This window comes from Nerophis lumbriciformis, linkage group LG23, assembly GCF_033978685.3.
Source record: "Nerophis lumbriciformis linkage group LG23, RoL_Nlum_v2.1, whole genome shotgun sequence".
Lineage (NCBI taxonomy): Eukaryota > Metazoa > Chordata > Actinopteri > Syngnathiformes > Syngnathidae > Nerophis > Nerophis lumbriciformis.
This window is the reverse complement of record NC_084570.2, coordinates 236,751-375,000: the sequence shown is the minus strand read 5'-3', so window position 1 is coordinate 375,000 and position 138,250 is coordinate 236,751. Positions and strand designations below refer to the sequence as shown.

The following is a 138,250-nucleotide window of genomic DNA, read 5'->3' as shown; positions in this document are numbered from 1 at the left end:
TATATATATATGTGTGTGTGTGTGGAGGGAGAGTGTGACCAGCGCGCCTGCAGGAGCAAAGGTCACCGCCTATGTCCATGGTGCTGAAGACAGAGCACCATCAGACGGGGGCATGGCAGTGCTGACGGCGAGACACAGCTGGCTCTTGTGCCGTGTCCTCAGTGGAACTGCTAGGAAGCGACTTCCACAATATATATATATATATATATATATATATATATATATATATATATATGTATGTATGTATGTATGTATGTATGTATGTATGTATGTATGTATATATATATATATATATATATATATGTATGTATGTATGTATGTATGTATGTGTGTATATATATATATATATATATATATATATATATACTGTATGTATGTATGTAAGCTGTGAAAATCTGCTGTACAGTATGTGTGCTTGGGTCCTATTTTTAGAAACACTAATACAAAAACTCACAATAATGTCTGATTGAATGCTAAAAACGTTATGACAAACCGCCTTAAAAAATGGAATGGAATTTTAAATTTTTTTTACTGAATGAGACACCCAGAATGACCCCTTTACATTTACAAACATATTTTAATGTTCCATGACTTCAAATGCATTTGGTGCATGTTTGAATTTCACTGTAACTCTGTGTTGGCTGACAGCAATCGCGTCCAAAGTCTGCACGGAAACGGGCGAGTGGGGCCGCCATCCGGAGAGCAACCGGACATGGACAAACTTTACCAACTGTAAAGCCAACACAACACACCACGGCACGGTGAGAGCAAATCAAGCACACATGGAACACATGGAATATTTTCTGCAAAATTGACAAACTTAGTTTTTTCCTTGAAGGCGGCGATGACTCACTTCTACCTGGTCATGATTGGCCACGGACTTTCACTGGTCTCATTGACAATATCACTGGCGATATTCTTCCATTTTAAGTAAGTGCATCAGTGTTTCCCCCATCTATATTTGTGTATGTGTGTGTGTGTGTGTGTGTGTGTGTGTGTGTGTGTGTGTGTGTGTGTGTGTGTGTGTGTGTGTGTGTGTGTGTGTGTTCTTGTATTTCTACCCTTCTTGAGACACCCAACAAGGAAAAGTACCGTCCATATGAGGAGGTGTGAACTAGTGATGACATAAATCATGGTCCTAATACAGAAAACCATTGCATCTAATAGAGAATGTCTCATTTGCACCCCTGCTGGTGACATCCATCAAAATTAGGGTGGTCCCAAAAAGGAAGTATTTTTCAAATTGACTGTGTCGGTTTCAAAAGTGCTTCCCCTCTGGTCAACATATGAAATAACAAGTGTGTTTAAAAATTTGAAGTCCTCCCCCTCTGGCCAACATATGGAATAACAAGTGTGTGAAATAAATTGAAATGCGCCCCCTTTGGCCAAAATGTATAAAATAAATATGTATGTAGAGACATACTGTAATAATTTGAAGTAAATAATGAAGATTAAAAACCAATTACAAATACAAAAAATTCAAAAAAATAATACATTCACTAAAAGCAGTCTTTTTCTCACAATGTGTCGTTTTTTTTCTTATAAAATTGGGAACAAATGCTCATATTATTTCTGTTTCTGTAATATTGCACTATTTTCTCTTCAAATTATTACTTTTTAATGCAAAATGGTGACATTTGTCTTATAGAATTTGGACTTTTATCACAATATTGCCAATTTTTTTGTTGTTCTTGTAAAACAGTGATATTTTTGGAGTAAAACGATGACTTTTGTCATAATTTTGCCAAGTGAATTTCCGATTGTTATTATAATATTGCCAACATTTTACGGTTTTCTTATAAAATTGTGACTTTTGTCGAGTAAAAGTACGACTCTTTTCATCAAATTGCCAAAATGTTAAGCTTTTCTTGTAACATTTCGACTGTTATTGAGTATAATTCCAACTTTTATCATAATATTGCACAAATGTTCAGTTTTTCTTGGAACATTTTGACTTGCGTTGAGGAAAATTACAACTTTTATTATAATACTGCCAAAATTCTAAGTTTTTCTGGTGAAATTGTGACCTTTTTCTTGTGGAATTCCAACTCATTTTTCACAACAAGCTTTTTTATATTTGCATAGTATGTATATATTATTAATGTTGTAAATACACATCTTTATATGTCTAGAAAGGGTGGTCCTAAAGAGGTAGGCATTTATCGGAGGTCTCAAGAAGGTAACAAATACAAGAGTTTGTGTGTCTGTGTGCGTGTGTGTGTGTGTGTTTGTGTGTGTGTGTGTGTGTGTGTGTGTGTTCTTGTATTTCTACCCTTCTTGAGACACCCAACAAGGAAGAGTACCTTCCATATGAGGAGGTGTGAACTAGTGATGACATAAATCATGGTCCTAATACAGAAAACCATTGCATCTAATAGAAAATGTCTCATTTGCACCCCTGGTGGTGACATCCATCAAAATTAGGGTGGTCCCAAAAAGGAAGTATTTTTCAAATTGACTGTGTCGGTTTCAAAAGTGCTTCCCCTCTGGTCAACATATGAAATAACAAGTGTGTTTAAAAATGTTGAAGTCCTCCCCCTCTGGCCAACATATGGAATAACAAGTGTGTGAAAGAAATTGAAATGCGCCCCCTTTGGCCAAAATGTATAAAATAAATATGTATGTAGAGACATACTGTAATAATTTGAAGTAAATAATGAAGATTAAAAACCAATTACAAATACAAAAAAAAAAAATAATAATAATAAATTCACTAAAAGCAGTCTTTTTCTCATAATGCGTCGACTTTTTTCTTATAAAATTGGGAACAAATGCTCATATTATTTCTGTTTCTGTAATATTGCACTATTTTCTCTTCAAATTATTACTTTTTAATGCAAAACGGTGACATTTGTCATATAAAATTCGGACTTTTATCACAAAATTGCCATTTTTTTGTTCTTGTAAAACAGTGATATTTTTGGAGTAAAACGATTACTTTTGTCATAATTTTGCCAAGTGAATTTCCGATTGTTATTATAATATTGCCAACATTTTACGGTTTTCTTATAAAATTGTGACTTTTGTCGAGTAAAAGTACGACTCTTTCCATCAAATTGCCAAAATGTTAAGCTTTTCTTGTAAAATTTCGACTGTTATTGAGTATAATTCCAACTTTTATCATAATATTGCACAAATGTTCAGTTTTTCTTGGAACATTTTGACTTGCGTTGAGTAAAATTACAACTTTTATTACAGTACTGCCAAAATTAAAATTTTTTCTGGTGAAATTGTGACCTTTTTCTTGTGAAATTCCAACTCATTTTTCACAACAAGCTTTTTTATATTTGCATAGTTTGTATATATTATTAATGTTGTAAATACACATATTTATATATCTAGAAAGGCTGGTCCTAAAGAGGTAGGCATTTTTCTCAGGTCTCAAGAAGGTAACAAATACAAGAGTTTGTGTGTCTATGTGCGTGTGTGTGTGTGTGTGTGTGTGTGTGTGTGTGTGTGTGTGTGTGTGTGTGTGTGTGTGTGTGTGTGTGTGTGTGTGTGTGTTAAGGGCGCCATTGTCTAATTTGCATAATTGACAATGACACATTTACATGTAACGGATGCTGTAAGAGAGGGTAATAACATTAAGGGAGACAAAAAGGTAAAAAAAAACAAATATGAAAAGCACAAGGAATATGTTTAGAATGAACTTTAAAACCATTTTTGTCAACTCTTTTTTTCACTTTTTTGTGAGTGCTTTTAAAAGAACAAAGCTCATCGTGCTTTCACCTCAGATTCTTTGTTAGAATGCCAACGCTGTCACATCCTAATAAATACACCAAATAGAAGACAATCTTCCGTGTTCTTACATTTGAACACACACACACACACACATCTATTTAAAACTTTGCCATTTTAAACCAATTAAATCTCAAGAGACATCTCACCCTTTTTGATGGCCTCTAAGCAGAGGTGGGTAGTAACGCGCTACATTTACTCCGTTACATCTACTTGAGTAACTTTTGGGATAAATTGTACTTCTAAGAGTAGTTTTAATGCAACTTACTTTTACTTTTACTTGAGTATATTTATAGAGAAGAAATGCTACTTTTACTCCGCTACTTTTATCTACATTCAGCTCGCTACTAATTTTTATCGATCTGTTAATGCACGCTTTGTTTGTTTTGGTCTGTCAGACAGACCTTCAAAGTGCCTGCCTTACTGGTGACGTTTCACTCCGTTCCACCAATAAAATGCAGTCACTGGTGACGTTTGACTCCGTTCCACCAATCAGATGCAGTCACTGGTGACGTTGGACCAATCAAACAGAGCCAGGCGGTCACATGACCTGACTTAAACAAGTTGAAAAACTTATTGGGGTGTTACCATTTAGTGGTCAATTGTACGGAATATGTACTGTACTGTGCAATCTACTAATAAAAGTTTCAATCAATCAATCAAAAGTGTGAAGGAAAAAAGACACTTTTTTATTTCAACCGTACATCCCGTCAAAAGCCTAAAGACTGACTGCACAGTTCCTGTCTTCACAATAAAAGTGCCGCTCCATCGCGCCTGCGCTTTCAAAATAAGAGTCTCCGAAAGCCAGCGCAAACAAGCTAGCAAGCTACGGAATTTGCCGCCAATGTATTTCTTGTAAAGTGTGTGAAAACGAATATGGAAGCTGGACAAATAAGATACCAAAAACCAACCACTTTCATGTGGTATTAGACAGAAAGGAGGAACTTTTTTTCTCCTGCATTTGAAAACGTGGACGCTATCATCACTACTGTCTGATTACAATCAATGCAAGTCATCAGAATCAGGTAATACACCAACTTATATTCTTGTCTTCATGAAAGAAAGGAATCTATATGTGTTAAACATGCATGTATATTCATTAAAACACCTTTAACATGTAAACAAAAACGGCAAAATAAATAAATATAAATGATATACTGTATATATCAATGTATGTGTATATATATATATATATATATATATATATATATATATATATATATATATATATATATATATATGATATGTGTGTGTATGTTACTCATCAGTTACTCAGTACTTGAGTAGTTTTTTCACAACATACTTTTTACTTTTACTCAAGTAAATATTTGGGTGACTACTCCTTACTTTTACTTGAGTAATAAATCTCTAAAGTAACAGTACTCTTACTTGAGTACAATTTCTGGCTACTCTACCCACCTCTGCCTCTAAGTTTCACAACATCACGGTGGCCTGGGAGTGCAAAACACTTTCATTGCATGAAACAAACTACAATCTCAGAAAATACAAACAGAAAAGAGCAAACAACTTACAATTTCAGAAAACAAATTAACAAAAGATGAAACACTTTACAATTTCAGAAACTGGAAAGGGACAGTGCCAAAATTCCAGATTGACAGCTCAGTCAATCATTTTGTTCATGTCTGCAAAGCCCATACTTGCCAACCTTGAGACCTCCGATTTCGGGAGGTGGGGGTTGGGGGCGTGGTCGGGGGTGGGGCGGGGCGTGGTTGGGGGCGTGGTTAAGAGGGGAGGAGTATATTGACAGCGAGAATTCACCAAGTCAAGTATTTCATATATATATATATATATATATATATATATATATATATGTCTTAATAAGGTTATCCAAAAAATAGTGCTCGATACCGTAGTAGAGCGCAATATATGTATGTGTGGGAAAAAAATCACAAGACTATTTCATCTCTACAGGCCTGTTTCATGAGGGGGGGTACCCTCAATCGTCAGGAGATTCTCCTGACGATTGAGGGTACCCCCCCTCATGAAACAGCCTGTAGAGATGAAATAGTCTTGTGATTTTTTTTCCCACACATACATATATATATATATATATATATATATATATATAGATAGATATCTACATTCTGAAAATATGCAAACAAAACTGTCTTTAGATAATTGATACTTCAAACTTGCATAAATAAATATTAAGGAATATAACATAACTTGGCTTCTGAGAGCTTCAAAATGTAATGAATAAAATGCTAAAGTTGTTGATAAACAAGCAATTATTTTAATAATGAAATATGGTCATTTTAAATGAATTATTATGATAATTTAAAATCAATTATTTCAAATATGTTTATTTTAATGTATAATTCTATGGCTGGATGTAATAAGGAGTCACGAAAAAATACAAATAAAAATACAATTAATTTTGATATTTTGAGCAAAATATAGTAAAAATGTATTTAGTTTTTTTTTTTTTTTAATAAATAAATATATTTATTTTTAGGTAAGATAAACATAATAATACAATTTATCTCTAGTCTGGATGATTTAGTTCTTGTCACCCTGTTGTCCTCCCGTCATGAAAAAAAGCTGTCCTCACTCAGGTCCGCATGGAGCTGGAGGGGGCGTGGCTTCCAGCTCCTGCTGAAAATCGGGAGATTTTCGGGAGAAAATTTGTCCCGGGAGGTTTTCGGGAGAGGCGCTGAATTTCGGGAGTCTCCCGGAAAATTCGGGAGGGTTGGCAAGTATGGCAAAGCCGAAATGAGGAAGTAAAGACTCAGCGGAAGTGGACAAAATGATTGGTTGACTTAGCTGTCAATTTCTGAGTTAGGACAGGCCTGGGCAATTATTTTGACTCGGGGGGGACAAATATAGAGAAAAAAATGTGTCTGGAGGCCGATATATTTATTTTTAGGAACACTAATACAAAACCTCACAATAATGTCTGATTTAATTCTAAAAACGTTATGACAGACCGCCTTAAAAAACGGAATAGAATGTTTTTTTTCTTTCTATGAACGATAAAACACTGAATATTGACCACATATGAACGTCACACCCCCTCTCCATTGACATATTTTACAATCAAGCGAAACGCAACAAAAATGCGAAAAACACAGCGAAATATGAACGCGAAGGGTAAAAAAAAAAACACACCTACAATCTGATATATCTGATACATCACTAACAGTGTTTCCCACAGGACAGGCATCTATTTGTGAGAAGAACGCGGAGTTGGAATATAATTACAACACTTTATGTACATATTTATATACAGGTTTGAACAATTAGTTATTCACTGAAATATATTTATTAATTGTGGTTCTTACAAAAAATATATCTTATAAAATATAAAAGCTAAAATGTCTCTTAAAGCTCTGCCCCTTTAATTAGTGCATACATCATCTGTGTGAAGGAGTGAACATCCAACATTAGAATTTATTACTAACGAGGAGAACCGCTTTATGTACAGTGCAGTGACATGCGGTGAGGTTGATGGCTGGTGAGGCACTGACTTCATCACAGTCACATTTACAAACATATGAACCCTAAAGAGTATCTTATTCACCATTTGATTGGCAGCAGTTAACGGGTTATGTTTAAAAGCTCATACCAGCATTCTTCCCTGCTTGGCACTCAGCATCAAGGCTTGGAATTGGGGGTTAAATCACCAAAAATGATTCCCGAGCGCGGCGCCGCTGCTGCCCACTGCTCCCCTCACCTCCCAGGGGGTGATCAAGGGGATGGGTCAAATGCAGAGAACAAATTTCATTACACCTAGTGTGTGTGTGACAATCATTGGTACTTTAAGTTAACTTTAACAACAAAGACAAAGACAACATATTTGATGTTCAAACTGATAAAAAAAATTTTTTTTTGCAAATAATCATTAACTTTAGAATTTGATGCCAGCAACACGTGACAAAGAAGTTGTGAAAGGTGGCAATAAATACTGATAAAGTTGAGGAATGCTCATCAAACACTTATTTGGAACATCCCACAGGTGTGCAGGCTAATTGGGAACAGGTGGGTGCCATGATTGGGTATAAAAGTAGATTCCATGAAATGCTCAGTCATTCACAAACAAGGATGGGGCGAGGGTCACCACTTTGTCAACAAATGCCTGAGCAAATTGTTGAACAGTTTAAGAAAAACCTTTCTCAACCAGCTATTGCAAGGAATTTAGGGATTTCACCATCTACGGTCCGTAATATCATCAAAGGGTTCAGAGAATGTGGAGAAATCACTGCACGTAAGCAGCTAAGCCCGTGACCTTTGATCCCTCAGGCTGTACTGCATCAACAAGCGACATCAGTGTGTAAAGGATATCACCACATGGGCTCAGGAACACTTCAGAAACCCACTGTCAGTAACTACAGTTGGTCGCTACATCTGTAAGTGCAAGTTAAAACTCTCCTATGCAAGGCGAAAACTGTTTATCAACAACACCCAGAAACGCCGTCGGCTTCGCTGGGCCTGAGCTCATCTAAGATGGACTGATACAAAGTGGAAAAGTGTTCTGTGGTCTGACGAGTCCACATTTCAAATTGTTTTTGGAAACTGTGGACGTCGTGTCCTCCGGACCAAAGAGGAAAAGAACCATCCGGATTGTTATAGGCGCAAAGTGTAAAAGGCAGCATGTGTGATGGTATGGGGGTGTATTAGTGCCCAAGACATGGGTAACTTACACATCTGTGAAGGCGCCATTAATGCTGAAAGGTACATACAGGTTTTGGAGCAACATATGTTGCCATCCAAGCAACGTTACCATGGACGCCCCTGCTTATTTCAGCAAGACAATGCCAAGCCACATGTTACATCAACGTGGCTTCATAGTAAAAGAGCGCGGGTACTAGACTGGCCTGCCTGTAGTCCAGACCTGTCTCCCATTGAAAATGTGAAGCCTAAAATAGCAGAAGGGAGACCCCCGGACTGTTGAACAACTTAAGCTGTACATCAAGCAAGAATGGGAAAGAATTCCACCTGAGAAGCTTCAAAAATGTGTCTCCTCAGTTCCCAAACGTTTACTGAGTGTTGTTAAAAGGAAAGGCCATGTAACACAGTGGTGAACATGCCCCTTGCAGCCATGAAATTCTAAGTTAATTATTATTTGCAAAAAAAAAATAAAGTTTATGAGTTTGAACATCAAATATGTTGTCTTTGTAGCATATTCAACTGAATATGGGTTGAAAAGGATTTGCAAATCATTGTATTCCGTTTATATTTACATCTAACACAATTTCCCAACTCATATGGAAACGGGGTTTGTAATCACACCATATTTAAACTTTTTGAATCAACCTGGACTATACTCAAGCAGAACCTCTCTTTAGGAGTCTGAGCTGCCAGAGGATCACCTTGCACAAGAACCTCTTCGTCTCATTTGTCCTGAACTCCACGATCACCGTCGTGTGGCTGACAACTGTGGTCAAGAAACAAGGACACACGCATAACGACTCGGTGAGGCCCCCCCCCCCCAATGGTTGTTTCCTTCCCAGAGATGGTCATGTGGTCATTTTGTCGTTGCCGCGCTCGCAGGCCAGCTGCAAGCTGCTCATGTTCGTCCACCTCTACCTGCTGAGCTGCAACTACTTCTGGATGCTGTGCGAGGGCATCTACCTGCACACGCTGATTGTGGTGGCCGTGTTCGCGGAGAAGCAGCACCTGATGTGGTATTATCTGCTGGGCTGGGGTGAGCACGGATCTGTGGGAAAAAAAACCCATTGAGCTTCCTCGGACAAGTCAAGCATGCGATCTGGTCTTTGCGCAGGTTTCCCGCTGGTGCCAGCGGTGTTGCATTCAATAGGACGCCACTGCTACTACAATGACAAGTGAGACTAGTCAAAGAACGTAGATGTGAATCAGTTGTTTTCATGTGTTATAATGATGTTTTGTTTGGACAGATGCTGGGTCAGCTCGGATACTTCCCTACTATACATCATCCACGGGCCGATCTGCGCCGCGTTGGTGGTAAGTGTCAAACCCCCGCTTACTCAGGGAAAAGCCTGCTCAGGTGGCACGCTGCAAAAAGTCAGTGTTCAAAAACAAGAACAATTAAAGCTGCAAGCAGCGATGGACGGGACCGACTTTGACGGCACATAAAATCCAAACCGGAGCAGTAATTAAAACTCTTTGGTCAACTTTTAATCAGAAGGGTTCAATCTCTCTCCTGTGCTAGTTTGAAGCTGACACGACAAACGCGCTCAGAGGAGATCATGTTTGAAAAAAGGTGACCGGTTTTTAGAAAACTTTTGTTTTGAAGGGGGAATTGCAAACTTCCTGTTGATTTTTGCTGGGGGTTGTCAATATAAGAAATGTAGGTCTAAGTGAGACCTACATAGAGGTTTTTGTTCCTACTGGAAGTTAAAGGCAGTTTTGTCTGAGTTTTCTTCCTAGGAGCAGTTGTGTCTGTGTTTTCTTCCTAGAGGGCGCTAGAGCGCAATTTTGAGTTTTGGGGTTGGGTTTTTTTTTTTATTGAATCGCAATTTTTGCCAGTCCTGATGTGTGTCCATGTTTTGAAGCATGTTAAGGGGGTCAAATTACAGCTCAAAGAGGCAAAAGTGACTGTTTTTAGTAAACTTTTGTTTTGAAGGGGGAATTGCCAACTTCCTGTTGATTTTTGCTGGGGGTTGTAAATATAAGAAATGTAGGTCTAAGTGAAACCTACATAGAGGTTTTTGTTTCATGTCTCTAAGACATTCCTACTGGAAGTTACAAGCAGTTTTGTCTGAGTTTTCTTCCTAGGAGCAGTTGTGTCTGTGTTTTCTTCCTAGGGGGCGCTAGAGCGCAATTTTGAGTTTTGGGGTTGGTTTTTTTTATTAAATCGCAATTTTTGCCAGTCCTGATGTGTGTGTCCATGTTTTGAAGCATGTTAAGGGGGCCAAATTACAGCTCAAAGAGGCAAAAGTGACTGTTTTTAGTAAACTTTTGTTTTGAAGGGGGAATTGCCAACTTCTTGTTGATTTTTGCTGTAGGATGTCAATGTATGAAATCTAGGTCTAAGTCAGACCTACATAGAGGTTTTTGTTTCATGTCTCTACGGCATTTCTATCGGAAGTTACAAGCAGTTTTGTCTGTGTTTCTTCCTAGGGGGCGCGAGAGCGCAATTTTGAGTTTTGGGTTTGTTTGTTTTTTATTAGATGGCAATTTTCGCCAGTCCTGATGTGTGTGTCAAATATGGTGAGTTTTGAAGCCTGTTAAGGTGGTCAAATTACAGCTCAAAGAGTTGGCGGAATAATAATAATAATAAAACGCACGAAATACAATAGGGTCCTCTTGTTACGATCCGCTGCACGGATCATAGTTTGTTTATGTTTCTCGTCACATATGTTTTCAGCACATTTGATTTTGTTTGTGTTCAGTTGCCATGTCAGCTGATTACTTTCACCTGCCTCTGGTTAGTGTTCGGGACGCGCACCTGTTGCCCGGGCACTAATCAGAGGGCTATTTAGTCTTTGCTCTGGCCTCACTCTGGCTGGCTTCGTAGTTTGTTCCCATACAACTGTTAACGACAACTTAGATTCCCGCTAGCTTTTCACGCTATGCTATTTTTTCCTGCTAGCTCCCACGCTAGTCCTTTTGTTTTGCCTTTTGTGCTACATGCATGTTTTTTGTTTATCCATCATATGATTTATATTTAAAATAAATCATTTTCCTACCTGCAAGCTGTGTCCGAAGCCGTCTGCATCCTTGGGAGAACCACACCCGCATCACTATGCGACCCAGTCGTTTCACCTCTGTCCCAAAGGGACATTTTGGTCCCTAAAAATTACAAAAATGAGGGGTATTTTATTTGAACTAAGCAAAATTATCTGCCAATAGAACAAGAAAATTTGGCTTGTCAAGACTTTCCAAAACAAGTCAAATTAGCTAACTTCAATGAACCACAAAATACCTTAAAATAAGTATATTCTCACTAATAACAAGGGCACTTTTCTTGGTAGGAATTTTTTTTTGACCTTTTTGCTCAATATGTTGAAAAATATTCTTAAATGAAGTAAATGCTAGTGCCATTATCTCATACTTGCCAACCCTCCCGAATTTTCCGGGAGACTCCCGAAATTCAGCGCCTCTCCCGAAAACCTCCCGGGACAAATATTCTCCCGAAAATCTCCCGATTTTCAGCCGGAGCTGGAGGCCACGCCCCCTCCAGCTCCATGCGGACCTGAGTGAGGACAGCCTTTTTTCATGACGGGAGGACAACAGGGTGACAAGAACTAAATCATCCAGACTAGAGATAAATTGTATTATTATGTTTATCTTACCTAAAAATACATATATTTATTAATTTAAAAAAAAAAAAAAGATTTTCATTTTTACTATATTTTGCTAAAAACATCAAAATTAATTGTATTTTTCTTTGTATTTTTTCCTGACTCCTTATTACATCCAGCCATAGAATTATACATTAAAATAAAAATATTTGAAATAATTGATTTTAAATTATCATAATAATTCATTTAAAATGACCATATTTAATTATTAAAATAATTGCTTGTTTATCAACAACTTTAGCATTTTATTCATTACATTTTGAAACTCTCAGAAGCCAAGTTATGTTATATTCCTTGAGATTTATTTATGCAAGTTTGAAGTATCAATTATCCAAACACAGTTTTGTTTGCATATTTTCAGGATGTATATATATATATATATATATATATATATATATATATATATACGTATGAGATACTTGACTTGGTGAATTCTAGCTGTCAATATACTCCTCCCCTCTTAACCACGCCCCCAACCACGCCCCGCCCCATCTCCGACCACGCCCCCACCCCCACCTCCCTCCCGAAATCGGAGGTCTCAAGGTTGGCAAGTATGCATTATCTTGACATAATGATATGCGCTCGGCATTACATTTCTTGAAACCAGCAAACTTATACTAAAAACTAATTTATTGTTCTTAATGGAAAGGCAACAAGGCAAGCGCTTGTTACTCTCGGGGTCTCCTAGCCGCTCAGGCAAATCATATTGTCTAAAAATGCATTTTTTCATCGATAACATGACATCATCGCGCCAAGTGCGTGCTCTTTTTAATTGTAATTTTGAAGAATTCATCTGAATGTGCATGAACTATTTCTGTTCAAAATTATTAGAAATGTCACATGTTAAATGTAAATGTTTACTGTACTGTGCCAACTGTACTACTATATGAGTACGTATTGTCTATTGTTTAATTGAAAATAAAACAGCAAAGTCCTCTGTTTTAATTATGATACACAATTGTGTCGAAGTCATGATTTTTTTTTTCATGCTTGAAATAAGAAATTATTACCGTATTTTTCGGACTATAAGTCGCAGTTTTTTTCATAGTTTGGCCGGAGGTGCGACTTATACTCAGGAGCGACTTATGTGTGAAAGTATTAACACATTAGCGTAAAACATCAAATAATATTATTCATCTCATTCACGTAAGAGACTAGACGTATAAGATTTCATGGGATTTAGCGATTAGGAGTGACAGATTGTATAGCATGTTCTATATGTTATAGTTATTTGAATGACTCTTACCATAATATGTTACGTTAACATACCAGTTGGTTATTTATGCCTCATATAACGTACACTTATTCAGCCTGTTGTTCACTATTCTTTATTTATTTTAAATTGCCTTTCAAATGTCTATTCTAGTTGTTGGCTTTTATCAAATAAATTTCCCCCAAAAATGCGACTTATACTCCAGTGCGACTTATATATGTTTTTTTTCCTTCTTTATTATGCATTTTCGGCAGGTGCGACTTATACTCCGGTGCGACTTATACTCCGAAAGATACGGGTACTTTAAAAAGGTAGTTTTATACTTGTGAGTGTTGATGACACAGCTTTGCAACAGTTGATATTCTAGTTTCAAGCATGTTTTACTCAATATAGGTCATCAAATCTCAGCAACAAGCTGTAATATCTTACTGAGATCATTTAGGACCAAACCCCTTAAAATAAGTAAAACACTCTATTAGGGCTACAATAACTAATCGATTAAATTGATTAAAATCGATTATAAAAATAGTTGGCGATTAATTTAGTCATCGATTCGATGGATCTATGCTATGCGCATGCGCAGAGGCTACTTTTTTTAAATTATTTTAATTTTTAATTTTTTTTTTATTATTATTTTTTATAAACCTTTATTTATAAACTGCAACATTTACAAACAGCTGAGAAACAATAATAAAAATAAGTATGGTGCCAGTATGCTGTTTTTTTCCAATAAAATACTGGAAAGGATAGAAATATTGTTTGTCTCTTTTATTAATCGATTAATCGAAGTAATAATCGACAGATTAATCGATTCTGTCTTATCAGACAGAAAATAAGCAAATATCACCCTTATTTCAGATATTTAATCTTACTTAGAGTTCAGTTTTTGCAGTGCAGCTGACTCGCCTCTCTGCGTCAAGGTGAACCTCTTTTTCTTGCTGAACATCGTGCGGGTTCTCATCACGAAGCTGAGAGTGACCCACCAGGCCGAGTCCAGCCTGTACATGAGGGCGGTGAGGGCCACGCTCATCCTCATCCCGCTGCTCGGCATTCAGTTTGTGCTGCTGCCCTACAAGCCTCAGGAGCACTGGGTCTCGGAGATCTATCTCTACATCATGGAGATCCTAATGCATTACCAGGTCGGTACTGAGTCAGCACCTACGCACCAAGAACATTTTCTTCTCAGCTGGTAAAGGGTTTGAGGCATTTTCATGATCCATTAAAAAAAAAAAAATCTCTTTTGCAGGGTCTGCTTGTGTCCACCATTTTCTGCTTCTTTAACGGGGAGGTAAGCAACACTTGATGTTTGCACATACGTCTGCAATACATTCACAGCGAAAAAGAGCTGACGAAAAGTAAGATTCAATCAAAGCTGCAAGCAGCGATGGACGGGACCGACTTTGAGGGCTCATAAAATCCAAACCGGAGCAGTAATTAAAAATCTCTCATCAACTTTTAATCAGAAGGGTTCAATCTCTCTTCTGTGCTAATTTGAAGCCGACACGACAAACGCGCTCAGAGGAGATAATGTTTGAAAAAAGGTGACTGTTTTTACACAACTTTTGTTTTGAAGGGGGAATTGCAAACTTCCTGTTGATTTTTGCTGGGACTTGTCAGTGTATGAAATATAGGTCTAAGTAAGACCTACATAGAGGTTTTTGTTTCATGTCTCTACGACATTCCTACTGGGAGTTACAGGGAGTTTTGTCTGTGATTTCTTCCTAGGGGGCGCTGGAGCGCAATTTTGAGTTTTAGGGTTTGGTTCTTTGATTAGATCGCAATTTTCGCCAGTCCTGATGTGTTTGTCCAATTTGGTGAGTTTTGAAGCATGTTAAGGGGGTCAAATTACAGCTCAAAGAGGCGGCGGTATAATAATAAAACGCTAGAAATACAATAGGGTCCTCTGTCCCAAAGGGACTTGGTCCCTAAAAAGACTAGATTTTAGAAATAGAATACTAAAAACTAGTGAAATCATCTGTCCATGCCGCTAGTTAATTTTACTTCATGAGACCACAAATTAAGATGTGTACATCTAGACATTGCCAAGACTTTTAAGCACTATTCAACTTGCAATTCTGAAATTATGCATCCTCTGGTGGTTGCAGAATCTTGAAACAAGACTTTCCATGTGGGGAAAACCAAAATATCTTATTTTTTATTTTCTCAACGTTAACATTTTTAAACTACAATAGATAAAAGTGATTGTCAGGTTCAAACACTGATGACATCTATTAAACAAGACAAGAGGCAAAGAATTAAACAGAGACAGAATTCAATTTGGACTCAATATTGAGGAGAGTCGTCTGTACACTGTACCCTTGAACAGTATCTCAGCACGCTCTGCCAAAAGATTGCACGCCTCCTTCTTTTATTTTGGACCCTCCCCGACCACATGGCCACCGCTGTTTCCAAAGGACAAAGGTCGCAAAAAGTTCACAGAAAAGGTCGGAAGCTATTCACAGAAAAGGTCAGTTCAAAAAGAGTTGGTAAAATAGTTCCAAAAGAGGTCCATAAAATAGTTCAAAAAGACGTTCGCAAACCAGTTCAAAAAGGAGTTTCAAAAAGAGGTCGTCTGGAAATTGGGCAGATCCTGTCTTCTCTCCGCTTTGAAGTCCTTGGGTTAGAACAATATCTTTCTGTTGATTACCATACATGAAAGAAAACAGAACACCTTCATTTTGCTGCCCCCTACATAGTGGAGTTTTAGGAGTCTTACTTTCAAAGACAGCTTTTATCTTCTCACCAGACCCTCGATGTAACACAAAGTTTTTGAGATAATTTAGAAACAAATATTCTAAAAATGGAAGTCCTGTGGGGAGTGCTCAGAGAGTATGGGGTATCGGACTGTCTGATTGTGGCGGTCCGCTCCCTGTATGATCAGTGTCAGCTTGGTCCGCATTGCCGGCAGTAAGTCGGACACGTTTCCAGTGAGGGTTGGACTCCGCCAAGGCTGCCCTTTGTCACCCATTCTGTTCATAACTTTTATGGACAGAATTTCTAGGCGCAGTCAAGGCGTTGAGGGGATCCGGTTTGGTGGCTGCAGGATTAGGTCTCTGCTTTTTGCAGATGATGTGGTCTGATGGCTTCATCTGGCCAGGATCTTCAGCTCTCACTGGATCGGTTCGCAGCCGAGTGTGAAGCGACTGGGATGAGAATCAGCACCTCCAAGTCCGAGTCCATGGTTCTCGCCCGGGAAAGGGTGGAGTGCCATCTCCGGGTTGGGGAGGGGATCTTGCCCCATGTGGAGGAGTTCACGTACCTCGGAGTTCACGAGTGAGGGAAGAGTGGATCGTGAGATCGACAGGCGGATCGGTGCGGCGTCTTCAGTAATGCGGACGCTGTATCGATCCGTTGTGGTGAAGAAGGAGCTGAGCCGGAAGGCAAAGCTCTCAATTTACCGGTCGATCTACGTTCCCATCCTCACCTATGGTCATGAGCTTTGGGTTATGACCGAAAGGACAAGATCACGGGTACAAGCGGCCGAAATGAGTTTCCTCCACCGGGTGGCGGGGCTCTCCCTTAGAGATAGGGTGAGAAGCTCTGCCATCCGGGGGGAGCTCAAAGTAAAGCCGCTGCTCCTCCACATGGAGAGGAGCCAGATGAGGTGGTTCGGGCATCTGGTCAGGATGTCACCCGTATGCCTCCCTAGGGAGGTGTTTAGGGCACGTCCGACCGGTAGGAGGCCACGGGGAAGACCCCGGACACGTTGGGAAGACTATGTCTCTCGGCTGGCCTGGGAACGCCTCGGGATCCCCCGGGAAGAGCTGGACGAAGTGGCTGGGGAGAGGGAAGTCTGGGCTTCCCTGCTTAGGCTGCTGCCCCCGCGACCCGACCTTGGATAAGTGGAAGAAGATGGATGGATGGATAGAGATGGATAGATATATCAGAATGATATTATGATGCAAATTCAATCACTAAAAATAAGTAAATATCTAAAAATCTCTAAAAAATAAAATTTTAAATCTTAGCAAGTCGCAAATAATTTGCAAAGGGGGCGGGGGGGGGGGGGGGGTGTTAAAAGACTTTTGTACCCCCCCACCACCAACCTCAAAAACCCTCCCCCACTTCAACCTCAGACCCATCTCGTTGTGTGTATTTGGATGTTTCTACTCGATGACGAGGGTGAGTCAATAATGCGCTGACATAAGCGCATTCCGTCCATTCAAATTAAGACGCAGCAACTCTATGCCACCTCTAACCTTCGACCCCACCTTGCCTTCAGGTCCAGACAGTCCTGCGGAGGCACTGGAATCAGCAGCAGATGCAGTTCGCCGGCACGTTCGCCAACGCCGACCTCTTCCGCTCGGCTTCCTACGCGGCGTCGTCGCTCACCGAGGTCCACCGCTGCTACAGCATCGAGAGCCACACCGAGCAGAACACTGTCAAAAGCTACTCCGACATATTCCGATCAGACAGCCCCTTTGTGTGACCGGGACTTTCCCCCACCACACCTATGTGTCCTTGAAGAGGAAATCTCCATCTTGAAGAAACTTTGATTTTCCAGCACATTCAAAGAAATGTCATTGTGACGTCTTTCCACTGGATTTACGAGACTCGGGGGAGTGGAATCTACAGCACACGTTGATGCCACGCAGTCAAACTCTTTTTGGCCGTCACGGATACGCCGCACCATACGACTGTCATCACATCAGTCCCAGGTTATCTTCTGATTTCTCCACACAACTCAAGGACGTGCAATGAAGAAAAAATAGATCCTCTTCATACTTGCCAACCCTCCCGATTTTTCCGGGAGACTCCCGAATTTCAGTGCCCCTCCCGAAAATTTCCCGGGACAACGATTCTCCCGAATTCCTCCCGATTTTCACCCGGACAACAATATTGAGGGCGTGTCGTGATGGCACTGCCTTTAGCGTCCTCTACAACTTGTCGTCGCGTCCGCTTTTTCAGCATACATACAGCGTGCCGGCCCAGTCACATGTTGTATGCGGCTTCTACAGACACACGTATGTGACTGGAAGACATACTTGATCAACAGCCATACAGGTCACACTGAGGGTGGCTGTATAAACAACTTTAACACTGTTACAAATATGCGCCACACTGTGAACCCACACCAAACAAGAATGACAAACACATTTCGGGAGAACATCCACACCGTAACACAACATAAACATAACAGAACAAATACCCAGAATCTCTTGTAGCCCTAACTCTTCCGGGCTACAATATACACCCCCGTTACCACCAAACCCCCCCCAAGCTCGCCCACCTCAACCCCCCCCACACCTCAATTCGGAGGTCTCAAGGTTGGCAAGTATGATTCTCTTGTACATTCTTTGTTATTTTCCGTGTTTCCTTTTTCTTTTCTTATTTATATTTCTGTCACGCAAGCTCCAACAATACTGAGGTTCAGATATTTGATCATTCCTACATGCTGGAGGGGAGTTTGAAAGATGACGACTGTTATATTGTACATAAATGACACGTATATATCTTGATGTAACATTCAAATAACTTGATGGAAAGAAGTTATTATGGTCTATATGGGAAATACACTATATTGCCAAAAGTATTTGGCCGCCTGCCTTTTACTCACCTATGAACTTAAAGTGCCATCCCATGGAATTGTCCAAAATGTTTTGGTATCCTGGAGCAGTCAAAGTTCCTTTCATGGCCTCACAGACAGTCAAGAAATGTTGAACTCTTTTTTAATTTTTAATTTTTATTTTTTTAATTAATCAATCCAACAAAACAATACACAGGGCAGCACGGTGGGAGAGGGGTTAGTGCATGTGCCGCACAATACGAAGGTCCCGAGTAGTCCTGAGTTCAATCCCGGGCTCTGGATCTTTCTGTGTGGAGTTTGCATGTTCTCCCCCGTGACTGCGTTGGTAGAGTGGCTGTGCCAGCAACTTGAGGGTTCCAGGTTCGATCCCAGCTTCTGCCATCCTAGTCACTGCCGTTGTGTCCTTGGGCAAGACACTTTACCCACCTGCTCCCAGTGCCACCCACACTGCTTTAAATGTAACTTAGATATTGGGTTTCACTATGTAAAGCGCTTTGAGTCACTGGAGAAAAAGCGCTATATAAATATAATTCACTTCACACTTCACCCGGGGATAGGTTGATTGGCAACACTAAATTGGCCCTAGTGTGTGAATGTCTATCTGTGTTGGCCCTGCGATAAGGTGGCGACTTGTCCAGGGTGTACACCGCCTTCCGCCCGAATGCAGCTGAGATAGGCTCCAGCACCCCCCGCGACCCCAAAAGGGACAAGCGGTAGAAAATGGATGGATGGAAAACAATACACAACAATACCATAATAATGCAATTCCTATTCCAAAACCAAACCCGACCCAGCAACATTCAGAATAGCAATAAACAGCAATTGAGAGGACGCACAAACGTGACACAAAACAATCTAAAAGTAGTGAAACAAAAATGAATATTATCAACAACAGTATCAACATTAGTAACAATTTCAACATAGCAGTGATTAAAATTCCCTCATTGACATTATCATTACAGTGTCAGGTTCAAACACCAAACTATTAAACTAGACAAGAAGCAAGGAATCAAGCAGAGACAGAGTTAAATTTGGCTCATGAGGAGAGACGTATTGGGCTGTACACTCAGTTACAGCTTCACCCTACGCTCTAAGGTACAGTCCCACGTGCTCCTCTATTTATTTGGGAGTTCCCTAGTTAACATCACTGACGCTGCTTCTAAAGGGAGGGGTAATGCAAGCAGCCCCAGTAAACATAATACATGATTATTCAGAATGGATATGTGCTGGCACCCGTGATTTCGCCCTGTCTCTGTTTTGTCTGCGTTGAGGTACTCGATGTCCGTCCTCGGCTGTCAGCAGGCAGGGTCTGTAAACAAACTGCTGATATGAGACAACTCGCAATTACAAGTTGTGCCTTTGCACGGACAGAAAAGTACAACTTCAGCACAATTGATAATAACTATAGCATAAGAGTTGTGTGATAACTTATACATAATTATTCTAACATTGCCCTCCTGTTTATCACATAACTTCCCAAGAGGACACACAAACATCCCACAAAACAATCTAAAAGCAGTCAAACAAAAATAAGTATCAACAACAGTAACAATTTCAACATAGCAGTGATTTAAAATCCCTTATTGACATTTTCATTACAGACATTTATAAAAAAAAATAAAAATAAAAAAAGATAAAATAAGTAATATTTTTGGTTCATTTAATAGTTAAAACAAATATAAATAATGCATCCTATACGTTGAACTCTTCAAATAGACACAAAGTCGCCAACCCAAGGGACAGCGTGGCGCGGTTGAAAGAGTGGCTATGTCAGCAACATGAGGGTTCCTGGTTCGATCCCCAGCTTCTACCAACTTAGTCACGTCCGTCGTGTCCTTGAACAAGACTCTTCACCCTTGCTCCTGATGGGTGGTGGTTAGGGCCATCAGTGTGTGAATGGGTGGATGTGGAAATAGTGTCAAGGCGCTTTTGAGTACCTTGAAGGTTAGAAAAAGTGCTATATAAGTATAACCCATTTACCATTTAACCCCTGATCTAGACTAAATATGGTTGCACATCCGCCTGCAATACATTGACAGCAAAAAAGAGCTGACGAAAAAATGTAATTAAAAAGACTAGATTTTAGAGGGGAAAAATAGTGAACTCATCTGTCCATGCTGCTAGTTAATTTTACTTAATGAGACTACAAATTAAGAATGGTATATCTAGAAATTGCCAAGACTTTTAAGATATAAATAAATATTTTTATTCTGAAAAGAAGCATTACTCGACTTACAATTCTTAATTTATGCATCCTCTGGTGGTTGCAGAACCTTGAAACAAGACTTTCCATGTGGGGAAAACCAAATTATCTTATTTGTTAACATTTTTAAACTACAATACATAAAATATGAATATTCATAAAAAATAATATGATGTAAGGTCAATCACTGAAAAAAATTAAATATCTCAAAATCTCTATAAAAAAATATATTCTTTTATAGGGATTTGAGGGTTGAGATAGTTTTGCACCCCCCACCACCATCCTCAACAACCCTCCCACACTTCACCTCATTGTGTGTAGTTTGTCGTTTCTACTCTATGACGAGGGTGAGTCAATAATGCGCTAAATGGCTGATTGAATGATGTGTTTGATTTAATGCGAACAATTTCATTAGTCCACCGTGACCCGTTGGGGTATTTCATCGGTCTTATGTGACGAGGCTACCTTTACTGGCGTAGTGTGAAGCCTGTGAACTCAGAAAAATATATACATTAGCCGCAACGTTGTATAAAGCACAGACGGGGTTCAAAACGTGGTTAAAAAAAAAGTAGCGGCTTATAGTCCGAAAATTACGATAACAATGTTGATATTTGTGTTTATCCACTTGCATTTGGAAGAGAAAAGCCTTTTTGGTGATTTATGTACTGTAACATAGTTTTGCAATATGTGTTTGTGCAGAAAAAAATGCAGAATGTAAGGGAAAAAAATCAAAATGTTGATAATAATAATACTCTATTTTCACCTAATTATTTTTTTCAGTGGAAAAAGTCAGGACACCTCAATGGTATAGACCAGGGGTCGGCAACCCGCGGCTCCGGAGCCGCATGCGGCTCTTTGATCACTCTGATGCGGCTCAGCTGCATACTTGCCGACCCCCCCGATTTTCCCGGGAGACTTACGGATTTCAGTGCCTCTCGCAGAAAACTCCCGGGATCAGTATTCTCCGATTTTCACCCTTACAATAAGAATAAGTGCATGCCATGATGGTACAGCATTTTGCGCCCTCTACAATCTGTTTTAACAGCGTGCCAGCCCAGCCTCTCGTTATATGCATCTTCTGCTTGCACACGTAAGTGACAGCAAGGCATACTTGGTCAACAGCCACACAGGTTACACTGACGGTGACCATATAAAACAACTTTAACACTCTTACTAATAAAGCGCCACACTTTGAACCAAAACCAAACAAGAATGACAAACACATTTCGGGAGAACATCTGCACCTTAACACAACATAAACACAACAGAACAAATACCCAGAATCCCATACAGCCCTGACTCTTCCGGGCTACATTATACACCCCCGCTACCACCAAACCCCGCCCCCACCCCAACCCTGCTCCCTCACACCGCCTGTGCGTCGGTTGAGGTGGGCGGGGTTTGGTAGCGGGGGTGTATAATGTAGCCCGGAAGAGTTCATATAAAACCTGCGGGCCGCACTAACATTCAATTTTCATATTAAGGTGTTGACCGCGTGTCTGAGACCCTTGGTTTATACATAGCACAAAGCAAGAAAAAAAACTTTGTATGCAGTGTTATTTCATTTTAAATTTCAAAAGATATTTGTGGCTCCCATTGTTATCTTTAATTTGTGAAACTGGTCAAAATGGCTCTTTGACTGGTAAAGGTTGCCGACCCCTGGTATAGACAAAGATCCTAAAAACGCTGTAAATAAAGATGGCTTTTTTTAAACATCCACTGCTGGTAGCGTTTGATGACTTTGAAAGGCAGAGAATATTTTTTTGTTTTCTGGCACGTTTAAAGAAAAGGGTGGGATTTCCTCGTCTGACCCGAGCGCTTGACTGCAACTTCCAGACAAAGTGACGGCATGTTGCTCTTTGCTCTTCCTCCTGCATGTGAACAGAGAGTCAAGTCCCAGGGGGGAAGACATGTTTGGCAGCCTGAGAACAGAGAAGCTGCAAAAGCCATTATTGAAACATAGAAGTTCACCCACAAAGTCGACACACCAAGCAGGATGTTTACTATTTGCCACCAACCACACCTCTCCCTAATTTACCTCCATCACTGGAGAATACTTTTGCACTCAACGCCTGCAAACACTTCCTCTTTCTCAGGACCAACGCTTGTTTACTGTCCTCGCGTACATTCATTTCATCGTTTGTAGCTATGGAACATGTTCTACTGAAGTGTATTTCTGGTCCTGTTACCCCCACCCGGACAGGAGGGCGTCACGGCAGTGCAACTGGATCAAAAGAGACGCTTTGCTGAACAAAAGGTTGCTTTATTTCAAGCGAGTGTCATTAAGCAGGTCTGCAGTACCAGGAGGAGCCTAGGTCAAAAAATGAAGGACTTATATAGTCTTATATCCCTTCTTCCTGCGTCTGGTTGTGTGTTAATTCAGAAGAACACATCAATAAAAGGAGATTTTCATGTGAAAGTGTCTTCAAAACAACTCATTTAAGTCAAAACTTAAATGTTGGCTTTGAGCTAGACAGGTAGCCTTATCCTTGAAAAAAGACTATCACTTTTGCATTCCGAAGTCCCAATTAGGGCCTCTTTTCCTACGAGAAGTGATCCAATCCACCTGCGAATGTCAAACTAACAGGCCTGAAATACTACTATTTAATTAAACTTGGTGGTTTGCTTTCTCCAAGGTGAATACAAACATTCACCATATGTAGAACATAAAATGTGTTAATTCCTTCACTTCACTACCAACACTGAAAAATCAAAGGATTTAACTTTATAAATGGGCTAAAACCAATCCAATGTGGATATGCTAAGACGGGTGTCCAATGTGCGTCCCGGGTGTCATTTGCGGCCTGCAGCTTGATTTCTATTGCCTCTGCTAGTGAATATTCTAGAACAGGGGTGTCAAACTCATTTTAGCTCAGGGGCCGCATGGAGGAAAATCTATTACCAAGTGGAATGGTAAAATCATGGCATGATAACTTAAAAATAAAGACAGCTCCAGGTTGTTTACTTTGTTTTACTTTGGCCAAAAATTGTCACGGCGTGGTCTCGAACCCTCAATTCTTCCTCTGCAAGATCCTCCAACACTCTGTCTGGCAGCATGCCAGGACACGCCCCCGCACGCGGCGAGCACCTCACGCCCATGTAACGCCGCAGCTGCAGACTATCGGCAGACCAGTCGGCCCTTGGAACCTGCGCCGGAACGTCGTTAACTCTTTGTAGTAAGCATTCACGTCTCTGGCTTCCCTCTTGTTGTCCTCGCACTCGTTCTCTTTGTCCTCCTTGCTCACTCGTCTCATGTCCTTTGTTTCTCCTGCAGTTCCCGTCTTGTCACGTGTGCTCGAGGTCTGTGTCTCGACCTCCCTCCGGACTTTGGACTGCCTCCCTCGATCCTCGACCCCCCGCTTGGACACGGACCTTGTCGCTTCTCTCCTGCCCTCGACCACATGCTTGTTTACGGACTCCCTTTGACGAAAGATTCATCCACCACACACTTACAACACCGCCTGGTAATATTCCCATGGTTAAGATCACACATAGTCCTGCAACATACACATAGAGTAGCATACACCTCCCACTCACTCATCAAAGGTTACAATAAACCTGGTAACCTAAGTTTCGTTGTGGTGTCGTCTCCTTCCACCCTTCTGGTACATAACAAAAATAGAACAAGCACATTATGAAAACGTACAAATCACAAATAATTCTCTGGACAAAACACTTCAAGTTTGTTGAAAATTCCGAGGAAATTGGTGCAGCTTCAAAAACACAATGAGCTTAGACTTGGTCTCAGTGTATCTACAAAGCCAGGATTAAACTTTAAATCACAGTCTTTCTGGGATTGAACAAAAAACACAATATGTAAACTCTGCTAGGTGTCAAATACCTCCTTTGTCATGTCCACCTATCAATCCGGAGCTAACTCAACAAACCGTAAGAAATGGAGGTCAAAACTAATCAAAAGGGTTGAGGTCACTTTTCTGGTCTTTGACAGAGACATTTTGGGGCAACAAGGATGCCAAATGACCATGTGTTTGAAGCAGAAGACATAAAACGTCAGGTTTTAAGTTTCATGTGGGTCGAGGAGGAGGAGCCACAGTCACCCTTTACTGTGTACCTCTTGCTTGGCCCCGGATAAACCCTTTGCTTGCCTAATGGAATTGCTATTGTGACATCCAGTGGACACATTTAGAACAGCAGTTTCTTTGGTAAAAACAAAAAGCAGCTTATTTTAATACTCGGCAAACTCATCACGCGGGCCGGATAAAACCTGTTCCCGTGGGCCGTAGGTTTGACACCCCTGTTCTAGAACATACACATGAAAAAGGTGTAGTCGGGCCACAAAATTGAACAAGATATCGAACTAACAATAATAATCTAATCCAATATAATATAATATATGAGTATATATCAGGGGTGGGCAATTAATTTTTACCGGGGGCCGCATGAGCAACACCGACAATATTTCAATTAATTTTTGCTCAAATTATTTTTGATATACCTTAAGATAAATAATAGTAATCATTTCATTTAACCTAACTTAACTTTATACAAAAGCAGATTGCTTTTGATTGTTTTATTTTTAACACTGTCTTACACAACACATCCTGATGTATAATACAATGCAAAAATGTCCATTTCTGTCACTTTATCCTGCATCCTCTTTAAAAGTCCAACATTTTTACCCGTCAGATTTGGACAACCATCTGTTGTCACACCTGCCAGCTTGTCCCATTTCAGTCCTAACATGTCCAAACACGCATTTACCTATGTGAACAAGTCATTACCTGTGTTTGTCTCTTTAATTGACTGCATGGCTGCCAGCTCTTCCGTGATTTGAAAGTCTGCAGTTATGCCGCGTTTGAGCAGCTGGGCGGTGTCACGTACATCACAGCTCTCATCCAAAGCCAGCGAAAAACAGTCAAAGTCGGCCGTTCTGTTCTTCAGCTGAAGCTCCAAGTTTCCAGCGATGGTCTCAACCCGCCTCGTTACAGTGCGTCGGGAGAGTGACACGTTCTCAAATGCGCCCCTCTTCTCCGGGCATATCAGCGCAACAGAGTCCGATAAGCACTCCTTAATAAACTCTCTGTCAGAAAACGCCTTACTTTTTCTGGCGATTTTGTGAGAAATGACTAAACTCGTCTTGACAGCTGCATCTCTGGGGGTGTGAAATTTGGCAAAAAGTCCTTTTTGGGTTTGGAGTTTTACCATCAATGCATCAGCCTCCCTTGCGCGCTCTTCATCAGACAGATTCCGGTATTTTTCCTCGTGCTTCGTCGTGTAGTGGCGATTCAAATTATATTATTTAAAGGGGAACATTATCACAATTTCAGAAGGGTTAAAACCATTAAAAATCAGTTCCCAGTGGCTTATTTTATTTTTCGAAGTTTCTTTTCAAAATTATACCCATCACGCAATATCCCTAAAAAAAGCTTCAAAGTGCCTGATTTTAACCATCGTTATATACACCCGTCCATTTTCCTGTGACGTCACATAGTGATGCCAACTCAAACAAACATGGCGGATAGAACAGCAAGCTATAGCGACATTAGCTCGGATTCAGACTCGGATTTCAGCGGCTTAAGCGATTCAACAGATTACGCATGTATTGAAACGGATGGTTGTGGTGTGGAGGCAGGTAGCGAAAACCAAATTGAAGAAGAAACTGAAGCTATTGAGCCATATCGGTTTGAACCGTATGCAAGCGAAACCCACGAAAACGACACGACAGCCAGCGACACGGGAGAAAGCGAGGACGAATTCGGCGATCGCCTTCTAACCAACGATTGGTATGTGTTTGTTTGGCATTAAAGGAAACTAACAACTATGAACTAGGTTTACAGCATATGAAATACATTTGGCAACAACATGCACTTTGAGAGTGCAGACAGCCCAATTTTCATCAATTAATATATTCTGTAGACATACCCTCATCCGCGCTCTTTTCCTGAAAGCTGATCTGTCCAGTTTTGGAGTTGATGTCACCAGGCCAGGGAAGCTAGGGTGGATATTCTTCTCTTGATCATCTTCGGTGGCATAAGGGACGGTGTGAGCTAAGACATCCAGGGGGTTTAGCTCGCTCGTCTGCGGGAACAAACTGCCGCCATTGCTTGCCGTGCTACCGAGGTCCTTTGTCCCTGAATTGCTCACACACTCCGGCAGATTCAATGGGGGTCTGGCGGCAGATTTCTTTGACTTTATGGTTGGAAATGCATCTGCTTTGAGTGTCGCAGGATATCCACACATTCTTGCCATCTCTGTCGTAGCATAGCTTTCGTGGGTAAAGTGTGCGGAACAAACGTCCAATTTCTTGCCACTTTGGCATCTTTGGGCCACTGGTGCAACTTGAATCCGTCCCTGTTGGTGTTGTTACACCCTCCGACAACACACCGACGAGGCATGATGTCTCCAAGGTACGGAAAACAGTCGAAAAAACGGAAAATAACAGAGCTGATTTGATTCGGTGTTTGAGAAAATGGCGGATTGCTTCCCGATGTGACGTCACGTTTAATTCGCCAAAATTCACCCATTTAGAGTTCGGAAATCGGTTAAAAAAAGATATGGTCTTTTTTCTGCAACATCAAGATATATATTGACGCTTACGTAGGTCTGGTGATAATGTTCCCCTTTAAACACAACAACCTGTCAGTGACGTGCAGGGCCTCACCTGCCATCTTGGAAAGAAAAAAAATGTAAACATTTTTTTTTTTTAATTAAATTGTTATATGTATCCAGTGATTATACTATAAAGTTATTTTCCATTTAACTTAACCCGTTTTAGATTATTTCTGTTTAAAATCGCTGAATTTTCACATTTGCCGTTCAAATACTGAGAAGAGACGGTGCGGTGAACAGCAGCCAGCCGAGGCACGTCACTCAGTGCCTCAACATGGACGGACTCGGCTAACTGCTGGCCTGCTGTGCAGTGAGACCGTATTGTTATATGAATTATATTATACATTTCCATAGTTTAGTTAGCTGAGGTATATAATGTACAGTGTATTTTGTCAACAACTGTATGTGTGTAACGTATTTCTTGTGCTGAGCGATCATAAAACGGCTGCAAAAGACGCACTGTGTGAGGCTTCAGTAGCCCCGCCTCCTGCACCCTCGCCGTAGAATGCACGGCAACCAATGACAGTGAGTGTTATATCAACTAAAGCCCACACTTAAACTTTCCACGTGCAAGATTGATTCTATTTAAAAAAGTTATTTCATAAGAAGCCAAAAAGTGCAAAAACAATAATGTTCGTGTTGGAGGAGTTGTGAATGACTGGGTCACAACATTAGGTACACCTGCAGACTGCAGGTGTATCTAATTCACAACTCCTCCAACACGAACATTATTGTTTTTGCACTTTTTGGCTTCTTATAAAATAACCTTTGTAACCTATTTTCATGGGCTTTCCTCTTTGTGATGTTAAGTTCCTGTTATGCGCTGTTATACAGTATATGCCTTGAGCTCTTATTTTGAAGGCACTAAGAGCAGAAGTGACGACACGTTGGAGTGGAGCGGAAGTTTTTGAAAGAAGGTAAATAAAGTGTTCCTCGTGTAAACTGGAGCCTCCGTGTTTGTTATTTTGTAGTTTCATACAGTATAGGCCACATTTATAAACCCTCGGTTACACTTTTTTAAATAGATTCAATCTTGCACGTGGAAAGTTGAAGTGAGGGCTTTAGTTGATATAACACTCTCGTTAGGGATTGCATTAATCCAGTACAATAGTGGCTCATGGATTTATTTTCTAAGTAAAGGTAAGACCATAATAACGTTTTTTTTATTAAATGTGCTTTTTTGTGTGCTACAGTTTGTATGTGTAAAGTTAAAGTTAAGTTAAAGTACCAATGATTGTCACACACACACTAGGTGTAATGAAATGTGTCCACTGCATTTGACCCATCCCCTTGATCACCCCCTGGGAGGTGAGGGGAGCAGTGGGCAGCAGCGGCGTCGCGCCTGGGAATCATTTTTGGTGATTTAACCCCCAATTCCAAGCCTTGATGCTGAGTGCCAAGCAGGGAAGAATGCTGGTATGAGCTTTTAAACATAACCCGTTAACTGCTGCCAATCAAATGGTGAATAAGATACTCTTTAGGGTTCATATGTTTGTAAATGTGACTGTGATGAAGTCAGTGCCTCACCAGCCATCAACCTCACCGCACGTCACTGCAACCCGTGTACCACAAATTAAGCACACGGCTCTTTTTAGCGTCTCGGGGGTAACCGGGCATCACTTGTCGCTGTGCACCTTCACTCACAAGTTACACACGGACATACGCCCATAAATAACACTTTTTCAAAATAAAAGCAGCATCGTTGTATTGCACATTCGACATAGATACTTTTTTAAATGTATTTTGTAATTTATGATCGGCCTCACGCAGGCCGGACAGGGACACACAAAGGGCCGGGATGTGTCCCGCGGGCCGTAGAATGCCCAGGTCTGGTATAGGAGACAGTGACGTGCGGTGAGGTTGATGGCTGGTGAGGCACTGACTTCATCACAGTCACATTTACAAACATATGAACCCTAAAGAGTATCTTATTCACCATTTGATTGGCAGCAGTTAACGGGTTATGTTTAAAAGCTCATACCAGCATTCTTCCCTGCTTGCCACTCAGCATCAAGGCTTGGAATTGGGGGTTAAATCACCAAAAATGATTCCCGGGCGCGGCGCCTCTGCTGCCCACTGCTCCCCTCACCTCCCAGGGGGTGATCAAGGGATGGGTCAAATGCAGAGGACAAATTTCACCACACCTAGTGTGTGTGTGACAATCATTGGTACTTTAACTTAACTTTAACTTTACACATACAAACTGTAGCACAAAAAAAAGCACATTTAATAAAAAAAACGTTATTATGGTCTTACCTTTACTTATAAATGAAGTCCATGTGCCGCTGTTGTGCTGGATTAATGAACCCCCTGACGGGAGTGTTATATCAACTAAAGCCCTCACTTCAACTTTCCACGTGCAAGATTGAATCTATTTAAAAAAGTGTAACCGAGGGTTTATAAATGTGGCCTATACTGTATGAAACTACAAAATAACAAACACGGAGGCTCCAGTTTACACGAGGACCACTTTATTTACATTCTTTCAAAAATCTCCGCTCCACTCCAACGTGTCATCACTTCCGCTCTTAGCGCCTTCAAAATAAGAGCTCAAGGTATATACTGTATAACAGCGCATAACAGGAACTTAACATCACAAAGAGGAAAGCCCATAAAAATAGGTTACAAAAGTTATTTAATAAGAAGCCAAAAAGTGCAAAAACAATAATGTTTGTGTTGGAGGAGTTGTGAATTAGGTACACCTGCAGTCTGCAGGTGTACCTAATGTTGTGGCCCTGCAGTCATTCACAACTCCTCCAACACGAACATTATTGTTTTTGCACTTTTTGGCTTCTTATGAAATAACTTTTTTAAATAGATTCAATCTTGCACGTGGAAAGTTTAAGTGTGGGCTTTAGTTGATATAACACTCCCGTCAGGGGGTGCATTCTACGGCGGGGTGCAGGAGGCGGGACTACTGCGAGCCTCAGCCAGTGCGTCTTTTGCAGCCGTTTTATGATCGCTCAGCACAAGAAATACGTTACACACATACAGTTGTTGACAAAATACACTGTACATTATATACCTCAGCTAACTAAACTATGGAAATGTATAATATAATTCATATAGCAATACGGTCTCACTGCACAGCAGGCCAGCAGTTAGCCGAGTCCGCAATCCATGGTGAGGCACTGAGTGACGTGCCTCAACTGGCTGCTGATCACCGCACCGTCTCTTCTCAGTATTTGAACGGCAAATGTGAAAATTCAGCAATTTTGAATAAAAATGATCTAAAACTGGTGAAGTTAAATGGAAAATAACTTTATAGTATAATCACTGGATACATTTAACAATTTAATAAAAAAAACAATTCTTTTTACATGTTTTTTCTTTCCATGATGGCAGGTGAGGCCCCACCTCACCTGCCTCTAGTGACTGCACGTCACTGATAGGAGATCTAGTATTGTGGGGGGAAAAAAACATTAAAAAAGGAATGTCCAAACTTCTTACACTTACAAAAAATTCAAAGTATGCACGGACCTTTTTGATTTGACATTTTTACCTACCAGGCTACAACCCGGTATGATAAGAAGTAATACATATATCTAAAGTGTATAGGTGACAAAGTGCATCATTATCAATATGTTGTTAGGATCATTTTTATCCCAGAGTTACTGAAGTGTATTTATCGTGGGCCGCACTTTTGATACACCCCGGCCTTAAAAAAAGACACAATATCGACTTGAAAACTGAAGAGAAAGTTGTGGAGCTTATTAGAAATGTTCCGAGACAAAACACCTCACAAATGTAGATGATGGTGGGATGTAGCCACTTGTGTGCGGGGACATCTGACTCTTGAGAACAATGGAATGAGTTCTTGGCCGCACTTAAGGGTGTGGGGGGGGGCGTGCAGCTCAAGGGTGAGCTATGCGGTGCGCCTCTGCAGATGTGACCTGGTCTGGGCGGGGACACAGGAAGTCCGCACGGCTCTCTTGGACCCACAGAGCTTGGATGCAGGGTCACGGCAGTGGGGGCTCTGGTCACACGATGATGTCATCGGCAACGCGGCTGCTTGGGATCCAAGGTGTGGATGAATGTTGACGTCATCCTGTCATCATCAGCGTTACGGACTTCATGAAGGTCAGGGTCCGGACTTTATCCATCTAGAATTTCAGCGACTGAAAAATGAAAATCTTGGTATATTTTCATTTTGTGAAAAAAATATGTTAATTTATATACATTAGTAATATAACTGACAACTGATTGGTTAAACAGTGCTAAGCCCCGCCTCCTTTTAATACCTCTCAATCCTTATTCTTAATAAGTTGCCTCAACAGCATTGACATTTCCACATATCTTTTTCTGATGACATTACGCGTTATGCTGTTTATTCTTTTTGCAGACTAATTGTATTTTAAAAATGAGCTATGGGCACCCCTGCTTACATGGCCATATACTTTTGTCTACATCTTCACACCGGTTCTTGTGCAGAACAGGTAATCATCTACAAACCCCATAACCAGTGAAGTTGGTACGTTGTGTAAATGGTAAATAAAAAGAGAATACAATGATTTGCAAATCCTTTTCAACTTATATTCAATTGAATAGACTGCAAAGACAAGATATTTAACATTTAAACCATTTTTTTTTGCAAATAATAATTATCATAGAATTTAATGGCAGCAACACATTGCAAAAAAGTTGTCACAGGGTCATTTTTACCACTGTGTTACATGGCCTTTCCTTTTAACAACACTCAGTAAACGTCTGGGAACTGAGGAGGCACATTTTTGAAGCTTCTCAGTTGGAATTCTTTTCCATTCTTGCTTGATGTACAGCTTAAATTGTTCAACAGTCCGGGGGTCTCCGTTGTGCTATTTAAGGCTTCATAATGCGCCACACATTTTCAATGGGAGACAGGTCTGGACTACAGGCAGGCCAGTCTAGTACCCGCACTCTTTTTGTTGTGTTTTGCAGGGGGAGTAGTGACGGCACAGTTCCACAAGGGGGCACTAAAGCTCTATGCTTTATTATATATATATATATATATATATATATATATATATATATATATATATATATATATATATATATATATATATATATACACAATATATATAATAATTAAACAATAATAATACAAACTAAGGAAATGGAGTGTGAACTAAAATCCAAGACTGACTGGTGCAGACTAGGTGTGGGAATTACTTGAGTGTTTTACCAAAGTGTTGAATCGAGAGGAGGGACAAGGCAGAGGAAGGTCCGTGAGACAAGCGGGAGGTCTGTGGGGCTGAGAGAGAGGCGTCAAGAGGTCCGTGTCCTAGCGGGAGGTCGATATCCAAGAGGCAGTCTGGGAAGCAGAGGGGGGAGAACGAGGAATGACGAGACACACAACAACGTCAACACGGGAACGGAGGTCTGCAGTAGGATCGACAAGGTGGACAAGAGACAATCAAAATGACGGGGGAAGAAAAACACACAGAGAGAGCAAGATTGCATAAAGCACGATGATTGCTTACGGTACTCCAACAGATGATTACGTTCCGGCACGGAACGCAGGGCTGCACCGGCTTAAGAAGCCCAGCAAGACTATCACTGACAGGTGCGCAGATTGCAGATTGAATCCAGCTGCCGGCAGCCGGCGGGGTGACGTGTGCAGGAGAGGAGCGGCTGTGGGCGTGTCCCGAGGTACGCTCGGCGGGGCTCATTAAAGACTGCGCAGCGTCATGAAGCCATGCTGTTGTAACCAAGGCTTGGCATTGTCTTGCTGCAATAAGCAGGGGCGTCCATGAAAAATATGTTGCTTGGATGGCAACATATGTTGCTCCAAAACCTGTATGTACCTTTCAGCATTAATGGCGCCTTCACAGATGTGTAAGTTACCCATGTCTTGGCCACTAATACACCCCCATACCATCACACATGCTGCCTTTTACACTTTGCGCCTAGAACAATTTGGGTGGTTCTTTTCCTCTTTAGTCCAAACAGCTCAATTTCTGTTTCATCTGACATCACATGGACAAAGATAAGACCTTCTGGAGGAAAGTTCTGTGGTCAGATGAAACAAAAATTGAGCTGTTTGGCCAAAATACAAAGCAAAACATATTTGGAGGAGAAAAGCAGATTTGGTCACATTTTCAGTAGAGCCATAATAAATTCATAAAAGAAGCAAACTTCATGAATGTTTTTTGTGACCAACAAGTATGTGCTCCAATCACTACATCACAAACAAATAAGAGTTGCAGAAATGATCTGAAACTCAAGACAGCCATGACATGATGTTCTCTACAAGTGTATGTCAACTTTTGACCACAGCTGTAAGTTGGCATTGTTACATAAATGCAACCTCGCACTTGGAAACACCTCCCACTGCGAGATCATCACAGCACTTTAAGAGAGTTCACGTCCTAAAGTCGTCCAGCGTGGTCTTGCCAACAGGAACGCCATCGCTCCTCTTTTAGTTTCCTGCCATTGTTCCGTGTGCTGCCAGCAGGCACAGGCTCCGCCCATCTGGGGAAAGGTGGGTATGTTTCCTTTTACAGTCCCGGATGTGTGAAATTGAACATGTGAGAGGATTAACCGTAGAAAGTGGATAGACTTTATTTATATAATTCACATGTGAATAATGCTGTATAACAGACTGTATTTATATTATTCACATGTGAATAATGCTGTATAATAGACTGTAATTATATTATTCACATGTGAATAATGCTGTATAATAGACTGTATTTATATTATTCACATGTGAATAATGCTGTATAATAGACTGTATTTATATTATTCACCTGTGAATAATGCTGTATAATAGACTGTATTTATATTATTCACATGTGAATAATGCTGTATAATAGACTGTATTTATAATATTCACATGTGAATAATTCTATATAATAGACTGTATTTATATTATTCACCTGTGAATAATGCTGTATAATAGACTGTATTTATATTATTCACATGAGAATAATGCTGTATAATAGACTGTATTTATATTATTCACATGTGAATAATGCTGTATTATAGACTGTATTTATATTATTCACATGTGAATAATGCTGTATAATAGACTGTATTTATATTATTCACATGTGAATAATGCTGCATAATATACTGTATTTATATTATTCACATGTAAATAATGCTGCATATTAGACTGTATTTATATTATTCACATGTGAATAATACTGTATAATAGACAGTATTATAGTATTCACATGTGAATAATGCTGTATAATAGACTGTATTTATATTTTTCCACATGTGAATAATGCTGTGTAATAGACTGTATTTATATTATTCACATGTGAATAGTGCTGTATAATAGATTGTATTTATATTATTCACGTGTGAATAATGCTGTATAATAGACTGTATTTATATTATTCACATGTGAATAATGCTGCATAATAGACTGTATTTATATTATTCACCTGTGAATAATGCTGTATAATAGACTGTATTTATATTATTCACATGTGAATAATGCTGTATAATAGACTGTATTTATATTATTCACATGTGGATTATGCTGTATAATAGACTGTATTTATATTATTCACATGAGAATAATGCTGTATAATAGACTGTATTTATATTATTCACATGTGAATAATGCTGTATAACAGACTGTATTTATATAATTCACATGTGAATAATGCTGTATAATAGACTGTATTTATATTATTCACATGTGAATAATGCTGCATAATAGACTGTATTTATATTATTCACATGTGAATAATGCTGTATAATAGACTGTAATTATATTATTCACATGTGAATAATGCTGTATAATAGACTGTATTTATAATATTCACATGTGAATAATGCTATATAATAGACTGTATTTATATTATTCACCTGTGAATAATGCTGTATAATAGACTGTATTTATATTATTCACATGTGAATAATGCTGTATAATAGACTGTATTTATAATATTCACATGTGAATAATGCTATATAATAGACTGTATTTATATTATTCACCTGTGAATAATGCTGTATAATAGACTGTATTTATATTATTCACATGAGAATAATGCTGTATAATAGACTGTATTTATATTATTCACATGTGAATAATGCTGTATTATAGACTGTATTTATATTATTCACATGTGAATAATGCTGCATAATATACTGTATTTATATTATTCACATGTAAATAATGCTGCATATTAGACTGTATTTATATTATTCACATGTGAATAATACTGTATAATAGACAGTATTATAGTATTCACATGTGAATAATGCTGTATAATAGACTGTATTTATATTTTTCCACATGTGAATAATGCTGTATAATAGACTGTATTTATATTATTCACATGTGAATAGTGCTGTATAATAGATTGTATTTATATTATTCACGTGTGAATAATGCTGTATAATAGACTGTATTTATATTATTCACATGTGAATAATGCTGCATAATAGACTGTATTTATATTATTCACCTGTGAATAATGCTGTATAATAGACTGTATTTATATTATTCACATGTGAATAATGCTGTATAATAGACTGTATTTATAATATTCACATGTGAATAATGCTATATAATAGACTGTATTTATATTATTCACCTGTGAATAATGCTGTATAATAGACTGTATTTATATTATTCACATGAGAATAATGCTGTATAATAGACTGTATTTATATTATTCACATGTGAATAATGCTGTATTATAGACTGTATTTATATTATTCACATGTGAATAATGCTGTATAATAGACTGTATTTATATTATTCACATGTGAATAATGCTGCATAATATACTGTATTTATATTATTCACATGTAAATAATGCTGCATATTAGACTGTATTTATATTATTCACATGTGAATAATACTGTATAATAGACAGTATTATAGTATTCACATGTGAATAATGCTGTATAATAGACTGTATTTATATTTTTCCACATGTGAATAATGCTGTGTAATAGACTGTATTTATATTATTCACATGTGAATAGTGCTGTATAATAGATTGTATTTATATTATTCACGTGTGAATAATGCTGTATAATAGACTGTATTTATATTATTCACATGTGAATAATGCTGCATAATAGACTGTATTTATATTATTCACCTGTGAATAATGCTGTATAATAGACTGTATTTATATTATTCACCTGTGAATAATGCTGTATAATAGACTGTATTTATATTATTCACATGTGAATAATGCTGTATAATAGACTGTATTTATATTATTCACATGTGGATTATGCTGTATAATAGACTGTATTTATATTATTCACATGAGAATAATGCTGTATAATAGACTGTATTTATATTATTCACATGTGAATAATGCTGTATAATAGACTGTAATTATATTATTCACATGTGAATAATGCTGTATAATAGACTGTATTTATGTTATTCACATGTGAATAATGCTGTATAATAGACTGTATTTATATTATCCACATGTGAATAATGCTGCATAATAGACTGTATTTATATTATTCACATGTAAATAATGCTGCATATTAGACTGAATTTATATTATTCACATGTGAATAATGCTGTATTATAGACTGTATTTATATTATTCACATATGAATAATGCTGTATAATAGACTGTAATTTATATTATTCACATGTGAATAATCCTGTATAACAGACTGTATTCATGTTATTCCCATGTGAATAATGCTGTATAATAGACTGTATTTATGTTATTCACATGTGAATAATGCCATATAACAGACTGTATTTCTATTATTCACATGTGAATAATCCTGTATAATAGACTGTATTTATGTTATTCACATGTGAATAATACTGTATAAAAGACTGTATTAATATCATTCACATGTGAATAATCCTGTATAACAGACTGTATTTATGTTATTCACATGTGAATAATGCTGTATAATAGACTGTATTTATGTTATTCACATGTGAATAATGCTGTATAATAGACTGTATTTATGTTATTCACATGTGAATAATGCCATATAACAGACTGTATTTCTATTATTCACATGTGAATAATCCTGTATAATAGACTGTATTTATGTTATTCACATGTGAATAATGCTGTATAAAAGACTGTATTTATATCATTCACATGTGAATAATCCTGTATAATAGACTGTATTTATATTATTCACATGTGAATAATGCTGTATAAAAGACTGTATTTATATCATTCACATGTGAATAATCCTGTATAATAGACTGTATTTATGTTATTCACATGTGAATAATCCTGTATAATAGACTGTATGTATGTTATTCACATGTAAATAATGCTGCATATTAGACTGTATTTATATTATTCACATGTGAATAATGCTGTATAATAGACTGTATTTATTTTATTCGCATGTAAAAAACACTTTTTTGTTTGTTTAATGTGTATTGTGAGCGAACTGTGGTGCTGAATTTTCCCCAGGGATCAATAAAGTACGTTCTATTCTATTCTATTCTATTCTATTCTATTCATAAATGAGGAATCCCTTCTTGAGAATTGCCAGTTTTTTCAATTTCTACCTGCATGGAAGAAAAAAAAAGTGGGTTTATCATTATTTAAAGGTGCAGAAATGCTTGGTAGAGTGGCCGTGCCAGCAACTTGAGGGTTCCAGGTTCGACCCCCGCTTCCGCCATCCTAGTCACTGCCGTTGTGTCCTTGGGCAAGACACTTTACCCACCTGCTCACTGCTTTAAATGGAACTTAGATATTGGGTTTCTCTATGTAAAAGCGCTTTGAGTCACTAGAGAAAAGCGCTATATAAATATAATTCACTTCACTTCACACTTAAGCAAAAATGAGGCCACGAATTGCCTCCTTGCTTGCGTTTTCTCATCATTCTGACTTAATTCTCAACTTAAACGCTAAACGTGGATTCCATTCTTCCTCATGATGTTCCTCAAGTGTTTTTGGTGCGGAAACGTTGACACGCAGGCTCGCATGGTGCACAGGAAGGAAAAGGAGTTGCTGGGAAATTTCACACAGAGGCTCTTGGGCGAGCAAGAGACGCCCCAGGTCGAGTGGGAGACGCCCGTGTGGGTAAAGGAGGCGCCAGCCAAGCCCACTTGACACATACTGTGTGTCAGTGCAAGCATGGGTGAGCCTTTATCAATATATTCCACTGACTGCTAAGATCACCAAAACATGCATTTTGTTCTAAGGCAGTGTTTTTTAACCAAAGACCTCACATAAAAATGATTTGGGTATTTTTCATTTTCTTTATCGCCGCCCTAGTGGCTCCCTGGAGCTTTTTCAAAAACTTATGAAAATGGAAAAAGATGAGGTAAAAATATATATATATATATATATATATATATATATATATATATTTTAATGTGGTTCCTATGGAGCCCCTAAAGGGACATGGGGGAAACTATCTCGTGTGCACGAGAAACTTTTTATAAAGTTATAAAAAAAAATAAAAACAATAATAAATGATTATAATTCTTTTGAAACTTTTTATAAAGTTCTAAAAAAAAAAAAATTTACATTATTATTATTTTATTTTATTAGACATGTATGTGCGCAGGAGAAACTATCTCGTGCGCACGAGAAACTTTTTATAAAGTTATAAAAAACAAATAATAATAATAAATTATTATAATTCTTTTGAAACTTTTTATAAAGTTCTAAAAAAAAAAAATAATTTTACATTATTATTATTTTATTTTTTTAGACATGTATCTCATGCGCACGAGATACACGTCTAAAAAAAAAATAATAATAAAAAGAAATTATTAAAAAAAAAAAAATGTCCCCCATGTCCGGGGCTCCGTAGGTTCCTGCAGGACAGGGGTGTCAAACTCATTTTTAGCTCAGGGGCAGCATGGAGGAAAATCTGTGCACACTATTAACATCATGGCATTAAAACTAAAAAAATAAAGACAATTTCAGATTGTTTTCTTTGTCTTACTTTGGCCAAAAATAGAACAAACGCATTCTGAAAATATTACCATAAAAATATAGAACAAAAATAAAGGTAAAGTTTAGATGCATGAAGGAAAGAAGAAAATGAATGAATACATTTACATATGCATAACAATTGTTTTCTTTTGTATTTTTTTTTTTTTTTAATGAACTAACGTTTATGACGACCTTTTTCCAAAACACAATATAGAATGTGAGATAATGCATACATTGATCATTTGTTTTCTTACAAAAAAAGTGGGACCCCAAAAATTCATTGTGGGACCCCATTTTTATGACTTGATGGGGGTCCCTGGGCCATAGATCATTCATTCGCGGGCCAAATCCAGCCTGCGGGCCTTGACTTTGACACCACTGCTGTAGGAGGACAAACATGACACAAATCATCGTAATCGTTCAAATTCCAACTGTTCATATTAAACATGCTTCACTGATGAGAGTATTTGGCGAGCGCCGTTTTGTCTTACTAATTCGGGCGGTACTTGAACTCACCGTAGTTTGTTTCCATGATTAACTTTCTACTACGCTGCCACAGAAAGACGTGTTTTTATCAGAATCAGAATACCTTTATTGTCATTGTATGGAAACAATGAAATTGGACAGCAATCCATCTCAGTGCTTTTAAAACAAACCTACATAAAATAGTCTTAAGACAACAACAATAATAAAACAATTTAAAATGTAAAAACATAATAAAATGTTAAAAAACATATTGCACAGCAGATCTTTATCAGAGGTAAGCAAGTAATAAAGCGGTGAGTGTTCAGATAATTGCAGAGTTTAGGGCAATAACAGCTCTAGGATAGAAACTGTTTTTCAGTCTATTTGTCCTTGCTTTGATGGTCTTATAGCGCCTCCCTGAGGGCAAGAGTTCAAGCCAGTGGTGACCTGGGTGGGATGAGTCCCTGAGGATGCTGTTTGCTCTCCTGTTGCAGTGTCTCTTATACAGGTCCTCTAGAGATGTAATTATTATGCCACTCCTTCTTTGTCTCATTTTGTCCACCAAACTTTTCATGCTGTGCATGAATGCACAAAGGTGAACGTTGTTGATGTTATTGACTTGTTGGATTGCTAATCAAGCATATTTGGTCATTGCATGACATGGTATTTAGGCTAGCTGTATGTATATATTGCATCATTATGCCTCGTTTGTAGGTATATTTGAGCTCATTTAATTTCCTTTACTTGTGTCCTCTGTAGGGTTGTATGGTATGCCGGTATTAGTATAGTACCGCGATACTAATGAATCATATTCGGTACTATACTGCCTCTAAAATATGTACCGATAGAACATGTTAATAGAAAGCAAAAACAGGAAAAATAGAGCAAAAATGCTCAGTGGATGTTTTTTTTTTGTTTTTTTTAAGTTTTATTGTCCAACTATAAATCCACTTTAAATAGAGGTGTCCAAAGTGCAGCCTGTGCATAATTGTTCTATTGACTATATTGAAGAATTACATATTTCTTAAAATTGAGCATGAATAGGAAAAATAGAGCAAAAATGCTCAGTGGATGTTTTTTTTGTGTTTTTTTTTAAGTTTTATTGTGTAACTATAAATCCACTTTAAATAGAGGTGTCCAAAGTGCAGCCTGTGCATAATTGTTCCATTGACTATATTGAAGAATTACATATTTCTTAAAATTGAGCATGAATAGGAAAAATTGAGCAAAAATGCTCAGTGTAAAAAGAAAAAGCTAAAAAGTTTTTTGTCAGAGACATAATGATAGTAATATTAATTATAATAATAATAATAGATTAATAATATTATTGTATGTTTACTCAAAAAGTTGACTTTACTTTAGATAATTCATGTCATATTTATTACAGAAGAGTATTATGATACTAATATATCAAGATTGAAGCTTTTTTAATTTTTAATTTTTGCTTTTTTTTAAATTTTATTTTAAGTTTTATTGTCCATCTATAAATACACTTTAAATAGAGGTGTCCAAAGTGCAGCCTGTTCATAATTGTTCTATATTGTAGCAACATATTTCTTAAAATAGAGCAAAAACAGGAAAAATAGAGCAACAATACTCAGTGTAAAAAGAAAAAGCTAAAAAGTTTTTTGTCAGAGACATAATGATAGTAATATTAATTATAATAATAATAATAGTATTAATAATATTATTGAATGTTTACTCTAAAAGTTGACTTTACTTTAGATAATTCATGTCAGCTTTATTACAGAATAGTATTATGATACTACTATATCAAGATTTAAGCTTTTTTTATTTTTCATTTTTGCTGTTGGTTTTTTTCTAAGTGTTATTGTCCAACTATAAATCCACTTTGAATAGAGGTGTCCAAAGTGCAGCCTGTGCATAATTGTTCTATTGGCTATATTGAATAATTACATATTTCTTCAATTAGAGCATAAATAGGAAAAATAGAGCAACAATGCTCAGTGTAAAAAGAAAAAGCTAAAACATTTTTTGTCAGAGACATGATGATAGTAATATTAATTATAATAAAAATAATAGATTGATAATATTATTGTATGTTTACTCAAAACATTTACTTTACATTAGATAATTCATGTCATCTTTATCACAGAATAGTATTATGATACTAATATATCAAGATTTAAGCTTTTTCTCTTTTTCATTTTTGCTGTTGTTATTTTTTTAAGTTTTATTGTCCAACTATAAATCCACTTTGAATAGAGGTGTCCAAAGTGCAGCCCGTGCATAATTGCTCTATTGGCTATATTGTAGCAATATATTTCTTAAAATAGAGCAAAAACAGGAAAAATACAGCAAAAATGTTCACTGTAAAAAGAAAAAGCTAAAAAAAAAATTGTCAGAGACATAATGACAGTAATATTAATAATAATACTAATATTAAAAGATTAATAATATTATTGTATGTTTACTCTAAAAGTTGACTTTAATTTAGATGCTTCATGTCATCTTTATTACAGGATAGTATTTTAATATTACTACATCAAATATTTAAGCTTTTTTTCTTTTAAATTTTTGCTGTTGTTATTTTTTTAAGTTTTATTGTCCAACTATAAATCCACTTTGAATAGAGGTGTCCAAAGTGCAGCCCATTCATAATTGCTCTATTGGCTATATTGTAGCAATATATTTCTTAAAATAGAGCAAAAACAGGAAAAATACAGCAAAAATGTTCACTGTAAAAAGAAAAAGCGAAACAAAATGTTGTCAGAGACATAATGACAGTAATATTAATAATAATACTAATAATACAAGATTAATAATATTATTGTATGTTTGACTTTAATTTAGATGCTTCATGTCATCTTTATTGCAGGATAGTATTTTAATATTACTACATCAAGAATTTAAGCTTTTTTTCTTTTGAATTTTTGCTGTTGTTGTTTTTTTAAGTTTTATTGTCCAACTATAAATCCACTTTGAATAGAGGTCAAATCAAATCAAATCAAATCAACTTTATTTATAGAGCACATTTAAAATTTACCACAGGGGTAGCCAAAGTGCTGTACAATGAGCAGGTTAAAAGATAAAACGAGTACTGAGCAAACACAACACAACACAAACAGAACACGATAAAAAATAAATAATTAAAATAGAATTAATAAAAACATAAAAACATAAAAACAGGATCACAGCAGGTGTATTATGGGGCGCCATTGCAGGATGGATATCACTCAGTGTTAAAAGCCATGGAATAAAAGTATGTTTTTAAGAGAGATTTAAAAACAGGAAGAGAGGAGGCTTGTCTAACACTCAGAGGTAGGTCGTTCCAGAGCTTGGGAGCAGCAACGGCGAAAGCTCTGTCACCTCTAAGCTTCAGCCTTGTGTCAGGGACCGTCAACAGCAGCTGATCGGCTGGTCTTAAGGATCGGGTGGGGCAGTAAGGCTGAAGGAGGTCGGAGAGATAGGTTGGCGCGAGGTTGTTTAGACATTTAAAAACAAATAAAAGGAGTTTAAAATGTATTCGGTAACGCACAGGGAGCCAGTGAAGGGACGCTAAAATAGGGGTGATGTGCTCACGTCTGCGGGTCTGTGTTAGCAGACGAGCAGCAGAGTTCTGCACGAGCTGCAGGCCTGGCTAATGCCTACATACAGGGCATTACAATAATCAAGACGAGTCGAGATAAAAGCGTGGATTAATTTCTCAAGATCATGTCTTGATAGAAGCGGTTTCACTTTCGCTATTTGGCGTAATTGATAAAAGCTTTTTTGAACGACGCTGCTGATTTGTTTTTCGAAATTTAAAATCTGAGTCAAACTTTACCCCCAGGTTTGTGACACAGTCGCTGAGATACGGGGTCAGAGTGCCGAGGTCAACGTTGGGGGAGGGAGAGCGACTTGGACCGAACAACATAACTTCTGTTTTGTCTTCATTTAGGCTCAGGAAGTTAGCTGAAAGCCAGACTTTGATGTCGTGCAGGCAGTCAATAAGACGTTGAACCGTGTTATTTTGTGCCATGGGAAAATAAATCTGAGGTGTCCAAAGTGCAGCCCGTGCATAATTGCTCTAATGGCTATATTGTAGCAATATATTTCTTAAAATAGAGCAAAAACAGGAAAAATACAGCAAAAATGTTCACTGTATACAGAAAAAGCGAAAAAAATTGTTGTCATAGACATAATGACAGTAATATTAATAATAATACTAATAATACAAGATTAATAATATTATTGTATGTTTGACTTTAATTTAGATGCTTCATGTCATCTTTATTGCAGGATAGTATTATAATATTACTACATCAAGAATTTAAGCTTTTTTTCTTTTAAATTTTTGCTGTTGTTGTTTTTTTTTAAGTTTTATTGTCCAACTATAAATCCACTTTGAATAGAGGTGTCCAAAGTGCAGCCCGTGCATAATTGCTCTATTGGCTATATTGTAGCAATATATTTCTTAAAATAGAGCAAAAACAGGAAAAATACAGCAAAAATGTTCACTGTAAAAAGAAAAAGCGGAAAAAAAAATAAATATTGATAATAATACTAATAATAAAAGATTAATAATAATATTGTATGTTTGACTTTAATTTAGATGCTTCATGTCATCTTTATTGCAGGATAGTATTTTAATATTACTATATCAAGAATTTAAGCTTTTTTTCTTTTGAATTTTTGCTGTTGTTGTTTTTTTTAAGTTTTATTGTCCAACTATAAATCCACTTTGAATAGAGGTGTCCAAAGTGCAGCCCGTGCATAATTGTTGTATGGGCTCGCGGCATATTGTAGAATTACATATTTCTTAAAATAGAGCAAAGATAGGAAAAATAGAGCAAAAATGCTCAATAGAAAAAGCTAAACAGTTTATAGCAATAACTAACTAATATATATATATATATATATATATATATATATATATATATATATATATATATATATATATATATATATATATATATATATATATATACATATATATATATATATATATATACATATATATATATATATATATATATATATATATATATATATATATATATATATATGACCCTGAGCACTGGTATTGAACCCAGGACCTTCTTATTGTGAGGCAATAGCACTAACCCCTGCTTTTGCCTTTTTATTAATTGTAAAAACATAAATATGAAAATTGGCTGATAAACGCTGCAAAAAGGAGCCACATTTAGCATTTAGGACAGCCATGTTTCATGGCCTATGGTCACAGTGTGAGCAACTGGTACGTGAGCGACGTGCCGCCTGAAAAAGGTATGAACACAGAATCACATCATATTCCTTAAGTTGACATTTTCCTCACAAAATGAAAATAGTCGCCCATCTAAAAGCGAAGCCCGGCGGCAGGAAGTGGCGAGAGTGGGGCGTCTCTCAGCCGCCAGGTCGACCCAGGAACATGTGCAGGATGAACTTTGGCTGGGATCCTTCCTGCAAGGGCGCCTTCCACCTCTTCAGCCCTTTGTGCTCAACACACACGCCCCACATTTACACACTTGGAGATTTTGGGGGGAAACGCCTGCCGCGTCAGCACGTTTGATGGAGATTAAAAAGAAATGGACTTTGCTTGAACTGTTTGATTTGATGTCAGCCACCCAGGGAGGAACTGCTTCTCCCTGGGGGGGGTGAATGGGTCGGATTAGTTAAAATTTGATGAAAATGAGCTGGCGACTTGTCCAGGATGTACTCTACCTTCTGCACGAATGCAGCTGGGATAGGCTCCAGGTCTCCTCCTACCCCTCCCAGAGAGAGACAAGTGTATAAATGGATGGATGGCTGGATGGATGAATGGACGGAGAGGTGCTATCGCCTCCTGGTGGACAACAGCTGCCACCAAACCAAGCAGATTTCTGTTGTTATATGAACATTCAGGACATTTATTAATTCCTCCTTTCTTGCTACACTATATTGCCAAAAGTATTTGGCCACCTGCCTTGACTCACATATGAACATCCATTCCTAACCCATAGGGCTTCACCCTTTGCAGCTATTACAGCTTCAACTCTCCTGGGAAGGCTGTCCACAAGGTTGCCGAGTGAGTTTATAGGAATTTTCCCACCGTTCTTCCAAAAAGCGCATTGGTGAAGTCACACACTGATGTCGGTGGAGAAGGCTCTCCGTTCTAATTCATCCCGAAGGTGTTCTATACGGGTTCAGGTCAGGACTCTGTGCAGGCCAGTCAAGTTCATCCACACCAGACTCTTGTGTTACGGTGCACGCGCAGTCTGCTTCTCCCTCCTCTGTGGGAGCACCTAGAGGCTCGGCTGACAGCGCGCTCGGACACGCCCCTGCTCGCGCTGAGAGCAGCACGCCCACGCAGCTACAAGCCTGCAGACGATCGACAATCTGCACACCTGGATCTGATGAGGGCGAGCTGCTTAAAGGACCAGTGGACCCAGGGATCCTTGCGGGAACTTAGTTTCTCTACAATGTACCCGTTTTCCTTCCGTTGCCTTGGTTTCGAGCTGTGCGTCTCGCTCCCTTGGACTTCCCCCCCTGGATCTCGACCCCCCCTCACATGGACTCGGATTCTGACGCTTCTCTTTCGCCCCGGATCACCTGCCTGCCCCATGGACTGCACTTGGTAACACACACTTCAGCTATCTACACACATAGTCTTACACCACACACTCTTGTATTTTGGTCACACACTCCATTCTATAGTTTAGTAGTATTGTTTTTTATTATTATATATATATATATATATATTGACTAGACTATATATATAATAAACTATTGAATATTCCTTTCCCTTGGTGTCTGTTGCCGTCACCTCCCCTCTGCACACATCCATGTCTTTATGGACCTTGCTTTGTGTACTGGTGCACAGTCATGTTGGGAGCATGGAATTGTCCAAAATGTTTTGGTATCCTGGAGCATTCAAAGTTCCTTTCACTGGAACTAAGGGGCAAGCCCAACTCCTGAAAAACAACCCCGCATCAAAATTCCTCCTCCACCAAATTTCACACTCGGCACAATGTAGTCCGAAATGTAGCGTTCTTCTTGCGACCTCCAAACCCAGACTAGTCCATCAGATTGCCAGATGGAAAAACGTGATTCATCACTCCAGAGAAGGCGTCTCCACTGCTCTAGAGTCCAGTGGTGACGTGCTTTACACGTGCTATGGTGATGTATGGCTTAGATGCAGCTGCTCGGCCATGGAAACCCATTCCCTGAAGCTCTCTGCGTACTGTACGTGGGCTAATTGGAAGGTCACATTAGGTTTGAAGCTCTGTAGCACTATGCGCTACAGCACCCGCTAACCCCTCTCTGTCAGTTTACGTGGCCTACCACTTAGTGGGCTGAGTTGCTGTTGTTCCCAAACTCTTCCATTTTCTTATAATAAAGTTGACTTTGGAATATTTAGGAGCGAGGACATTTCACGACTGGATTTGTTGCACAGGTGGCATCCTATGACAGTTCCACGCTGGAAATCACTGAGAGCGGCCCATTCTTTTCACAAACAGTCTCCATGCCTAAGTGCTTGATTTGATACACCTGTGGCCTGGTCAAGTGATTAGGACACCTGATTCTCATCATTTGGATGGCAATGTAGTGTATGTATGTATATATATATGTAAGTATGTATGCTAGGATCCTGATGAGAGTGCGGAAATATGACCATATCACACCAATTCTCAAATCCCTTCACTGGCTTCCTGTTCCACTCAGAATTGAATTCAAAGTCTCCCTACTCACCCACCAGTGCCTCCATGGAAATTCCCCTCTCTACCTCAAAGAACTACTCACCCCCAAATCCTCCACACGACACCTCCGCTCCGGACAGGCTAACCTCCTTCAACTTCCGAGGACAAAGCTACGAACAATGGGAGACCGGGCTTTCTGCTCCGCCCCTCCCAGTCTGTGGAACGCTCTCCCTGACCACCTGAGGGCACCACAGACTGTGGATACTTTTAAAAGAGGCTTAAAAGCCCTTCTATTTAAAAAAGTTTTGTTTTTGTTTTTTAGATATATGCGTACTCGTTATAGCTATTTGGCTGTTCTAGTTTTTATTTTTTTTATTTCTTTATTATCTTTTTATTTATTTTATTATTATTATTATTATTTTTATTTTTTTTAATACACTGTAGCACTTTGAGATTGTTTACTCAATATAAAGTGCTTTTTACAAATAAAATCTATTATTATTATTATTATTATTTTGTTAAATCGAATAATCTCAGCCACCCCAGAAACAAATACATTTATTCCGAATCCATGTCAACACAGAGGCTATTTCATCCCTACAAGCCTGTTTCACAGGTTTTATAAACAGGCTTGTAGGGATGAAATAGCCCCTGTGTTTTTTCCTGATCCAACGTATATTCCGCTCTACCCTGTTATCGAGCACTGTATAACAGATAGACCACAGAAACCTCGACTACACACATATATATATATATATATATATATATATATATATATATATATATATATATATATATATATATATATATATATATATATATATATATATATATATATATATATATATATATATATATATGTGTGTGTATATATATATGTGTATATATATATATATATATATATATATATATATATATATTTATTTATTATCTTTTTATTTATTTTATTATTATTATTATTATTATTTTTAATACACTGTAGCACTTTGCGATTGTTTACTCAATATAAAGTGCTTTTTACAAATAAAATCTATTATTATTATTATTATTATTATTATGTTAAATCGAATAATCTCAGCCACCCCAGAAACAAATACATTTATTCTGAATCCATGTCAACAGCAATCAAATACATTTTAATGTACAGTCAGGTATCATTTACAGATGACATCTAAATGACTTTTTAGCACCGTGTTGATTTTTCCTTTGAAAGCATTCGTGTTTATTCCACTCACCCAAAAAACTGCGAGTTTCGGCTCTGAATTGTGAATGAGTGAAAATCCATAGCAAGAATTTAAAAACAATCTAAATATCCAAAGGGTTTTCATTTTATTCAAAATAAATTTAGCTGGCTTTTTCTTCATTTGGAAGCCATACAAACAGCTCAGTCGTTACTATTTGTGTTAGGCGTTTGTCGGGAACATCTTCACTCCAAAGACGACGTGAAAGTTTTCACGGACAAGGTGAATAAATAATGGCGGCGTTTTACCAGTCTCTGGTGCACGCCACACATGTGACGGCAATGGTGTAACCTTCACAGGAAGTGGACTAATTTTCTCGGATTGTCATACAAAAAAAATGTATAATTCCACCCCCCGTTTGAGCTTTTATGAGAAACACACAGGTCCGAGGTCGAGGCCGAACTCCTGATCGGCCTTTCCAATGTCCATGGGCGCCACGTCCACAATGGGCAGCCTGACTGGGGTTTGAGTTCTGTATTCCAGCACGGTCTTAGACCAGCCGCCAGTGGGTTTCTGCGGGAGGAAAAAAGACACAGGTTAAAAGTCTCTCCTCTCACTGGTACTTTCTTTGATCTGTTGAGCACTTACCGCACAGCCGTCTTCCATGACGGCGTACCGCAGGCGGTTGCTGCCCTGGGCCCTCAGCTCCTGACCGTTTGCGCCTCTTAGAACCAGGGCCTTCTTCAGGTAGCCCTTGCCGTCTTTGTAGGCCACGCTGTTCTTGCAGTGGTAGGTGATGCTCTGGCGGGACTCCTTGGAGAGAAGCTGCAGCAGCTTCACTTGGACCGCCACCACGTTTGGCTTTTCCTCGCCGTTACCGTAGAGGAACTGAAAGGGTTGGAAACGATGAAGTCAGTTGTCCTGCATCCACAACATTTCCCTCAGAAGTTAGTTTGGTTGGACACGGTATGGGTTACAGCCATAAACCCTTAAAGGGTAACAGCACTTTTTTGAAGGGGAATTTTGCCTATTGTTCACAATCATTATGAGAGACAAAAACACAAATGTCTTTTTTTTTTGATGATTTAAAAAACACTTGAAAGAATTGACTAATGGAAGTCACCATTGTAGCCATCAAAGCCCTGTAAAACAACTTTTAAAAACCCTGCATCAAAGTTTACACATTGCATGTATATATATATATATATATATATATATATATATATATATATATATGTGTGTATATGTATATACATAGATATATATACAAACCCCGTTTCCATATGAGTTGGGAAATTGTGTTAGATGTAAATATAAACGGAATACAATGATTTGCAAATCATTTCCAACCCATATTCAGTTGAATATGCTACAAAGACAACATATTTGATGTTCAAACTGATAAACATTTATTTTTTTTGCAAATAATCATTAACTTTAGAATCTGATGCCAGCAACACGTGACAAATAAGTTGGGAAAGGTGGCAATAAATACTGATAAAGTTGAGGAATGCTCATCAAACACTTATTTGGAACATCCCACAGGTGTGCAGGCTAATTGGGAAAAGGTGGGTGCCATGATTGGGTATAAAAGTAGATTCCATGAAATGCTCAGTCATTCACAAACAAGGATGGGGCGAGGGTCACCACTTTGTCAACAGATGCGTGAGCAAATTGTTGAACAGTTTAAGAAAAACCTTTCTCAACCAGCTATTGCAAGGAATTTAGGGTTTCAGCAAGACAATGCCAAGCCACGTGTTACATCAACGTGGCTTCATAGTAAAAGAGTGCGGGTACTAGACTGGCCTGCCTGTAGTCCAGACCTGTCTCCCATCGAAAATGTGTGGCACATTATGAAGCCTAAAATAGCAGAAGGGAGACCCCCGAACTGTTGAACAACTTAAGCTGTACATCAAGCAAGAATGGGAAAGAATTCCACTTTCATAGCTTCAACAATTAGTTTCCTCAGTTCCCAATCGTTTATTGAGTGTTGTTAAAAGAAAAGGTGATGTAACACAGTGGTGAACATGCCCTTTCCCAACTACTTTGGCACGTGTTGCAGCCATGAAGTTAATTATTATTTGCAAAAAAAAAATAAAGTTTATGAGTTTGAACATCAAATATGTTGTCTTTGTAGTGCATTCAATTGAATATGGCTTGAAAAGGATTTGCAAATCATTGTATTCCGTTTATATTTACATCCAACACAATTTCCCAACTCATATGGAAACGGGGTTTGTATTATTTGTGACATTTTTACAGGGAACACAGAATATATATCCAACTGAAAACACTACTGCTTGGAGGATTCAGAGTCCATGTCATCAACATCACTTCAATTAAAATCATTATCTGCTTACTCGTGTTCCGCCGTTAATGTGGGCTCCAAACCAGATGGGTTTGTTGGCGGTGGGAGTGGATTTTGTCCACCAGGATTTGCGGGATATGTTGGCTGGATTAGCAGAGATGCAAGTTTCACCACTTTCCATGTTGCAGAAGACTTTGATGGCATCTTTTGTGTTTCCTTGGTTTGGATCGATCCAGTACTCGCCTTTGACCAAACAGAATTTATGTTAATATACCTAAGGTTTTTTTTTTATAAACCTGTACCAAAATAGTCAGAGAACAATTCTTACCATTTGTTTTCTGAGGATAGCATTGCTTGATGTCCTGACATGTTTTTGCAGGGTTCTCTTTAGTCCCATCCGGACTACGGAGGTTCTGCAAATGCCTGTTGAGGGTCTTGAGTGCAACATCGACGACGGCGGGATTCCGATTAGGAAGGGCCTCGTCTTTGTTAAATTCTGGGAGTGGAGGAGGGTTGACTGTGTCGTCATCCTTAAAGAACTCCACAGCCTCTGTCACGCCTTTGACATTATAATCCATAGGAGCTTCAAAGAATTCCCTCATAGCCGCACTGGGTGATCCAGGTGGACCTGGAGGTCCTTGAGGTCCTGGTTCTCCTTGGGGACCCTGACAATGAAAGGAAAATACCATGGTCTACTCTGCAGGAAGAAAGCTCAACTTTGTACTTGTATCTCACCTGGATGCCAATGTCGCCACTGGCTCCCCTGCTTCCTGGGGCTCCCATTGCTCCTGGCTGGCCTATGTTCCCCTCCTTTCCAGATGGACCCGACACTCCTGGAGGGCCCTGTGTAAGGATAATAAGATATACTGGACAGTAAAACCTGTTTGTGTCGACATAAGCGGTTGTTGATATAACCGCAACCAAAATGAACCATTGCCTGCAGGTTTCCTTTGTCCAGAGACATACGAAAAATAGGCGATAATACAATATTTTTTAACCTACGGCCAATTTTTGGTATTGCGGCATCTTACCCTTGGTCCAGATGGTCCAACAATACCTCGAGCACCCACATCTCCAGAAGTACCCTGGAGAATAAAGGCGCAACAGTGGTCTTGGTTTGTAATCTTTTCTCTTCACCAACAAATAGACGCTTTTGAGATTAAAAAAAAACATGATCTTACAGCATTTCCTGGCAAACCTTGGAGACCAGTAAAACCTATGTGACCTTTCTGACCCCTCTCTCCTTGTTCACCAGCTGATCCTTGATCTCCCTGTGGTCCTTGTGGGCCCTAGAGAACATTTTAAAAATGGTGACATGTTTTGTTTAATGATAGAGAAAGATATACTGGGGAGGGTTCGCACCACTTTGCCTCGGACTCCAGGTGCTCCATGGGGTCCCGGAGAGCCTTTGCCACCCTAAACCCATTACACACAAGTTAGCAATTACAAAGATGCCATCATGCTGCTGTTGCCATGTATGCTAAAGTGATTTTGACAGTGAAACTTACTTTTTCACCTCTTTGTCCTGGACTACCCGTAACTCCGACTGGACCCTCATTTCCTAAAGAACCTGGGCCTCCTGCCAAACCCTCAGGACCAGCATCACCTCGATCACCCTGTAAAGTAACACAATGCTGATGCGCGTACACTTGCGCATGCTGTCAGGTCCAGTCACAGGTTTACACCTACCCTTGCTCCTACAAGTCCGTCCGTCCCTGGAGGTCCCTCTTCACCAGTAACGCCCTAATTGCGACACACACACCAAATGTCATGAAATGGAAAGAACTTCAAATTAACTACAGAACACTGCACTGCTAACTTGACAACCTCAGGACCAGCATCTCCTCTTGCCCCGGTAGCTCCCGGTGGACCAACTCCAGCAGGGGGACCTTTGCCGCCTTGAACTCCAGGAGTTCCATCTTTTCCAGGTAGACCCTAATTTCAAAAGAGGATAATGTTTCACCTACCCAGGTGGTTTATGGTAAGTTGGCTCCTACATACCGCGGGTCCAGGCAGGCCTGGCATTCCTCCCTCTCCTCTGACTCCAGGTTCACCAACAACACCTCGCTGTCCTGTGGCACCAGCTGTACCCGGAGGTCCAGTAAGACCCTGGCAAATGTGAACAAGAGCAACCAAGCATTTTGGATGTGTCGCAGGCAGGCGATGTAATCAAACTCTTGTCTACTCACTGGAGAACCGTCGTCTCCAGATTCGCCCTTCTCTCCAGAGCCACCCGCAGGGCCTGGAGCACCAATCTCTCCCTGAAGACCATTGGCCCCATTTTCACCACGAATACCAGAGGGGCCCTGTTTTCCTGGTGAACCAATGGGCCCGTCTGCACCGACAGCTCCCTGGCATATGCACACAATCCCCAGTTATAGTCAAATTAAATTTACTTCTCTACAAATGTGCACTTACAAGTGAACCAGGTGGTCCCACTCCTCCAGGTAAGCCAGGGAAACCAGAAGAACCCTTAGGAAAGAGAACATTTCCAATGAAACAGAACATTTTCAATAGGTCCAAAACAGTACCGATGTAATTATACGTAGTACGACTTACCGCTGACCCCTGTGTTCCTCTGCCACCTTTCAGTCCAGTCAAACCAACTGGACCCTAAAACAAACATCTCCATTAATCCGTCTCTTTATCAATGTTGTTGATTGTGGTCCTATTACTATTGCACACCTGTACACCTGGTATCCCAGCTATTCCTGGTGGTCCAGGTGGTCCTGCCTCTCCTTTAAGACCTTGTTCTCCGGTGTCACCTTTAGCACCAGGCTGACCCTCAGCACCCTACAAACATCAAAAAGTAAGTAATCTGACCTTCGGAGCAATTATGTGGTAAAATGTTTTGGAATAATGACTTACTGATGGTCCAGGGAAACCGGCAGCACCAGTTGAACCAGGTTGACCTCCCATACCCTGTTAACGTCACACACTTGAAAGTTAGGAGTCACAATGAGATGATCAGTTTATAACTGTGTTGGGCCGTCAGGAACAGCAAGGTCTTCTCTGTTGGTCTAACATAAATTCTGACCATTTTATTTTATTTTTTATTTACTTTCCCTAAGTATGTAAACGTATTTATCATGTTCTCCTCATGTCATATTAGGCTCCAGTGTTGCTGTTTTTACAAAATAGCTTTTATCCGATCAGAATTCGGCTAGCTTGTTACCAGTGTTGTATGAAATCTGCCCAAGGCCTTCTGGATCAACAACGCGGCAGTCAGTGTAGGTGAACAAGGCACATACAGTTGATAGACAGTTGCGATGGACAATCAGATCAAGAGTTGTTGACAGTAACCCTTCTAAGTTGCTTCACGTTGAAACGTCGAACGTGACCTTTATGCCTCCTGTGATTGAATCACTATCCAACCGCCCCCAGAGGGTGCAGTTGGGCCGCCACATGTCATCGAGCCTATACCTCAGCACCGGCTCTCCACAAGGCTCTGTGCTGAGCCCCCTACTCTACTCCCTCTACATATACGACTGAACACCTGCCCACTCCAGCAACTCCGTCATCAAATTTGCGGATGACACCACCGTAGTGGGGCTCATCTCGGGGGGAGAGGAGGCTGCGTATCGGGACAAGGTGGAGAAGCTGTCGGGGTGGTGCACAGTAAACAACCTGGCCCTGAACACCTCCAAGACCAAAGAGCTGGTCATAGACTTCAGGAGGAAAAAAACGGACATTCTGCCCCTGGTCATCAGCGGTGACTGCGTGAGGGTTAGGGTTAGGGTTAGGGTTAGGGTTAACCTAACCCCGACTCCCGCTTCCTGGGAGTCCACCTGGACGACGACCTAACCTGGAGCACCAACACCATGGATACCATCAAGAAGGCACACCGGAGACTGCACTTCCTGAGAATACTCAGGAACAACCACCTCTCACAGGAATTGCTGGTGTCCTTCTACCGGTGCTCTATTGAGAGCATCCTGACCTACTGCATCTGCGTGTGGTTCAGCAGCTGCACGGCCGCAGAGAGAACGACGCTCCAGAGACCGCCCAGAAGATCATCGGATGCCCCCTCCCCTCCCTGGCTGACCTGTACAACTCCCGCTGTCTCAGGAAAGCATAGAGCATCCTGAAAGACCCACCCCACCCCGGGCACTGCCACCTAGAACTGCTACCCTCGGGCAAACGCTATAGGGTGCTAAAAGCGGGCACAAATAGACTAAAAAAACGTTTTTACCCAAGAGCCATAGTAGCATTAAACAGGCACTGAGTGAGCACAATGTGTCCGTCATGTCCTCATGTGTCATGTCTTTTGATTTTTTTCGGACTATAATGTGCAATAATGTTATATGTGTATATGTATATATATATATATGCATATGTATGGGTATATGCATGTGTGTGGATATATACATATATATATGGAACATATCTTTTTCTTTTTTATCTTTTTTTACTATTTATATTATCAAATAATTGTGTATGCACCTTAGGGCAGGGGTGTCAAACTCAAATACAGAGTGGGCCAAAATGTAAAACTGAACAAAGCCGCGGGCCAAGGTTGAACAAATGAACCTTTTAATAGGGACCCAAACAAGTTTTGCATTGAATATTGAACAAGCAAGGCTTATATAACTTTACAGTGACATGCAAAATCCAGTTTCAAATAATAATAATAATAATTAAAAAATATCAATGCCTCTTTTCTATTTGCAACCTTCTGAGGTAAATATCAACATTAACTTTTTCCACAGGCTAATAAATTTGAAAATAAAATAATGAATAAACCAACCATTCAGGACTTTAAACGGCTCAGTTTGCAACACACTGATCTAATCTGATGTGCCCAAGCCAGATACCTGCCATCTTTTCTTGGATGCTAATTCATTAATGTCGGGACTCAGGCTTTGAGCTGAGGCAACCTTCATTATCCAACGAAGGTGTTCATCAGTCATTATATCTCGTAGTCCACCCGGACCACAGTCTTGGGGGCGTGCCTTAAAAGGCACGGCCTTTAAAGTCCTCTACGAGCTGTCGTCACGTCCGCTTTTCATCCATTCTAACAACGCGCCGGCCCAGTCACAAGATATGTACGGCTTCTGTATGCACACACGCTTGAATGCAATGCACACTTGATCAACAGCGATACAGGTTACACTGGGGGTGGCCGTATAAACAACTTTAACACTGTTAGAAATATACGCCACACTGTGAATCCACACCAAACAAGAATGACAAACGCATTTCGGGAGAACATCCGACACAACAGAACAAATACCCAGAACCCCTTGCAGCACTAACTCTTCCGGGATGCTACAAAATACACCCCCCGCTACCACCAAACCCCCTGCCCCACCCACACACATCTTGTAGCGTCCCGAAAGCCGCATATATTATGTGACTGGGCCAGCACTCGTTGGACTGGATGAAAAGCGGACGTGACGATTTCCGGGAGGGGCACTGAAATTTGGGAGTCTCCCGGGAGGTTTGTCAAGTATTAGAATTAGCGGTGAATGCGGTGTTACCGTATATAATCAGCGGGCCAGCTCTAGTGTTAATTTGATATCGCCTCAAGGGCCAAGTGAAATTACACGGCGGGCCAAATTGGGCCAGAGTTTGACACCCATGCCTTAGGGGATCTGCTCCAATTTCGTTGTTCTTTGAACCCGTTCACTGTAATAATGACAATAAAACTCTATTCTATTCTATTCTATGACTCACAAATCAATCATCCTAACACAAGTTGTGAGTTGCGACAGCCAAAAGTACCGCACCGCACAAAGCTCACAGAGAAAACTGATATCTACTCGCTTTTTTAACCCACAAGGAAGAAGAGCAAAACGTTAATTAGGTTGCAGATATATATTTGCAAGGCCATTTTCAAGAAAGACATTTCAAGATAAACTAGAGCTCATGAGACAAGGTCCAATCGAATCAACCAACTATGAGCAGCACCCCTGGCCATAGGCCGTAGGCCAGTGGTGCTGCAAATTGGGAATTTAAATAATGTATTTCTTTATTTTTTCACGTTTGATATGGTTTTGCAACTATTTACATTTTACCAGTTTCAATTGCTGATAAAATTGCTTTAATTGGTTTATTAATTTTAAATGCACCGGAAAATAGCCTGTTTTGTACACTATTGAGGTTATCAATGCACAATAGTGCGCAAGTGTGTTTTTCGAGTCGTGGTCATTTGGTGACATAAATAATGGTATTATCAGAGGTATTTAATAAAGTCAGACTAAGTAGGACACCATTGAAGGCCTTGGTGGGAAATGTATGGCCCACCACTGGTTTATGATAATAAAAGTGTTTTAATCACCGGTACTCCTCTAGTCCCTCGACGGCCATTGGGTCCCTGTGATCCTGGTTCACCCTGACATACACAATAGCATGTCAAATATTGTTGACATTGTTACCTGTACATGATATTGGGATTTTAAACTGTAAAATATCAGGAAGTCTCACCTTAGCACCATTGGGACCAGTGGAACCTGGAGGTCCAACAGGACCAGATCCACCCTTTGAAAGGAAAATGTTTGTGTTATTTGTAAGAAGATACTCATCCAACACATTTATACACAACTCACCCGAGTGCCGTCAACTCCAGCTTTGCCTTCTTGTCCTGCGTCCCCAACAGAGCCCTGAGAAACAAGATTTTTTTTTTGGATTCAGGAGTAGAATTTTGACGTTGACGCAGGAGACACTCACCACATCCCCCTTTGGTCCTGAAACTCCTGAGATGCCTCTTTCCCCTGGCATCCCCTGAAGTCCTGGACTTCCTAATTCTCCAAAAGCTCCCTTGGTACCTGGTTTCCCCTAAAATACACAGGTTTTTTTAGATCAGTAAAATTTAACTGCCAGAACTTGAACAAGTAAACGTTGGTGACGCGTCTCAGACCAATACCTTTAGTCCATCTGGGCCTGGGCTACCTGGACTACCTTTTGACCCCAGCAGTCCATTGGGTCCAGTTTCACCCCTTCCGCCTGGAGCACCTCTTTCTCCCTGGTAAGAAATAATTGTTCCATGATGCTCTGGAAGTAGATTCAAACTAGACAATCTAGAATGTATACAAACTCTGTTAACTTACTCTCAATCCTGAAGCTCCATCAGCGCCTTCCTCTCCGACAAGTCCCTAGAAGCAACATTGAAAATACTTCATTTCCAGGCCACAAAAGTTCTGTTGTCAATTATTTGGCCCAGAAAAACAAACAAAGACAGTAAATTGCTTGATTTACTCATATACCTCATTTCCTGGCTTGCCAGATTCTCCAGGTGGGCCGGGCACTCCAGGCAAACCCTAAGCACAACCACACACATATTAATTGTATATATAAACAAGCATGTTCACTTCTAAATGCTATGAATTGGTATGTCACCTGGAACCCAATCGGTCCCTGGGGTCCCTGCTCGCCTCTCTTTCCTGCAGAGCCCTGGGGGAGCCAATATTGATGGTAGCGTTACAAAAGGCAAACTTTGGAATATTTAAAGGGGAACATTATCAGCAGACCTATGTAAGCGTCAATATATACCTTGATGTTGCAGAAAAAAGACCATATATTTTTTTAACCGATTTCCGAACTCTAAATGGGTGAATTTTGGCGAATTAAACGCCTTTCTATTATTCGCTCTCGTTGTGACGTCACATCGGGAAGCAATCCGCCATTTTCTCAAACACCGAGTCAAATCAGCTCTGTTATTTTCCGTTTTTTCGACTGTTTTCCGTACCTTGGAGACATCATGCCTCGTCGGTGTGTTGTCGGAGGGTGTAACAACACCAACAGGGACGGATTCAAGTTGCACCAGTGGCCCAAAGATGCCAAAGTGGCAAGAAATTGGACGTTTGTTCCGCACACTTTACCCACGAAAGCTATGCTACGACAGAGATGGCAAGAATGTGTGGATATCCTGCGACACTCAAAGCAGATGCATTTCCAACCATAAAGTCAAAGAAATCTGCCGCCAGACCCCCATTGAATCTGCCGGAGTGTGTGAGCAATTCAGGGACAAAGGACCTCGGTAGCACGGCAAGCAATGGCGGCAGTTTGTTCCCGCAGACGAGCGAGCTAAACCCCCTGGATGTCTTGGCTCACACCGTCCCTTATGCCACCGAAGATGATCAAGAGAAGAATATCGACCCTAGCTTCCCTGGCCTGCTGACATCAACTCCAAAACTGGACGGATCAGCTTTCAGGAAAAGAGAGCGGATGAGGGTATGTCTACAGAATATATTAATTGATGAAAACTGGGCTGTCTGCACTCTCAAAGTGCATGTTGTTGCCAAATGTATTTCATATGCTGTAAACCTAGTTCATAGTTGTTAGTTTCCTTTAATGCCAAACAAACACATACCAATCGTTGGTTAGAAGGCGATCGCCAAATTCGTCCTCGCTTTCTCCCGTGTCGCTGGCTGTCGTGTCGTTTTCGTGGGTTTCGCTTGCATACGGTTCAAACCGATATGGCTCAATAGCTTCAGTTTCTTCTTCAATTTGGTTTTGGCTACCTGCCTCCACACTACAACCATCCGTTTCAATACATGCGTAATCTGTTGAATCACTTAAGCCGCTGAAATCCGAGTCTGAATCCGAGCTAATGTCGCTATAGCTTGCTGTTCTTTCCGCCATGTTTGTTTGTGTTGGCTTCACTATGTGACGTCACAGGAAAATGGACGGGTGTATATAACGATGGTTAAAATCAGGCACTTTGAAGCTTTTTTTAGGGATGGGTAAAATTTTGAAAAAACTTCGAAAAATAAAATAAGCCACTGGGAACTGATTTTTAATGGTTTTAACCCTTCTGAAATTGTGATAATGTTCCCCTTTAAGACGATGATTTGACAGTATATGTAGAGTAAATTATTACTTTCCAAACAATATAATGGACAATTTATTTTGTTATGACAATGCAAATTTGATATTATAATCACAGTGGCTTCAGTATCCATATTGATGTAGTATTGGATTGAGTTAACGGAAATCGACTGCCTTTCTGCTACAAACAGATCTGCAAAGTTGTACATTTCTGTCGTTTATTCCCATGTATATTTTTAAATTCTCAGATATTCAGACTTTGAAAAGTCTGAAAGTTATTTTCATCAACTTAAAGTAATGACATTGTTGCAATTTGCCGTGAATGAGCTGCTTACCGCTGGGCCAGTTGCACCGGCAGCGCCCTCCTCGCCATTTTTTCCGTTGACTCCCTTGAGGAAAATCACAGAGCGTTATCCTTGCTTTTAGCCTTTTAATGGATTCAAAAGGACAGTGGAACCTCCAAAGTGAAATTACACACTTTAAACAAAATTAAATAAAACATCACTTAAAAGTCAAACAAGTGTTTAAAGAATTAACTACATACATTTTGGTTTGACTTTAATTTAGTTTTATTTCATCTTTATTATACAGTAGTCAGAATGTCTCTGCAAGAATAATAAAATTGGGCATTTTCTGAACAGTTATTAAATGTGTTATGATGGCATAATACTGTATATCCTATGGGGGGGGGAACAAATTCTGAATAGCTACTGCGTAGTCAACCAAGAACATGAAATGGACTTTGCAGTTTCCATTGTACATTTATTTAAAAATTATACATAAATAACCTACTCTTTGACCTGGTTGGCCAGAACTGCCAGCCTCACCAATCTTCCCGCCATCCCCCTGAAAGTTACAGAGGGGTCAATCTTGTCCAAACGACTGAAAAGCATGTTTGTGATATCAAACACAACCGGCAAAGTCATACTGACAGAAAGGCCTTTTGGTCCTGGCTGGCCCATGGGTCCAGCTAAACCTCGACCTCCTGTAGAACCAGCTGGGCCCGGTTTGCCGTCGTCTCCCGCTGCGCCCTGAGGAAACAGAATGAAAAGCTTATAAATGCCACACTATCTGGTGCAAGAATCACAAAGAGAATGCTTGCGAACCTGCGGCCCTGGCTTGCCTTCTGATCCTTCGGCGCCAATAATTCCAGACAGGCCCTGTGAGATAACATGTCGCACCAGGATTGGACTTATAAGGGAGGCTAAACATACCAATATGAAGTTTAATAAGGCTACAGTATGCCTGCCTTACCCGAGCGCCAGTTAAACCGGTCTCTCCAGGGCGTCCTGCATCTCCTTCCAGGCCTTTAGTGCCAGTTGTTCCTGACGGGCCTCTCTCACCCTGTGCTCCCTGTGACAATCAAGCACCAATACATCATGACAAGGTGACAATATCAAACTGCCAGCCTAGTTTGAACAGGAGGCTGTCTCACCTTTGCACCAGCAAAACCATCCGTGCCAGGGAACCCGCGATTACCAGGGGTACCCTAGAGCCAATCCGTAAAATATAACCACGTGACCATTGAGGGACAATGGCAATTGTTGCTGCCCATGTGCATAATATTAACAACCACTGTTACGACAAATGGGTTCCACTCACGGTCTCGCCTGACGGTCCCGGGTCACCCACAGACCCAGCATCACCTCGAGGTCCACGTTTTCCATCATCTCCCATAGGACCGAGCACACCTGGAACGCCATGGTCTCCCTGACAGGAAGCAACAATCACACACGGTTGATCTGCTGTGCACTAAGCTACAGTTGAAGTCATTTGTCATGTTTAGATGTCAAATGTTTCCGTACTCTTTCGCCTTTAAGTCCGGCGTCTCCTTTGACACCAGCCACGCCAACATCCCCCTGGAGAAAGGATGACCCTTGTCACGACTCCAGTAAAAGCAGAAAAAAGGCTTGTTGAAATGTCTTACATCTTGGCCTTTTGGTCCATGTGCTCCTGTGGTTCCCTGAGGGCCTGGGGGCCCAACTGGACCTAGAAGCCCCGATGGACCGTGGACACCTGACAAACCCTAGAAAGAAATTACATATTGAAACCAAACTAAATTGGTGGCATCACACTATTTAACGGACAGATAAGTTGGTAGTTGGCTCACGTACTGTTATGCCCCTGGCTCCTGGTGCTCCATCAGGCCCCAAGGCTCCCTGTTAAGAAGCAACAACACAATTAGCAATGTCATGGACTTAAATGGAAACATGCAATTGTTTACCTGCTGTCCAGTGGGCCCTGGTGGTCCAGCATGGCCCGCATCTCCTCTGGGTCCCTGCTGCCCCAGACTCCCTCTCACACCAGGTGGTCCCACTTCACCCTGGAAATATTACAAATAGTTGGTTAAGCTAATTCATATCATAAGATGTAAAACTACAATGGTACCTTCTGTCCTAGGGCACCTGGGAAGCCCGGTACACCAGAGATTCCAATGGGACCCTGTGGTTGAAGGAGTTAGGGTTAGGCCTAAGCTTTACAATCAGTTTTTGATTGATTGGAATATTCAAGCTCGTTTTGCCTGCATGCTTCGCAGAGCTGAAACTATCAATAATACCAAGAATTTAGTTGCATCCTTACCAGAGGTCCTGGTTTGCCAACATGTCCTGACACACCACGCTTTCCCTACATCCCAAACAGATCAAGCGTCAGAGTCCGGCGACATTTAGTCGATTCAACACAAACATAGATGATGGATGCTTATGTCTTACGGGAGATCCAGGTTGCCCCGCTCGTCCTCTTTCTCCTAGTAATCCTGGTGGCCCCTGAAAGAGAGAAATTAATGTGTGTCTAAATGAAAGGCTCTGGTCATTCGCATACTTAATGATGTACATACCACTGGGCCAGAAGCACCCATTGCACCAGAAGTTCCAGAGCCACCCTGCAGAACACAAACACAAGGTTAAAAAACATTCTGAAGGTTGTTGAAATGTAAAATCTTACCTTGACACCAACAGGTCCGGACACTCCCCTGGAACCAATAGTGCCGTGCAAACCCTGTTAAAGAAGGATTTGCTCATCCTGTTCATGTTAAAAAACTAAATAATCACTAAATGTGGGTTTTTTTTTACCTTGTGACCTTTATGACCAGGAAGACCTGGAGTACCCGGTAGCCCACGAGCACCCTAAAGGGGTGACAAGACAAACACAGGAAATAATTCAAAACAGTATAACTTTTTGGAATGTGCCGAGAAGTAGGAATTGCTTGTCTACCAATGATCCTGTGAATCCATTTTCTCCTGTAGCACCCACAGGTCCAGTCTCCCCCTAAGGAAAAGGGAAAATATTCATAATAAAAACAACAGTAAAAGCTGACCAAAATGTTGGTACCAGAAACTGTCCAAGCCACATATAAATGTTGTAGGATTTACAAGGTTTACTGACATCAATTCCAGGTTTTCCTGTCAATCCTTCCGGTCCTCGAACACCTTGTTCACCCTGCGAAGAAACACAATGAAATGTTGAGCGCATCTGACACAATCCCATGTTCAAACTCTTGGAGGGACGGTTGTATCGACACAGTCAAGTAATTCCTACCATTTGTCCTGGTTCTCCATGCTCTCCTGGAAGTCCTTGACCTCCACTTGGACCCTGAACAGGAGAGAACATTATGAATAGTATATTTATTAAAACCCACTTTACAGTCTTCTGATTGTATATCCATTTTTAGTTAATTGGACAAATTGGGATGGGCATTTTACCGGCACTCCGGATGCTCCAGGTGCCCCTCGTGGTCCTGCTTCACCCTGCAAAGGTAACAAATATCTCACTGTAGGTTTTAGAGCAAAAAGCGGCACAAACATGGTAGATCATACTTACCCTGTTTGATGTGAGCATGGCGGTCTGGCCTGCGGCCTTCTCGTTGAAACCCGACGCCATTTGTGATACAAAGTTGCCCTTTTCGAGAAACAAACAGAGGCATTAATGACACGGTTTGGTTTTTGGTTCTCTGAAACACTGTGTGGGGAAGTCAGCTCACCCCAGGAAGGGAAGGATAACCTGGGGGGCCCGATTCGCCTGGATTTCCAGGTATGCCAGGCTCTCCATCAAAGCCTTGAGGTCCTGGGTATCCCTGCAGATTGTATAGCAATGTTAACACTTTAGTATAGTTTCTGGTTCTGGTGTATTTCTGCACCAAAGCTTTGGTTGGATTTAATTTACCTGTTAAATTTTTAAGCGCTTAAATAAGATAATATCATTCCTAAACGTACCCTCCTGCCTTTAAAACCCCTCAGTCCAGTTTTTCCCTGAGCACCTGGACGACCCTGAAATGGAAAGTACAAAGTCAATTGATTGATCGCGCATGCAATTTCTGACATTGTTGGTGCTTTTAGCCAATGCAAACTCACATGGGGCCCTTGGGGTCCGGGGATTCCCACCAGCTGAGGGAGCGACACGATAACATATCACCAATTTTTTTTAAAACAGACAAATTATACCAATATCAGTTAATTATCTGTAGAATACATAGAGAGGGGGTAGGATTAAAAGCTCTGCTTCTTCTCCTTTTCAGACATGCTGAATGTAAATATAAGTAACTTGTACAAATAACCACAACCATAACTTACATGTGGGATATCGCCTGGTTCACCTTTCTCTCCCTTTAAAGAAAAGGTAACACAATAAAAGTAAGTCTAAGATCATTGGCAATGAGAATTGTCTTTAACACTTTATAGCACTTATGCACTCACTTATGTTTGGAATAAAACACCTTTCTTTCACTTTATTTAAGACTGTTTTCATTATTGTTAACATTCTTTACTGATTGGATTAGAGCAGTGGTGTCAAACGTACGGCCCGAGGGCCGGATCAGGCCCGCAAACAGGTTTTATCCGGCCCGCTGGATGAGTTTGCTAAGTATAAAAATTAACCAGAATTTTTTTAATGAAAGAAACTGCTGTTCTAAATGTGTCCACTGGATGTCGCAATAGCAATTATTTGTATCTTTGTAGATAATGCTACATATGTACAAAATATCTCAAATAAGGGCGATATTTGCTTATTTTCTCTCTGATAAGATCATTCTTCTCACTAAGCAGATTTTATGTTAGAGTGTTTTACTTGTTTTAAGGGTTTTGGTCCTAAATGATCTCAGTAAGATATTACAGCTTGTTGCTGAGATTTGATGACCTATATTGAGTAAAACATGCTTGAAACTAGAATATCAACTGTTGCAAAGCTGTGTCATCAACACTCACAAGTATAAAACTACTTTTTTAAAGTAATCATTTCTTACTTCGAGCATGAAAAAAAAAATCATGATGCCGAGCGCATATCATTATGTCAAGATAATGGCACTAGCATTTAATTACCGTATTTTTCGGAGTATAAGTCGCTCCGGAGTATAAGTCGCACCGGCCGAAAATGCATAATAAAAAAGGAAAAAACATATATAAGTCGCACTGGGGTATTAGTCGCATTTTTGGGGGAAATGTATTTGATAAAAGCCAACACCAAGAATAGACATTTGAAAGGCAATTTAAAATAAATAAAGAATAGTGAACAACAGGCTGAATAAGTGTACGTTATATGAGGCATAAATAACCAACTGGTATGTTAACGTAACATATTATGGTAAGAGTCATTCAAATAACTATAACATATAGAACATGCTATACAATCTGTCACTCCTAATCGCTAAATCCCATGAAATCTTATACGTCTAGTCTCTTACGTCAATGAGATGAATAATATTATTTGATATTTCACGGTAATGTGTTAATAATTTCACACATAAGTCGCTCCTGAGTATAAGTCGCACCCCCGGCCAAACTATGAAAAAAAACTGCGACTTATAGTCCGAAAAATACGGTAATTTAAGAATATTTTTCAACATATTGAGCAAAAATGTCTCTTTTTTTTTCTACCAAGAAAAGTGCACTTGTTATTAGTGAGAATATACTTATTTTAAGGTATTTTGGGGTTCATTGAGGTTAACTAATTTTGCTTGTTTTGGAAAGTCTTGACAAGCCGAATTTTCTTGTTCTATTGGCAGATAATTTTGTTTAGTTCAAATAAAATACCCCTCATTTTTGTATTTTTTTTTTCTTGTTTTTGAACACTGACTTTTTGCAGTGTGATGTTAGTGCACCAGTCGAGGAAAATGATCAAACTACATGAATAACATCCTGTAATTTGATTTTGATATAATTTTTTTTATCTTAATAAATTGAAAATTAACACCAATGCGTTGACTGATGAACATTATCACATAATTTATTCAGAAAGTATAAATAACGACAAATAAAGGTAGAATACTATTAACCGCAACATGTACCGTATTTTTCGGAGTATAAGATGCACCGGAGTATAAGTCGCACCCGCGGAAAATGCATAATAAAGAAGGAAAAAAACATATATAAATTGCACTGGAGCCCGGCCAAACAATGAAAAAAACTGCGACTTATAGTCCAAAAAATACGGTAAGTGTAAAAAAATCAACAAAAACATTATGATTTGTACATTTTCCGAATGAGCTTGTTCTATTTTCAAACAAAGAAAACAATCTGAAGTCGTTTTTATTTTTAAGTTATCGTGCCGTGATTCTACCAGTCCGGCCCACTTGGGAGTAGATTTTTCTCCATGTGGCCCCCAGATCTAAAATGAGTTTGACACCCCTGGATTAGAGATATCACAGGGTTGAATTTTCTTTCAGGTGGGAGATTCTAAACTGAGGACCTATAGAAATAAGATACAGAAGGCCACTTTAAACTATTCTGTGCATTAAAGATGCTTAAAGATCAATCCCCTTGCAGTTCAAAATATACTAAGCTATATGAACAAAACATCCACACACTAGGTTTGTGTTATAGCCGACAAAGAAAATGTGTGTAATAATAACAATAACAATAACAATATATGTATAACATCATCATCATCATCATATTATGAATATTTTTCAATATTATAATTCTTTAGTTTTTTTAAATAGTCCAATGGACAATTAAAAATATATATACTGTATTTTTAATATATACACTTTGGAAACCCATTTTCTAAGGCATGTAATGTAAATTTCCAAACAGAACTAAATATGTGTGCTTGCTGTAATATTTATAGTGAGGGTACACTGCAAAAAGTCAGTGTTCAAAAACAAGAAAAAATAACACAAAAATGAGGGGTATTTTACTTGAACTAAGCAAAATTATCTGCCAATAGAACAAGAAAATGTGGCTTGTCAAGACTTTCCAAAACTAGTCAAATTAAAGCTGCAAGCAGCGATGGTCGGGACCAACTTTGAGGGCTCATAAAATCCAAACCGGAGCAGTAATTAAAACTCTTTCATCAACTTTTAATCAGAAGGGTTCAATCTCTCTCCTGTGCTAATTTGAAGCCGACACGACAAACGCGCTCAGAACAGATAATGTTTGAAAAAAGGTGACTGTTTTTAGACAACTTTTGTTTTGAAGGGGGAATTTCAAACTTCCTGTTGATTTTTGCTGGGGGTTGTCAGTGTATGAAATATAGATCTAAGTGAGACCTACATAGAGGTTTGTGTTTCATGGGGACGGCGTGGCGAAGTTGGTAGAGTGGCCGTGCCAGCAATCGGAGGGTTGCTGGTTACTGGGGTTCAATCCCCACCTTCTACTATCCGTCCGTTGTGTCCTTGGGCAAGACACTTCACCCTTGCTCCTGATGGGTGCTGGTTAGCTGCCTTGCACGGCAGCTCCCGCCATCAGTGTGTGAATGTGTGCGTGAATGGGTGAATGTGGAAATAGTGTCAAAGCGCTTTGAGTACCTTGAAGGTAGAAAAGCGCTATACAAGTATAACCCATTTATCATTATCATTTATGTCTCTACGGCATTCCTACTGGGAGTTAGAGGCAGTTTTGTCTGTGTTTTCTTCCTAGGGGCACTCTAGCGCCCTAGGGGGCGCTAGAGTGCAATTTTGAGTTTTGGGGTTTGTTTTTTTGATTAGATCGCAATTTTTGCCAGTCCTGATGTGTGTGTCCAATTTGGTGAAGCATGTTAAGGGGGTCAAATTACAGCTCAAAGAGGCGGCGGTATAATAATAAAACGTTAGAAATTCAATAGGGTCCTCTGTCCCAAAGGGACTCGGTCCCTAATTAGCTAACCTCAATTAACCTAAAATACCTTAAAATAAGTATATTCTTACTAATAACAAGTGCACTTTTCTTGGTAGAAAAAAAAAGAGACCTTTTTGCTCAATATGTTGAAAAATATTCTTAAATGAAGTAAATACTAGTGCCATTATCTTGACATAATGATATGCACTCGGCATTACATTTCTTGAAACCAGCAAACTTATACTAAAAACTAATTTATTGTTCTTAATGGAAAGGCAACAAGGCAAGCGCTTGTTACTCTCGGGGTTTCCTAGCCGCTCAGGCAAATCATATGGTTTAAAAAATGCATTTTTCCATGGATAACATGACATCATTGCACCAAGTGCGTGCTCTTTCAGTCAATTAGTGCGCATATATACAGCCCGGCCCCCGGCCCAAATTTTTTTTATTGTAATTTTGAGGAATTTATCTGAATGTGCATGAACTATTTCTGTTTGAAATGTCACATGTTAAATGTTTAAATATTAACTGTCAGTTTACTGTACTGTGCCAACTGTACTACTATATGAGTACCTATTTTCTATTGTTTTATTGAAAATAAAACAGCAAAGTCCATTTGGCTGTCATCTGTTTTGATTATGAGACACAATTGTGTCAAAGTCATGATTTTTTTTTCATGCTTGAAATAAGAAATTATTACTTTAAAAAAGTAGTTTTATACTTGTGAGTGTTGATGACACAGCTTTGCAACAGTTGATATTCTCGTTTCAAGCATGTTTTACTCAATATAGGTCATCAAATCTCAGCAACAAGCTGTAATATCTTACTGAGATCATTTAGGACCAAAACCCTTAAAACATGTAAAACACTCTAACATAAAAACTGCTTAGTGAGAAGAATGATCTTATCAGACAGAAAATAAGCAAATATCACCCTTATTTGAGATATTTCATCTTACTTAGATTTCAGTTTTTGCAGTGTATTAATAATGAAAATATGATGACTTACCCTATAGCTCATGATTTCTTGAGGAGGAAGGGATTAGAAGAAGATGTTATTTAAAAGTAGATACAGTTCTCAACTTTGCATAGTTACAAGGACTTGAACTTAACACCAACTCCCCCTTGTGGGGAGGGTCCAACATTACAGTGTGGTCTCACCGATGTGTCTGGTGGCGCTGGCCAGGTTTTCACACACCGGGCAGCACTCGCCTTCCGGCGTGACCATTTTATGGCAGTCGGGGACGACCTCGCACTGCACATCGCTACAGATGCTCACGCCGTTGTCGCACACGCACACGCTACACGGCACGGGCCTCCAGATGTCGTTGTGGGGGTGAAGTTCGCCCTCCACCTCGCAGCTTACGCCCTCCTTCTCCGCCGGGGCTGCAGCAGCGTCAAACACATCAATGGTCAGTCGCAAAAGCAACACCTGGCTAACACAGCCGACTTCTAGTCCACGCATACCTGCGGAAGGGTCTGCGGTAGAAACGGACGCCGGGGTGACGCACGCCGGACAGCACTCGCCTTCCGGGGTCACGGTCTGGGCGCAGTCGCCGAGGTCATCGCAAACCACGGCCTCGCACATGGCGCTGCCGGACTGGCACACGCAGATTCGGCAGGGTTCAGGGCTCCACATTTCTTTGTTGGCGTAGACTTGGCCATTGTCAACACAAGTGTCTGTGTGGGTTAGGTCAAATGTAAGTAAGTAAGTACATTTGATTTATAAAGCGCTTTTCACAGATAAAATCACAAAGCGCTGTACAAAACATAGGTAGCAACAATTCAATTAAAACAACATCATGAAAAGGACACAAAGTGGATTAAAACTGATACTTAAAAGGTGCATTAACTAAAAGCTTTACTAGACTTTTGACAAGAACAAGAAATTTGTTGGACAGGCTAACCTCCTCCAACCTCCGAGGACAAAGCTACGAACAATGGGAGACCGGGCTTTCTGCTCCGCCGCTCCCAGTCTGTGGAACGCTGTCCCTGACCACCTGAGTGCACCACAGACTGTGGATGCTTTTAAAAAAGGCTTAAAACATACTTGCCAACCTTGAGACCTCCGATTTCGGGAGGTGGGGGTGAGGGGTGAGGTGGGGGCGTGGTCGGGGTGGGGCGGGGGCGTGGTTGGGGGCGGGGCTAAGAGGGGAGGAGTATATTTACAGCTAGAATTCACCAAGTCAAGTATTTCATATATATATATATATATATATATATATATATATATATATATAAGAAATACTTGACTTTCAGTGAATTCTAGCTATATATATATTTATTTTATTATATATATATATATATATATATATATATATATATATATATATATATATATATATATATATATATATATATATATATATATATATAAATAAAATAAATACTTGAATTTCAGTGTTCATTTATTTACACATATACACACACATAACACTCATCTACTCATTGTTGAGTTAAGGGTTGAATTGTCCATCCTTGTTCTATTCTCTGTCACTATTTTTCCAACCATGCTGAACACCCTTTCACAGGTACCCAGAAAGGTTTCGAGTACCACCAAAAAAACGGAATCTCTGAAGACAGTATAAAAATCTGTGTTAAAGGTGTACAAATATTGTTTGTATAATAAGCATGTTATTTTTTTACAAATGAGGGTTAAGAGTTCAGTACTAAAAAAAAAAGAAAAGAATGTGGCTTAAGTACAGTTTTTTAATTGAGCTGCTGCATTTTTTGGTTGGGTTGTTTATTTATTTTGAGTAACTTCTATACATTTCTAAAAGGGGAGGAATGTAATAGTGATCTATGTTTGTCTGTTGCCATCTCCTGGTGAATGTTGGCTATAGCGTACTGGGGTTACTTTTTGGTTGGCCAACGATTTACGTGGTGTTGCCTGACGTCACTCAGGTCCGCATGGAGCTGGAGGGGGCGTGGCTTCAAGCTCCGCCTGAATTTCGGGAGATTTTCGGGAGAAAATTTGTCCCGGGAGGTTTTCGGGAGAGGCGCTGAATTTCGGGAGTCTCCCGGAAAATCCGGGAGGGTTGGCAAGTATGGCTTAAATGCCCTTCTTTTTTAAAAAAAAAAAAACTTTTTTTATATATATGCATACTAGTTATAGCTATTTGGCTGTTCTAGTTTTTATTTTTATTTATTTATTTATTATCTTTTTATTTATTTTTTTAATACACTGTAGCACTTTGAGATTGTTTACTCAATATAAAGTGCTTTTTACAAATAAAATCTATTATTATTATTAGAGATGTCCGATACTATCGGCCGATAAATGCGTTAAAATAGCAATGTCGGACGGCATGGCGAAGTTGGTAGAGTGGCCGTGCCAGCAATCGGAGGGTTGCTGGTTACTGGGGTTCAATCCCCACCTTCTACCATCCTGGTCACGTCCGTTGTGCCCTTGGGCAAGACACTTCACCCCTTGCTCCTGATGGCTGCTGGTTAGCGCCTTGCATGGCAGCTCCCGCCATCAGTGTGTGAATGTGTGTGTGAATGGGTGAATGTGGAATAACTGTCAAAGTGCTTTGAGTACCTTGAAGGTAGAAAAGCGCTATACAAGTATAACCCATTTATCATTCATCATTTAAATTATCGGTATCGTTTTTTTAATTATCGGTATCGTTTTTTTTTTTTTTAGTTAAATCAACATAAAAAACACAAGATACACTTACAATTAGTGCACCAACCCAAAAAACCTCCCTCCCCCATTCACACTCATTCACACAAAAGGGTTGTTTCTTTCTGTTATTAATATTCTGATTCCTACATTATATATCAATATATATCAATACAGTCTGCAAGGGATACAGTCCGTAAGCACACATGATTGTGCGTGCTGCTGCTCCACTAATAGTACTAACCTTTAACACTTCATTTTACTCATTTTCATTCATTACTAGTTTCAATGTAACTTTTTTTATATTGTTTTACTTTCTTTTTTATTCAAGAAAAGGTTTTTAATTTATTTATCTTATTTTATCTTATTAATTTTTTTTAAAAGTACCTTATCTTCACCATACCTGGTTGTCCAAATTAGGCATAATAATGTGTTAATTCCACGACTGAATATATCGGTTGATATCGGTATCGGTAATTAAAGAGTTGGACAATATCGGAATATCGGATATTAGCAAAAAGCCATTATCGGACATTCCTAATTATTATTATTAATATTAAAGTTTGATCATATTACGCCTATACTGTAAATACCTTTATATACATATATATATATACCTATACTGGCTCACCTGCACTGGCTTCCTGTGCACTTAAGATGTGACTTTAAGGTTTTACTACTTACGTATAAAATACTACACGGTCTAGCTCCTTCCTATCTTGCTGATTGTATTGTACCATATGTCCCGGCAAGAAATCTGCGTTATAAGAACTCCGGCTTATTAGTGATTCCCAGAGCCCAAAAAAAGTCTGCGGGCTATAGAGCGTTTTCTATTCGGGCTCCAGTACTCTGGAATGTTCTACCGGTAACAGTTGGAGATGCTACCTCAGTAGAAGCATTTAGGTCCCATCTTTAAACTGATTTGTATACTCTAGCCTTTAAATAGACCCCCCTTTTAGACCAGTTGATCTGCCGTCTCTTTTCTGCTCTGGCCCCCTCTCCTGCATAGAGAGATTATTAGGTGACCACAGACGATGCGCTAGCTGTTTAAAGTCAGGACCCGGGGTGGACCACTCATCTGTGCATCAGCTGATGACGTCTCTGCGCTGCTGACTCCACTCAAGAGGATCCCCACACTATTAATTAGATCCACTATGGACTGGACTCTCACACTATTAATTAGATCCACTATGGACTGGACTCTCACACTATTAACTAGATCCACTATGGACTGGACTCTCACACTATTAACTAGATCCACTATGGACTGGACTCTCACACTATTATCTAGATCCACTATGGACTGGACTCTCACACTATTAACTAGATCCACTATGGACTGGACTCTCACACTATTAACTAGATCCACTATGGACTGGACTCTCACACTATTATCTAGATCCACTATGGACTGGACTCTCACACTATTAACTAGATCCACTCGACGTCCAAAGTTGTCATTCCAACTGTCCACAGTAGTCTTTTCGCCTGTGTTTTTCCCCCATTGACCATCCGGAACTGAACACTGTCTGCGCTTCTAGCAGAAATTCTTAACAAGAGTTTGAAGTCCAACACAGAGTCCTCCTGCAGTGTTGTTTTGTAAGCAATTGTTGAGTGATTTCACACCAGAGACCGTCATGATCTGATGGTGGGTTTCTGTGTGAAGTGAGTCCATTTCGGCAGGTCATTCAACGGATCATGTGCGTTGTCCTCTGGGCTACTGTGAATAGATTCATGTACTAGATTTCACCATTCTTCGAGAAATCCAGCAAGTGATCTCGTATTTACACGTTGTTTTGGAAACAGAATAAGGACGACGCATGTACGTCTTCTAAGGCGTCATACTCATGTAGTGTACAAACGAGTACGAGGAGCTTGCCACCTGCCAATCATCTGGGTAAATCAGTGTTCCAAAACCTTAATTGACATATTTTACATTAGAAAAATATGCTCACGAAAAGACAATGGTGTATAAATGGCAACAGGTGGATACACAGGTTAAGAATGTACCTTTTGCCATCTAGTGGAAAGGCATTTAAAGGGGACCTATGAAGATTTTCCTCTTTTCTGACCTATGAATCTCGTCCATGCGGTCTGGACACTGGCTGAGAGTTGGTGGGCGGTCGAGGGTGGAGTCGGCTCTCTTGGTTGCTTTGTTGGGTCTGCTCCTGTCTCTGGCCATGCTATCCCCAGCCCAGCAGACAATGGAGTGGAACACCGCAGAGGCCACCACAGTGTATATGTTGTTTGTTTTTGTTGTTGTTTTACTTTTGTAGCTGTATGTAGGCACCAACACCAGAGACTGGCGTGATCTGATGGTGGGATTCTAAGTCGCCTTGGTAACAAGCACGCATTTATAGCACTGCCCGCTTTACTGGGTTTCTGTGTGAAGTGAGCCCATTTTGGCAGGTCATTCAACGAATCATGTGCAGGTGTTGCATCATCTTTTAATGTATTTAATGTCCTTTGTGTTCTTTGATGTTTGATGTTTTGCTCTTACACACATGCTTATGTGTGCTATGGCTATGAGTTTTTTTCTCTTCCTTGGCCTCAGTCTGGACCACCTCTCCAGGGGCCCAGGCTTAGACTGAATATTTTATTTTATTTTATTTTTTAAAGTTTTTAATGTTTTTTACTCTTGGATGCTCGCATCAGACAAAGCATCAAATTATAAGGTTTATGCATTTTGGCGTGAGCTTGCATGCAGCTTTGGATGTCTCTGTTTGCGGGACTCTGCAGTCCGGCTACGTTGTGATGTCACAGCGAGGTGGACGTACTTATTTGGACGTTTGGTAAAGCTCTCAGAGCTCCTCCCACTGTGCTTCAGGCTTCGAGGAAACCAAAAAGAGGTACGATAAAGTTATTTTCATCTAGTCTTTTTAACATATGCATAGTAACACTGGCTTTAATCGATCGCAGAGTGAGCAAGTGTACCTAATGCTGTGAACGGATGAACGGGTATAATATAATATAATATTTATGACATTTATTTTTGAATGTGTCTGGATTAGCAGTGACGAATGTAAGATTAAATATATATATATATATATATATATATATATATATATATATATATATTTAGACAGTGTTCATTTTTAGAAGATAAATTGACATTCTTTTGGAGAGGGTGGGCCATGGTTTCATTTGCAATCTGGGAACGCCTTCAAAACGAACATAAAAAAAAAAAAAACGGGTTTTAAATATGACAACATTTTTACAAAATGTGGACCAAAGTATATCCAACACATATTATCAAGACCATAAGAAAGTGTTTTAAATGTCGATTAAACTCATCAGACGTGGTCCCCTTTAAACACATACGGGGTGCTGTTGACGTTTTTCTATACGTGAAGAGCCGCTTGAGCTGCATTGCTAAGCATGTTCTTTAGCAAGATGAAGTGTGTCTAACCATCCATCCATCCGTCCATCCATTTCCTACCGCTTGTTCCTCTTGGGGTCGCGGGTGTGTCTGACCAGTTAAGTGAAAATGCACCCGATGGTCATTCATGGCCCACTAATACGCACTAATATGTTATCATTCACAGAAAAATTGTATGTAAATTATCAAAAAACTTTCCGTTCCTTGGGTTCCCAATGAACAGACTAGAGGCTGTCTTTGTTGCACCAAGCAAAGGCTTGGAAAATTCCATTTTGTCCGATGGGAGGAGACGGGAGGGGTTATCTATTGTCATCGAAGACCTGCTCAAGCTGAATCCAGGACCAGCCCAAGCCCGAGGCATCTTTTTCTTTTGTGTTAATGTGACCGAAAACAATGACTGTTTACATACCCCCCATTCCTTTGGAAGCAGATGTTGTTGTGTAAACAGGGAGTGTCCAAATAAAGGAGGAGACGTAAACCTTTTCCGTCAGAGCGTGCTAAGACACTGTAAGAGGTTACAGGTCGACACGTTTCTCCTCAATTGAGCAAAATTGAATTCTGCCTCTGTTTGATTCTTTGCTTCTTGTCTTGTTTAATAGATGTCATCAGTGAGTGTTGGAACCTGACAGTTGGCAATCCACCTCTCACACATACATTTTCTTGTTGACTTATTTTGATGGCTTTACATGCAAAAGCTTGGCAGCACTTTGCGAGCACTTTAAAGGTTAGTTTTAGAGTTTAGACGATTAACTCATAAAGTGTGCGTTGGTATCTGAAACATTGCAAACACAAATTATACAGTCATTTGAAGGAGTGTGCAAAATGATGGGCTCATTATGTTTAATGCATAACATTTACTGACAATCACAGGGAATAAAGGGGGATTTCCAGGAGTACGGTTGTGAATGATGGATCAATCAGTGCAACTAGGGTTGATAATAGTACACTGCAAAAAGTCAGTGTTCAAAAACAAGAAAAAAAAAATACAAAAATGAGGGGTGTTTTATTTGAACTAAGCAAAATTATCTGCCAATAGAACAAGAAAATTTGGCTTGTCAAGACTTTCCAAAACCAGTAAAATTAGCTAATCTCAATGAACCCAAAAAATACCTTAGAATAAGTATATTCTCACTAATAACAAGTGCACTTTTCTTGGTAGGAAAAAAAGAGACCTTTTTGCTCAATATGTTGAAATATATTCTTAAATGAAGTAAATGCTAGTGCCATTATCTTGACATAATGATATGCGCTCGGCATTACATTTCTTGAAACCAGCAAACTTATACTAAAAACTAATTTATTGTTCTTAATGGAAAGGCAACAAGGCAAGCGCTTGTTACTCTCGGGGTCTCCTAGTCGCTCAGACAAATCATATTGTCTAAAAATGCATTTTTCCATGGATAACATGACATCATCGCGCCAAGTGCGTGCTCTTTCAGTCAATTAGTGCGCATATATACAGCCTGGCCCGTGGCCAAATAAAATTTTAATTGTAATTTTGAAGAATTTATCTGAATGTGCATGAACTATTTCTGTTCAAAATTGTTAGAAATGTTAAATGTTTAAATAATAACTGTCAGTTTACTGTACTGTGCCAACTGTACTACTATATGAGTACCTGTTTTCTATTGTTTCATTGAAAATAAAACAGCAAAGTCCATTTGGCTGTCATCTGTTTTAATTATGAGACACAATTGTGTCAAAGTCATGATTTTTTTTTTTTCACGCTTGAAATAAGAAATTATTACTTTAAAAAAGTAGTTTTATACTTGTGAGTGTTGATGACACAGCTTTGCAACAGTTGATATTCTAGTTTCAAGCATGTTTTACTCAATATAGGTCATCAAATCTCAGCAACAAGCTGTAATATCTTACTGAGATCATTTAGGACCAAAACCCTTAAAACAAGTAAAACAGTCTAACATAAAATCTGCTTAGTGAGAAGAATGATCTTATCAGACAGAAAATAAGCAAATATCACCCTTATTTGAGATATTCAATCTTACTTAGATTTCAGTGTTTGCAGTGTAACACCTGTAACAATCTACACGTGATATACTTCGTAAAATGTTGCCAAGTATTCTGTGTTAGAGAACGGTAAACAAAAATGTCTGTCTGGGCTGCTTTTGTCCAGAATATGACCACCTGCTGCAAGCTGTGTGAGCCTTTCCATGCAGGGCATAATTATGTGGTGAAGCCCCACCCTGAGGAAGACGCTCCCTCTCACTAGCAGCAGTTATTTTGGGGAAACCCACAGTCCATGTAATATATACGCTGGTTTTGGCTAAGCGCGTGTGGTTTATCTTTATTTGGGCTATGCCACGCCTGCAGCAGGCCTCCTGCAAGCAGAACTGCAACCAAAACCAAGCAGGAATGTGTGTGCTTAGCACCTTTTGATTATTTTATTCTTTGCACCTTGAAAAAGCTCAGCCAAATATTGATGTCAACTACAATGGAGGTGGGGGTTTTTTTATGGTCCGTCCCTCCTTATGAAGGTTATTCTGTAATAAGTCGTTTAAACATCTTCTTTTGTTTAAAACATTTTAGACTTGTGGTGGTTTGAGGCCCAAAAAAAGGCCTCACAATGGAGCAATTTTTAAGATTTCCAGCGTGTTTTGAGAATTACTGAACATGTTTGAGACCTGCTCAAGGGCACCACAGACTGTGGATGCTTTTAAAAAAGGCTTAAAAACCCTTCTTTTTAAAAAAGCCATTTTTTTAGATATATGCATACTAGTTCTAGCTATTTGGCTGTTCTAGTTTTTATTTTTAATATTTTTTATTATCTCTTTATTTTTATTTTTTTTAATACACTGTAGCACTTTGAGGTTGTTTACTCAATGTAAAGTGTTTTTTTTTTTTTTTACAAATAAAATCTATCATTATTATTATTATTATTATTTATTAACCTGCAGAACAACATGTTTGAGCGCAATTCCTCTCAATTCGTGACAATAAAATGTATAAATGAACAATAAAATATATATTTCATCAAGACAAGTGTCCTTCACATTGATATGAAATGTAATAAATATAGTGAATGTGAGTGTGAATGTTGTCTGTCTATCTGTGTTGGCACTGCCATGAGGCGGCGACTTGTCCAGGGTGTACACCGCCTTCCGTCCGAATGCAGCTCAGCAATCCCCCGCCAACCCGAAAGGAACAAGCGGTAGAAAATGGATGGGATGGATATTTATAGATCATTGAGCACTGGAAAAAATAGTATCCGTTGCCTGTCCCCGTTTCTCAAAATGAATCTTTACAAGGAAGTTTAATCAAACTTGCGGCAGATATTCAACGAGGGTGTCCAAAGTGTGGCCCGTGGGCCATTTGCGGCCTGAAACTATTCTTTTTGGCCTAGTGGTTAGAGTGTCCGGCCTGAGATGGGTAGGTTGTGAGTTCAAACCCCGGCCGAGTCATACCAAAGACTATAAAAATGTGAGCCATTACCTCCCTGCTTGGCACTCAGCATCAAGGGTTGGAATTGGGGGTTAAATCACCAAAAATGATTCTCGGGCGTGGCCATTGCTGCTGCTCACTGCTCCCCTCACCTCCCAGGGGGTGAACAAGGGGAGGGGTCAAATGCAGAGGACAAATTTCACCACACCTAGTGTGTGCGTGTGACAATAATTGGTACTTTAACCTTTAAAGGCCTTAGTGGCCACATACGTGGACAGCACCTTTTAGCTCTTATTTCCACAATTGTGTACATTACTAAATTGGGGTCTTATGGCCACTTATGTGGACACTTATACTGCCATCTGGTGGGGTCAGGAGAGTATAACATACAATGGAATTTGGAAAATAAAAGTGTAAAAATAAAAATGAGCATGTCACTACAAATTAAGTACACGTTTGTGTACTTATGGACTAAGTACATCATATAAAAAGATGATTTTTAGTTTTTATTCTAATAGAGGGTCCAATAAGCCCAATTAGCAAAGAGAAATTAAAAAAATCATGTAAACAGACAGCTTGGGCCTTAAGAGGTTAACTTTAACTTACTAAAAAATACTATTACTAAGGAAAAAAACAAGCATGAAAAGCTGAATAAAAAGCGCAAACAATTGTAATTTAACGGGAATATGTTTAAATGTTGTAGGCTGGTTTCTCTTCTTCAAAAAGTCTATATAATCAACTGGTTTTAAACATGAAACATATCAAAATGGCTATGATTTTTCAGTGTTCAGTCCTTAGTGAACAAAGTTTGGACCCCTCTGGTTTAGTGTCACTACAGCCCGGGGTGGCTACTACTTCAATTTATTATAGCAATATATTAAAAAATCCCAATAGACATTAACGACAATAACGTTGCAAACGCACATTGGGCAACACAAAGAGCAACTTCCTATAAGCAAGCGGACGTGTCTTTGTCTCAAATTAAATTACATTTCACTTGTTTTTTGTTTGTTTTCTTTTTTTGTCCACAGTCTGTGCTTATGGTACGCTTGTAATGTCTTGTGATTTATGTATTCTTTTGTGTCATGACCTGTTGAATGTACATTGTATTAACCTGCCTTAGGACAACGGATGAAAATGAGCTATTGTGCGAACTCCGGCATATTTACATTTGTTGCTCTGTGTTAATGAATATGCATTGTCCTAATTCAAATTTCGAAAAATAAATAATAATAATACATTTCACAATTTCAATAACTTAAGGCCCACCCGAGCTCAGAGTCACTAAAGCTGCTGGTAGAAGTAGTTGACAAATTTAGCTTTGTGGTTAAAACAGACCTCTACCTGCAGCAGCTCCCAGGTCATTTAAAATCAAATTAAATTAAATATTTAAAAACTTTGTTACTCCTGTTCTCAACTATACCTTTTTTTAAATAAAAATTGAGTAAAATATTCTACAAGTCACATGGTCGACAGAAAGTTGCATCATTGACCATAGGAAGGCCAAAACTAGGTTTATTTTTTTCTGTAAATTGTATGTTAGTCCTGTTTTCTAAGTTATTTTTGGATGGTATTTGTTTATTTTAATTGTGTTTTGTTTTTTTTAATCACTGCAATGTACGGCGCCCCTAAAGGGACATGGGGAATTTTTTTTTTTAGATATGTATCTCGTGTGCACAAGATACATATCTAAATGTTTTACCCATTTCCCTTTAGGGCAGGGGTGCTCACACGTTTTCTGCAGGCGAGCTACTTTTCAATTGATCAAGTCGTGGGGATCTACTTCATTCATATGTATAATTTATATTTACTTATTTATGAAACATATGTTTTTGTTAACAAGTTAAAGGTGTTTAATGAGAATACAAGCATGTTTAACACATATAGTTAATATTGTTAATACATTAAAGGTGTTTAATGAAAATACAAGTATGTTTAATACATATAGTTAATATTGTTAACAAGTTAAAGGTGTTTAATGATAATACAAGCATGTTTAACACATATAGTTATTATTGTTAATATGTTAAAGGTGTTTAAAGATAACGCAAGCATGTTTAACACATATAATTAATATTGTTAACAAGTTAAAGGTGTTTAAAGATAATACAAGCATGTTTAACACATATAGTTAATATTGTTAACAAGTTAAAGGTGTTTAAAGATAATACAAGCATGTTTAACACATATAGATTCCTTTCTTTCATGAAGACAAGAATATAAGTTGGTGTATTACCTGATTGTGATGACTTGCATTGATTGGAATCAGACAGTAGTGCTGATAAGGTCCGCATTTTCGAATGGAGGAGAAAAAAATTTCCTCCTTTCTGTCCAATACCACATGAAAGTGGTTGGTTTTTGGCATCTTATTTGTCCAGCTTCCGTACTCCTTTGTATACACTTTACAAGAAATACATTGTCGGCAAACTCCGTAGCTTGCTAGCTTGTGCACGCCAGCTTCCTGAGACTCTTATTTTGGTAGCGCAAGCAGGATGAAGCAGAGCTTTTATTGTGCAACTGTGCAGTCGGTCTTTGGAGTTTTGACGACAGGTACGGCGCCAGAGTCTGTTGAAATAAAGTGTTTCTCGCCTTCCAGTCGGTAATTTTAATGAGCTGGCAGCAGCCAGCGTCATCTCAGAAGACCCTCGGGTGCCGTGAATGTCAATCAAGTGACCAAAGTGACGTCATAGTGAAGATTTATGATCGCTCATTTTTAGGACTATTTTTTTAATGCCTGGCTGGTGATCAACTGACACACCCTCCGAGATCGACCGGTAGCTCCCGATCGACGTAATGAGCACCCCTGGTTTAGGGGCTCCATAGCAATGTGACTACTGTTGACATTAGTGACCTTTTCTCCTCCAAACATATTGCTGGGTATTGTGGCCAAACAGCTCCATTTTTATTTCATCTGACCACAGAACTTTCCTCCAGAAGGTTTTATTTTTGTCCATGTGATGTCAGATGAAACACAAAATGAGCTGTTTGGCCACAATACCCAGCAATATGTTTGGAGGAGAAAAGGTGAGGTCTTTAATCCCAGGAACACCATTCCTACCGTCAAGCATGGTGGTGGTAGTATTATGCTCTGGGCCTGTTTTGCTGCCAATGGAACTGCTGCTTTACAGAGAGTAAATGGGACAATGAAAAAGGAGGATTACCTCCAAATTCTTCAGGACAAGCTAAAATCATCAGCCCGGAGGTTGGGTCTTGGGCGCAGTTGGGTGTTCCAACAGGACAATGACCCCAAACGCACGTCAAAAGTGGTAAAGGAATGGCTAAATCAGGCTAGAATTAAGGTTTTAGAATGGCCCTTTACCAAATACCTGACTTATATGTGTGGACAATGCTGAAGAATGTCAGAAAACCAACACATTTAGCTGAACTGCATCAATTTTGTCAAGAGGAGTGGTCAAAAGTTCAAGCAGAAGCTTGTGGATGGCTACCAAAAGCGCCTTATTGCAGGTAAACTTGCCAAGGGACATGTAAGCAAATATTAACATTGCTGTATGTATACTTTTGACCCATTTTCAGTAGACCCATAATAAATTCATAAAAGAACCAAACTTCATGAATGTTTTTTTGTGACCAACAAATATGTGCTCCAATCACTACATCACAACAAATTCAGAGTTGTAGAAATGATTGGAAAGTCAAGACAGCCATGACATGATGTCCTTTACAAGTGTATAACTTTTGACCAGGACTTTGTGTATCTTATTGAATTTAAAGTTTGAAAAAGACAGATATACAAGTTTATTCTTAAGAGAATTACACGGCCCTTAAGTTGTCTCTTTTTGCTGGAACTTTTACCCAGCATCCTTTCACTCAGGGTGTGTCCCGTGTGCCTCTGCGGAGAAGCCTGACCAAAATTAGTGGCCTGCTTTTGTCCGCCTCGTCCAGCAGCCCACATCATTACAGCAGTGGAGCTGCAAAACTACTCATTGGGTGCACTGAAATAGAGCAGCCGCCCTTGACTTCTCCAATCAGCACTCAGTCGGTCGGGGGACGTTTTTGAAGGTTGGATCACACTTTTTGACATTCAGCTTTATCAAGGTCCCACCTGTGCGTGTCACAGGTGGCATAGCTCGGTTGGTACAGCGGCCATGCCAGCAACTTGGGGGTTCCGGGTTCGATCCCCGCTGTCGCCATCCTAGTCACTGCCGTTGTGTCCTTGGGCAAGACACTTCACCCACCTGCTCCCAGTGCCACCCACACTGCTTTAAATGTAACTTAGATATTGGCTTTCACTATGTAAAAGCACTTTGAGTCCCTAGAGAAAAGCGCTATATAAATATAATTCACTTCACTTTACAGACATGTCAAACTCTGCATCCGAGTCATACCAAAGACTATAAAAATGGGAGCCATTACCTCCCTGCTTAGAACTCAGCATCAAGGGTCAGAATTGGGGGTTAAATTAATTAGTGGTCCCCAACCTTTTTGTAACTGCGCTTGAAAATTTGTCCCACGGACCGGGGGGTGGGGTGTTTTATTTTATTTTATTTTATTTATTTATTTTTTGTTATAAAAATATACAATCATGTGTGCTTACGGCATATTTGCCAACCCTCCCGAATTTTCCGGGAGACTCCCGAAATTCAGCGCCTCTCCCGAAAACCTCCCGGAACAAATATTCTCCCGAAAATCTCCCGATTTTCAGCCGGAGCTGGAAGCCACGCCCCCTCCAGCTCCATGCGGACCTGAGTGAGGACAGCCTTTTTTCATGACGGGAGGACAACAGGGTGACAAGAACTAAATCATCCAGACTAGAGATAAATTGTATTATTATGTTTATCTTACCTAAAAATAAATATATTTATTAATTAAAAAAAAAAAAAAAAATAAATACATTTTTACTATATTTTGCTAAAAACATCAAAATGAATTGTATTTTTATTTGTATTTTTTCCTGACTCCTTATTACATCCAGGCATTAGAATTATACATTAAAATAAAAATATTTGAAATAATTAATTTTAAATTATCATAATAATTCATTTAAAATGACCATATTTAATTATTAAAATAATTGCTTGTTTATCAACAACTTTAGCATTTTATTCATTACATTTTGAAACTCTCAGAAGCCAAGTTATGTTATATTCCTTAATATTTATTTATGCAAGTTTGAAGTATCAATTATCTAAACACAGTTTGTTTGCATATTTTCAGGATGTAGATCTCTCTCTCTCTCTCTATATATATATATATATATATATATATATATATATATATATTAAAACAAAAAACAACAACAAAAAAAAAATATATATATATATATATGTATGAAATACTTGACTTGGTGAATTCTAGCTGTCAATATACTCCTCCCCTCTTAACCACGCCCCCAACCACGCCCCACCACGCCCCCACCCCCCACCTCCCGAAATCGGAGGTCTCAAGGTTGGCAAGTATGGCTTACGGACTGTATCCAGACTGTATTGATCTATATCAGGCCTGGGCAATTATTTTGACTCGGGGACCACATTTAGAGAAAAAAATGTGTCTGGGGGCCGGTGTATTTATTTTTAGGAACACTAATACAAAACCTCACAATAATGTCTGATTGAATGCTAAAAATGTTATGACAGACTGCCTTAAAAGTAATGGAATTTTACATTTTTCTATGAACGATAAAACACTGAATATTGGCAAAATATGAACGTCACACCCCCTTTCGATCGACACATTTTACAATCAAGTGAAACGCAACAAAAATGCAACAAACAGTGAAATATGAACGCAAAGGGTACAAAATAAACCCACATACATTCTGATACATCACCATACCTGCCAACTACTCCGGTTTTCCCGTAATTAGTACGGTTTTCATCAACCTATTCCGGGTTACGGTTGCAGTGATAAAAAATACGGTTTTTCATTAATTAAAAAAAAATTTAAAAAATTTAAGTTTTATTCATGAAATCGCGTAACAACAATGACAATCGACACTGCTTCCCGTAACTTCCTATCGAGCCATTCCGAATGCCATGCGCGAGGCTATTTATAGCACCGCTGCCAAGCACGAGGCACCAGTTGCCATTGTTTCCAAACGAGCAAACGATCATGGAATCAGCCGGAGAAAAATCGCAAACGAGTCTTAAACCGAAAAGAAAACTGCAGTCATTCCGTGAAGAATATTCAAAAGCCTATCCGGGAATAATTATACCTTCCAAAAAGGGTGAAAACTACGCGAATTGCACCTTGTGCAGACAAGATTTTTCAATCGGACACGGAGGAATTAGCGATGTAAAAGACCACGTTGGGACAAAAAAACACAAGTCTAATGCCGTTGCTAGCGATACTGCAATTGAATTGTAGTTCCATGCTAATGATGCTATTGAATTACATTTTAATGAAGTAAACTTATCATAAAGTTACCATATCATTTTTGCAGTATGATCAATCTGATAGAATAAATTTGGATTTTAGCCACAAAAAGGTAATGACACCAATGTTATCTATTGGAATTGTTTAGTACTGTTATACTGTTAAAAGTGTTTATACTATTTATGCTTTCAAGTCCAAGTTGAAGAAATCTTGTTAAATGTTGACAGCATAACTACCAAAATACAGAAGTATGTCCTTAATATTTTTGCAGTGCTATTTCTGTTGAAAAGTTCAAATGATTACATTAGAGATGTGATGTGCCACTTTTCAAGTGTCTGATGGCTTCAATTAATTTTCATTAATTTTTCATATTTTGAATTCTTTTGAAAGGCTTACAAAAAAACTACATTTGAATTGTAATTCCATGCTATTGACAGGACTATTAATTTTAATGAAGTTAGCTTACCATGTTTACAGTATGATAATTGTGATAGAAATGTGAATTTTAGGCACAGAATATTTTTTACAATTGAACAAGGCAGTAGATTATACAAGCTTGGACAGAAAGTTAATAATGACACCAATTTTTTTTTAATGGAATTGTTTAGTACTGTTTTACCATTTGTTTACTGTAAAAAGTGTTTATACTTTCAATGAACAAATTGAAGTCTTGTGAAAGGTTGACAGGATAACTGGCATTAACTGTCAAAATAATTTCAAACTATTGAAGTTAGCTTACAGAATAAACATGTCAATCAACCCATATGATTTTTGCTGTAATATTTTTGTTTTGAAAAGTCACTGTGACTGATAGAAAAGTGATGGTTTTAGCAACATTTTAACCTGTCTGAATGCTAATAATCATTTTGCGTCAGAACCCCCCACCAGGACTTTGTCCTGGACCTACCGGGGCCTGTGGCCCCTGGACCCTGGCTACTAGGTTTTTCTGATTTCAAAAGTTGGCAGGTATGCATCACTAAGCTTTAGAACTTTGTTGTGAAAACCTCCTTCCGCGTCTGTGGAAACGCTTCCCGCCCACACTGCTTGGTGCCTCGTCTGAGCTGCTGTGACGTGGATTACCATAGTAACTAATTAGATTACCATAGTAACTAATTAGATTACCATAGTAACTGGTATATCATCCATAAGCGCAGATTCCAAGACTTGCGGTCATTAGAAAACATCACTGCACATCATAATGGCAGCTAGTTTCCATCTTAAAGATCTAAAAAAAAATGATTTGGGAATGTCCGGCGGGCCAGATTGAAAAGCTTAACGAGCCGCATGTGGCCCCCGGTCCTTAATTTGCCCAGGTCTGATATATATTGATATATAATGTCGGAACCAGAAATATTAATAACATAAAGAAACAACCCTTTTGTGCGAATGAGTGTAAATGGGGGAGGGAGGCTTTTTGGGTTGGTGCAGTAATTGTGTTTTTTATGTTGATTTAATAAAATAAAATAAAAAAATATATATATATATATAAAAATAATTTAAAAAAATTTTTTTTTTTTTTTTTTTTATTTCTTTGGTACCAATTGATCCACGGATCGGTACCGGGCCGCGGCCCGGTGGTTGGGGACCACTGGGTTAAAACACCAAAATGATTCCCGAGCGCGGCCACCGCTGCTGCTCACTGCTCCCCTCACCTCCCAGGGGGGTGCAACAAGGGGATGGGTCAATTGCAGAGGGTAATCTCCCCACACCTAGTGGTACTTTAACTTTAACTTTAACTTTAAAAAATGCAAACATGACAAAAATATAAGAAAAGAAGACAACCTTTTATCTCAGCCTCTACATTCCAAATATGAAGGCCCGCTCCCACATGTTGTGTAGTGTGAAGTGAATTATATTTATATAGCGCTTTTCTCTAGTGACATAGTGAAAGCCAATATCTAAGTTACATTTAAAGCAGTGTGGGTGGCACTGGGAGCAGGTGGGTAAAGTGTCTTGCCCAAAGGACACAACAGCAGTGACTAGGTTGGCGGAAGCAGGGATCGAACCCGGAACCCTCAAGCTGGCACGGACACTCTGCCAACCGAGCTATACCGCCTCCATCGTGTACCAGGCCCCAAAGATGAAGTTACTCACCGCTCTTGGCGTCTTCCTGGCAGGAGACGGTAACCACCTGAGTGAGGGCGATGGCGGCCAGGAGCACGGTAATCCAGGGGCCCATGTCTGCACGCCAGGCAACGCAGGGGACCTCACACACACTCACACACACCAGGACAAGACCGAGCTACAGCATCCAGCCCGGAAGATCCAAGTATCCCTGAGTGCAGCGGAATCCTGGATGAGCTGAACTCATTCTCCTCCTCCTCCTCCTCCTCCTCCTCCTCCTCCTCCTCCTCCTCCTCCTCCTCCTCCTCCCGCCTCCACCTTCGTCATTCCTTCATCCAGCAGACGCCACCCGACTCTTTGAAAGACGTGGATAATTAAAGGCGGCATGAAAATGTGGAGCAACTGCAAATTTTGAAAGATGGAAAGTACAAAAAAAAACAACAGAAATGTATGAGGCGTGACCCTTGACCCTGGTTTTGGCTGAAGATGAAGTACATCACCATTTTTTTAGGAGTGTACAAATATGCTTACTGTAAAGTACAGTACTTGATGTATGCAGGCACCCCCCCACCCTAATCGCGTAAAGCTGTGGTCCCCAACCACTGGTCCGTGGATCGATTGGTACCGGGCCGCACAAGAAAAAAAAAAAAATCAATAAATAAATTATTGTATGTATATATTTTTTTTAATTAAATCAACATAAAAAAACACAAGATACACTTACAATTAGTGCACCAACCCAAAAAACTTCCATTCACACTCATTCACACAAAAGGGTTGTTTCTTTCTGTTATTAATATTGTGGTTCCTACATTATATATCAATATATATCAATACAGTCTGCAAGGGATACAGTCCGTAAGCACACATGATTGTATTTTTTTATGACAAAAAAAATAAAAATAAATAAAAATAAATACCAGACACACAGATTCCAACTTGTGATGTTTGAAATGCTCTAAAGCAGGGGTGTCAAACTCAAATACAGAGTGGGCCAAAATGTAAAACTGAACAAAGCCGCGGGCCAAGGTTGAACAAATGAACCTTTTAATAGGAACTCAAACAAGTTTTGCATTGAATATTGAACAAGCAAGGCTTATATAACTTTATAGTGACATGCAAAATCCAGTTTCAAATAATAAGAATAATTAAAGCTGCAAGCAGCGATGGACGGGACCGACTTTGACGGCACATAAAATCCAACCCGAAACAGTAATTAAAACTCTTTGGTCAACTTTTAATTTGAAGGGTTCAATCTCTCTCCTGTGCTAGTTTGAAGCCGACACGACAAACGCGCTCAGAGGAGATAATGTTTGAAAAAAGGTGACCGGTTTTTACAAAACTTTTGTTTTGAAGGGGGAATTGCAAACTTCCTGTTCATTTTTGCTGGGGGTTGTCAATATATGAAATGTTTCATGTCTCTTAAGACATTCCTACTGAAAGTTACAGGCAGTTTTGTCTTGAGTTTTCCTCCTAGGAGCAGTTGTGTCTGTGTTTTCTCCCTAGGGGGCGCTAGAGCGCAATTTTGAGTTTTGGGGTTGGGTTTTTTTTATTAGATCGCAGTTTTTGCCAGTCCTGATGTGTGTGTCAAGTTTGGTGAGTTTTGAAGCATTTTAAGATGGTCAAATTACAGCTCAAAGAGACAAAAGTGACTGTTTTTACTAAAATTTTGTTTTGAAGGGGGAATTGCCAACTTCCTGTTGATTTTTGCTGAAGGATGTCAACGTATGAAATGTAGGTCTAAGTCAGACCTACATAGAGGTTTTTGTTTCATGTCTCTACGACATTCCTACCGGACGTTATAAGCAGTTTTGTCTGTGTTTTTTCCTAAGGGGCGCTAGAGCGCAATTTTGAGTTTTGGGGTTTGGTTTTTTTATTAGATGGCAATTTTCGCCAGTCCTGGTGTGTGTGTCAACTATGGTGAGTTTTGAAGCATGTTAAGGGAGTCAAAGAGGCGGCGGAATAATAATAATAATAAAACGCACAAAATACAATAGAGTCCTCTGTCCCAAAGGGACATTGCGGTCCCTAATAATTAAAAAATATCAATGGCATATCAAATACAATTTAAATAAAAATTGAATGCCTCTTTTCTATTTGCAGCCTGCTGAGGTGAATATTAAAATCAACTTTTTCCACAGGCTAATAATACATTTGAAAATAAAATAACAACAATGAATGAATCAAACATTCAAGCCTTGAAGTAGCAAGAGAAAGTGCATGAATAAAACGTTAATTATTGCTCAGTTTGCTACACTGATTTGCTTTAACACTGAACATGGAACAAGCAACGCTTATATAACTTAATAGTGCACAATCAACTTTCAAACGAAAAAACATCAATGGTATATTAAATCAAATTTAAATAAAAAATGTAATGCCTCTTTTCTATTTGCAGCCTTTCTGAGGTAAATATCAACATTAACTTATTCCACAGGCTAATACATTTGAAAATAAAATAACATTTAATAAATCAACCATTGAGGCCTTTTTACTGCTCAGTTTGCAACACACTGATCTAATCTGATGTGCCCAAGCCAGATACCTGACATCTTTTCTTGGATGCTAGTTCATTAATGTCGGGGCTCAGGTGGGCGGGGTTGGGGGGGAGGGGCGGGGTTTGGTGGTTGGGGGGGGGGGGGGGTGTATATTGTAGCGTCCCGGAAGAGTTAGTGCTGCAAGGGGTTCTGGGTATTTGTTCTGTTGTCTTTATGTTGTGTTACTGTGCGTTTATATAAACGACATTTGTAAGGTTACGAAGGACTTAAAGTTGGTTTTATTTGCAGACGACACAACTGCTTTCTGTTCAGGAGAGAACACACAGAAGATAATACAAATAATAACAGAAGAAATGAACAAATTAAAAAGATGCTTTGACAAAAACAGACTATCTTTGAATCTCAGTAAAACTAAAATAATGCTATTTGGTAACAGTAGAAAAGAGCATCATACACGAATACAAATAGACGGAGTAGACATAGAAAGGGTAAAAGAAACTAGATTTTTGGGAGTATTAATAGATGATCAAATGAACTGGAAATCTCATATACAAAACATACAACATAAGGTGGCAAAAAAACATTTCAATAATGAATAAAGCAAAATATGTCCTGGGCCAAAAATCACTTCATATTCTCTACTGCTCGCTAGTGTTACCATATCTGAGTTATTGTGCAGAAATATGGGGAAATAACTACAAATGTGCACTACATTCACTAACCGTGTTACAAAAAAGATCAGTTAGAATAATACATCATGTTGGATATAGAGAACATTTATTTATTGAGTCAAAAATATTAAAGTTTGGTAATTTGGTAAAATTGCAAACAGCTAAAATGATGTACAAAGCAAACTATAACCTGCTACCAAAGAATGTACAACAATTCTTCTCAACTAAAGAGGAGAAATATAACCTTAGAGGAAAAAATAATTGAAAACATTTATATGCACGTACAACACTTAAAACTTTTAGCATATCAGTATGTGGAATTAAATGATGGAATGGATTAAGTAAAGAAGTTAAAAATTGTACTGATATGATTCAGTTTAAGAGGTTGTTCAAAATAATAGTGCTTACAAAGTACAAAGAAGAAGAATTATGAGAAATACTTCCAACCTTATTGAAAATAAGATATTCTTCATCTCAGTATGTTAATAATGACTGAATTAATTAATTAATTACATATTACAAAACTGTTGTATACTAATTCATAGATGTTATTTTATTATATAAAAAGGTCAGTAAATGATTCTATATATTTGTAAACGCTTTGAAGTGGGAAAGGGGTAGGATTAAATAAGCTTTGCTTCTTCCTACTCCTTTTCGGGCATGATGTAAAATGAAATGATATGAAATTGTGTGATGTATTATGATGTAAGTGTGTTCATGTTCAAAATAAACTAAAGAAAGAAAAAAAAAAAGATGTTCTCCCGAAATGTGTTTGTCATTCTTGTTTGGTGTGGGTCCACAGTGTGGCGCATATTTGTAACAGTGTTAAAGTTGTTTATGCGGCCACCCTCAGTGTGACCTGTATGGCTATTGATCAAGTATGCCTTGCATTCACTTATGTGTGTGTAGAAGCCGCATATATCATGTGACAGTAGCCGGCACGCTGTTTGTATGGAGGAAAAGCAGACGCGACGACAGGTTGTAGAGGACGCTAAAGGCAGTGCCTTTAAGGCACGCCCCCAATATTGTTGTCCGGGTGGAAATCGGGAGAAATTCGGGAGAATGGTTGCCCCGGGAGATTTTCGAGAGGGGCACTGAAAATCGGGAGGGTTGGCAAGTATGAATATTAGCGGTGAATGCGGGCCAGCTCTAATGTTAATTTGATATTGCCTCAAGGGCCAAATGAAATTACACGGCGGGCCAAATTTGGCCCGCGGGCCGGAGTTTGACACCCATGCTCTAAACTAAACGATAAGTTGTATCACGTCGACATGAAAGACTAACTTTTTCAAACAGGAAGTCTATTCCTGAACGCGCAGTCAAAAGTCAGGAGCAGAACCACAAAGAGGGCAAGTCGGCCCTCATGCATGAAGACAAAAATATCCAAGCTGTAGAAAATGGACAGATGTAAAGAAGTTGGAAAAGGGGTTAAAAGCACACGTGTGTGTGTTCTTCTTCTAAAACTCACAGTTGTTGAATGGTAACCTGCATGGTTTGTCATGTGACAGGAAGATGCAGCCTATCAGGTGACACATATTGCCTTACAAACTCTCTGCATTATTCATCAGCTGAAATGTTTAAAGGGACACAAAGCCTTCCTTTATCCGGCGTCCTTTAAAAATGTTTGCAGCAGCCACCAAGAACTTTGTGAAGCAGGTGGGCGACACGGGGAGGCTGATCCCCGTCCCGAGCCTGAGCGAGGCCGACCGATACCAGCCCCTCAGTCTGGTCACCAGGAAGCGAAAGAGGCGTTTCTGGAAGAAGAAGAAATACGCGTCCACGGCGTTCTCCCTCAAAGACATCCTGGTCGGGGAGAAAGAGATTACAGCAGGTACAGCGAGCATGAAGAGTCCGTAATTCCATCACTAGTTTGTCTTTATTTGCTTGCAGGCGTGTCTTCTTATCAGCTGCTCAACTATGAGGACAAATCGGACGTGGCCCTCAATGGGCGACTTGGGAACCACCTGGTTAACGACGTGGGCTTCAACGTCAGCGGCTCAGACTCGGTGGCCGTCAAGGCTTCTTTCGGCATCGTGACCAAACACGAGCTGGAGGTGCCCACTTTGCTGCGAGAACTCAGCGCCAGGTAGTGATCATCAGGTTTAACGCTGTGTCAGCATCAGGGGCGCCGAAAAGGAGACGGATTCTAGGGGCCCATGATGGAGGGGGGCCCAGAGAGGCCCCTAATGATGATGAAATTATAATACAGAAAAAATAATGACACTGTGTTGGGGGCCCTGTAAAGATTCTTTTCATGGGGCCCAAAATCTCTAGCAGCGCCCCTGGTCAGCATATATACTCAGTGGTGTCCAAACTTGTTCCGCGGAGCTGACTGACTGATAACTTTTTAAAAAAGGGTTTTAAAAATGTGCTGAGGTCCAACAAGAAATTTAATTCATAATTGATTATCAATCAGAAATTAATATTTAAATAACAAATACATATGTTTTATTAATATATACATATATATATATATATATATATATATATATATATATATATATATATATATATATATGTATAGATATACATAAATATAAATGTATATATGTACAAAACCCAAAAGCAGTGAAGTTGTCACGTTGTGTAAATGGTAAATAAAAAGAGAATACAATGATTTGCAAATCCTCTTCAACTTATATTCAATTGAATAGACTGCAAAGACAAGATATTTTTTGTGTGCAAATAATCATTAACTTTGAATTTAATGGCAGCAACACATTGCAAAAAAGTTGTCACAGGGGCATTTTTACCACTGTGTTACATGGCCTTTCCTTTTAACAACACTCAGTAAACGTTTGGGAACTGAGGAGACACATTTTTGAAGCTTCTCAGGTGGAATTCTTTCCCATTCTTGCTTGATGTACAGCTTAAGTTGTTCAACAGTCCGGGGGTCTCCCTTCTGCTATTTTAGGCTTCATAATGCGCCACACATTTTCAATGGGAGACAGGTCTGGACTACAGGCAGGCCAGTCTAGTACCCGCACTCTTTTACTATGAAGCCACGTTGATGTAACACGTGGCTTAGCATTATCTTGCTGAAATAAGCAGGGGCGTCCATGATGACGTTGCTTGGATGGCAACATATGTTGCTCCAAAACCTGTATGTACCTTTCAGCATTAATGGAGCCTTCACAGATGTGTAAGTTACCCATGTCTTGGGCACTAATACACCCCCATACCATCACACATGCTGCCTTTTACACTTTGCGCCTATAACAATCTGGATGGTTCTTTTCCTCTTTGGTCCGGAGGACACCACGTCCACAGTTTCCAAAAACAATTTGAAATGTGGACTCGTCAGACCACAGAACACTTTTCCACTTTGTATCAGTCCATCTTAGATGAGCTCGGGCCCAGTGAAGCCGGCAGTGTTTCTGGGTGTTGTTGATTAATGGCTTTCTTTTTGAATAGTAGAGTTTTAACTTGCACTTACAGATGTAGCGACCAACTGTAGTTACTGACAGTGGTTTTCTGAAGTGTTCCTGAGCCCATGTGGTGATATCCTTTACACACACTTTTTGATGCAGTACCGCCTGAGGGATAGAAGGTCCACAATATCATCGCTTACGTGCAGTGATTTCTCCAGATTCTCGGAACCTTTTGATGATATTACGGACCGTAGATGGTGAAATCCCTAAATTCCTTGCAATAGCTCGTTAAAAAAAGGTGTTTTTTAAACTGTTGAACAATTTGCTCAGCCATTTGTTGACAAAGTGGTGACCCTCGCCCCATCCTCGCTTGTGAATGACTGAGCATTTCATAGAAGCTGCTTTTATGCCCAATCATGGCACCCACCTGTTCCCAATTAGCCTGTTCACCTGTGAGATGTTCCAAATGAGTGTTTGATGAGCATTCCTCAACTTGCTCAGTCTTTTTTGCCACTTGTGCCAGCTTTTTTGTTGCAAGCATCAAATTCCAAATAAGCTAATATTTGCAAAAAATAAAGTTTTATAGTATCTTGTCTTTGCAGTCTACTCAATTGAATATAAGTTGAAAAGGATTTGCAAATCATTGTATTTTGTTTTTATTTACCATTTACACAACGTGACAACTTCACTGGTTAAGATATGTATTTATAGTGCTATTTACATATTCTTATATCATATATAAAATTACATTTTTTAGCACAAATATTTGTATAACTGTATATAATATGCACCCTGGAGAACAAGATAACTTAATTATTATTTTTCGGACAGAAAACAAGTCTGGACATGTTATAATGCATACACATTCGGTAAAAAATACATACCAAAAAAGTATAATTTGATTAATAATTCATGAATTAATAAATGTTTTTAGAAATTAAATATATGACAAATATGGGAACAATACAACGTATTTACAATAATGTAATGTTTTCAATTGATATATTTGATCAATTATATAATGAAACATATAATTTTATTGTACTGTGAATATAGACATATATACATTTAAAAATACTATACTTATTCGTTATAGTTGTGTAATATATGTATTTCATGACACCCTATAGAACTAAATATCCTGATTATTATTTTTTTGGACAGAAAACAAGTTTGGACGTAAAATACTGTCTACACATTCTGTAAAATATACATACTGTACATAACAAGTCTAATTTGGTTGATAATCAACTTATTAATAATAATAACAACGTTTAAAATTAAAATAAATATGTATACTGTATTTACTGTATATAATAACATAAATAAAAAAATTCAATGAATACATTTGTTTAAAAATAATAACATACAGTATGTACCTAGATTATAGTGTATATGTTACATTGATTTAATATATATATATATACATATATATATGTATATATATATATATATATATATATATATATATATATATATATATATATATATATATATATATATATATATATATATACATATATATATATATATATATATATATATATATATATGTATATATATACACATATATATATATATATATATATATATATATATATATATATATATATATATATATATATATATATGTATATATATATATATATATATATATATATATATATATATATATATATATATATATATATGTATGTATATATATATATATATATATATATATATATATATATATATATATATATATATATATATATATATATGTGTATATGTTGTATTATAATTGCATAGTATACAGTATGTAAATAATGTCTATACTTTTGTGACATCCTGTGGAACAAGATACCCTGATTGGATATTTTTCAGACAGAAAGCAAGTCGGGACATATAATACTGCATATGCATTCTGTAAAATATACACACCAAAAGTGTAATTGAATAAATAGTTAATTATTAGTGAATAATTAGGACATTTTCAGTTAAGAAGGTTTTTTTTTTAAATAAAATATTAAAATATGTATGCATATTTTCCCTCAGTATTTTACATTTAAACATTTTGAATATATATTTAAGTTTAATGATGTAATAGGCCATATGTATTCCTTGCCCATACTTTAAAGATCGCTGCAGTTTGAACAAAATATCCTGATTATCATTTTTCAGACAGAAATGCACACGTCAAATCCTTTATTGCCCCCAAAACGCAACGTAAGATGTATAAATGACCTTTGACCTCTGACCTATTTGTGACGGCGGGAACGTGAGATGAGGTCTTTCCTAAATAAATGATGATGTTATTCTACACTGACACCAGTGCGCCACCCTCAGTGTCAATAACACGACCAAAACAACCAACAAACTGGGTTTCAGGAAAGCGGACCTGGACCACTGCCTTGTCCGCCAGTCCAGAGTGAGTGGGCGGGGCGTCCTGTGCGTCGTCATGGAGAGCATCCGCACCACGCGCCAGTGCTCGCTGACGGTCCATGCTGGCATGAGGCGTACGACCATGAGGGTAAAGAGTTGTCATTGGCATCTAGCGACCAGAGGTGGGTAGAGTAGCCAGAAATTGTACTCAAGTAAGAGTACTGTTACTTTAGAGATTTATTACTCAAGTAAAAGTAAGGAGTAGTCACCCAAATATTTACTTGAGTAAAAGTAAAAAGTATGTTGTGAAAAAACTACTCAAGTACTGAGTAACTAATGAGTAACCTGTTGGTTTAATGATGACGGCAACAAATAATGCACAAAAACATAAAAATAGCAATGAGCAAGATCAGAGCCAGGAATATCTCTTAAGCAACTAAAACAATAATATATATTAAATAATAATTCATTAAAATAAAAAAAATTAAGGCAAATTGAGCCACAATAACTTAACAGCACCATAGCTCAGTAGGCCGAGATTACAAAGGAAAATAACAAGTTAGCCTTTACGCAAATCATAAACTGATAGGTGTGGGCTGCACCTGAGAACACACTGTGCACTTCTGATTGGTGTTTGTATGCATGTGTGAGTGTGTGTGTGTGTGTGTGTGTGTGTGTGTGTGTGTGTGTGTGTGTGTGTGTGTGTGTGTGTGTGTGTGTGTGTGTGTGTGTGTGTGTGTGTGTGTGTGTGTGTCTATGAGGCTGCAGTGCGTTTATAAATGTCCCCACATGATGTACATTTGACAGTGATTCATAGCAGGGAAGCTAACATCAGCCTACGGTGACAGCCAAAATATCTACTTACTTACTTACCGCGATGTGCTTCCTCAAATTTGACGTTGAGTTCATGTAAGCTGAAACTTTATGTGCAGTTAATCCATACTTGCCAACCTTGAGACCTCCGATTTCGGGAGGTTGGGGGTGGGGGGGGCGTGGTCAGGGTGGGGCGGGGGCGTGGTTGGGGCGGGTCTAAGAGGGGAGGAGTATATTTACAGGTAGAATTCACCAAGTCAAGTATTTCATATATATATATATATATATATATATATATATATATATATATATATATATATATATATATATATATATAAGAAATATTTGACTTTCAGTGAATTCTAGCTATATATATATATTTTATTATATATATATATATATATATATAAAAGAAATACTTGAATTTCAGTGTTCATTTATTTACACATATACACACACATAACACTCATCTACTCATTGTTGAGTTAAGGGTTGAATTGTCCATCGTTCTATTCTCTGTCACTATTTTTCTAACCATGCTGAACACCCTTTTGCAGTTACCCAGAAATGTTTCGAGTACCACCAAAAAAACTGAATCTCTGAAGACAGTATAAAAATCTGTGTTAAAGGTGTACAAATACTGTTTGTATAATAAGCATGTTATTTTTTTTACAAATGAGGGTTAAGAGTTCAGTACTAAAAAAAAAAGAAAAGAATGTGGCTTAAGTACAGTTTTTTAATCGAGCTGCTGCATTTTTTGGTTGGGTTGTTTATTTATTTTGAGTAACTTCTATACATTTCTAAAAGGGGAGGAATGTAATAGTGATCTATGTTTGTCTGTTGCCATCTCCTGGTGAATGTTGGCTATAGCGTACTGGGGTTACTTTTTGGTTGGCCAATGATTTACGTGGTGTTGCGCACCTGACGTCACTCAGGTCCGCATGGAGCTGGAGGGGGCGTGGCTTCCAGCTCCGCCTGAATTTCGGGAGATTTTCGGGAGAAAATTTGTCCCGGGAGGTTTTCGGGAGAGGCGCTGAATTTCGGGAGTCTCCTGGAAAATCCGGGAGGGTTGGCAAGTATGAGTTAATCACATGACCGCCTGGCTCTGTTTGATTGGTGAAACGGAGTCAAACGTCACCAGTGACTGCATTTGATTGGTGAAACGGAGTCATGCGATAGATCCTACTTTGAAGGTCTGTCTGACAAACCAAAACAAACAAAGCGTGCATTAACAGATCGATAAAAATCAGTAGCGAGTAGCGAGCTGAATGTAGATAAATGGAGCGGAGTAAAAGTAGCGTTTCTTCTCTATAAATATACTCGAGTAAAAGTAAAAGTATGCTGCATTAAAACTACTCTTAGAAGTACAATTTATCCCAAAAGTTACTCAAGTAGATGTAACGGAGTAAATGTAGCGCGTTACTACCCACCTCTGCTAGCGACCGCAGAACACTAGAATTACAAAGAAGCTGAAACAATTCACAATGGTGCAACACAAATCAAGTCAATGAAATTGCATTGAATTGACTTATTGTGTCTGGTATAAGTTGTCCTCCACACCAGTCAAACGGAATTCAACTCTGTTGCAGTTTCAGATCGACGATGGCAGAAACCCAAAAGGCCGAGACAAGGCCATCGTCATCCCCGCTCACACCACCATCGCCTTCAGCATCTGTGAGCTGTTGGTCCGACTCGACGGGCGACTTGGTATGCAATCCTGTCGAATGAACACGCAATGCACCTCAGAAGCAAAAAAAAAGGCTGAGCGCCAATGAGACGGCTGATGATAGGTTGCCATTTACAAGGCCAGACATGAAAAGGTGTGTGGCTCTGATTTTTACCTTTCATTAAAAGTAGAATATGCTTTAAAGCTTTTCTGCTCAAATGACAAGTTGTGCACTGCAAAAACTGAACTCTAATTAAGATTAAATATCTCAAATAAGAGTGATATTTGCTTATTTTCTGTCTGATAAGATCATTCTTCTCACTAAGCAGATTTTATGTTAGAGTGTTTTACTTGTTTTAAGGGTTTTGGTCCTAAATGATGTCAGTAAGATATTACAGCTTGTTGCTGAGATTTGATGACCTATATTGAGTAAAACATGCTTGAAACTAGAATATCAAGTGTTGCAAAGCTGTGTCATCAACACTCACAAGTATAAAACTACTTTTTTAAAGTAATCATTTCTTACTTCAAGCATGAATAAAAAAATCATGACTTTGACACAATTGTGTCTCATAATTAAAACAGATAACAGCATACTTGCCAACCTTCCCGGATTTTCCGGGAGACTCCCGAAATTCAGCGCCTCTCCCGAAAACCTCCCGGGACAAATTTTCTCCCGAAAATCTCCCGAAATTCGGCGGAGCTGGAGGCCACACCCCCTCCAGCTCCATGCAGACCTGAGTGAGGACAGCTTGTAAAGCAGTTCGTCTGCCGTAAACAGCAATGTTGTGACACTCTTAAACAGGACAATACTGCCATCTACTGTACTTGCATATGTGACAATAACATCTACGGCTTTTAGAGAGTGCAGTGCACAACTGCGCACACAAGGAGACGAAGCAGAATGAGTCATCAGAGAGGGTGTTCAGCATGGTTAGAAAAATAGTGACAAAGAATAGAACAAGGATGGACAATTCAACCCTTAACTCAACAATGAGTAGATGAGTGTCATGTGTGTGTAATATATATATATATATATATATATATATATATATATATATATATATATATATATATATATATATATATATATATAGCTAGAATTCACTGAAAGTCAAGTATTTATTTTATTTATATATATATATATATATATATATATATATATATATATATATATATATATATATATATATATATATATATATATATATGTATGTGTGGGGAAAAAAATCACAAGACTATTTCATCTCTACAGGCCTGTTTCATGAGGGGGGTACCCTCAATCGTCAGGAGATTTTAATGGGAGCATTCGCATACCATGGTTTATATAGGGCACAGAGTGGGTGGGTACAGGCTGGCCTAGGGGCGTGGTGATTGGTTCATGTGTTACCTAGGAGGTGTTTCCGTCTATGGCGGCATGTTGTTACAATTTCGCTGCGCTTGTTGAGGGATGACAGGTCTGGACGGTAGATAATAAACAGTTTCTCTTTCAAGTATAGGTTGCATCTTTTATTACCACTATTGTAAGGTGTGCTGGATGCAAGAATTTGCCATGTTATTGAATATTCAACATTATTGTCTTTGAGGTCCCAAATGTGTTTGCTGAGTTCTGTGGTATTTCGCAGGTTTTTGTTCCTGAAAGAAGCCTTGTGGTTGTTCCATCTGGTTTTGAATTCACCCTCGGTTAATCCTACATATGTGTCGGATGTGTTAATGTCCTTGCGTATTACCTTAGATTGGTAGACAACTGATGTTTGTAAGCATCCCCCGTTGAGGGGGCAATCAGGTTTCTTTCGACAGTTACATGCTTTGTTGGTTTTGGGGTCGTTCTGACTGGGGGTCGACGGCTCATTTGCAATTGTTTTGTTGTGGTTTGAGATGATTTGTCGTATATTGTTCATGCAGCTGTAGCTCAATTTGATGTTGTTCTTGTTGAATACTTTTCTTAGGTTGTTGTCTTTGGGAAAGTGTTTGTCAATCAGATTGAGGAATTTGTGTCCAATGTTAGTTGAGACGTTTTTGCTGTATGGGGGGTTGTACCAGATGATGCCGTTTCGTTTTCTGTTCTTTTTTGGCTGGTTTCCTGGCGTGGGTTCATAGGTGAGGGTGAAATTGTATCCGCTTTCATCAAGGGCTTTTTGGTACGGGGGGATTGCTTGGTCAAATTCAGCTTTGCTAGATGACAGCATCGATAGCCTTTTATTGATTCCGGTAGGTATTCTTTTCGTGGTGGTGGGTGGATGGTTGCTGTCATGGTGCACGTATTGGAGTGTTGTGTTGGGTTTCGTGAATGGTTGGTAGAATGGTTGGTGGAAGCAGTGGGCAGCAGCGGTGGCCGCGCCCGGGAATCATTTTTGGTGATTTAACCCCCAATTCCAACCCTTGATGCTGAGTGCCAAGCAGGGAGGTAATGGGTCCCATTTTTATAGTCTTTGGTATGACTCGGCCGGGGTTTGAACTCACAACCTACCGATCTCAGGGCGGACACTCTAACCACTAGGCCACTGAGTATATATACACACATAACACTCCTCTACTCATTGTTGTATTTGAAAGTGCAATGCTTTGCTGCCAGTAGCACAGCCTTTGAAGGAGCATAGGTATGGGCAGCATCTGTGAAATTTAATTTTCGGGAAGTTGGCAAGTATGGATAGAACACCTTTGGGATGAACTAGAACGGAGTCTGGAGAGCCAGGCCTTCTCGACCAACATCAGTGTGTGACGTCACCAATGCGCTTTTGGAAGAATGGTCGTAAAATTCCTATAAACACACTCGGCAACCTTGTGGACAGCCTTCCCAGAAGAGTTGAAGCTATAATAGCTGCAAAAGGTGGACCGACATCCTATTGAACCCTATGGGTTAGGAATGGGATTGTGGAGAATGCATACAGTATATATGTTTAAGAGTTATTTCTTTATTCATAGTCATGTTTAAACCAGCTAGTGTTTTTCCATTTGTACTCTTTCTATTTTTCAATTTTATGTCCGCAAGTAAAATGTGTGTGTTACCTTGAAGACTTGGAATGTAGAAGTTGGAGTACTCCCTTATATCTTATCTGTAGTAGAACAATGAGCCTGTATTTTTTTCTGGAGACGATGGGGGCTGTTTGCGTATTCAAGAAGTTGTCTCTTCCTGTTTGAATGTTAGAACAACTTAGGAAGCCGGTATGGATGTATTGGTCTAGGTGGTTCTCCTGAAACTTTCAGTAAAACTTGATGATATTCCAATTCTGTCTTGAGGGTCCTTCTTACTCAGCGTATATGTCATCGAAAGAACTTGGGATTGACCAGTAACTTAGATTACTGGTCCGACGCAACAATTGGCACTTCAAGTTCATATGTGAGTCAAGGCAGGTGGCCAAATACTTTTGGCAATATAGTGTACTTAGGTAGGAGGGCTGGTTTGTTACACTCAATTATTTTTGTCAACAAGCGAATCACATGAAAAGTGGGACGTACGTAAACAGAGGCACCACTGCAGTGAGGGCCAACAAAAAATGACACCCATGCATTAATACAAGTTATTTTGCTATGTCAGATATCTGTGTAGCACCGGGGTCTCGAGGTGGATTTGAACGAGAGCAGATGAGGGAGCAGCTGGACGGTTTCGTCGGCCACTTCTCCATGGGACGACTGCGCCGCTTCCTGTCAGGCATCATCTACGGGAACCCCTTCAGAGCAGGTGCGTTATAGAGACCTCCACTTCCCAACTCTACGGTTGTTACCCTACATCTCCGATGCTCCGTTTGCAGACGACAGCACATTCGAGGAGCTCACTCACTCTGACACCTACATGGACGACACGGCGACGGACTACTACGAGAAAGCCGCCAGCATGACGGATGTCTCCACGGCCTACCTGAGGGAAAGCGCCCACCCGCGCGTCAACCTCCTCAAACACAACATCCCCAAGGGGCCATGTGCTCTGTGTGGCATGGGCAACCAAAAGAGAGAAACTGTCTACGGCTGCGTAGAATGTTCTTTTGGTAGTCAAAAGTATGTGCGACTGCATGTGGTGCCCTGCTTTGACCTGTGGCATAAAACACTTAAGTGAAAAAGCTGTTCATGATGATACAATTTTAAGTTAAATATCTGTGCTGTTGTAAACAATTAAAGTCAATCTCTTTCATTTTATAACCCATTGGATTATATTTATTTGGACACTAACATCTGCCCTGCAGGATGAATTTGAGGACCAGTCATAGACAATTTAGAGTGAATAGCAAATTGTATTCTCACTCGCATACAAAACATTCTAACTTGGATTGTTTCCCTGGCTTCGAGACTCTCCCGAAGGACAGTGCGGCGAAGACACTGACTTTGGGCTGACTGGCAAGAACACCAAGGCCGCGGAACAGAGACACGCGGCAGGCTTACACACAAACATGCATCCACAAAAATATACGCCACACACACATACCCCACCCCCCCATCCAACGTCCTTGACGCGAATCCCTTCGGGGTGATGGACAGCTGGGCAGCGCCTGAAGAGCTGCAGCCTGCCACCGTAGCCCCCACTCCCTCCCCTCTGTTGCACGTCTCGAGATGTATGTTGTAATATATATATATATATGTGCTTTGCTATGGAGGTTTTTTCCCCCTCCAGACTGGGCCCCCTTAGGAGCCCAGTCTAGATTGTATTTCTTTTACTCATCCTCCCCCAGCGTTGACCTTTTTCCCATCTTTTACGGGGTCCCTTGTGGCGACCCATCAGCGTTCCTGTTCTGTAACCCTGTACACTATTTGTCTAATCTTGAACAGGTTTGTGCTGAAAACAAAGTTTTGTTGGACTTGTGCAATGACAATAAAGACCTACCTACCTACCTATTTCCATCACTGAAAACAAAACAAAAAAAGATTTGTTTACACAAATTTTATTTTGAAACACAAAAGCTAAAATTGTTAAACAAAGCATTATTCTTTTTAAGTGTCGAAGAGTAATAACTAGATACACAAAAAGGTGTTATTTTCATTCTATATTTCATATTACCAAAATGAAAAGTATTAGTCAGCAGAAACGAAAAAAAAAAAAAAAAGTTTCATATTCCGACACCGTAACCAGAAGTTTATATTTAAAGACAAGGCCGCGGACTGGTATGCAGGAAAATCAACAGTGTGGTGTTGTATCCTTCATTTATCATAAAAACACATTGATCCATGAGCGTCACCATTCTTTTCTTTTCTTTTTTTCTTTTTCTTTTTAAAACCTTTATTTATAATATTCAACATTTACATACAAACAAAGACATACTAATAATAATCAAGACAAATACAGAAACAATACAAAAACAGTACAAAACAGCGCCAGGGGGTTGTAAACTCAATAAACCAACTAAAGAAGAATGCAAAAAATATATATAAGTCAATTTAAAAAAATAAATATATATAAGTCAATTTAAAAAAATAAATATATATATATATATATATATATATATATATATATATATATATATATATATATATATATATATATATATATATATATATATATATATATGTCTTAATAAGGTTATCCAAAAAATAGTGCTCGATACCGTAGTAGCTTTGCTAGATGACAGCATCGATAGCCTTTTATTGATTCCGGTAGGTACCACGAAAAGAATACCTACCGGAATCAATAAAAGGCTATCGATGCTGTCATCTAGCAAAGCTGAATTTGACCAAGCAACCCCCCCGTACCAAAAAGCCCTTGATGAAAGCGGATACAATTTCACCCTCACCTATGAACCCACGCCAGGAAACCAGCCAAAAAAGAACAGAAAACGAAACGGCATCATCTGGTACAACCCCCCATACAGCAAAAACGTCTCAACTAACATTGGACACAAATTCCTCAACCTGATTGACAAACACTTTCCCAAAGACAACACCCTAAGAAAAGTATTCAACAAGAACAACATCAAATTGAGCTACAGCTGCATGAACAATATACGACAAATCATCTCAAACCACAACAAAACAATTGCAAATGAGCCGTCGACCCCCAGTCAGAACGACTCCAAAACCAACAAAGCATGTAACTGTCGAAAGAAACCTGATTGCCCCCTCAACGGGGGATGCTTACAAACATCAGTTGTCTACCAATCTAAGGTAATACGCAAGGACATTAACACATCCGACACATATGTAGGATTAACCGAGGGTGAATTCAAAACCAGATGGAACAACCACAAGGCTTCTTTCAGGAACAAAAACCTGCGAAATACCACAGAACTCAGCAAACACATTTGGGACCTCAAAGACAATAATGTTGAATATTCAATAACATGGCAAATTCTTGCATCCAGCACACCTTACAATAGTGGTAATAAAAGATGCAACCTATGCTTGAAAGAGAAACTGTTTATTATTTACCGTCCAGACCTGTCATCCCTCAACAAGCGCAGCGAAATTGTAACAACATGCCGCCATAGACGGAAACACCTCCTAGGTAACACATGAACCAATCACCACGCCCCTAGGCCAGCCTGTACCCACCCACTCTGTGCCCTATATAAACCATGGTATGCGAAAGCTCCCATTAAAATCCCCTGACGATTGAGGGTACCCCCCTCATGAAACAGGCCTGTAGAGATGAAATAGTCTTGTGATTTTTTTTCCCCACACATACATATATATATATATATATATATATACACACAGTATGTATTTTTTATTTGTATTTATTTATATTTTAAATATATTTATTATATTTTTGAATAAAAAAATAATTAAAAAAAAACAAAACAAAAAAAATTATATATATATTTTTTTTGATTTATTTATTTTTTTTAAATATTTTTTTTGCATTCTTCTTCAGTTGCTTTATTGAGTTTAAAAACCCCTGGCGCTGTGTTGTACTGTTTTTGTACTGTTTCTGTACTTGTTTTGATTATTATTATTATTTGCTTGTATGTAAATGTTGAATATTATAAATAAAGGTTGTAAAAATTAAAAATTAAAAATGCAAGAATGCAAAAAAAGATATAAATAAATTTAAAAAAATACAATTTATATATATATATATATATATATATATATATATATATATATATATATATATATATATATATATATATATATATTTGTAGCCACAGCTGCCCTGGGGTAGACTGACGGAAGCGAGGCTGCCAGTTTGCGCCTACGGCCCCTCCGACCACCACCTATCATTCATTCATCATTCATTCACCAGTGTGAGCGGCACAAAAAACAGGTCGGGTTCACCATTATTTTCTTACATGCTGTTTTGTCTTCAAAAGCAGCAACTTCTGGTTCCGGTGTTGTAGAAAAACATCTGTTTTTGGTCAGTTTTTTGTTTCTGCTCAATGGTATTTTTATTTTTGTCACATAAAGTATACAATTTATTTAAAACCTTTTTTTTTTTGGTTTTCAAATTAAATTTTAAATTGATGAAAATAAACTTCAAAAACCAAAACATACACTGAACCATCCTCCTTGCCGCCAGAGGGCGCCTGTTTGGTGCTGACGACTTCACTCGGAGCGGAAGTGTCAAGTGTCAACACACCCCATACACGTGTGTGAGAAGCAGCACCGGTGGGATTTTAGCCTACAAAGTATTAATAAATGTTTATTCATAAATAACTAAAGTCGTTATATTTACTTACATGAATATCGATCGCAATGAAGTTTGCTTATAAGGTGAGTGCTCGTCAGAAAACTATCGCTTTTCCCCACAGATCATGGCTAGTAGTAGAAGTTAGCTGATGAATGACAACGTTCATGAAATGCATGGCAGTCTAAAATTATATAAACTTTTTATTTGTTCATAAATCTTGTTGCTGCATTGCTTGATTTGACATCGATCTGGATTTATATAGAGAAATGTTTAGAGGGAAAAAGGGTGTTCCAGGGGTGATTACTGTACGTATATAATGTATGTATGCGTGCATAAATATTATGCAGCTATGTGTATGTAACCCCTTCTTTTTCCTTTGCATAATGTTATTTTATTGTATCATTTTCACTGTAAACAACTATGTAAGGTGTAAACTATTAGGGGTGTAACGGTACACAAACATTTCGGTTCGGTACGTACCTCGGTTTAGAGGTCACGGTTCGGTTCATTTTCAGTACAGTAAGAAAACAACAAAATATAAATTTTTTGGTTATTTATTTACCAAATGTGCAAAATCTTCCACCAAAAATATATTTCTTAGTGGAATATTTGATGTGAAGTAATGGCATACTTGCCAACCTTGAGACCTCCGATTTCGGGAGGTGGGGGGATGGGGGTGGGCGTGGTCGGGTGGGACGGGGGCGTGGTTGGGGGCGTGGCTAGAAGGGGAGGAGTATATTTACAGCTAGAATTCACCAAGTCAAGTATTTCATAGATTATATATATATATATATATATATATATATATATATATATAAGAAATACTTGACATTCAGTGAATTCTAGCTATATATATATATATATATATATATATATATATATATATATATATATATATATATATATATATACAGATATATATACGTATATATATGTACTTTATTATATATATATATTTATTTTATTATATATATATATATATATATATATATATATATATATATATATATATATATATATACAGATATATATACGTATATATATGTACTTTATTATATATATATATTTATTTTATTATATATATATATATATATATATATATATATATATATATATATATATATATATATATATATATATATAAAATAAATACTTGAATTTCAGTGTTCATTTATTTACAGGCTGAATAAGTGTACGTTATATGAGGCATAAATAACCAACTGAGAACGTGCCTGGTATGTTAACGTAACATATTATGGTAAATAACTATAACATATAGAACATGCTATACGTTTACCAAACAATCTGTCACTCCTAATCACTAAATCCCATGAAATCTTATACGTCTAGTCTCTTACATGAATGAGCTAAATAATATTATTTGATATTTTACGGCAATGTGTTAATAGTTTCACACATAAGTCGCTCCTGAGTATAAGTCGCACCCGGCCAAACTATGAAAAAAACTGTGATTATAGTCCGAAAAATACGGTAAGTGTAAAAAAAAAAATCCAACAACATTATGATTTGTACATTTTCAGAATGTGCTTGTTCTATTTTTAAACAAAGAAAACAATCTGAAGTTGTCTTTATTTTGAAGTTATCGTGCCGTGATTTCCCCTAGAGGGGGGGGGGGTTACCCACATATGCGGTCCTCTCCAATGTTTCTCATAGTCATTCACATCGACGTCCCACTGGGGTGAGTTTTCCTTGGGTTAGGGTTAGGGTTAGGGTAACCCTAACCCTAACCCTAACCCTAACCCTTGCCCTTATGTGGGCTTTGTACCGAGGATGTCGTTGTGGCTTGTGCAGCCCTTTGAGACACTTGTGATTTAGGGCTATATAAATAAACATTGATTGATTGATTGATTGGTGATTTTACCAGTCCGGCCCACTTGGGAGTAGTTTTTTCTCCATGTGGCCCCCCGATCTAAAATGAGTTTGACACCCCTGATGTACAGTCTTGAAACAAAAAATAATTCTTTTTTTTTTGTTTGTTTGAAGTTTTCAAATCTGCTTGGAGCGGTTTATCGTCAGGGGAATTTAAATTTCTCCAAAGATGGCAACGCTGTAATCAGTCCGGTTGGAAACAGAGTCTCCATTTTTGACCTGAAAAAGTAAGTGGTATAAAACTAAAGACAACTATATTTCCTCTTGTATTTGTATCTAGTATCTAGTATTTTTGGCTTTATACATCAGTGGTATCCCATTTATGTTGAGCCATTTAAAAGTGAAGTCAATACTCTTGTCTGTCATTCAGCAACACATCAGAGACTTTACCAGTTTCCACTACAAAGAACATTACAAGTGTGGGTGTCTCTCCAGATGGGAACCTGGCTATCCTGGTGGATGAAGGTAGCCAACAAATCACTCTGAATTTTTCTGAGATGTTGTGACAACTAATCCTGTATGTTCTATGACATTCAGATGGCGCAGCGTTGTTGGTCAGTCTTATCACGCGTGCCGTCCTTCATCATTTTCATTTTCACAAACCTGTCAACAGCATCCGCTTCTCACCTGACGGCAGGTAACGATGTCTGATAGCATGTACATCTACCACTGCTATGCGTACGTACATAACATGGTTTTATTCCTTGCTTACAGGAAGTTTGTGGTCACCAAGGAGAACGTTGCGTTGATGTACCACGCTCCTGGAAAACAGCGGGAATTTAACGCGTTTGTGTTGGACAAAAGTTACTATGGCCCCTATGATGAAACCACATGCATCGACTGGACCGATGACTCCAAGTAAGTCAAGAGGCGCACAATATTTGGAGAACTACAAGCAGGAAAAGCCTGTCTTTTGTTTTCCTTTCGCAGGTGTTTTGTGGTCGGCAGCAAAGACATGTCCACTTGGGTGTTTGGTGCGGAGCGCTGGACAAACCTCATCTACTACTCACTGGGTGGACACAAAGATGTCATCGTGGGATGTTTTTTCGAGAGAGACAGCCTGGATGTGAGTTGTTCAGTCTTTCCCGCAGTGGGGGGTGTATATTGTAGCGTCCCGGAAGAGTTAGTGCTGCAAGGGTTTCTGGGTATTTGTTCTGTTGTGTTACGGTGCGGATGCTCTCCCGAAATGTGTTTGTCATTCTTGTTTGGTGTGGGTTCACAGTGTGGCGCATATTTGTAACAGTGTTAGAGTTGTTTATACGGCCACCCTCAGTGTGACCTGTATGGCTGTTGACCAAGTATGCGTTCCATTCACTTGTGTGTGTGAAAAGCCGTAGATATTATGTGATTGGACCGGCACGCAAAGGCAGTGCCTTTGAGGTTTATTGGCGCTCTGTACTTCTCCCTACATCCGTGTACACAGCGGCGTTTTAAAAAGTCATACATTTTACTTTTTGAAACCGATACCGATAATTTTGAAACCGATACCAATAATTTCCGATATTACATTTTAAAGCATTTATCGGCCGATAATATCGGCAGTCCGATATTATCGGACATCCCTAGTCTTTACTCTTTGAAATAAATGTATGCAAAACAATGTTGTTGATTTTCAGTTTTTCCACATCGGATAGAACAGTCCCATACCTGCCAACTACTCCGGTTTTCCCGTAATTAGTACGGTTTTCATCAACCTATTCCGGGTTACGGTTGCAGTGTTTAAAGTTTTATTCACGAAATCGCGTAACAACAATGACAATCGACACTGCTTCCCGTAACTTCCTATCGAGCCATTCCGAATGCCATGCGCGAGGCTATTTATAGCACCGCTGCCAAGCACGAGGCACCAGTTGCTAATTGTTTCCAAACGAGCGAACGATCATGGAATCAGCCGGAGAAAAATCGCAAACGAGTCTTAAACCGAAAAGAAAACTGCAGTCATTCCGTGAAGAATATTCAAAAGCCTATCCGGGAATAATTATCCGTTCCAAAAAGGGTGAAAACTACGTGAATTGCACCTTGTGCAGACAAGATTTTTCGATCGGACACGGAGGAATTAGCCATGTAAAAGACCACGTTGGGACAAAAAAACACAAGTCTAATGCCGTTGCTAGCGATACAAGTGGAAAACTTTCAACGTTTTTCGTCGCCCAAACAGATTCTTTGGATGTGATAAATGCCGAAGTTTTATTTACGGAGGCAATAACTTATCATAAAGTTACCATATCATTTTTGCAGTATGATCAATCTGATAGAATACATTTGGATTTTAGCCACAAAAAGGTAATGACACCAATGTTATCTATTGGAATTGTTTAGTACTGTTATACTGTTAAAATTGTTTATACTATTTATGCTTTAAAGTCCAAGTTGAAGAAATCTTGTTAAATGTTGACAGCATAACTACCAAAATACAGAAGTATGTCCTTAATATTTTTGCAGTGCTATTTCTGTCGAAAAGTTCAAATGATTACATTAGAGATGTGATGTGCCACTTTTCAAGTGTCTGATGGCTTCAATTAATTTTCATGAATTTTTCATATTTTGAATTCTTTTGAAAGGCTTACAAAAAAACTACATTTGAATTGTAATTCCATGCTATTGACAGGACTATTAATTTTAATGAAGTTAGCTTACCATGTTTACAGTATGATAATTGTGATAGAAATGTGAATTTTAGGCACAGAATATTTTTTACAATTGAACAAGGCAGTAGATTATACAAGCTTGGACAGAAAGTTAATAATGACACCAATTTTTTTTTTAATGGAATTGTTTAGTACTGTTTTACCATTTGTTTACTGTAAAAAGTGTTTATACTTTCAATTAACAAATTGAAGTCTTGTGAAAGGTTGACAGGATAACTGGCATTAACTGTCAAAATAATTTCAAACTATTGAAGTTAGCTTACAGAATAAACATGTCAATCAACCCATATGATTTTTGCTGTAATATTTTTGTTTTGAAAAGTCACTGTGACTTATAGAAAAGTGATGGTTTTAGCAACATTTTAACCTGTCTGAATGCTAATAATCATTTTGCGTCCCCCCTGAACCCCCCAACAGGACTTTGTCCTAGACCTACCGGGGCCTGCGGCCCCTGGACCCTGGCTACTAGGTTTTTCTAATTTCAAAAGTTGGCAGGTATGCAGTCCTCATGATTGTGCTTGTGTCGACAGCTGTACACAGTCAGCCAGGACGGGACGTTGTGTGTCTGGGAGAGTGACACCGAGCTGGACGGCCTCGTTTTGACGAAAAAAACGGACAAAACCAAGATGCCGTCGCAGGCGGACAACCAGGAGGAAGAGGAAGAAGAAGAAGAGGAGGAAGCTGAAGAAGGGCAGATCATCAGAGGGAAACCTCAGAACTTCAAAAACAGGGAGAAAACTAAGAATGTCCGATACAAGCAGATGAGCAAGTAAGCAAAATTTCAGATTAATATTTCACATTTCTCTCTTGCATTTATTTCAGAGTAAGTGATACACTTTCCATTTCGCACCTAAGGCATTTTTTCAACAAAGAAGGCGACTTTAATAACCTGACAGCGGCTGCTTACCACAAGCCCACTCACATCCTGGTGACGGGTTTCGCCTCTGGAATCTTCCACCTGCATGAACTTCCGGAGTTCAACCTCATCCACTCACTCAGGTAAGAGGCACAGGGGGATGAGCACCGAAACCCGGTTCTAGAAATACTTAAATTTTGCCTTTGAAAGTAACACTCCAATATCCATTAGTGGAGCTGTACACTTAAAGGGGAACATTATCACAATTTCAGAATTGTTAAAACCATTAAAAATCAGTTCCCAGTGGCTTATTATATTTTTCGAAGTTTTTTTCAAAATTTTACCCATCACGCAATATCCCTAAAAAAAGCTTCAAAGTGCCTGATTTTAACCACTCGTCCATTTTCCTGTGACGTCACATAGTGAAGCCAACACAAACAAACATGGCGGAAAGAACAGCAAGCTATAGCGACATTAGCTCGGATTCAGACTCGGCTTAAGCGATTCAAAAGATTACGAATGTATTGAAACGGATGGTTGTAGTGTGGAGGCAGGTAGCGAAAACGAAATTGAAGAAGAAACTGAAGCTATTGAGCCATATCGGTTTGAACCGTATGCAAGCGAAAACGACACGACAGCCAGCGACACGGGAGAAAGCGAGGATGAATTCGGCGATCGCCTTCTAACCAACGATTGGTATGTGTTTGTTTGGCATTAAAGGAAACTAACAACTATGAACTAGGTTTACATTTGGCAACAACATGCACTTTGAGAGTGCAGACAGCCCAGTTTTCATCAATTAATATATTCTGGAGACATACCCTCATGTCAGCAGGCCAGGGAAGCTAGGGTCAATATTCTTCTCTTGATCATCTTCAGTGGCATAAGGGATGGTGTGAGCCAAGACATCCAGGGGGTTTAGCTCGCTCGTCTGCGGGAACAAACTGCCGCCATTGCTTGCCGTGCTACCGAGGTCCTTTGTCCCTGAATTGCTCACACACTCCGGCAGATTCAATGGGGGTCTGGCGGCAGATTTCTTTGACTTTATCGTTGGAAATGCATCTGCTTTGAGTGTCGCAGGATATCCACACATTCTTGCCATCTCTGTCGTAGCATAGCTTTCGTGGGTAAAGTGTGCGGAACAAACGTCCAATTTCTTGCCACTTTGGCATCTTTGGGCCACTGGTGCAACTTGAATCCGTCCCTGTTGGTGTTGTTACACCCTCCGACAACACACCGACGAGGCATGATGTCTCCAAGGTACGGAAAACAGTTGAAAAAACGGAAAATAACAGAGCTGATTTGACTCAGTGTTTGAGAAAATGGCGGATTGCTTCCCGATGTGACGTCACGTTGTGACGTCATCGCTCCGAGAGCGAATATTAGAAAGGCGTTTATTTCGCCAAAATTCACCCATTTAGAGTTCGGAAATCGGTTAAAAAAATATATGGTCTTTTTTCTGCAACATCAAGGTATATATTGACGCTTACATAGGTCTGGTGATAATGTTCCCCTTTAAGGAACTTACAACTGATAAAATGGTGGACTCGTGCAAAGATCTTTGAGTAAACCTCTACCATATACAGAGATATCTGCTGATGTAATTAAGACAAAATATGTTACTAAAGTCTCAAATTACAAACGGTTCTGTTTGGGATGTGTTTTGAAGAAAGCAAGGTTGCTTTATAAATATATTCGCCATGCCTCCATGATTTTGTTTCAAGTTTTTTGAGACTTATGCAGAGACTAAATACACAAAAAACGGTACCAACATGTAAGAAAAGTTGGTTTTGCATAATAGAACCCATTTATAAGGTAAACAAAACCCATACCTACAGAGGATGTTCCGCAGAAACCTGCAAATGGAAATGTTTTTTTGTAAAATTAAGTGATGCCTCAAAGGTGGCGTTTTTCCTTAAATCATCAGTGCCATGCCATGTTTTGTTATTGCTTTGTTATTGTCAATAATGCTGTGTGTGTGTTTGTGTGTGTGGGTGCATGGGTTTTCTTCTCTTCTTCTATTTATTTTTTTAGTACAGTACTTTGTGTTTGCCACTTGCCTGTGTATGAAAAGTGCTACATAAAACAAGTTTGATTTGATTAGTATTTCAGACCGGAGGATCGCTTCCGTAGCTCTAAACAGCTCCGGTGACTGGATCACATTTGGCTGCTCAGGTGAGAATTTGTTGTGGTTTTTTTATCTCTGGAATTTTACGTTTGGCTGAACTGATGCCGACATTTCAGGGATGGGTCAGCTGCTGGTGTGGGAGTGGCAAAGTGAATCGTACGTTTTTAAGCAACAAGGACACTTCAACAACATGGCGTCACTGGCTTACTCGCCAGACGGACAGTACATCGCCACAGGGGGAGATGATGGAAAAGTGAGTGCGACCAGAAGAAGACAATGAGGAGTTACATGTGAAAATTGTGAAGTGACAGGCGTCTATTATAAGTATGTCCTCTACTTGTGTAGGTCAAAGTTTGGAACACCAACAGCTGCCTTTGCTTCGTGACATTCACAGAGCACACCAGCAGCATCACCAACGTCACATTTACTTCCAGTGGCTTTGTTGTCGTCAGCGCATCCCTGGACGGGACGGTTCGAGCGTTTGACCTACACAGGTAACGATGCGTCAGACACTACGGCCCTATAAACCGATCACGTGATCTTACTTCCTTTTACTTACCCGCTCAAGGTACCGGAACTTCCGCACGTTCACGTCGCCTCGGCCTGCGCAGTTCTCGTCCCTTGCAGTAGATGTCAGTGGAGAGCTGGTGAGCGCAGGAGCTCAGGATTCCTTTGAGATCTTCTTGTGGTCCATGCAGACTGGAAGACTTCTGGAGGTGCGCACTTGTTTTAAGAGCATTGGTTGTAGGGTTGCGCAATATAGATGATATAAATAATATACATTTGGCCAACGATTGAGTTTTTAATACCGTTGTTAAATCGCATACCTGCCAACTACTCCGGTTTTCCCGTAATTAGTACGGTTTTCATCAACCTATTCCGGGTTACGGTTGCATTGATAAAAAATACGGTTTTTCATTCATTAAAAAAAATAAATGTTTTTAAGTTTTATTCACGAAATCGCGTAACAACAATGACAATCGACACTGCTTCCCGTAACTTCCTATCGAGCCATTCCAAATGCCATGCGCGAAGCTATTTATAGCACCGCTGCCAAGCACGAGGCACCAGTTGCCATTGTTTCCAAACGAGCGAACGATCATGGAATCAGCCGGAGAAAAATCGCAAACGAGTCTTAAACCGAAAAGAAAACTGCAGTCATTCCGTGAAGAATATTCAAAAGCCTATCCGGGAATAATTATCCGTTCCAAAAAGGGTGAAAACTACGCGAATTGCACCTTGTGCAGACAAGATTTTTCGATCGGACACGGAGGAATTAATGATGTAAAAGACCACGTTGGGACAAAAAAACACAAGTCTAATGCCGTTGCTAGCGATACAAGTGGAAAACTTTCAACGTTTTTCGTCGCCCAAACAGATTCTTTGGATGTGATAAATGCCGAAGTTTTATTTACGGAGGCAATAATTGAGCAAACAAAAAGGTAATGCCACCAATGTTATCTATTGGAATTGTTTAGTACTGTTATACTGTTAAAAGTGTTTATACTATTTATGCTTTCAAGTCCAAGTTGAAGAAATCTTGTTAAATGTTGACAGCATAACTACCAAAATACAGAAGTATGTCCTTAATATTTTTGCAGTGCTATTTCTGTTGAAAAGTTCAAATGATTCCATTAGAGATGTGATGTGCCACTTTTCAAGTGTCTGATGGCTTCAATTAATTTTCATTAATTTTTCATATTTTGAATTATTTTGAAAGGCTTACAAAAAAACTACATTTGAATGGTAATTCCATGCTATTGACAGGACTATTAATTTTAATGAAGTTAGCTTACCATGTTTACAGTATGATCATTGTGATAGAAATGTGAATTTTAGGCACAGAATATTTTTTACAATTGAACAAGGCAGTAGATTATACAAGCTTGGACAGAAAGTTAATAATGACACCAATTTTTTTTTAATGGAATTGTTTAGTACTGTTTTACCATTTGTTTACTGTAAAAAGTGTTTATACTTTCAATGAACAAATTGAAGTCTTGTGAAAGGTTGACAGGATAACTGGCATTAGCTGTCAAAATAATTTCAAACTATTGAAGTTAGCTTACAGAATAAACATGTCAATCAACCCATATGATTTTTGCTGTAATATTTTTGTTTTGAAAAGTCACTGTGACTGATAGAAAAGTGATGGTTTTAGCAACATTTTAACCTGTCTGAATGCTAATAATCATTTTGCGTCGGGGGGCGAAGGAACCCCCCACCAGGACTTTGTCCTGGACCCTGGCTACTAGGTTTTTCTGATTTCAAAAGTTGGCAGGTATGAAATCGTGATAATGCATGTTGATGCCAACGCCCCCCGCGACCCCGAAGGGATTAAGCGGGGGACGGCGTGGCGCAGTGGAAGAATGGCCGTGCGCGACCCGAGGGTCCCTGGTTCAATCCCCACCTAGTACTAACCTCGTCATGTCCGTTGTGTCCTTGAGCAAGACACTTCACCCTTGCTCCTGATGGGTGCTGGTTAGCGCCTTGCATGGCAGCTCCCTCCATCAGTGTGTGAATGTGTGTGTGAATGGGTAAATGTGGAAGTAGTGTCAAAGCGCTTTGAGTACCTTGAAGGTAGAAAAGCGCTATACAAGTACAACCCATTTATCATTTATTTATTATAAAATGGATGGATGGATGGACATATTCTAGGCGGAGCCTGCAAATTTTACAGTGACAAGCAAACGAACGCGTCCTCAACACACTGTAGCATTCTTGTGAGCAGCTTACGTTCCTCCACAGTGCAAAGCCACTTCTAAGTCAATAATCCTCGCCTCCATGGTGGAAAATAAACTACGTTTATGACAAGTGTCATCCCTGGAGGACGATAATCAGCTAAACATTTTACACTAAATACCGTAGGAGGATACAATAAGCCATGCTAACCGCTAAGGTGGAGCTCTTGAATGTAAACAAAGGGTGATGGATCGATACAAATATCGACAGTAAAAATACCGTTATAGTAAAGCGTTATATAAATACAAATAATTTACCATTGTTGATAGTACAGTAACTTTACTACCGAAAAAAATATTTAGTTGTTTCTGTTGTTGTTTTCAAACTCAGGAAATAAGTCCCATGACACAGGGCTCTGGCAAAAACCAAAGTGTTTAAATCAAAGCCGATCTATCCATCCATCCATTTTCTATCGCGTGTCCTTCTTTGGGGTTCTGGAGCCTATCCCAGCTGCACTTGGGCGGAAGGCGGGTTACACCCAGGCAATGTTCCCTCTAATTTTTCATGTGTGTGAGCAAACGCACAAACACCCTGAGCATTCAGACGTGCACACTGTGGTCATACCAGCAGCACATTTGTCTCAAACCTGACATAACAATTTAAATGTCTTATTATTATAATCAAGTGACGAGTCAATTTCAAGAGATTATTTTCTAATATATGTGATTTGGCCCACTTAGATATTGTTTTTTTTTTAATCAGCTATGCACTCTAGTATTTTATGCCTGGGTGGGGGTCCTGCTTTGGAAAGATTGCGTACGCCTTTCAGAGATCACATTTAGTTCCCCTTAAAACATTCACATGTTGCATGAGATGAAGTGTTTACTAACTTTCTGTCCGTAAAATAGATATTTTTATTAGCAATTATGTAGTCCTGTAACATCATTTCATGAATAATATCCAAAAAATAACATTCTTAACAAATGACAGTAGAATAAGCACACTGATTGAGTAGTCATAGTAAAACAACCTGAAATTTACACTTTCCGTGTAGTGTTGGAGTTGTCCAACTTTTTGTGTGGCCATAAACGCACCAGTAGCTAATTGCCATAGTGTGTATGTGTTGGTGCAGGTGAGAGAGAGAGCAAGCGGCTGCTGTTGATATAACAGATGACAAAGAGTTGCTTTTGGCTTGGTTTGTACGGTAGACAACGACCACTTTTGCTAGATAAAAGTATTTTACACATTGTTTTGGTGTGGTTATGGCCGACAAACAATTCCGCTAAATAAAGGGACCGATGGAATTCCTGTCCTCCTTTAAGTGTCTCCAGAGACGTTACAATAATTTAAGTGTTGACAAACATTGTTTTATCTGTTGGGGCCGCCTTTCGTCACCTATTACTCACAGTTGCATTGCAAAATCATACAAAACAAACGATTTGTTTATTTTGTTTAGAGTGGGATTTGATTTTTTGCGCGGCATAGATTTGCTGTGCGCAGAGGACCCGTGAGCAGTGCGCAATTGCGCAGGTGCGCACATTAGAGGGAATGTTGCACCCAGGACAAGTTACTAGTCTAGACTACTGCAACTCACTTCTTGTCGGGATCCCCAGCAAGAACATCCAGAAGTTGCAGTACTTACAGAATAGTGCTGCTAGTATCCTGATGAAAGTGCGGAAATACGACCACACATCACACCGGTTCTCAAATCCCGTCACAGACTTCCTGTTCCACTCAGGATTGAATACAAAGTCTCCCTACTAACCCACAAGTGCCTCCATGGAAATGCCCCCCTCTACCTCAAAGAACTGCTCACCCCCAAATCCTCCACACAACACCTCCGCTCCGGACAGGCTAACCTCCTCAAAGCTCCGAACTATGGGAGACCGGGCTTTCTGCTCCGCCGCTCCCAGTCTGTGGAACGCTCTCCCTGACCACCTGAGGGCACCACAGACTGTGGATGCTTTTAAAAAAAAAAGGCTTAAAAACCCTTATTTTTAAAAAAGCCATTTTTTTAGATATATGTGTGCTATAGAGATGCGCGGTTTGCGGACACAACCGCGGAGTCCGCGGATTATCCGCGGGTCGGGCGGTTGAAATAAAAAAAAATTAGGTTTTATCCGCGGGTCGGGTCGGGCGGTTGAAATTAAAAATAATTAGATTTTAAATAGATTCAGGCGGGTGGCAGTTAAACCAATTGGTAAATATATATACATAGTTAAATGTTGTTACCCACATACGAAAAACGAGCAGGCACCTGCAGCATATGCCACAACAGAAGAAGAAAAAAAAAAGAGATGGACACTTTTACGGAGCGGAGAAGGGACGCCTCGCCGGGGTCCGGGACCGAGGCCCCTTCCCCCGAGAGGGCCCCACCGGGAGCCGTAGCTGAGGTGATCCGCGAGAAGGGCCCGACGCACGTCCAGGGTCACCACCGCGCCCACCGCACCGACACCCCGCCTCGTCCGCCTTCGCCGCGGCCGGCGTCACGCGCAGCAGGTAAGCAGCTTACCTGCCCGCCACCCCCGTGGCCGGGGGCTCGTAACAGGGGTCACTCCGCGCGCTCCGCCCGCGCAGCTTACCTGTCCGCCACCCCCGTTGCCGGGGGCACGTAACAGGGGTCACTCCGCGCGCAGTGCGCTCACGAAAGGGGTGGGGCTCACCCTGGTGAGCCGAGTGGGCCACTTTTGGTAAGCAGAACTGGCGCTGCGGGATGAACCGAACGCCGGGTTAAGGCGCCCGATGCCGACGCTCATCAGACCCCAGAAAAGGTGTTGGTTGATATAGACAGCAGGACGGTGGCCATGGAAGTCGGAACCCGCTAAGGAGTGTGTAACAACCCACCTGCCGAATCAACTAGCCCTGAAAATGGATGGCGCTGGAGCGTCGGGCCCATACCCGGCCGTCGCCGGCAGCGAGAGCCGCGAGGGCTAGGCCGCGACGAGTAGGATGGCCGCCGCGGTGCGCGCTGAAGCCTCGGGCGCGAGGGACATCGCACCTCCACGTGCTTGGAGGTGCGCTCAGCGCGGCTCCCAGATGATTGCGCACTGGTGTGCGTCTGGGCCGTGACAGCGTGGCACGCATTGAATGTCTCTGCTAAATTGAATCAGTCTCCTTTCTTTAACAGGCAAAAGCTTTATAACCTCACTAATGCCTTGCATCGTCTATATTAGATATATAACAACGGGCGGGTGCAGGCGGGTGCGGTTTTGATTAAATGTTAGTTCGGGTGGATGCGGATGGTTGACGACTTTTGTGATGTGGTTGCGGATGAAATAATTGCCTATCCGCGCATCTCTAGTGTGCTAGTTCTAGCCATTAGGCTGTTCTAGTTTTTATTTTTTTACTATTTATTTTACTTGTTGGGGGCAGCTATTTAGTGGTTCTATCGTTGTTTTTAAAATGCACTGTAGCTTTTTGAGGTTGTTTGTTCAATGTAACGTGCTTTTACAAATACAATCTATTATTATTATTATAAGTCGCCACCTCATCGCAGGGCCAACAAACATTAGGAAATCATTTTAATGTTTAGTTGCTAATTGTTGCACAGCCATTCTTTGTTTCTGTCTGATTGTAATTGTGATGAAAAATGTAATCCTTCAATGATCTTGAAAATTTTCATGTATTATTATTAATATAAGACAGAATTTCTAGGCGCAGTCAAGGCGTTGAGGGGATCTGGTTTGGTGGCTGCAGGATTAGGTCTCTGCTTTTTGCAGATGATGTGGTCCTGATGGCTTCATCTGGCCAGGATCTTCAGCTCTCACTGGATCGGTTCGCAGCTGAGTGTGAAGCGACTGGGATGAGAATCAGCACCTCCAAGTTTGAGTCCATGGTTCTCGCTCGGAAAAGGGTGGAGTGCCATCTCCGGGTTGGGGAGGAGATCTTGCCCCAAGTGGAGGAGTTCAAGTACCTCGGAGTCTTGTTCACGAGTGAGGGAAGAGTGGATCGTGAGATCGACAGGCGGATCGGTGCGGCGTCTTCAGTAATGCGGACGCTGTATCGATCCGTTGTGGTGAAGAAGGAGCTGAGCCGGAAGGCAAAGCTCTCAATTTATCGGTCGATCTACGTTCCCATCCTCACCTATGGTCATGAGCTTTGGGTTATGACCGAAAGGACAAGATCACGGGTACAAGCGGCCGAAATGAGTTTCCTCCGCCGGGTGGCGGGGCTCTCCCTTAGAGATAGGGTGAGAAGCTCTGCCATCCGGGGGGAGCTCAAAGTAAAGCCGCTGCTCCTCCACATGGAGAGGAGCCAGATGAGGTGGTTCGGGCATCTGGTCAGGATGCCACCCGAACGCCTCCTTAGGGAGGTGTTTAGGGCACGTCCGACCGGTAGGAGGCCGCGGGGAAGACCCAGGACACGCTGGGAAGACTATATCTCCCGGCTGGCCTGGGAACGCCTCGGGGTCCCACAGGAAGAGCTGGATGAAGTGGCTGGGGAGAGGGAAGTCTGGGCTTCCCTGCTTAGGCTGCTGCCCCCGCGACCCGACCTCGGATAAGCGGAAGAAGATGGATGGATGGATGGATATTATTAACATTGGTTTGGCCAATACTGCCCCCCCCCCCCGTAACTAGTTGGTATTGGATCGGTAAGCAAATGTGTAGTATCGCCCACAAATAATGTTAAGTATCCAAACAACTGAAGAATAATTGTTTATGACATTTCAACAGAAGTGTATATAGAACCATGTTACAACAGAAAATAACCAAATAATAACATAAATAGGTTAATAATAATTTTGAAACAATACAAAAAACAATACAGGAAATTATGCAATATGTTACAATATGTCAACAGACAATTCAGGATACTTTGTAAACGTTTTTTATTATTATTTTTTACGATTTACTATACATTTCAAATCATATATTGTGATATGTATTGTTAAGGCAACAGGCTGTAATATATATTGCAATTAAGATTTAAGGCCACATCGCAGAGCCCTAATTGGTAGTAATTTGACTGACGATAATGCCATCCTTCTCCTTTCTTTGTTTAGGTTTTAGGTGGTCATGAGGGTCCCGTCAGCTGCTTGTGTTTCAGTCCAGTTAAGTCCATCTTAGCCAGCGCCTCATGGGATCGTACAATTCGGCTGTGGGACATGATGGACAGCTGGCAAGTGAAGGAGACGCTTCACCTCACCGCTGATGGTAAACAATCGTCATTCACAATGAATATTTAAAAAATATCCTTACAGTGTTTTGCCTTTTTCTTCTCCTCAGCTTTGTCAGTGACTTACCGCCCTGATGGTCAAGAGTTGGCAGTTGCCTCTTTAAATGGCGAGATCTCTTTCTGGAACCCCAACACGGCAGCGCAGGTCGGTTCAGTGGCAGGACGTCACGACCTGGAGACAGGTCGCAAGGAAACCGATAAAGTCACCGCCAAGCAGATGTCCAAGAGCAGGTGAGTTGCAAGATTGGGTCCATTATTTTCAACTCAAGTCACCATATCAAATCCTAAAAATGACACGCGTGCCATGTCTAGGTGCTTCACGTCACTGTGCTACTCTGCCGACGGGGAGTCCATCCTGAGTGGCGGCCAGTCCAAGTTTGTCTGCATCTACAATGTCAGGGAACAGATGCTCATAAAGAAGTTTGAGATCTCATGCAACTTGTCCTTCGATGCCATGGAGGTCAAGCTTCTCATTCGACTCATGTGAAGACTTGTCGTGAGAATTCTGGATTTGACAGTTGTGGTCGCGTTATACCTTTAGGAGTTCTTGGACCGACGTAAGATGACTGAGTTCGGCAGCCTCGCCCTTGTGGACGAGGGAGCCAGGGATGGAGATGGGGTCAACATTAGTCTACCTGGGGTCAGAAAAGGTAAGATATCACCGCATATATAGAAGCCTTGTTGGCATCTCGGACAAGGAGAAAATGTTTTTAATCACAAGTGTTACTATCAGCGGGTTTGTTTCTTGTTGAGACGAGTGATTTGTGCTTTAATGTTGAATGTTTCAAAATAAGTCCAATCAGACCAGAAAATGTTGCTAAATTGTGCGATTGTTGCTTTTTTTGGAAAAGACAATTTAGAGAGTTCTGAATTAAGGGTGTCAGATGATCCCGATTAATTAGTTACAGTCATATTGTTATGTTTTTGTAATAACGTCAATCAAATTTTTAATCTACAAACCCCGTTTCCATATGAGTTGGGAAATTGTGTTAGATGTAAATATAAACGGAATACAATGATTTGCAAATCCTTTTCAACCCATATTCAATTGAATATGCTACAAAGACAACATATTTGATGTTCAAACTCATAAACTTTATATATTTTTTTGCAAATAATAATTAACTTAGAATTTCATGGCTGCAACACGTGCCAAAGTAGTTGGGAAAGGGCATGTTCACCACTGTGTTACATGGCCTTTCCTTTTAACAACACTCAATTAACGATTGGGAACTGAGGAAACTAATTGTTGAAGCTTTGAAAGTGGAATTCTTTCCCATTCTTGTTTTATGTAGCGCTTCAGTCGTTCAACAGTCCGGGGTCGCCGCTGTCGTATTTTACGCTTCATAATGCGCCACACATTTTCGATGGGAGACAGGTCTGGACTGCAGGCAGACCAGGAAAGTACCCACACTATTTTTTTACGAAGCCACGCTGTTGTAACACGTGCTGAATGTGGCTTGGCATTGTCTTGCTAAAATAAGCAGGGGCGTCCATGAAAAAGATGGCGCTTAGATGGCAGCATATGTTGTTCCAAAACCTGTATGTTCCTTTCAGCATTAATGGTGCCTTCACAGATGTGTAAGTTACCCATGCCTTGGGCACTAATACACCCCCATACCATCACAGATGCTGGCTTTTCAACTTTGCGTCGATTACAGTCTGGATTGTTCGCTTCCCCTTTGGTCCGGATGACACGATGTCGAATATTTCCAAAAACAATTTCCACTTTGAATGAGTCCATCTTAGATGATCTCGGGCCCAGAGAAGCCGGCGGCGTTTCTGGATGTTGTTGATAAATGGCTTTCGCTTTGCATAGTAGAGCTTTAACTTGCACTTACAGATGTAGCGACAAACTGTATTTAGTGACAGTGGTTTTCTGAGGTGTTCCTGAGCCCATGTGGTGATATCCTTTAGAGATTGATGTCGGTTTTTGATATAGTGCCGTCTGAGGGATCGAAGGTCACGGTCATTCAATGTTGGTTTCCGGCCATGCCGCTTACGTGCAGTGATTTCTCCAGATTCTCTGAACCCTTTGATGATATTATGGAGCGTAGATGTTGAAATCCCTACATTTCTTGCAATTGCACTTTGAGAAACGTTGTTCTTAAACTGTTTGACTATTTGCTCACGCAGTTGTGGACGAAGGACTGAGCATTTTTTGGGAAGCTGTTTTTATACCCAATCATGGCACCCACCTGTTCCCAATTAGCCTGCACACCTGTGGGATGTTCCAAATAAGTGTTTGATGAGCATTCCTCAACTTTATCAGTATTTATTGCCACCTTTCCCAACTTCTTTGTCACGTGTTGCTGCCATCAAATTCTAAAGGTAATGATTATCTGCAAAAAAAAAAATGTTTATGAGTTTGAACATCAAATATGTTGTCTTTGTAGCATATTCAACTGAATATGGGCTGAAAATGATTTGCAAATCATTGTATTCCGTTTATATTTACATCCAACACAATTTCACAATTCATATGGAAACGGGGTTTGTATAACATTACTGCGAGTTTCCTCACCCTCTTCATGTGCATGACATGTTGGAAGTGGAAAACAATGGTCAGTTACACCCTGAAGTGGGCATTGATTGGCTGTCATTGTGCTTGGACTTGTTTAACAGAAGGTGCTTGGCTCCCACTGTAGTTGGGTGGGCGAGAGAAGGAGTGGTAGGACTCTGTTGTCCCTTGGGATGGATACCTTTCACATTTGAATTGATACACTACTAATTCCTGGTACCTTGGAATCGATACGCATGGACTTAGACCAGGGGTCGGCAACCTTTACCAGTCAAAGAGCCATTTTGACCAGTTTCACAAATTACAGAAAACAATGGGAGCCGCAAAAATTTTTTGAAAATTTAAATGATATAACACTGCATTCAATTTTTTTTTTTGCTTTGTGCTATGTATAAACCAGGGGTCTCAGACACGCTGCCCACACCTTTATGTGGAATTTGAAAGCTGGTGCGGCACACGGGTTTTAAATGTATGGCGCTTGTCAGCGTCATGCGTGCCGTGATGATACAGCATATAGCGCCCACTACAGTCAGCGTGCCTGATCAGCCACATGTTGAATGAGACTTCCGCTTGCTCACGTAGGTTACAGCAAGGCATACTTGGTCAACAACCACACAGGTCACACTGACGGTGGCGGTATAAAAAAAACTTTAACACTCTTACTAATAATGCGCCACACTGTGACACCAAACAAGAATGACAAACACATTTCGGGAGAACATCTGCACCGTAACACAACATAAACACAACAGGACAAATACCCAGAATCCCATGCAGCCCTAACTCTTCCGGAATACATTATACACCCCCCCCCCCACCACCACCACCAAACCCCGCCCACCTCAACCGACGCACAGAGAGGAGGGGGGGGGGGGGGGTTTGGTGGTAGCAGGGGTGTATAATGTAGCCCGGAAGAGTCAGGGCTGCATGGGATTCTGGGTGTTTGTTCTGTTGTGTTTATGTTGTGTTAAGGTGCAGATGTTCTCCCGAAATGTGTTTGTCATTCTTGTTTGGTTTTGGTTCAAAGTGTGGCGCATTATTAGTAAGAGTGTTAAAGTTGTTTTATATGACCACCGTCAGTGTAACCTGTGTGGCTGTTGACCAAGTATACCTTGCTGTCACGTACGTGTGCAAGCAGAAGATGTATATTGTATAACAAGTGTTGGGCTGGCACGCTGTTAATACATACTGTAGAGGGCGCCAAATGTTGTACCATCATGGCACGCCCTTATTATAGCCATAAGGGTGAAAATCGGTGAATATTAATCCCGGGAGTTTTCTGGGAGAGGCACTCAAATCCGGAAGTCTCACAGGAAAATTAGGGGGTTCAGCAAGTAAGCTGCTGAGCCGCATCAGAGTGATCAAAGAGCCGCATGCGGCTCCGGAGCCGCGGGTTGCCGACCCCTGACTTAGACAAACTTTATTGATCCAGGAGGGAAATTGTCCCACACAGTAGCTCAGTTTCAAAATATGGAAAGGATAATGCAGGTTATTAAGTAGACTAAAAATGTACCATAGTAGCAATATAAAATAAATACAGTATATAATATATACTGATATATTATATTATTATACTCATATACCCATACTCAAAGGTAACAATTTTTGGTGCTTTTGCGTCTGTTCCTGTGTTAATAATAAAATGTAATTTTTTACACTGTGCTGTCGAGCTGATATATTTACATATTTTTTTTATTTCACGGCTAAGGCAATTTTTTGCAAGTGTTATATAGTAGACTTTGCATGCAGTTGCAATTCCAAGACATTAGATAGCAGCAGTGTAAAGCATACTTGCCAACCCTCCAGAATTTTCCGGTAGACTCCCGAAATTCAGCACCTAATATTCTCGGGGGTAAGGCTTCCAGCCGGAGCTGGAAGCCACGCCCCCTCCAGCTCCTTGCGGACCTGAGTGAGGACAGCCTTTTTTCACTACGGGAGGACAACAGGGTGACAAGAACTAAGTCATCCAGACTAGAGATAAATTGTATTATTATGTTTATCTTACCTAAAAATAAATATATTTATTAATTTAAAAAAAAAAAACTAAATACATTTTTACTATATTTTGCTAAAAACATCAAAATTAATTGTATTTTTATTTGTATTTCTTCCTGACTCCTTATTACATCCAGCCATAGAATTATACATTAAAATAAACATATTTGAAATAATTGATTTTAAATGATAATAATTCATTTAAAATGACCATATTTAATTATTAAAACAATTGCTTGTTTATCAATAACTTTAGCATTTTGTTCATTACATTTTGAAACTCTCAGAAGCCAAGTTATGTTATATTCCTTAATATTTATTTATGCAAGTTTGAAGTATCAATTATCTAAACACAGTTTTGTTTGCATATTTTCAGGATATATATATATATATATATATATATATATATATATATATATATATATATATATGTATGTATATATATATGTATGTATGTGTATATATATATATATATATATATATGTATGAAATACTTGACTTGGTGAATTCTAGCTGTCAATATACTCCTCCCCTCTTAACCACGCCCCGCCCCACCCCGACCACGCCCCCACCTCCCGAAATCGGAGGTCTCAAGGTTGGCAAGTATGGTGTAAAGACTATGTTGTGTTGTCATAGCTGCAGTCTTTTCTTATGTTGAGCCCTCAGGGTTTCTCCCAGCTTGAAATCTACATGTGGCGGTGGGGGCGTGGTCAACGGGACATCATATAATTTGCATAAGTGTCGATGATGCATATATACATGTATATTTTAATGCTAAAAATAATTTACATACATTTAAAAATATGTCTGTTATTAGTATCAACCCATCCATCCATTCATCTATCCATTTTTCTACCGATTGTCCATCTTTTGCTATATCATTTTGCTCTATCTTTATGATTGTTATTACTGTACAATGTAACACAGGCTGTATACCAGTGGCAGCTGCTGGTCTTTTAAATAGGGGAAGCTTTTTGCAGCTCTACCAAGTATTAGCATTGGCAGAGTTGCCAACTCTTACCAGATTTTGTGGGAGACTTAGGATAATTGACCTTCTCTCCTGACATCCCGACTGAAGTTAATATGTCCTGGATTGTGATGTTTTTGTGTATATATAAAATACTTACATGTGTGATCAAACTGAAAAAAGAATAACAACATGTAATGTCGAGATCATAATTCTGTCCGTTTTTTTTCAAAGGGGATATGAGTTCCAGACACTTTAAGCCTGAGATCAGAGTCAGCTCACTGCGCTTCTCTCCAACAGGTAAGTGACGGAAGAATCGGTGTGTTGTGTCTGACCAAACAACAAATTGGCCATTTGATAAAAGTATGTCAATTCTCAGGACGTAGCTGGGCAGCCACAACGACCGAGGGCCTGCTAATCTACTCCCTTGACGGATCGTTGGTGTTTGACCCATACGACCTTGACTTGGATGTGACACCGGCCAGCATACGCACACAACTACGACTTGAGGAGTGGGCTTCAGCTATTGTTCTTGCATTTCGCCTGAATGAAAAGGCCTTCAAGCTTGAGGTGCTGGAGACCGTGCCGCATGAGCAGAGTGAGTGAACCAATACCAAATACACTTCTCTACTGCAGTGATTCCCAACCACTGTGTCGTGGCAGGTGAGAGATAACCTCCAGAAAATTGTCTATCAATTACAAAGAGTGTATATTTGTTCATGTATCCATGCCAATGACAGGCAGAGAAATTAAATGCTTTTCTACTAGATGGCAGTAGGTATATAATTACAAACCCCGTTTCCATATGAGTTGGGAAATTGTGTTAGATGTAAATATAAACAGAATACAATGATTTGCAAATCCTTTTCAACCCATATTCAATTGAATGCACGACAAAGACAAGATATTTCATGTTCAAACTCATAAACTTTATTTATTTTTTGCAAATAATAATTAACTTAGAATTTCATGGCTGCAACACGTGCCAAAGTAGTTGGGAAAGGGCATGTTCACCACTGTGTTACAGGGCCTTTCCTTTTAACAACACTCAGTAAATGTTTGGGAACTGAGGAGACACATTTTTGAAGCTTCTCAGGTGGAATTCTTTCCCATTCTTGCTTGATGTACAGCTTAAGTTGTTCAACAGTCCGGGGGTCTCCCTTCTGCTATTTTAGGCTTCATAATGCGCCGCACATTTTCAATGGGAGACTGGTCTGGACTACAGGCAGGCCAGTCTAGTACCTGCACTCTTTTACTATGAAGCCACGTTGATGTAACACGTGGCTTGGCATTGTCTTGCTGAAATAAGCAGGGGCGTCCATGGTAACATTGCTTGGATGGCAACGTATGTTGCTCCAAAACCTGTATGTACCTTTCAGCATTAATGGCGCCTTCACAGATGTGTAAGTTACCCATGCCTTGGGTGTTTTCGACACACCTGGGTGTTTTTCGCCTTGTATAGGAGAGTTTTAACTTGCACTTACAGATGTAGCGACCAACTGTAGTTACTGACAGTGGGTTTCTGAAGTGTTCCTGAGCCCATGTTGTGATATCCTTTACACACTGATGTCGCTTGTTGATGCAGTACAGCCTGAGGGATGGAAGGTCACGGGCTTAGCTGCTTACGTGCAGTGATTTCTCCAGATTCTCTGAACCCTTTGATGATATTACGTACCGTAGATGGTGAAATCCCTAAATTCCTTGCAATAGCTGGTTGAGAAAGGTTTTTCTTAAACTGTTCAACAATTTGCTCACGCATTTCTTGACAAAGTGGTGACCCTCGCCCCATCCTTGTTTGTGAATGACTGAGCATTTCATGGAATCTACTTTTATACCCAATCATGGCACCCACCTGTTCCCAATTTGCCTGTTCACCTGATGTTCCAAATAAGTGTTTGATGAGCATTCCTCAACTTTATCAGTATTTATTGCCACCTTTCCCAACTTCTTTGTCACGTGTTGCTGGCATCAAAATCTAAAGTTAATGATTATTTGCAAAAAAAAATGTTTATCAGTTTGAACATCAAATATGTTGTCTTTGTAGCATATTCAACTGAATATGGTTTGAAAATGATTTGCAAATCATTGTATTCCGTTTATATTTACATCTAACACAATTTCCCAACTCATATGGAAACGGGGTTTGTAATACAACAGAATAATTCCTGGCATTTGTTGGCGTACCAATACATTTTTCTAATGTGAAATATGTGACTTGGCTCAAATAAAGGTTGGGAAACACTGCTCTACTATACTGTGCAGTAGGGCTGGCCGATATATGGAATATACTGGATATATCGCAGGTTTGTCTCTGTGCGATATAGAAAATGACTATATTGTGATATTGGAGTATACGTTCTCACGCAGTTGCTTTTAGCTGTGGGCATTACACTACAGGTGTTTCTCACTCTTTCTTGTCTCTGCTTCTCACACAGACATAAAACAAGCGCACCTTCTTACATACAGTACGTCACATACTGTCGCGCGTGCAACGTCATACGCCCTCGCCGAGCAGAGAGGTAGCGGCACGGGTAAAGTTAGCCGTGGTGCGAGTGGTAATACGAGAGAGAGAGAAGGTGCGATTCTGGTAACAAATGAAGGAATAATTCATTCCCAAGAGAAACAGCACAGGGTCCATCGTCTGGCGGTGGTTTGGCTTCAAGCGGGAAGATGTTGAACAGACAATCGTAATATGTCAAGTAGGGCTGCGAATCTTTGGGTGTCGCACGATTCGATTCAATATCGATTCTTGGGGTCACGATTCGATTCAAAATCGATTTATTTTTTTTTAGATTCAACGCGATTCTCGATTCAAAAACGATATTTTCCCGATTCAAAAGGATTCTCTATTCATTCAATACATAGGATTTCAGCAGGATCTACCCCAGTCTGCTGACATGCAAGCAGAGTAGTAGATTTTTGTAAAAAGCTGTAAAGGACAATGTTTTATCAACTGATTGCAATAATGTAAATTTGTTTGAACTATTAAATGAAGCAAAAATATGACTTATTTTATCTTTGTGAAAATATTGGACACAGTGTGTTGTCAAGCTTATGAGATGCGATGCAAGTGTAAGCCACTGTGACACTATTATTCTTTTTTTTTCATTTTTTGTAAATGTCTAATGATAATGTCAATGAGGGATTTTTAATCGCTGCTATGTTGAAATTGTTACTAATAATGATACTGTTGTTGATAATATTCATTTTTGTTTCACTACTTTTGGATTGTTCTGTCGTGTTTGTGTCTCTCAATTGCTCTGTTTATTGCAGTTCTGAGTGTTGCTGGTTTGGTTTTGGAATTGGATTGCATTGTTATGGTATAGCTGTGTATTGTTTTGTTGGATTGGTTAATTTAAAAAAAGGAAAAAATAAATTGATTTTTTAAAAATGAGAATCGATTCTGAATCGCACAAAGTGAAAATCGCGATTCGAATTTGAATCGTTTTTTTTCCCACACCCCTAATGTCAAGTAACGTATTTTCCGCACTATAAGGCGCACCTAAAAACCACAAATGTTCTCAAAAGCTGACAGTGCGCCTTATAACCCGGTGCGCTTTATATATGGATAAATATTAAGATTCATTTTCATAAAGTTTAGGTCTCGCAACTACGGTAAACAGCCGCCATCTTTTTTCCCCGTAGAAGAAGCGCGCGTTGCATGCTGGGATATGTGACGTTTCATTTCCATTTGTGTGTTTATGTAAAGACCCCAAAATGGCTCCTATTAAGTGTGTTGTCTGTCTAATTATAAATAATGCAGACGAGGCGTGTTAACTGAGTTCTCAACGTTTACTCACAGCGTGCTCATAACCACATTCTAACTGCCAGCATACAACAACGCTTCTCAGGGCTACCGCGCATGCTCGTAACTATCGTTGCATGCTGGGTAGTGTAGTTGTTATATTTGCTAGCTCATAACAGCACATTGAGAGACACGCTTACGCGCTTAATTCAATACTCGCCGTCATTCCGGGTGGATTGACAAAAGACCTCCAGCCGCTAGATATTGGTGTCAACAGGGCATTCGAAGCTAGACTGCTAACTGCGTGGGAACAGTGGATGACAGAAGGCGAACACACCTTCACTAAGACGAGGAGGCAGCGCCAGACGACGCCAACATCTGCCAGTGGATCGTAAATTTGCCCAACTTTTCACTTCGGACACCGAAGACGAAGGATTTACGAATGAAGAATAACTTCAGAAAGTGAGCGCTATGTTTATTTTGTGTGTTGTGACATTAACGTTCGAGCAACATTATGTTGCTATTGCTCTGCACTATTTTGAATTTTACTATGTTTGTGATTGCACATTTGCGTACATTTTGGGACAGAGTTGTTAGAACGCTGGTTTTTAATATATTATTAAAGTTTGACTGCCCTATCTGACTGTTTTTTTGACATTCCCTTTAGCGCAGCGTAGGCGCGGCTTATAGTCCGGGGCGGCTTATTGGTGGACAAAGTTATGAAATATGCCATTCATTGAAGGTGCGGCTAATAATCCGGTGCGCCTTATAGTGCGGAAAATACGGTATGCGGCAAAAGCGTTGCAACAAAACGTAGCAGCACTGCTAATGTGTAGCATCATTTGAAAAGTCACCCGCTAGAGAATGAAGAGTGTTTGAAACTCTGCATGTCAACATCTCCGTTCGGTGCCACACCAACAAAATGCCGAAGCAACCGTTTCCAGATCAACACCGTATGAAAAAAATAGTCAACAACAGAAGGAGATAACGTCCGCAGGAACCCACCACATAGCGAAGGACATACACTATTTGATTTACTATTATGCAGCTCTTTTTTATTTGACACTTATTGAAATATCTTGTGTGACAAAGTGCACTTTATTTGTTTTAGTAGTGGAGTTCTGTACAAAAAGTGCACTTTAATTTAGTGTTGTTTTGATATGTCATCTTAGTGACATCATGCACAAAAGTGCACTAATATCTTGTTTTAAAATGTCTGACAATCTTGCACTTTCCGTTTTGTAAATTACATGAGTATTTGTGCCACTGCTTAATAACTCTTTAATAAATACACTTTTGGTAAATTGACTTAGTTGTAGGGATGTCCCGATCCAGGTTTTTGCACTTCCGATCCGATACCGATATGGTTTTTGCATTTCCGATCCGATACCGATACTGACCGATACTGGCCTATCTGAGCATGTATTAAAGTTTAAAGTTATTCAGCCTACTTAGTTGTCAGAATCATGTTGAAAAGGGTTTTAGTACTCTTGATAACAACTAGCCAGCTGAATTAGGGGAGTTTGAATAATACACAATGGTTGGTAACAAGAAACTGACCTGTTTATTCAGGGATAAACACAAAATAGACAAAATGATACATGACAAACAGAAATGGCATCATTGAACTAGGGCTGGGCGATATGGCCTTTTTTTAATATTGCCATATTTTAAGGCCATATTGCGATACACGATATATATCTCGATATTTTGCCTTAGCCTTGAATGAACACTTGATGCATATAATCACAGCAGTATGATGATTCTATGTGTTTTGATTGATTGATTGATACTTTTATTAGTAGGTTGCACAGTGAAGTACATATTCCGTACAATTGACCACTAAATGGTAACACCCCAATAAGTTTTTACACTTGTTTAAGTCGGGGTCCACTTAAATTGATTCATGATACAGATATATACTATCAGATATATACTATCATCATAATACAGTCATCACACAAGATAATCACATTGAATTATTGACATTATTTATAATCCAGGGTGTGGAGGGTAAGTGTCAAAAAGACAGCCAAAAGAGTTTGATATGAGAATAAATCTAAAGTTAAAATATAGGGTAGAAATGCACCCATTTGCAGGAAATGTAGTCTTGATTTTCAAAATGTTCTTTCAAGGCTTGCATGTCTACATTCAAACATTCTTCTTCATACTGCATTAATATATGCTACTTTTAAACTTTCATGCAGAGAAGGAAATCACAACTAAAAAAATCACTAATTTTTTCATACGGTGTTGATGTGGAAATGTTTGCCTCGGCATTTTGATGGTGTGGACGTGTGGCACCAAATGGAGATAAGCGTCTCGACAGACGTCACAATATTTGAACAATGATGACGAAAACTGTTGTCTCTGTCGTGTCCGTGTGTCGAAAATTGTTATGCGCTTATTTTTTTATTTGATTTTGTGCGTGGCATAGATTTGCCGTGCGCAGAGGACGCTTAAACAGTGCGCACCTTAGCAGCTGCGCTAGCATCACAGCTAACGTTAGCCATGCCGCTACCTCGCTCTCTGCTGGGAGAGGACGTATACGTATGTGACGTATGACGTGACAGTATGTGACGTATGACGTGACAGTATGTGACGTGTGTAAGAAGGTGCGCTCGCTGTCTGTGAGAGGGAGACACAGGAAAGAGTGAGAAGAGCCTGTCGTGTAATGCCAGCAGCTAAAAGCAACTGCGTGAGAATTCACAGACATGTGGATGTGTTGAAGGTGTGCTGGAAAATGCGGAACGGAAATCACGAAGCAGCAGAAAAGTGGAATGTGTTATTTAAATCGGTGCGTTGGAAAACACGGACCGGAGTTTTTTTTTTAAACTGGGTCTGGATCGGCATTTTCCCATGCCTTGCCGATACGCAATTTTTGGCAAATATCGGCAGCCGATCCGATCCAAATATCGGATCGGGACATCCCTACTTAGTTGTGATTTCCCTCTCTGCATGAAAGTTTAAAAGTAGCATATATTAATGCAGTATGAAGAAGAATGTTTGAATGTAGACACATAGAATCATCATACTGCTGTCATTATATGCATCAAGTGTTCATTCAAGGCTAAGGCAAAATATGGAAATGTGTAAAATATGGAGATATTAATAAAAGGCCATATGGCCCAGCCCTGCTATGCAGCTGTATTGACAACTATGTGAATGTGACGTTGTTGTGAATATTTGCCCTCCCAGTTCCAGTTATCTGTGCCACGCTCCCAGACATCTATGTTGAGAAGTTGCTGGGCTTTGTGGCCACATGTTTGGAGAAATCGGGTCACTTGCAATTCTACATGACTTGGGCTAAGCACCTGCTAATGCTGCACGGACAGAAACTCAAGAACAGGTCTGCTCTCGGTCCGAGTCTTGTTGAACCCACAGTGCAGTAAAAAGATCTGACGGTAGTGTTTGTGGTGCAGGTCAGGAGCCATTCTTCCCACATTGCAAGCCCTGCAGAAGAGCATCCAGAGACACTCAGACAATCTGTCCAAACTGTAAGTATTGTCATGTCGTCGCACCGAATGGATTCTGTTTTGGAAGCTAATTTTTATGTATTTTTACTAGAGATGTCTAGAGATGCTTTAAAATCTAATATCAAAAATTATCGGTATCTTTTTTTTTATTATCGGTATCGTTTTTTTATTTTTTATTTATCAAATCAAGATAAACACAAGATGCACTTACAATTAGTGCACCAACCCAAAAAACCTCCCTCCCCCATTCACACTCATTCACACAAAAGGGTTGTTTCTTTGTGTTATTAATATTGTGGTTCCTACATTATATATCAATATATATCAATACAGTCTGCAAGGGATACAGTCCGTAAGCACACATGCTGGTCCACTAATAGTACTAACCTTTAACACTTCATTTTACTCATTTTCATTCATTACTAGTTTCTATGTAACTGTTTTTATATTGTTTTACTTTCTTTTTTATTCAAGAAAATGTTTTTATTTTATTTACGGTATCTTATTTTATTTTTTTTATTTTTTTTAAAAAGGGCCTTATCTCCGGGCGGAAAAGGGTTGGGGAGGAGATCTTGCCCCAAGTGGAGGAGTTCAAGTACCTCGGAGTCTTGTTCACGAGTGGGGGAAGAGTGGATGGTGAGATCGACAGGCGGATCGGTGCGGCGTCTTCAGTAATGCGGACGCTGTATCGATCCGTTGTGGTGAAGAAGGAGCTGAGCCGGAAGGCAAAGCTCTCAATTTACCGGTCGATCTACGTTCCCATCCTCACCTATGGTCATGAGCTTTGGGTTATGACCGAAAGGACAAGATCACGGGTACAAGCGGCCGAAATGAGTTTCCTCCGCCGGGTGGCGGGGCTCTCCCTTAGAGATAGGGTGAGAAGCTCTGTCATCCGGGGGGAGCTCAAAGTAAAGCCGCTGCTCCTCCACATGGAGAGGAGCCAGATGAGGTGGTTCGGGCATCTGGTCAGGATGCCACCCGAACGCCTCCCTAGGGAGGTGTTTAGGGCACGTCCGACCGGTAGGAGGCCACGGGGAAGACCCAGGACACGTTGGGAAGACTATGTCTCCCGGCTGGCCTGGGAACGCCTCGGAATCCCCCGGGAGGAGCTGGACGAAGTGGCTGGGGAGAGGAAAGTCTGGGCTTCCCTGCTTAGGCTGCTGCCCCCGCGACCCGACCTCGGATAAGCGGAAGAAGATGGATGGTCCTTATCTCCACCAGACCTGGTTGTCCATGAAATTAGATTGTTTAAAGCAGGGGTGCTCACACTTTTTCTGCAGGCGAGCTACTTTTCAATTGATCAAGTCGTGGGGATCTACCTCATTCATATATATCATTTATATTTACTTATTTATGAAATATATGTTTGTGTTAACAAGTTAAAGGTGTTTAATGATAATGCAAGCATGTTTAACACATATAGTTAATATTGTTAACAAGTTAAAGGTGGTTAAAAATAATACAAGCATGTTTAACACAAATAGTTAATATTGTTAACAACTTAAAGGTGGTTAAAGGTAATACAAGCATGTTTAACACATATAGTTAATATTGTTAACAACTTAAAGGTGTTTAAAGATAATACAAGCATGTTTAACACATATAGTTAATATTGTTAACAAGTTAAAGGTGGTTAAAAATAATACAAGCATGTTTAACACATATAGTTAATATTGTTAACAAGTTAAAGGTGTTTAAAGATAATACAAGCATGTTTAACACATATAGATTCCTTTCTTTCATGAAGACAAGAATATAAGTTGGTGTATTACCTGATTGTGATGGCTTGCATTGATTGGAATCAGACAGTGGTGATGATAATGTCCGCATTTTCGAATGGGGGAGAAAAAAAGTCCTCCTTTCTGTCCAATACCACATGAAAGTGGTTGGTTTTTGGCATCTTATTTGTCCAGCTTCCGTACTCCTTTGTATACACTTTACAAGAAATACATTGTCGGCAAACTCCGTAGCTTGCTAGCTTGTGCACGCCAGCTTTCTGAGACTCTTATTTTGGTAGCGCAGGCAGGATGAAGCAGAGCTTTTATTGTGCAACTGTGCGGTCGGTCTTTGGAGTTTTGACGACAGGTACGGCGCCAGAGTCTGTTGAAATAAAGTGTTTCTCGCCTTCCAGTCGGTAATTTTAATGAGCTGGCAGCAGCCAGCGTCATCTCAGAAGACCCTCGGGTGCCGTGAATGTCAATCAAGTGACGAAAGTGACGTCATAGTGAAGATTTATGATCGCTCATTTTTAGGACTATTTTTTTAATGCCTGGCTGGTGATCGACTGACACACCCTCCGAGATCGACCGGTAGATCGCGATCGACGTAATGAGCACCCCTGGTTTAAAGGGTTCTTAAAAACCAGGTCCAGTCCAGATTATGTCCAGGTCGGTCTCAGCAACACACACCTTCATGTATGTACATTCAAAATTTGGGAACTTCAACAACAGATTGCATATAATCTGTAAAGAAAATTACATTTTCAAAATAAGCATTTGTATACAGTCCAGACTATGTCCAGGTCTGTATATATCGGTATTGGTTTGTATCGGTAATTAAGAGTTGGACAATATCGGATATCGGCAAAAAAGCCATTATCGGACATCCCTAATTTTCACCTGTAATTTGTCTTCTCAGCTGTGACTTCAACATGTACAACATTCGCTATGCTGTGGCTCTGTCCAAGCAGAGGGGCATGAAGAGGGCAGCTGAGGGGGATGAACAGAACAGCGAGGAGGAGGATGATGATGATGAACAGTCTGAGGGGATGAGCCAGGCCTCCTTGACTGATGCTGAGATGATACTTTAGGCTTTGTATCAATGCCACATTTTTTAATGAACATGCCACATTTTTTTAATAAACATGTCACATATATATTTAAACTTGTTTTCATTTTATTTCATTTTTTTATTTACCTCCTTCATTGATCTTTGATCGATAAGACAATTAAACCTCAGCAACTTAACACACATTTACACACCAATGCCTGAGAAGGAGCAGGATGAAGAAAAATCTTATATTTTCCTGCCCCCTTCAACATAATACGTAGTCTTATTTCATGGATATCATACAAACCAAACAAATATATCCAAATATAATGAAAACAAACACACACAAGTGCAAAATTTCGTGAAGTACAAACCGAACAAAAAAAAGTAATATACACCTCACGGGATGTTATAAAACAAATACAAAACCAGACAAAAAAACAAGTAGAATAATGAATATAAAGCAAAATGTAGACACTTATGGCTGTCCATATGATATTATTGTTCTGTCTTTATATATTCTTTTCAATTGGAATATATTTTTACAGTCATTTATCTCATTGTAAAGAGAATTCCATAGTTTAACCCCCACCACTGATATACACATTTGTTTTAAAGTTGTCCTTGAATACTGATGTTGGAAATGACCTTTTCTTCTACACCAGGCCTGAGCAATTATTTTGACTCAGGGGCCACATTTAGAGAAGAAAATATGTCCGTGGGCCGGTATATCTATTTTTAGGAACACTAATACAAAACCTCACAATAATGTCTGATTGAATGCTAAAACGTTGTGACAGACCGCCTTAAAAAACGTAATGAAATTTTAAATTTTTCTATGAACGATAAAACACTGAATATTGACAAAATATGAATGTCACACCCCCTTTCGATCGACACATTTTACAATCAAGTGAAACGCAACAAAAATGCAACAAACAGTGAAATATGAACGCGAAGGGTACAAAATAAACCCACCTACAATTTGATATATCTGATATATCACTAAGCTTTAGAACTTTGTTGTGAAAATCTCCTTCCGCGTCTGTGGAAACGCTTCCCGCCCACACTGCTTGGTGCCTCGTCTGAGCTGCTGTGACGTAGATTACCAATGTAACTAATTAGATGACCATAGTAACTAATTAGATTACCATAGTAACTAGTATATCATCCATAAGCGCAGATTCCAACCATTGAAATACTTAGTATAGTTCAAGTCTTGCGGTCATTAGAAAACATGACTGCACATCATAATGGCAGCTAGTTTCCATCTTAAAGATCTAAAAAAATTATTTGGGAATGTCCATCGGGCCAGATTGAAAAGCTTAACGGGCCGCATGTGGCCCCCGGGCCTTAATTTGCCCAGGTCTGTTCTACGCTCTTCATTCTCAGAAGTTATGACAAACGTCTTTTGTAAATTTGCTGGTAATGTTTTACTTTTAGCCTTAAACATAACACATAATGTCTGTAACTTTACTAGCTCCTGTAGTTTCAATAAACCAGAATTAATAAATAATATGTTAGTGTGTTCTAAGTCATCTACTTTATGAATAATCCTTATAGCTCTTTTCTGTAGTTGATACAATGCCTTTATGTTACTCTTATATGTGTTCCCCCACACTTCCACACAGTAGCTGATATATGGCAATAAAAGTGCACAACACAATACAGGACTGTCTCAGAAAATTAGAATATTGTGATAAAGTCCTTTATTTTCTGTAATGCAATTAAAAAAACAAAGATGTCATACATTCTGGATTCATTACACATCAACTGAAATATTGCAAGCCTTTTATTATTTTAATATTGCTGATTATGGCATACAGCTTAAGAAAACCCAAAAATCCTATCTCAAAAAATGTGAATATTTCCTCAGACCAAGTAAAAAAAAAAAGATTTATAACAGCAAAACAAAATCAAACATTTGAAAATGTCAATTAATGCACTCA

General features: G+C 39.5%; 4 protein-coding genes across 6 annotated transcripts in view; 3 read left to right on the top strand and 1 right to left on the bottom strand.

The window, feature by feature from the left end:
* Positions 1 to 22,781, top strand: part of LOC133622531 (calcitonin gene-related peptide type 1 receptor-like) — a 39,397-nt gene extending 16,616 nt beyond the window's left edge. Inside the window, exons 5-13 of one of the 2 annotated variants that reach the window (XM_061985356.1) lie at positions 649 to 761; positions 839 to 930; positions 9,045 to 9,171; positions 9,250 to 9,403; positions 9,482 to 9,542; positions 9,615 to 9,681; positions 14,118 to 14,336; positions 14,444 to 14,485; positions 17,420 to 22,781. In XM_061985356.1, the coding sequence (XP_061841340.1) occupies positions 649 to 761; positions 839 to 930; positions 9,045 to 9,171; positions 9,250 to 9,403; positions 9,482 to 9,542; positions 9,615 to 9,681; positions 14,118 to 14,336; positions 14,444 to 14,485; positions 17,420 to 17,626 (1,082 nt within the window). In that variant the 3' untranslated portion in view covers positions 17,627 to 22,781. Of the gene's footprint in view, positions 1 to 648; positions 762 to 838; positions 931 to 9,044; positions 9,404 to 9,481; positions 9,543 to 9,614; positions 9,682 to 14,117; positions 14,337 to 14,443; positions 14,486 to 17,419 lie in introns of both variants that reach the window. The other variant, XM_061985355.1, reaches the window with a different exon arrangement.
* Positions 22,782 to 48,584: 25,803 nt separating this feature from the next.
* On the bottom strand, positions 48,585 to 68,732 carry LOC133622545 (uncharacterized). Its single transcript, XM_061985374.1, has 51 exons — positions 68,721 to 68,732; positions 64,035 to 64,067; positions 63,897 to 63,950; positions 63,665 to 63,757; positions 63,505 to 63,582; positions 63,387 to 63,431; positions 63,223 to 63,276; positions 63,070 to 63,123; positions 62,899 to 62,952; positions 62,757 to 62,810; positions 62,629 to 62,682; positions 62,522 to 62,566; positions 62,397 to 62,450; positions 62,266 to 62,310; positions 62,074 to 62,127; positions 61,910 to 62,008; positions 61,800 to 61,844; positions 61,613 to 61,711; positions 61,491 to 61,544; positions 61,288 to 61,395; positions 61,121 to 61,174; positions 60,940 to 61,038; positions 60,792 to 60,845; positions 60,618 to 60,716; positions 60,478 to 60,531; positions 60,021 to 60,074; positions 58,255 to 58,308; positions 58,122 to 58,175; positions 57,966 to 58,010; positions 57,782 to 57,880; positions 57,586 to 57,693; positions 57,465 to 57,518; positions 57,343 to 57,396; positions 57,197 to 57,250; positions 53,785 to 53,838; positions 53,602 to 53,709; positions 53,476 to 53,529; positions 53,335 to 53,388; positions 53,106 to 53,267; positions 52,918 to 53,025; positions 52,744 to 52,851; positions 52,606 to 52,659; positions 52,425 to 52,532; positions 52,279 to 52,332; positions 52,098 to 52,205; positions 51,948 to 52,001; positions 51,652 to 51,759; positions 51,245 to 51,581; positions 50,969 to 51,159; positions 49,257 to 49,496; positions 48,585 to 49,181 (listed from the first exon to the last, which is right to left on the bottom strand). Exons 1-51 carry the CDS (start codon positions 68,730 to 68,732, stop codon positions 49,035 to 49,037), a joined length of 4,173 nt encoding a protein of 1,390 aa, XP_061841358.1. The 3' UTR covers positions 48,585 to 49,034.
* Positions 68,733 to 91,300: 22,568 nt separating this feature from the next.
* Positions 91,301 to 101,948, top strand: pjvk (pejvakin). Of its 2 annotated transcripts, none has more exons than XM_061985448.1 (6): positions 91,301 to 91,511; positions 91,571 to 91,766; positions 95,422 to 95,563; positions 97,818 to 97,935; positions 101,433 to 101,479; positions 101,598 to 101,948. In XM_061985448.1, exons 1-6 carry the CDS (start codon positions 91,301 to 91,303, stop codon positions 101,946 to 101,948), a joined length of 1,065 nt encoding a protein of 354 aa, XP_061841432.1. The 2 variants fall into 2 exon arrangements, with proteins under 2 accessions (XP_061841432.1, XP_061841431.1); XM_061985447.1 differs by having other exon boundaries at positions 101,433 to 101,576; positions 101,647 to 101,948.
* A 3,410-nt stretch (positions 101,949 to 105,358) lies between these two features.
* Positions 105,359 to 136,409, top strand: pwp2h (PWP2 small subunit processome component). The gene is made up of 21 exons (XM_061985449.2): positions 105,359 to 105,532; positions 107,454 to 107,566; positions 107,710 to 107,804; positions 107,877 to 107,976; positions 108,054 to 108,197; positions 108,270 to 108,405; positions 110,518 to 110,756; positions 110,843 to 110,986; positions 112,948 to 113,018; positions 113,088 to 113,224; positions 113,317 to 113,465; positions 113,540 to 113,687; positions 120,656 to 120,806; positions 120,879 to 121,059; positions 121,141 to 121,288; positions 121,370 to 121,478; positions 126,546 to 126,611; positions 126,691 to 126,909; positions 133,255 to 133,405; positions 133,479 to 133,553; positions 136,170 to 136,409. Exons 1-21 carry the CDS (start codon positions 105,515 to 105,517, stop codon positions 136,339 to 136,341), a joined length of 2,766 nt encoding a protein of 921 aa, XP_061841433.1. The 5' UTR covers positions 105,359 to 105,514; the 3' UTR covers positions 136,342 to 136,409.
* Positions 136,410 to 138,250: the final 1,841 nt, after the last annotated feature.

Excerpts from the sequence above, each read along its gene's own strand:
- pwp2h (XM_061985449.2), top strand. Across the intron at positions 126,910-133,254 it reads GACCGTGCCGCATGAGCAGA|TTCCAGTTATCTGTGCCACG; the intron begins GTGAGTGAACCA and ends TTGCCCTCCCAG. Across the intron at positions 133,554-136,169 it reads TCAGACAATCTGTCCAAACT|CTGTGACTTCAACATGTACA; the intron begins GTAAGTATTGTC and ends TTGTCTTCTCAG.
- pjvk (XM_061985447.1), top strand. The coding sequence starts at position 91,301 with ATGTTTGCAGCAGCCACCAAGAACTTTGTGAAGCAGGTGGGCGACACG. Across the intron at positions 91,767-95,421 it reads CTGCGAGAACTCAGCGCCAG|GAAAGCGGACCTGGACCACT; the intron begins GTAGTGATCATC and ends ACTGGGTTTCAG. Across the intron at positions 95,564-97,817 it reads TGAGGCGTACGACCATGAGG|TTTCAGATCGACGATGGCAG; the intron begins GTAAAGAGTTGT and ends ACTCTGTTGCAG.
- LOC133622545 (XM_061985374.1), bottom strand. Across the intron at positions 60,846-60,939 it reads CCGGTTTAACTGGCGCTCGG|GGCCTGTCTGGAATTATTGG; the intron begins GTAAGGCAGGCA and ends GTTATCTCACAG. Across the intron at positions 53,839-57,196 it reads GAGGGACTAGAGGAGTACCG|GGTATGGGAGGTCAACCTGG; the intron begins GTGATTAAAACA and ends TGACGTTAACAG.